At 46.5% G+C, this 144,179-nt stretch overlaps 1 protein-coding gene across 1 annotated transcript; it reads left to right on the forward strand.

Annotated features, from left to right (window-relative positions):
- Positions 1-4,189: 4,189 nt before the first annotated feature.
- Positions 4,190-49,079, forward strand: LOC138283274 (embryonic protein UVS.2-like). Its single transcript, XM_069221295.1, has 6 exons — positions 4,190-4,275; positions 13,285-13,310; positions 43,831-43,946; positions 46,182-46,428; positions 47,523-47,644; positions 48,909-49,079. Exons 1-6 carry the CDS (start codon positions 4,190-4,192, stop codon positions 48,993-48,995), a joined length of 684 nt encoding a protein of 227 aa, XP_069077396.1. The 3' UTR covers positions 48,996-49,079.
- The last annotated feature ends 95,100 nt before the right edge of the window (positions 49,080-144,179 follow it).

Below are 144,179 nucleotides of genomic sequence, written 5' to 3' on the forward strand. Positions count from 1 at the left end.
CTCTTCGACGTCAAGAGTTCACACGCCGTCGAGATGACATGGACATCTGACATTGAGAAGTGCCTCTCTGTTGGTCACCGTCGACATGGCATGGAAGATCGACGTTGAGGGACACCCGACGTCATGAGGAATCGACGTCGAGAGGAACACGTCAACGTCGTACATCGACGGCCAGGAGTTTGTCTAGCGCTGTCCAGCCGCCTTGTTCTCAAGGCACACCTCAACTAGATGAAACTTGTTTCCTCCGTGAGGTGATTCAATGGCTAGTATTTTTCTGCACTTTTAAACTCGACCCGAAGGTTTTGGAGTGTTTTACATAAGCACCAGTTACACAAGGATGCATTAATTTTGTTTCTTAGGCACTAGGAGATTAAGGGGGTCATTTTGACCTCGGCGGTCTTTTGTCAAGACCTCCGAGGGACCGTCGTGCTGAAGACCACCAGTGGTGGCGGTTTTCCGCTCAGCGTATTATGACTGTTGCCAGCCCTCCGTCCTTTTTCAGACGGAGAGCCGCCAACAGCCGTTCTGGTGGTCGGCGGGGAAGTGGAGGTTGCTCCACCTCCACCGCCACGTCAACAGAATACTGCCCACCGAATCATGTCCTGTGATTCGGCGTGGCGGTGTTCTGTTGACGGTGTGGTGTCGGCGGAGCAGCCCCCATGCATCCCGTCCCCTCCCGGAGGATCAACGGACCAGGTAAGTTGATCGGCCATTAGGGGAGGGGGGTCGGGGAGGTGTTGTGTGTTGTGTGCGTGCATGGGGGTGTGCGTGTGTATGTAGAGGGGGTGTGTGAGTGTGTGTATGCTTGCGGGGGTGTTGTGTGTTTGGGAATGAGTGCGTGTATATCTGTAGGTATGTCTGTATGGATGTGTGCGTGTATGTTTGAATGTGGATGTGCATGTCTGACTGTGTGTTTGGATGTTGGCATGTATGTCGGTGTGTGTGTGTGTGTATTTGTGTCGGTGGTGCCTGCGTGCGTGTCAGGTGTGAATGAGTGATGTGATGTTGGGGGTAGGGGTGGGGAGGGGGGTCCTGCCACCTTTGGGGTGTGGCAGGGGTGGTGGGGGTGTTGGGGAGGGAGTTGGGGTGGTGGGGGTATGGGAGACCCCTATCAGTGCCAGGGAAGGAATTCCCTGCCACTGATAGTGCTTATCGCCATGGATTTCATGGCGGTTCCAAACCACATGAAATCCATGGTCGTCAGCCAGGTCCCAATACCACCGGCGGTATAGTGACGACCGCCGGGCTGGAGACCCAGATCTCCAGCCCAGCGGACGGAACGGAGAAGCGGCCGATGACCATGGCGGTAACCGCCATGGTCATAATTGCAAAAATTTGACCGCCAGCCTGTTGGCGGTCTTACCGCCGCTTCTCTGCCATCCAGCAGGGTCATGACCCCCTAAGTGATTTGCCCAGAATTACAGGATACTGAGCCATGGGCAGCTCTGGTTGAAACGCCACAACCTCTCCCATCCAGCATCTCTCTTAACCTCTTCCCAGATTATATCGATTTAAGTTTGTAATGTGACATTTTGATTGTTCCTGCAAATACACACTTTCAAACTTGCCTTGGCAACCAAGCATGCTTCCAAAACCGGACCCCACAGTATAAATTGGACAGAGGTATGGACTCAGTAACCTGGACGTAGCCAAAGTCAACAAGCTGTACAACTGCGGTAAGTGCTCACTTCTTGTAAATAAAGATAGCAGACACGTGTAGGAGTGGGCCTTCTTATTGTTGTGCTAACTTATCAAAGTGTGGGATTGTGTTACGGCCAGTCCTCTACACCACTGCTGATCTATGAATTGGGCTCAGAACAAAAGGGCAGTGTGCACTGAGGCTAACATGGTATCCCTTGTAAAAGCTTGTATTAGCTGAGTGCAGCAAAGTGTAAGCAGCATCAGTGGAGGGGGGGAGTCTGCAGGTGTCCATGGTTCCTTGTGGTGGCTGTCTACTTCAGCCAAAGGCAGACGTTTCCACATACACAGTGGAAGTTGTCCAAAATGGGCAGCTTTCACTTTGTGAGTGGTCACCGGCTGTTCTGGTGAGACAGTAACTATTGGAGGTTTCAGGCAGCACTTCTTATTCCAGGAGAGGTCACAAAGCTTTTGTCTATTACATTATGAGATGCAAGGAGGGAAGTTGCCCCTTTCGGTGCCACCTTTCTCCTGTGACACGTAAAGAGCACGCAATTTGTGTGTGCATTGGGACTCACAGCAGCTGTCGCTGAAGGCAATCAATATTAATATGTAGCAAATTCTAACTTAGCATTCTCAAAATCAGCTGCAAGATGTAACAGTGTCTCTGTGAATGTAAAGTTACTTCCTAAAGCCAGTGGGCCATCTACTCAACAGTAGCATGGAGGTATGGTGGAGGTATGGTGGACAGGGAGAACCAGGGACGATGAGGTATGAAGGTAGAGGACAATAAAAGGCATCAGCAGGTGGCATATGCAGAAGAGGACAGGAAGCGTCCTCTGGGCGGCTACATAGTACTTACAACTCTGACTGCATCAAGTGCCATCCCAACAATGTACTTATTCCCTTCATGGTACACTGTTATTGACTCAGCAAGAGGTCATGTATAAAATGTGTGAACTGTCCAGCTGTTAACTAGATATTGAAGTATTTCCAGTTAGACTCATCAAATTGATCAAATAAGTGTGGCCTTCATCTTCTCACATGCCATGATAATCTATTTTTGAAAGTAATGAAACCTTTGACTTGGCCATCAAAATAGGTACAAAAACTGACCACTACATTAGCTTTCAACATCGCACAGGTGCAGTGTTCAAGTGTAAAAGTCTGAACAGATGCTAGATCATGTGTGTGAAGAACTCATTTACATAGTTGTGTTCTTTCGTAGGGGATTTCCATGTATAGTCATAAGCGCTGAATAGTTCTGCCCACCTGCGGGGACCTCGGAGCACTGTTCTGAAATTGTCTTCTTAAGTGTTGATGCTCACCTTTCTTGCGGAAGGCCTGCAAAGTCACTTAAGAATGTCAATATGCAGCCTAAAGGAGAGGCTACAAAGGCCAAAATTCTTCATCCTACTTGGTTGAAAAAAGGGTACTGTAAAGTAGATAAGCATTTAAATGCATGAATATTTCAAAGATTTCGCAGAAAAAATCTTTCAAAAACCTTTTTGCAATGTTATATAAGGATGAAGGAATGCAGGGCAGTATAGCCCATAGGCTGCCGTTATACAGAATCAAAATAAAGCTGTGCCTTTAAGAGCAGATGGTCCTTCCATACCTCATCATGCTTAGCAAGAGACATTTACCTCAGTTCTTTTTTCTGGCTCCTTCTGACAGGACCCTGAAGCATTGAGCTCCACCTATTTAAAGGTTTATTCACAAACATTCTGATCAAATCATTTTGACTACACTTTTACTCCATGTTTTTCATCTTACTTGAGTATTTTCTGTCTTTTTTTGTAAAATCCTGACAGAAATTGAGGGCATTTTTCCATCCAAAATGCCTTCACTTTTTGAGAAGTGTCCTCACTGTGGCAGATAGAAGGCCAAAACAGAACCACATGAGGTCTGTATTATCTGCCTTCCAGCTTCACTTATACCAGATGCCTGTGAGATATGTAAAAACTCCTCCAGACGCACCCTGCGTGACTTGGAGAAAATTTGCCTCAGGCCAAAGAGGACAACAGACACAGAAAGCAGCCTATCGGTAGGACCTTAGAGTGAGGGGAAGGTCAGTCTTCCACCATGCTCTTACTTCGTCGACCATGGTAGGCACAACATCTTAGGAATGCAGCTCTGGTTGAAAAACTACGCAGGTCCTGGTCGACGTCAAGAACATCGACGTCCAGGCAAGTAACAGCGCCAACGTGTTCGCCGTCGAGAGCAAGCTCGCCGGCGAGGAAGCGACACTGCTCGCCGTCTCGTCGCTCTTCGACGTCAAGAGTTTACACACTGTCGAGGCGACATGGACATCTGACGTTGAGAAGTGCCTCTCTGTCGGTCACTGTCGACATGGCATGGAAGATCGGCGTCGAGGGACACCCGCACCATGAGGAATCGACGTCAAGAGGAACATGTCAACGTCGTACATCGACGGCCAGGAGTTTGTCGACATCGAGGAAGTCACCAAGGAAGAGAAGGAGGATTTACTTCATATCTGAATCCTCTGCCTCTCTCGTGATCTTACCATCTTCTCCTCAACCATACGACAATGCCTTCACCGCTTTCTCCACCAGCTCCTCTGGCTTCTGCGGCGCCTCCTCCGATACACCTTCTGAACCAGCTCTTACGACTCTTGTAGGATCCTCAAGACATTCGCATCATCAGTCTTCTAGACACTTGTGAGAAAGTAGCCTCTTTCTAGCCTTGTTACCCCCACTTTTGGCCTGTTTGTGAGTGTATGTCAGGGTGTTTTCACTGTCTCACTGGGATCCTGCTAGCCAGGGCCCAATGCTCATAGTGAAAACCCTATGTTTTCAGCATGTTTGTTATGTGTCACTGGGACCCTGCTAGTCAGGACCCCAGTGCTCATAAGTTTGTGGCCTATATGTATGTGTTCCCTGTGTGGTGTCTAACTGTCTCACTGAGGCTCTGCTAACCAGAACCTCAGTGGTTATGCTCTCTCATTTCTTTCCAAATTGTCACTAACAGGCTAGTGACCATTTTTACCAATTTACATTGGCTTACTGGAACACCCTTATAATTCCCTAGTATATGGTACTGAGGTACCCAGGGTATTGGGGTTCCAGGAGATCCCTATGGGCTGCAGCATTTCTTTTGCCACCCATAGGGAGCTCTGACAATTCTTACACAGGCCTGCCACTGCAGCCTGAGAGAAATAACGTCCACGTTATTTCACAGCCATTTTACACTGCACTTAAGTAACTTATAAGTCACCTATATGTCTAACCTTTACCTGGTAAAGGTTAGGTGCAAAGTTACTTAGTGTGAGGGCACCCTGGCACTAGCCAAGGTGCCCCCACATTGTTCAGAGCCAATTCCCTGAACTTTGTGAGTGCGGGGACACCATTACACGCGTGCACTACATATAGGTCACTACCTATATGTAGCTTCACAATGGTAACTCCGAATATGGCCATGTAACATGTCTATGATCATGGAATTGCCCCCTCTATGCCATCCTGGCATAGTTGGCACAATCCCATGATCCCAGTGGTCTGTAGCACAGACCCTGGTACTGCCAAACTGCCCTTCCTGGGGTTTCACTGCAGCTGCTGCTGCTGCCAACCCCTCAGACAGGCATCTGCCCTCCTGGGGTCCAGCCAGGCCTGGCCCAGGATGGCAGAACAAAGAACTTCCTCTGAGAGAGGGTGTGACACCCTCACCCTTTGGAAAATGGTGTGAAGGCAGGGGAGGAGTAGCCTCCCCCAGCCTCTGGAAATGCTTTGTTGGGCACAGAGGTGCCCAATTCTGCATAAGCCAGTCTACACCGGTTCAGGGGACTCCTTAGCCCTGCTCTGGGGCGAAACTGGACAAAGGAAAGGGGAGTGACCACTCCCCTGACCTGCACCTCCCCTGGGAGGTGTCCAGAGCTCCTCCAGTGTGCTCCAGACCTCTGCCATCTTGGAAACAGAGGTGCTGCTGGCACACTGGACTGCTCTGAGTGGCCAGTGCCACCAGGTGACGTCAGAGACTCCTTCTGATAGGCTCCTTCAGGTGTTAGTAGCCTATCCTCTCTCCTAGGTAGCCAAACCCTCTTTTCTGGCTATTTAGGGTCTCTGTCTCTGGGGAAACTTTAGATAACGAATGCAAGAGCTCATCCGAGTTCCTCTGCATCTCTCTCTTCACCTTCTGATAAGGAATCGACTGCTGACCGCGCTGGAAGCCTGCAAACCTGCAACATAGTAGCAAAGCCGACTACTGCAACTCTGTAACGCTGATCCTGCCGCCTTCTCGACTGTTTTCCTGCTTGTGCATGCTGTGGGGGTAGTCTGCCTCCTCTCTGCACCAGAAGCTCCGAAGAAATCTCCCGTGGGTCGACGGAATCTTCCCCCTGCAACCGCAGGCACCAAAAAGCTGCATTACCGGTCCCTTGGGTCTCCTCTCAGCACGACGAGCGAGGTCCCTCGAATCCAGCAACTCTGTCCAAGTGACCCCCACAGTCCAGTGACTCTTCAGTCCAAGTTTGGTGGAGGTAAGTCCTTGCCTCACCTCGCTGGGCTGCATTGCTGGGAACCGCGACTTTGCAGCTACTCCGGCCCCTGTGCACTTCCGGCGGAAATCCTTTGTGCACAGCCAAGCCTGGGTCCACGGCACTCTAACCTGCATTGTACGACTTTCTAAGTTGGTCTCCGGCGACGTGGGACTCCTTTGTGCAACTTCGGCGAGCACCGTTTCACGCATCCTCGTAGTGCCTGTTTCTGGCACTTCTCCGGGTGCTACCTGCTTCAGAGAGGGCTCCTTGTCTTGCTCGACGTCCCCTCTCTCTGCTGGTCCAATTTGCGACCTCCTGGTCCCTCCTGGGCCACAGCAGCGTCCAAAAACGCTAACCGCTTGATTTGCAGCTAGCAAGGCTTGTTGGCGTTCTTTCGGCGGGAAAACACTTCTGCACGACTCTCCACGGCGAGAGGGATCCGTCCACCATAGGGGAAGTCTCTAGCCCTTTTCGTTCCTGCAGAAACCTCAGCTTCTTCTGTCCAGTAGAAGCTTCTTTGCACCCGCAGCTGGCATTTCCTGGGCATTTGCCCATCTCCGACTTGCTTGTGACTTTTGGACTTGGTCCCCTTGTTCCACAGGTACCCTAGATTGGAAATCCACAGTTGTTGCATTGTTGGTTTGTGTCTTTCCTGCATTATTCCTCTAACACGACTTCTTTGTCCTTAGGGGAACTTTAGTGCACTTTGCACTCACTTTTCAGGGTCTTGGGGAGGGTTATTTTTCTAACTCTCACTATTTTCTAATAGTCCCAGTGACCCTCTACAAGGTCACATAGGTTTGGGGTCCATTCGTGGTTCGCATTCCACTTTTGGAGTATATGGTTTGTGTTGCCCCTATCCCTATGTTTCCCCATTGCATCCTATTGTAACTATACATTGTTTGCACTGTTTTCTAAGACTATACTGCATATTTTTGCTATTGTGTATATATATCTTGTGTATATTTCCTATCCTCTCACTGAGGGTACACTCTAAGATACTTTGGCATATTGTCATAAAAATAAAGTACCTTTATTTTTAGTATAACTGTGTATTGTGTTTTCTTATGATATTGTGCATATGACACTAAGTGGTACTGTGGTAGCTTCACACGTCTCCTAGTTCAGCCTAAGCTGCTCTGCTAAGCTACCATTATCTATCAGCCTAAGCTGCTAGACACCCTATACACTAATAAGGGATAACTGGGCCTGGTGCAAGGTGCAAGTACCCCTTGGTACTCACTACAAGCCAGTCCAGCCTCCTACAACACTCCTCTAGATCTAGACACCACCACCATCATGAATCTAACAACAGATCAACATCTCACTCCCAACATCGGCATTCCTCATCGTCTACCAGAGACTATTCTCCAACTCTGACTTTCCTTCGCCACAAATCTCTCCGATTGATGATGTAAACACTTTTCAGGAAGTCCTTGTCCGAGGTGCTACTAAACTTAACATCCCTATGGTAGCACCTACACTGACAACATCAGTTATCTTCGAAACACTACACCAACGTTCTTCTGCAAGACCCTTGCTTCCGCTGGTCCCAGGTCTTCTAGAACCGATGATGGACCTATCCTTGACACCAGCTACAGCCAAAACTGTGCCTTCTAGACTTCAGAAGAAATATCGTCCTGCAGAACAGGATCCTTGATTTCTAAGGGCAGACCCAACACCATATTAGGTAGTTATTGTCGCTGCCAAGAAGCTACATTCGACTTCTCCTTCACCCTCCTCTCCTCCAGACAAGGAGAGTAAAAAGATAGATGCGGCAGGCCGCAAAGTTTGTTCAACATCGGCCATTTCCAGGCAGCTAGTGCCACGGTCCTTTTGGGCAGATATGATCCCACTCACTGGGACTCCATCATCCAATTTGCTGATCATCTTCCCAAAGATAAGAAAGAAGATTTCCTTGAAAATATTAACAAAGTGCCATGGTTTCTAACGAGATTATTAGTGCAGCAGCGGATTCTTCTATTTTAACGGCGCATGGATATTGTCATGGAATATCACTGAGAAGGCATTCGTGGCTATGTCTTACTTTTCTCAAAACAGAAGCGCAGCAAAGAATACAGAACCTTCCATTTACAGGTTCTACTCTGTTTGGGTCTCACGGGGATGATAAGATGTCTAGAATGAAAGCAGAACTAGACACTCTTAAGGCTGTAGGCACTGAAAAACTGAGAGAGCAGCGGAAGTCTTTCCATCCCTACCACCGCAGGTTTTTCTAGCAAAGAATTCAAACTCCGCAATTGGTGCCCCCTAGATCTCAGCAGCAACAGCACCAGAGACCGTATCAAACTCAATGCATACAGATACAGGGTCGATCCACTCCACAAACCACCCAAGGAGGACGTCAAACATTTGTGTCTAACCCTGAATCCTTACTTCCCCCTCTTCCGTTACCCATTCCAGTAGGAATCAGGAAGAGTGGCAACGCATAACACCAGATGCCTGGGTTTTGAATATTGTGCAGAGTGGCTGTTGTCTCAGGTTCACCAATCCTCTGCCTTCTGTTCCACCGAAGCCATCCAGATTCCACCTCGATGCTCTCAAGGTAGAGGTCAAAATCCTATTACAAAAGAAGGCGATAGAACCAGTTCCCACAGATCAACGGGGGAAAGGAATTTACTCAAGGTAGTTCCTAGTGCCAAGAAAGGTCAAGCACAAATTTAGACCCATTCTCGATCTAAGAATAGCCAACAAATGGATTCGGAAGGAGAAGTTCAGAATGCTGTCTTTGCATCAGATATAACCCCAGCTTCACCAGGGAGATTAGCTTTGTTTCATAGATCTTCACAATGCTTACTTCCACATTACTGTTGCCATTGGAAGTTCCTAAGATTTCGGAAGTTCCTAAGATTTCTTGTGGGACAAGACCATTACCAATTTGCAGTGCTCCCTTTCGGCCTCAAGTCAGCACCCAGAACGTTCTCCAAATGCATGGCGGTGGTGGCAGCCCATCTAAGAAAACATTGAGGCCCATATTTATACTTTTTGACGCTAAACTGCGCTAACGCAGTTTAGCGTCAAAAAGTTTAGCGCCGGCTAACGCCATTCTGAAGCGCCATGCGGGCGCCGTATTTATTGAATGGCGTTAGCCGGCGCTAGCAGACCGGCGCTGCCTGGTGTGCGTGAAAAAAAAACACGTACACCAGGCAGCGCCGGCGTTGGGGAAAATGGCGTTAGGGCGTCTTAAAATGGGGCAAGTCAGGTTGAGGCAAAAAAATCGCCTCAACGCGATTTGCGCCATTTTTAACGACGCCCAGACGCCATTTACATGACTCCTGTCTTAGTAAAGACAGGAGTCATGCCCCCTTGCCCAATGGCCATGCCCAGGGGACTTATGTCCCCTGGGCATGGTCATTGGGCATTGTGGCATGTAGGGGGGCACAAATCAGGCCCCCCTATGCCAAAAATAAATATATAAAAAAAAAAAAATTATACTTACCTGAACTTACCTGAATGTCCCTGGGATGGGTCCCTCCATCCTTGGGTGTCCTCCTGGGGTGGGCAAGGGTGGCAGGGGGGGTCCCTGGGGGCTTGGGAGGGCAGCTGTGGGCTCATTTTGAGCCCACAGGTCCCTTAGCGCCTGCCCTGACCCAGGCGTTAAAAAGAGGCGCAAATGCGGGGTTTTTTGCCCCGCCCACTCCCGGGCGTGATTTTTGCCCGGGAGTATAAATACGACGCATTTGCGTCGCAGTCATTTTTTTCGACGGGAACGCCTACCTTGCATCTCATTAACGCAAGGAAGGCATTCAAGCAAAAAAATGACGCTCATTCCTCATACTTTGGCGCTAGACGCGTCTAACGCCAAAGTATAAATATGGCGTTAGTTTTGTGCCGAATTTGCGTAAAAAAAACGACGCAAATTCGGCGCAAACGGAGTATAAATATGCCCCTGAATCTTTGTCTATCCCTATCTAGACGACTGGCTCATAAAGGCATCCACATCTCAAGAGGCCCAACTGCATTTCAATTGGACTTACCAATGTCTTCAACAATTGGGCCTTGTGGTCAACCTCACCAAGTCAACGCCATCACCTGTCCAGAGGTTGCACTACCTAGGCGTCAGAATATATTGACATTTTTCTTCAGCCTTTTGTTCATAACCTACCCTCATATATCAGGGACACTAAAGATTTACTTTGTAAGATTGCAGATTTTGATTGGACAGAAGGCCACTACCTAGTAACCTGGGCTGTCACCCCTCTATATACCAGCATCCCCAGAGTAGAGGGTCTATTAGCTATCCAACACTACCTTGACACCAGAGATGCTTCTCTACTCGAACATACCAACATGCTGCTGGACCTCATAGGCATGGTCCTTGATAATAACATCTTTTTACACAATGGGTGCTGGTATCGCCCAATACAAGGAGTGGCTATGGGGGCTAAGTTCTCTCCATCTTATGCTAATTTGTATATGGGGTACCTGGAGAAAATGCATGTGTGGCAGTCTTGCCCTCCTCCTCTTACACAACATATTCTGTATTGGGGAAGATACATTGATGACATCCTAGTATTCTGGTCAGGGGATGTATGTTCTTTAACGCTCTTCATAGAACATCTCAACAGGAACACTTTGAACATCAGTTTTACACATGAAGCCAGTCAGTCCTCTATTAATTTTCTTGATCTCACAATCTATATAGACCATGGTAAAATATGTACCAAACTCTTCAGGAAAGCCACAGCATGTAATGCGATCTTGCACGCAACGAGCTCACACCCGAAATCTCAGATTGAAGCTATCCCTTATGGGGAAAGCACTAGGATTCGTCGCAACTGTAGTGAAGACCGGGTATTTAAGGAGGAACTACACAACATGGAACTACGTTTCAGACACAGGGGTTATCATTCTCATACTCTGAAAAAGGCCTGTAACATGATTAAGAAAACTAAACACCCTGACCTCCTCACTAATTCTAAGAAAGATAAGGCACATAAACAACTCTCTCTTGTGATTAACCATAGTGCATTAAGCTCCCAGATTTTTTAAACTATACGCAAACATTGGCCGTTATTACTAACAGATAATATACTGAGGAGTGGTTTGACCACAAGACCTAGTATTACGTACAAGAGAGGGACTACCTTACGTGACCATCTATGCCATAGCTTCATGCCACCTGACAGCAAAGACACCTGGATGCCTAAACCTCCACCAGGAACATTTAAATGTGCCCATTGCAACATCTGTGGGTACATCAAGGACAAAATAGTGAGTTTTCAATACAACACACATGTTACACATAAAATCAAACATTTCATCAACTGTAATATCAGTTATGTGGTGTACTGTATTGTTTGCACGTGTGGGCTTATATATGTTGGAAGCACTATTCGACCCTTAAAAGAGAGAATACAAGAACACTTGAGAGCTATTCGGTCATCCAATATTAACTACCCTTTTGCAATACATTATAATGAGGCACATGGACACAGAGAAGTCGTGGACATTGCTATTCACTGTATTGACTCACTAAATAGAACACCGCGATGTAAGAGGACTTTGGCCTTAAGACGCCTTGAAAGCAGTTGGATTATCAAACTACGGGCTGTGGAAATGGTCCTCAACATCCACAAGGACATACATGTGTTTCTCTAAATGTTGTGCTCTTATCATCTGTTTCCCCCTTCCTTTCTGTGCCCCATTTGACTTATGCATCCATTTGCTTGAAATATGTACTCTGTTGTTTGATGGGACTCTACGTAGAATTTGTGAAGTGCATTAGTACATATAGGACTGTTGAAAGTGCTTTCCCCATGCATTATACTTTTGATTGTATCTTTATTGTATTCTCTTTTGGGTTTGCATATATGTGCGTTTCTTTGTTTTTCCTTTTTCTTGCATGCATCTCTCTCCTTTCAAGTTAACATCACAACCAGCTGCAGACATTGATATGCTTGTTTTTGGTTGGGGTTTCCTATATATGCATGTTGGCTTCAGCTCTTTTTTTTTCTTCTTTTTATTTCTCTTCTGTATATCACACACTTCTTTTTATGTGCTTATAAGTGTTACTTGGTCCCAACCCCCGCCCCCTTTTTTCCCCCCCTTGTTTTTTTACTTTGTTCTACACATTCATAGGTAGGGGTTTGTCTATAAACCTGTTTACACACTTGTTTAATTTTGTATTTTGTTATTATGATCCAACTGGCTTATACAGCTGGCTGTCATCGGTATTTCTCCGATGACGTAGCCTGCTTCGGCATTTTTTCTTTGTATGTCTTTTCTTTTCCACTGAACTTTGTCCATAGCAGTTCTACAACACACTCAACATGGTGCCTCTCGGTTGCCATATAGGCCTTGCTTTACTTCCTGATCTTGTTTCTAACACAGTCCGTTTTCAATGTTTAGCGTGCTTATATTAGATGCTAAACTAAACCTTGGCGCGTTGTCTCTACTCTACTGCGATATCACGCGCACGCCGTTACTTTCATTCCTCCCTGCCTCTCGGGACCGGTGAGAGGTCAGGTAAGGGGTTTCTGCTCTGCTGTGTTTGTGACGAAGGAGCGTTTACTGATAGTGAGCCAGGCTGGTTTATCCTGGGATTTCTTATGTGCATACCTACGGGGTTTTTGCCGACACGTAGACATGCCCTTAGTTTGTTTTTTCTTTGTTATTTTTTCTTTGTTTTTCTATGTTTATCTTGTTCTTTCAAGACATGTGGGCGCATAGCTAATATTAGGGGGTACTTTTTTCAATCTTTAGTACTCAGTGTGTAATTATAGTTTTGTACTCCTTCCCTAGTCCCGGGTTTACTCATCAGCTTTCCGTTACTCATTGAGATAAATGACAACAATTTTCCCTTTCTCTGAGAACTACTAATTACGGCTACAGATACCGTCGATAGAGGCTTTTTCCATTCATTTACTTTAATTTTAGTTATATGTTTGATTTTTGCACTTGTTACTTTGTGATACCTTTAATAGACATGGTTTTCTTCACACACGAGTATAGTGCTTTGCTCGGGCCACACGCGGATACGTGTTAGCATATTCTTGAATTTTGTAATTTTAGGATTGTCCTTATTTGATTAGACATTCCCTTTGTTTTAGTCTGCTAGTTTCTTTCTACGCCTGGTCTTTGGCGGGCTCTTTTCATTTGCTTTTTATCCTCATTGTTTTTCTGCCCTACAGGTGTGGGCTTATCAGCGCCCTAACACGTACCATCCCTTTAATTTTCGGATGCCTTTGATTTATGCAGTCCTTACACCTTCAAAGACCGTCGCTTTCCTGCGCAATAAGGAACAACTCTGGACACATTTGTTCTCTTCCAGGGGATCCTCATCAATAGTCATAAACATTGAATATTCCCGCCCTTGTGCGGGGACCCCGGAGCATATATAAAATATACACATATTATACATGTGTAACAAACAGTCATGCAGGCTATCATGTTAAAAACAGGCTAAAATGCTTTATTTCTATGAAGTTTTTTTTTATTTTTTTATTTTATTTTATATTAAATGCTACAATAGAGCATAAATATGTACCCAAGCTCCTAAAACTAGGCTTAGGGAAGTAAGCAGTAGCAAACTCTAGAGAAAAAATAGAAAAAACTGCATTGAAAAACAATGAAGCATTCTTAGCCAATAGGCTGCATGCAGGTTAACACAGGAGAACCATAAAAACGTTGGCACCGTGCCTTTAAGACCCTGAGCACCTCCAGTATCCCACCATGCCTCAGGGGTGAAGGAAAGGTGACAGTTGGTTCACAGTTAGGTCAGTTCTTTTTTCCGGCTTCTTCTGAGAGGATCCTGGAGCATTGAGCTCTCAGTTTTTCTGAGTTTTTCTCAGAAAAATTCTTTAAAAAAGCGTTTTTTCACTTTTCACTCGACAAATAACACCTTTGTCTGAGCTAGGCAGGTTTTTTCTGACAGAAAAATGCCTTCACTTTTTGTCAAATGCCCTGCTTGTGGGAAGAAGAAGGCCCAGTCAGATCCCCACTCTCTGTGCATAGTGTGCCTGCCTCAGAGTCACTGCCCTGACACTTGTAAGTACTGCAAGAACATGTATAGGAGGACTCTGAAAGACAGAGAGAAGATCCGGCTACATGGGCTTCAGGAGAGGCAAAGAACATCGTCCTCCTCACTTCCCAGACAGCCAGAAGGCCATTCTCAGGAGAGAATGGCCCGGTCGACGTCGACAGGTAGGAAAGTACCTGTTTGTTCACCGTCGACGTCGTCGCTACCACCGTCTCACCGGCATAGATCGCCGTCGACGGCGACACGCCCGACGTCGAAGGGAACGGCGTCGGAGAGACATCAGAGCAGGGGCAGGTCTCCGTCGACGGCAGCCCGCCGATCGACGTCGAGCCATCGCCGGCGTGCCCGGTCGCCGCCAAAGGCTGTGCGCCCCCCGACGTCAGGACACACGACGTCGAAATCGCCACGACGGCACGAGAGACATCCGCCGTCGACCTCCCATCGCTCCACGTCGAGGCACACGACGGCGAGCAGGTCGAGGTCCAAGGATCGCCGTTCGACGTCAAGGCACTCAACGTCGAGGCACTCAACGTCGAGGCATGAGCAACCGGCTGGGCGCCCTTCGACGTCGAAACAGCCATCGACGTTGACACAGGTTTTACCTGTCCCACAGGGAGCAGAACATCGCCCCACGCCAGACAAGGCGCCATCTCCAGTGGTCTCCATACCGAGCGACTCTTCTCGGTCAAGAGCGGCATCATCTGGGCATGTCTCGCCCCTCAACCTATCTCCGAGGTGGCTGGAGAGCCTCAACAGACCAGCGGCCTCCCCAGATTCGCAATATTTGCGAATGTATTCACCTACTGCCTCCCTGCCAAGAACGCCATCACCGACAGCCAGGGCAGAACGGCCTCGTTCAGCTCCTCGCCAACCGACCGCGAGGCCTAGACGCTCGGCTACAGTGTCTCGCAGCAGTTCTCGCTCTCAACGAAGATCCAGGTCGCGGTCAAGAAGAAGATCACCCTCTTGGTCTTTATCAGGTTCATCTGTCGGGCGTTACTCACCCACCCTAACAGATTCACCACCTGCTAGAGTCTCACCGGTGGATGACATTACCACATTCAACGAGGTGTTGCTAAGAGGAGCGCAGAAACTCAACATAGAGGTTCCAGAACCATCTACCTCCTCATCGGTCATCTTTGAGACTCTACAACAGAGATCAGAGTCAAAAAAGTTGCTGCCTCTAGTGCCTGGCTTGTTCCAGCCAACCATGGACACTTTTCTGGCCCCAGCCTCGCTTAAGTCTGCCCCGGCTAGAATTCTCAAAAAATACAAGGCTCTAGAACAAGACCCTTATTCCTTAGAAAGGATCCGCCACCGGACTCGGTTATCATAGCTGCCGCCCGAAAGACCCACTCGGTGGCATCTTCTTCCACGGTGCCCCCGGATAAAGAGAGCAGGCATCTAGACTCTCTAGGGAGAAAGATATGCGGGACAGCGGCTTCAGCAATGAAGGTCTCCAGTGCGTCTGCGCTCCTGGGCAGGTATGATCGTTCTCTGTGGGACTCCCTCAGTAGATTTACAGAAAAATTGCCCAGAGAAGACAGACAAGATTTCCAGGAGATACTACAAGAAGGATGCCTGGTATCCAACCAGGTTATCAGCGCGGCAGCAGATGGGGCGGATTTGGCTGCTCATGGATACGCACATGGTATCTGTGCGAGGAGATCTTCCTGGCTGAGGCTCACTGGCTTGAAACAGGAAGCACAACAACGCATCCTGAATCTCCCATTTGCCGGGAATTCTCTATTCGGTGCCCATGCAGACGAAGAGATGGCCCGCATGAAGACCGAGGTGGATACCATGAAGGCGGTGGGCCTCGAAAGAAAGAAAGATTTCAGGCGGAGGTACAGGCCGTATGACAGGCGCCCTTTCCAGCAGAGGGTTCAAACCCCTCATTGGTCGCAAAGGTCACAGCAACGACAGGGACGCCCTCTTTTTCAAAGGAGAAACACAAGGGAGCGAGGGTCAAGTAGACCTCAACAGTCCACTCCGAAAGCACCCACCAAGCAATGAAATCTTGCTTCCCTCGACACTGTACACCACTCCGGTGGGGGGAAGTATTACGGCTTATCTTCACGAGTGGCACTCTATCACAAGAGACAAATGGGTGCTCAATATTGTCGAACATGGCTATTCTCTTCTTTTCAAACAGCCTCCACCACGCATGCCACCAACCAAAGACAATCTATCTCATCTCAGCTTGCTACGCAAGGAGGCTCTCGCCCTCCTAAAAAAGAATGCCATAGAAAAGGTTCCACCTGCACACAGAGGACAGGGGGTCTACTCCCGTTACTTTCTAGTGGCAAAGAAGGGTCGAGAGGGCGTTTTCAGGCCAATTCTGGACCTACGGCTGCTGAACAAATACATAAGGAAGCAGAAGTTCAGAATGCTAGCGCTTCACCAGATTTTCTCTCAACTGCATCAGGGAGACTGGATGTGCTCCATCGACCTACAGGATGCGTACTTTCACATCCCGATAGCTCCCAACAATCGAAAATTCCTGTGCTTCCGAGTAGCGTTACAGCATTACCAGTTCAGAGTTCTACCCTTTGGCCTGAAATCTGCCCCAAGAGTTTTCTCGAAATGTATGGCAGTGGTGGCAGCACATCTCCGAAGACAAAGGATATACATATATCCATACCTAGACGACTGGCTACTAAAGGCTTCTTCTCCGGAGCAGGCGAGAAGCCATCGGGACATTGTACTAGGAGTTTGCGAAGCTCTAGGTCTTCAGGTCAATTACCAGAAGTCAACCTTGATTCCAACGCAGAATCTTCACTACCTAGGAGCTATCATAAACACAGAACTCCAAAAAGTGTATCCTTCGGAGGAACGACTATCCTCAATAGACAGGAAGTGCCAGGACCTGTTGAGAGCCAGCGCACCTACGGCACGTCAGGTGACATCACTGCTGGGCTCCACGGCATCGTGCATTTTTATTGTCCCAAATGCCAGACTCCACATGAGACCCCTCCAAGAGGCATTGGAGACCAACTGGAGCCAAAGAACAGGTCGCTGGGAGGACACGGTGCGGCTACCGGCGGTAGCACTTCAGTCATTGAGATGGTGGATGCACAGACCTCACCTGTCAGTGGGTGCTCTGTTTCACCAGGTGCTTCCATCCGACACCCTAGTAACTGATGCATCTCTTCAGGGATGGGGGGCTCATTTGGGTCCTTTTCAAGCGCAGGGTCTGTGGTCAGACAAGGAAAAGCAGTACCACATCAATCTGCTAGAACTCAGAGCGGTCCATCTGGCTCTCAAGTCTTTCATACCGCTAATTCAGGGGAAAACTCTCTTGATACAGATGGACAATACAACCACGATGTATTACTTGAACAAACAAGGGGGAACGAGGTCCCTACCCCTATCGCGAGAGTCCCAGGCGATATGGCATTGGCTCCTGGCCAGAGGAATGTCAATTACAGCAGTTCACCTGCCAGGTCAGCAGAACGTGGAAGCAGACTTTCTAAGCAGACACCTGGAGGACGTTCACGATTGGGTCCTACACGGCGAAGTCGCAGAATACATCTTCGCGCAATGGGGTCGGCCTCAACTGGATCTCTTCGCAGACGAAGTAAACAAGAAATGCCCAGACTTCGCATCCAGGTTCTACCGTCCGGGATCTCGAGGGAATGCCCTGTTGATCGACTGGTCAGGGATATTTTTTTACGCTTTTCCGACGATTCCCCTCATTCCGGCAGTGATCAGCAAACTTTACAGATCCAGGACCAGAATGATTCTTATAGCGCCACAATGGCCCGACAGTTCTGGTACACGGATCTCCTCAACCTGTCGGAAAAACCTCACAGGAGGCTGCCGTGCAGACCGGATCTTCTGAGCAGAATGGAGGGCAGGATTCTACATCCCAACCTACCCTCTCTGAGCTTAACAGCATGGCTCCTGAATTCCTGCAGTATGGGCACCGAGGGCTCTCGCAGGAGTGCATGAACATCTTGAAAGAGTCCAAACGGCCTTCCACGCGGCGTTCTTACGCTTTTAAGTGGAAGAGATTCTACATATGGTGCTGTCAGAAAGGTCATAATCCCATACGGGCGCAGGAGGATGTCATACTGTCCTATTTGCTTCATCTAGCGAAGTCCGGTCTGCAGGTATCATCTATTAAGGTACATTTGTCTGCTATTACAGCCTATCGCAAGTCACCTTCTCAGGAATCCTTCTTTACAAAACCTGTAGTCAAGGATTTCTTAGAGGGTTTGAAGAAAGTTTTTCCGCCAATTCGGAGGCCTTCTCCTCCATGGGAACTGAACATAGTCCTGGCAAAACTTATGGGCCCTCCTTTCGAGCCTATACATAAGGCCTCTTTACAACACATTACGTGGAAGACGGCTTTTCTAGTGGCCATTACTTCAGCGAGGAGGGTCAGTGAAATCCAGGCCTTTTCTTCAAAAGAACCGTACACGGTTTTTCATGACAATAGAGTGGTTCTTCGAACTCACCCATCTTTCCTTCCGAAGGTGGTGTCAGAATTCCATATTAATCAGACCATATCTTTACCGACGTTCTTTCCCAATCCAGAGACTCCAGCAGAGAAAGCATTGCACTCATTAGACTTGAAAAGAGTGCTGAAATGTTATCTGGACAAGACAAAATCGATTAGACACTCTAACCGCTTGTTTGTAAACTATGGTCATTTAAGGACAGGAGAGGCAGCATCTAAGCGAACAATATCAAGATGGATAGTTTCTTGTATTGTTAATACTTACCAGCTAGCTAATAAACAATTACTAGCGCGGCCTAGAGCGCATTCCACAAGGGGTAAAGCGGCTACTGCTGCTCTCCTTAACAATGTTCCGATATCTGAGATTTGTAAGGCTGCTACATGGAAGTCTGTCCATACGTTTACAAGACATTATTGTTTAGACTCAGATGCAAGAGCGGATGCCCAAGTGGGGCAGGCCTCTCTAAGAAATCTATTTGCGTAAGACATATCTATTCCTGCACTTCTATCGGACAGTCCGCTGGGTTTAGGGATGGGCTTGCTAATCTATTCAATGTTTATGACTATTGATGAGGATCCCCTGGAAGAGAAGGATAAGTTACTTACCTGTAAATCCTAGTTCTCTTCCAGGGGTATCCTCATCAAAGTCATAAACAACCCACCCTCCTCCCCGGACGCACGTCTCCTAGAAGTGCAGGACAGACTGTGTCTGGAATCAGTTATACAAATTGTCACCGGAAAAAGAATTGACCTAACTGTGAACCAACTGTCACCTTTCCTTCACCCCTGAGGCATGGTGGGATACTGGAGGTGCTCAGGGTCTTAAAGGCACGGTGCCAAAGTTTTTATGGTTCTCCTGTGTTAACCTGCATGCAGCCTATTGGCTAAGAATGCTTCATTGTTTTTCAATGCAGTTTTTTCTATTTTTTCTCTAGAGTTTGCTACTGCTTACTTCCCTAAGCCTAGTTTTAGGAGCTTGGGTACATATTTATGCTCTATTGTAGTATTTAATATAAAATAAAATAAAAAAAATAAAAAAAACTTCATAGAAATAAAGCATTTTAGCCTGTTTTTAACATGATAGCCTGCATGACTGTTTGTTACACATGTATAATATGTGTATATTTTATATATGCTCCGGGGTCCCCGCACAAGGGCGGGAATATTCAATGTTTATGACTTTGATGAGGATACCCCTGGAAGAGAACTAGGATTTACAGGTAAGTAACTTATCCTTTTCAACCATCTTTATGGTATGACTGAGTCAGTCTCTTTTTTTCTCATTCTGCACAAAATGTTCTCCAGCAGGGTTCATACAATATATCGTACACATACTATGGGATTCTGTCCTTTGTGTGACTATCCTTGGGGGATCATTTGTTTGGGACCCTACCTGATGGCCTTTCTGATTACCAAGTTTCTGCTCATGGTGGTGCGGGGGATTCTGAAGCTCTTTTTGAAAAGCGCTTTTTCGGCGTTAATGTAATCTAGTTTCACTCCTTGGAAACCTCACCTCGGTTTTACTTAATATTCACATGGTGGTTCTGTATACTTTCACCAACCAGTGTATTGATCTTTTCCACTTTTCTTTTCTATTTTTCACTGGCACCTTTGGGTGGTTATCCACGATCAATGTTTAAACATTTTCCAGCATGGGAGTATCTCTTTTTCAGATTTCTCGTCACTCTTAATGGTTATATACTATATGGAAAATAGTTTCCTTTGTTCTACTGTCAACGAACCGTTTTGCTTTGTGACGTATTTTACACCTACCAGATGGTAGTTTTGTAATTTGTAAGAAATTCCATCTTTCCCTTGTTTCAGCCTTGAAAAAGTCAGTGTGGACGAAACACGTGTTGGCTTTTCTTTGAACATTGATTCGATTGTTCTCAGAACATTGATTTGGTATTTCTCAACATAAGGAAATAAAGAAATCTGCATCTTCCTTCATCGTGGACTTGTTACTTGGAGTGCCCTGGTTGTGTTTTTGTCTCCACCTAGGCGCCACCATCGACACCATTCAAGCAAAGGTGTTTCCTTCGGAGGAGCGACGTTCATCGATCCTTCAGAAATATCAAGCTCGAGAGAGAGAGAGAGAGAGCGCCTCATTCAACAGCAAGAAAAGTCTTGTCTCTCCTAGGGTCAATGGCATCTTGCATCTACCTCACTCCCAATGCTTGCCTCCACATGAGGCGTTTGCAGGGGTGCCTGGAAAACCAATGGAATCAGCTGATGGGCAAATGGGAGGACAGGATTACTTTCACTCTACATACAATACAATCACTCAAGTGGTGGTGTTCTCTGAACATGCCATCCCACCAACAGGTTCCCACACAGATGATAGTCGTGGACGCATCGTTACTCGGATGCGGTGCCCATGTGGATAATCTACAGATTCAAGGCTCTTGGTCTCGGAAGGAGAGATCTTATCACATCAGTCTCCTAGAGCTATGTGCAGTCCAGCTCGCACTCAAAGCCTTCTTTCCTGCATTCACCACAAATACTCTGCTTCTTCAAACAGACAATACGGCCACCATGTACTACTTGAACAAGCGGGGGGCACCAGATCGAGGACTCTATCTCTGGAGGTTCAAACAATCTGGAACTGGCTTCTGGTGAGGAACTTAATAATAACAGCGACTCAACTCCCTGGCATAGAGAATGTTCAGGTAGATGCTCTCAGCAGAGCGATAAATGAAAACCACAAATGGGTTCTGCACAACGATGTCGTACACTACATCTTCTCCATGTGGGGCACCCCTTCTATAGATCTATTCGCAACAGCAGAAAACAAAAAATGCCTAGACTTCGCCTCCAGGTATTACCATCTGGAGACATAGGGTAATGCCCTGTGGATAGACTGGTCAGGAAAATTTGTTTATGCTTTTCCCCCACTTCCCCTGACCACGGCAGTCCTGATCAAACTTTCCCACTCCAAAACCAGGATGATACTCATTGCTCTGGAAGGGCCACGGCAGTGGTGGTTTCCGGACCTTCTTCACCAGCCCCTCCGTCCACATCTCAGACTGCCATGCAGGCCAGACATTCTCACCAAATTCGGAGGTCAGATGAGACATACCAACCTCTCGTCGTTGAATTTGGCAGCAGGGCTCCTGAGCTAGAGCAGTATGGTCACCCTAACCTTCCTCAAGACTGCATGGACATTCTAAGAGAGGCAAAGTGACCTTCTGCCAGATCAGCATATGCCTTAAAATGGAAAAGGTGGTGTCTGGACAACAGCATAGATCCAAAAACATGTGGAGAAGATGTTATGCTTCCATATCTATTGCAGCTAGCAAAATTTGGCTTACAATTCTCATCCATCAAAGTACACCTGGCAGCTCTGACTGCATACAAGAAAAGTCCTTTATAAACCTCTTTCTTTAAAATTCCAGTCAGTTAAGACTTCCTAGAGGGGTTAAAGAAGATTTTTTCTCCTACTAGGCATCCTTCTCCTCCATGGGAGCTTAATATAGTTCTTTCACGTCTAATAGAACATCCTTTTGAGCCCATACACAAGGCATCTCTCCAACATCTCACTTAGAAAACTGCCTTCCTTGTAGCAATTACTTCAGCTCACAGGGTTAGTGAGATCCAGGCCCTTTGTGCTCAGGCACCATACACAGCTTTCTATTCCTCCAAGGTTGTAATGAGAACACATCCAAAATTTCTACCCAAAGTTATCTCTTACTTTCATGTAAACCAGACTATCTCTTTCCCAACTTTCTTTCAAAACCCATTTACTCCTGCAGAGAGACCACTTTACTCTCTAGATGTGAAGAGGGTTTTAAAATGTTATCTAGACAAAACTAAATTCTTTCGCAAGTCACAACAGCTGTTCATTACCTATGGCCAAGTTCGAACAGGCCTGGCCACCTCTAAGCAATCTTTGTCCAGTTGGATTGTTTCATGTATTTTGCTCTGTTACCAGCTAGCCAATAAGTCCCTTGAAGGCAGACATAAATGGCTGCATTAATGAGAAACATTCCTTTGGCAGATATTTGCAAAGCGGCTATATGGAGGTCTGTCCACACCTTTACTAAGCACTACTGTCTTGATTCTGATGCTAGGACAGATGCTCAAGTAGGACAGGCTTCTCTTAGAAATCTCTTTGCATGAATAAATATCACTCTATTGTTCTGTTTACTCCACCTCTCTCAGGGGGATGGGCTTGCTAATCTATTCAGTGCTTATGACTATACATTGAAATCCCCTACAAGATAAGGAATAGTTTCTTAACTGTAACTCCAGTTCTCTCGTAGTGGTATATCTATGATAGTCATAAGCGACCCTCCCTCCTCTCCGGAGGAACAGACATAATAATATTATTAATATTAATGATTGATAATTCACAGACTCCTTCATCTCAGTTAGTAAAGCCTACAAAAAGAACTAAGGTAACTGCCTCCTGCTAAGCATGATGGGATATGGGAGGACCATCTGCTCTTAACCCCTTCGTTGCCAGGCCTTTTCCCCCTCAGATGCCAAGCCTTTTTTTGACTGTTTGGGGCAGTTCGCGCTTAGGCCCTCATAACGTTTTGTCCCCATAAGCTATCCACGACAAATTTGTGTCCTTTTTTCCAACATCCTAGGGATTCTAGAGGTACCCAGACTTTGTGTGTTCCCCTGAAGGAGATCAAGAAATTAGCCAAAATACTGCGAATTTTTTTTTTTTTTTTTTTTTAATGGGAAAAAAGAGCTGCAGCTGAAGGCTTGTGCGTTTTCCCCTGAAAATGGCATCAACAAAGGGTTTGCAGTGCTAAAATCACCATCTTCCCAGCTTTCATTCATGCAGACTTGAATCAGAAAACCCAATTTTACAACACAATTTCGGCAATTTACTGGGACATAACCCATTTTTACTTTTTTTTGTGCTTTCAAATTCTGAATTCAGCAAGGGGTAATTTGTGTAGATCCTACAAGGGTTTCCTACAGAGAATAACAGCTGAAATAAAAAAAATATTGAAATTGAGGTAAAAAAAATGCCTTTTTTCTCAATGTTTTACTCTGTAACTTTTTCCTGCAATGTCAGGTTTTTGAAAGCAATATACCGTTACGTCTGCTGGACTCTTCTGGTTGCGGGCTATATAGGGCTTGTAGGTTCATCAAGAGCCCTAGGTACCCAGACCCAAAAAATGAGCTGCACCTTGCAATGGGTTTTCATTCCATACCGGGTATACAGCAATTCATCTGCTGAAATATAAAGAGTGAAAAATAGGTATCTAGAAAACCTTTTTATTTCCAAAATGGGCACAAGATAAGGTGTTGAGAAGCAGTGGTTATTTGCACATCTCTCAAGTCCAGGGCGTCCAGACTAACATGCGAATTACAGGGCATTTCTCAATTAGACGTCTTTTTTACACACTGTCTTACACTTAGAAGGAAAACATGAAGAGAAAGACAAGGGGCAATAACACTTGTTTTGCTATTCTGTATTCCCCAAAGTCTCCCGATAAAAATGGTACCTCACTTGCGTGGGTAGGCCTAATACTCGCGACAGGAAACGCAACATGGACACATCACATTTTTACATCGAAATCTGACGTGTTTTTTGCACAGTGCCTATCTGTAGATTTTGGCCTCTAGCTCAGCCAGCACCTAGGGAAACCTACCAAACCTGCGCATTTTTTAAAAGTAGACACCTGGGGGAATCCAAGACGGGGTGACATGTGGGACTCTCAGCAGGTTCTGTTACCCAGAATCCTTTCCAAACCTCAAAATTTGGCTACAAAAATATTTTTTCCTCACATTTCGGTGACAGAAAGTTCTGGAATCTGAGAGGAGCCACAAATTTCCTTCCACCCAGCGTTCCCCCAAGTCTCCCGATAAAAATGATACCTCACTTGTGTGGGTAGTCCTAGTGCCCGCAACAGGAAATGCCCCAAAATACAACGTGGACACATCACATTTTCCCCAGGAAAACAGAGATGTTTTTTGCAAAGTGCCTACCTGTGGATTTTGGCCTCTAGCTCAGCCGGCACCTAGGGAAACCTACCAAACCTGTGCATTTTTTAAAAAATAGACACCTAGGGGAATCCATGATGGGGTGACTTGTGGGGCTCTCAGCAGGTTTTGTTACCCAGAATCCTTTGCAAACCTCAAAACTTTACTAAAAAAACACTTTTTCCTCACATTTTGGTGACAGAAAGTTCTGGAATCTGAGAGTAGCCACACATTTCCTTCCACCCAGCGTTCCCCAAAGTCTCCAGAGAAAAATGATACCTCACTTGTGTGGGTGGCCCAGGTCCTGCAACAGAAAAATGGCAATAACCTGTAGAGATTGAGGAGTTAGGACAGCGAGTTGATAAGCACATATTTTCTTTTATACATCTTTTAGGCTGACTCTGCTTTGGGAACCCACACAAGTGATGTATCATTTTACTTGGGAGACTGAGGGAAACGCTGGGTGGTAGGAAATTTGTGCCGGCACGGTGATCCTACAAAGAAAAGTGAGGAAAATATGATTTTTTAAGCAAATGTTGAGGTTTGCAGAGGAGTCTGGGTAAGAAAATTTTGGGGGATCCAGGCAAGCCACACCTCCCTGGACTCCTTGGGGTGTCTAGTTTTAAAATATGTCTGGGTTTGGTAGGTTTCCCTAAATGAAGGCCGCACCCGGGACCAAAAACGTAGGTGCCCCCACCCACAAACATAGGTAGTTTTGCAATAGTTCATTTTGATGTGTCCATGTACTTATGTGATGTTCCAAACACTAAAATTGTGAAAAGAAACACTCAGGTTATGTTAAAAAGACCCCTCACTCACCAACCAAGTTGGTGGCATGCTTCATTATCGAGGTCCCACCCGAGACACCTAGCGTGCCATGGGTGTGCTGCGACACCTGATTACAGCGGAACAGGTTTTGTTATTTTTACCACACATATTGGTTGGATTTGGCACAAGGGTGAGTGATGGTTCAGTAGATCAAATTTTATTGACAAGAAATTTCACAAAAATGAAATGCACTGTTAATAACTGAAAGGCCAAAAAACTGAACCAATGACTTACAGCTCGTGAGCTGTAAAGGCACGTCAAGGCACCATCCGCTTTACAGTTCATTCACACAGCTTTCATACATGACATGCAAAAGACCATTGAAGCCGCCAGCCACGGACCTAGCACATTACAACACTCGCATCAACAGACAGTGCCACTCAAGGGCCTATCACTTACATACGCCCTCATGGCTGATACAGCAATCACACCAACTGACGGGAGTGTGTGGACTGGCGTTTGCCTGGCAGTGTGTTGCAGTAGCCAGCAGCAAGTCAATATTTACACCGCCAGCCAAGCGCCACCCCACGCACACACCGCCAGCCAAGCGCCACCGCACTCACACTGCCAGCCAAGCGCTACCGCACACACACCGCCAGCCAAGAGCCACCCTACGCACATCACCAGCCAAGCACCACACACGCACACCGCCAGCCAAGCGCCACCCAATGCACACTGCCAGCCAAGCACCACCCCACGCACACCGCCAGCCAAGCGCCACCCCATCCACACCGCCATCACTTTTTTTTTAAACAACAAAGAAACTACTAATTATAAATAAGTCCAAAACTACAAACACAAAAGCTCTAACTGAATGCATGATAGTAATGCCAACCGTGAAACTGAACATATGAAAATATAAAATAGCAGGTTATGTTTACGGTATTTCCCAATAATTCTTCTGTGTGTGGTGGTTCCAGAAACAGCCACCCACACACAGCCCAGGCTTTGAAGGACAATCAGGGCAGTATATCCTAGTTTCTTTCTTGATACCTCTTCGAGCACAGACTCTACATCTCTTAGCAGGAACTTTTTTTTTGGCTGTGGGAGGAATGTGCTCAGCAAAGTGACGATCATTCAGTCTAGCCACATCCTCTACCACTGCTTCTCTATGAACTCTACCCGGTTCCAGCACAATAAGGCTCACTATGATAGACTCCTGAAATTTCACAAATGTCATCCTTGACTCTGGAGAATTATCCTTGAACACAACAAAAGCATTAAAAGTTGCCAAGTAGAACAGGTGAACCACTAATTTCTTATACCAAACATAAGACTTACGAACAGCAGTGTAAGGTTCCGACCTCTGATCTGCTTTATCAACACCACCCATGTGCTTATTATAGCCTAAAATGCACACAGGTTTGCGCACTTCAGCAACTTGACCCCAAACAGCCACAGGTGAAGTACTCTCATTATGGATGGTAGTTTGCATGTACATATCTCTCCTGTCTACAAATTTCAGAGCTAGCAGCTCATCATTCCACAAGGCACTGCACTGTCCCTTCGCAGGTTTTTTACAGACAAGCTCTCTTGGATAGCCTTTCCGGTTAGAGTGGATTGTGCCAGAAGCAACAGTGTCCACTCTGAACAACTCCTTGAACAACTGAACTCCAGTGTAGAAGTTATCTACGTATAAATGGTGACCTTTGTTAAACAGTTGTCTACCAAGTTCCCACACAGTTTTCTCACTAACTCCAAAAGTGGGTGGACAACCAGGGTGGTCAATATTGGAATCCCTACCAGTATAGACCCGGAAATTATAAACATATTCTGTACTACTTTCAGACAGCAAATACATCTTAATTCCATACTGTGCCCTCTTGCTGGGAATGTACTGCCTAAAAAACAAACAACCATTGAACAGGACCAAAGACTCATCTACAGATAATTTCTTTGCCTGGAACATAGATCTCTGAAAACCGATCTACCAAATGATCAAGGACAGGTCTAATCTTAAAAAGACGGTCAGAATCAGGGTGATCTTGTGGCAAAGCTAAAGCATTATCTACAAAATGCAACATCCGAAGAAGAACCTCATACCGGTTACGACTCATGATTGCTGGAAATATAGCAGTTGCCATCAAGGGACTAGTAGACCAATATGAAGACAGTGATGGCTTCCTTATCAGCCCCATCAAAAAAGTTAAACCCAAGAACTTTTTCAACTCTTCCAGATTTATGGGACTCCACCAGCTAGCTCTAGAGTGGGGCCTAAGCCTGGCAGTGTTGACCCTCAAATACTGCTCTGCATAGAAATTAGTCTGCTCAACAATCTTTTCCAAAAATATATTGTCCATAAACAACTCAAAAAAGTTGACAGGCAAAACGTTTTTCATATTAACTCGACACCCTGGGAAACCAGTAAACACAGGCAACTGTGGCTGCTCCATGTTTGGTGCAACCCACATGTCAGGTCTTCCAATGGGAAGCCTTTCAGCCGCTGGCTGCTGCACCATTGGCACATCAGTGTCCTCCTCTAAAACAGGCCCTTCATCAGCACTGAGAGTGGCTTCATCATCAGGTGATTCCTCTCTGACAGAAAATTCGCTTCCAGAATCTTGCATTTCCTCCTCTGCCTCAGATGCAGAGTCAGTCTCATAATCATGGTCAGAAGACAACTCAAAAAGAACACCAACTACCTGCTGAGCGGTCATTCTATGACTAGTCATGATCCTTCCTACAAAAATGAACTGGACAAATGCACCACCAACAACCAGCACTGCGTAAGATAAGTAACAAACAAAGTGTAGCTTTATCACTAAGAGTTATAAACTCAAAAACTATACAGCTCACTTGCCTGAAAAAGCTTGACTCACCAGCAACTACTCTGCACAGCAGTTACCAATGATATCCCACTAAAAAGGAAAAAAAAAAAAAAATTGACATAAGACAACACAATAATCATTGTGCATAAATCTAAGGACAATTTCACACACAAGCCTGCATTCAGTAAACCACCTACAAACATGTCATTCATGCATGGCAACAATACTCCTTTGGAGTACATTTATTTACTTACCTAAAACATGCAACTACGCAAACCGCAGGACAACCACTGCCAAAACTGCAACAAGCCACAGCAAAGGAAGAAAAAGCTTTGAACTAGAACAAAAAGGAGAAATAAAACTGTTATTATCATAAATGCAAACACTTTGCCAGTTGACAAACACCCCGCCACCAACCATTTTAAAATTTTCCCATGTGTATAGTGTTTTCTGCTTGGGGGCAGATGGGCCTAAAAAGCATAGGCCAATCTGCCCCCAAGGGGGGCAGAAATGCCATAGAATATATTGCCCCCTTTGGGGGTGAGGCGACCCTTGCCCAATGGGCCACCACCCAACACAAAGCACACACATGATCCCTGGCGCTAAGTGGATTCTGCCCCCCTTGGGGGCAGATGGGCCTAAACAAAATAGGCTGATCTGCCCCCAAGGGGGACAGAAATGCCCAATAGTGCTTTTGCCCCTTGGGGGCGACCCTTGCCCAAGGAGGCGCCCCCCAAACACAGAAAAAAAACAAAAGAAAGAAAACAAAAAAAATCCCTGGCATCTTCTTGGTTTCTGGGCAGAAGGGCCTAAAATAAATAGGCCAATCTGCCCCCAAGGGGGACAGAAATGGCCTAGATTCTATTGCCCCCTTTTGGGGAGCGACCCTTGCCCAAGGGGCCACCCCCCCACACAAAGCACACACACACACACATGATCCCTGGGGCTAAGTGGATTCAATAGGCCGATCTGCCCTAAAGGGGGCAGAACTGCCCAATAGTGCTTTTTGCCACTTGGGGGTGACCCTTGCCCAAGGGACCTCCCCTAACACAAAAAATCAGCAAAACTAAAATCCCTGGTTTCTAGTGGCTTTCTGCCCCCAAGGGGGGCAGAAATTGTGAAAAATACATTGCCCCTCCCCAAAGAAGAGTGGCCCTTGCCCAAGGGGTCGCTCCCCCACACTGTAAACACACACACACACACACACACTAATTCCCTGGTGTCTAGTGGGCATTCCTGCGGCCCGCTCATCCATTATAGTAAATTTGCTGCCAGAGGCATTGTGAGGAAATAGGGTATATTGTATGGTGTGGTAGTGCGACCTTGGTGACATGGTAATACACTTACCAACTCATTTAATTCCATTAGGTTTCATCTGTAAAACCCTGTAAAAGTCTCAGCTCAACCCTCTGTAACTATGGCACTCAGCAGTAAGGCTTACACAGAGGAGCAAGTGTAAAGCATTTAAACAGCAGGAAAATAATTGGGGAAGAAATTGACACAACACTCAAATCAGTCAAGAATTTATAAAAATAGACTGTATTTTTATAAGAGTCTAGACAATAGAGCAAAAAAGATCCACTGAAGGGTTCCAGAGATATAGATTTTACAAGTGATATTGAGTCAAAGCAATTTCATTCAACGGCAAACAAACCTTGACAAAGTCAACGAATGGGACACTTGGAAACTTTTTCAAGGACAACGTAGGGCCTGATTTGAGGAAAGTGGCACTGTACCCAGTGCAGCACCAATTTCCTTGCGCCCCTCAGCACTGCCCCTAACACCACCATGTGTTTGCCGTATCTAAGATAAAGCACACTAAGACAGTAGTTAGGGAACTAGCGTCCAAATTTGACGCTAGTTCGGAGCTTTGCAGGATTAGCATAACATTTTTGGACGCTAATCCTGCAAAGCCCATTGAGGACCATTGTAAATACAGGGAGTGCAGAATTATTAGGCAAGTTGTATTTTTGAGGATTAATTTTATTATTGAACAACAACCATGTTCTCAATGAACCCAAAAAACTCATTAATATCAAAACTGAATATTTTTGGAAGTAGTTTTTAGTTTGTTTTTAGTTTTAGCTATGTTAGGGGGATATCTGTGTGTGCAGGTGACTATCTCTGTGCATAATTATTAGGCAACTTAACAAAAAAATATATATACCCATTTCAATTATTTATCATTACCAGTGAAACCAATATAACATCTCAACATTCACAAATATACATTTCTGACATTCAAAAACAAAACAAAAACAAATCAGTGACCAATATAGCCACCTTTCTTTGCAAGGACACTCAAAAGTCTGCCATCCATGGATTCTGTCAGTGTTTTGATCTGTTCACCATCAACATTGCGTGCAGCAGCAACCACAGCCTCCCAGACACTGTTCAGAGAGGTGTACTGTTTTCCCTCCTTGTAAATCTCACATTTGATGATGGACCACAGGTTCTCAATGGGGTTCAGATCAGGTGAACAAGGAGGCCATGTCATTAGATTTCCTTCTTTTATACCCTTTCTTGCCAGCCACGCTGTGGAGTACTTGGACGCGTGTGATGGAGCATTGTCCTGCATGAAAATCATGTTTTTCTTGAAGGATGCAGACTTCTTCCTGTACCACTGCTTGAAGAAGGTGTCTTCCAGGAACTGGCAGTAGGACTGGGAGTTGAGCTTGACTCCATCCTCAACCCGAAAAGGCCCCACAAGCTCATCTTTGATGATACCAGCCCAAACCAGTACTCCACCTCCACCTTGCTGGCGTCTGAGTCGGACTGGAGCTCTCTGCCCTTTACCAATCCAGCCACGGGCCCATCCATCTGGCCCATCAAGACTCACTCTCATTTCATCAGTCCATAAAACCTTAGAAAAATCAGTCTTGAGATATTTCTTGGCCCAGTCTTGACGTTTCAGCTTGTGTGTCTTGTTCAGTGGTGGTCGTCTTTCAGCCTTTCTTACCTTGGCCATGTCTCTGGGTATTGCACACCTTGTGCTTTTGGGCACTCCAGTGATGTTGCAGCTCTGAAATATGGCCAAACTGGTGGCAAGTGGCATCGTGGCAGCTGCACGCTTGACTTTTCTCAGTTCATGGGCAGTTATTTTGTGCCTTGGTTTTTCCACACGCTTCTTGCGACCCTGTTGACTATTTTGAATGAAACGCTTGATTGTTCGATGATCACGCTTCAGAAGCTTTGCAATTTTAAGAGTGCTGCATCCCTCTGCAAGATATCTCACTATTTTTGACTTTTCTGAGCCTGTCAAGTCCTTCTTTTGACCCATTTTGCCAAAGGAAAGGAAGTTGCCTAATAATTATGCACACCTGATATAGGGTGTTGATGTCATTAGACCACACCCCTTCTCATTACAGAGATGCACATCACCTAATATGCTTAATTGGTAGTAGGCTTTCGAGCCTATACAGCTTGGAGTAAGACAACATGCATAAAGAGGATGATGTGGTCAAAATACTCATTTGCCTAATAATTCTGCACTCCCTGTAATGGTGTGTAAGGAAATGTCTTCCTTGGCATGGTTACCCCCTGACTTTTTGCCTTTTGTTGATGCCAGTTATGATTCAAAGTGTGGGAGGAGGCACAAAGAGGGTGTAGCCACCCTCCAGGACAGTAGCCATTGGCTACTGCCCCCCAGACCTATACACATCCTGCAACCTGAAGAAAGAAGGACTGCTGACCTGAAAGCCCCACAGAGACGACGGAGACACCAACTGACTTTTCCCCAGCCCTACTGGCCTGTCTCCAGACTCAAAGAGCCTGCACGACGACGCATCTGACAGGGACCAGCGACCTCTGAGGACTTAGAGGACTGCCCTGAACCCGAAGGACCAAGAAACTCCCGAGAACAGCGGCACTGTTCAAAAATAACAATAACTTTGCAACTTTTTTGCAACTTTGAAAGAACTCTCCCTTCCCGCCGGAAGCGTGAGACTTCTCACTCTGCACCCGACGCCCCTGGCTCGAGCTCCAGAGAACAAACACCGCAGAGAGGATTCCTAGGTGACTGCGATGACGTGAGTAACCTGAGTCGACCCCCACAGCGACGCCTGCAGAGAGTATCCAGAGGCTCCCCCTGACCACCTGGTAACAAGGAACCCGAAGCCTGGACCAAGCACTGCACCCGCAGCCCCCAGGTCCGAGAGGAACCACCCACCAGTGCAGGAGTGACCAGCAGCCGGCCCTCTTCCTAGCCCAGTCGGTGGCTGGCCCGAGAAGCCCCCCTGTGCCCTGCCTGCATTGCCTAAGTGATCCCCGGGTCCCTCCATTGCTTTCAATAGCAAACGCAACACCTACTTTGCACACTGCACCCGGCCGCCCCTGTGCCGCTGAGGATGTGTTTTGTGTGCCTGTTTGTTTCCCCTGCAATGCTCTACAAAACCCCCCTGATTTGATCCCTGAGGACGCAGGTACTTACCTACCAGCAGACTGGAACAGGAGCACCCCTGTTCTCCATAGGCACCTCTGTGTTTTAGGCCCTCCTTTGACCTCTGCACCTGACCAGCCCTGTGTTGCTGGTGCGGTGACTTTGGGGTTGCCTTGAATCCCCAACGGTGGGCTGCCTATGCCCAGGAGACTGACTTGTAAGTGCTTTACTTACCTGAGAAAACTAACCAATACTTACCTCCCTCAGGAACTGTTGATTTTTGTAGTGTCCACTTTTAAAATAGCTTATTGCCATTTTAACCAAAACTGTGTGTACTACTGTTTTAAAACAAAGTTCTATACTTACCTGTTTGAAGTACCTTGCATTCATGTACTTACCTCAAATCTTGAATCTTGTGGTTCTAAAATAAATTAAGAAAAGTTTTCTTTCTATATAAAAACTATTGGCCTAGAGTTAAGTCTTTAAGTGTGTGTTCCTCATTTATTGCCTGTGTGTGTACAACAAATGCTTAACACTACCCTCTGATAAGCCTACTGCTCGACCACGCTACCACAAAATAGAGCATTAGTATTATCTAATTTTGCCACTATCAACTTCTAAGGGGAACCTTTGGACTCTGTGCACACTATCTCTCACTTTGATATAATATATACAGAGCCAACTTCCTACATGGTGTGACTCATTTTTAACAGTTGCTCTGAGCAGGCGTTAAAAGAGGCAAAAAAAATGACGCAAGGAAATTGCTTAGATTTCTTTGCGCCATTTCTTCGGCCCCTAACGGGGAACACCCACTGTGCATACATTATACCTGGAAGAGGCATAATGTAGCGCAAAGGGTTATTAAGTGGCGCAGCACATGCAATGCGCCACTTTGTAAATTTGGTGTTGCGATTTTGGCCTTGTGGGGCCACATTAGCGTAAAACTAATGTGGCACAAGGAGGCGCTAGGGGCTCTTAAATCTGCCCCATAGTGTCAATGCGGTTGGTTAGAAGTGCTTGGGGCGACCAGCAAGGTCCTCAAGAACAGTTACCTCCACAGGAGAAGCAGTCCTTCAGCAGTTCTGGGTACTTTATCTGCATTACAATGGGTTCCTATGGAGTGGTTCTGATGCATATCATGAAGGATCCTGAAAGTGCTCTAAGGATGCTGTGGACACGATGCGGTCTATGAGGGTCTTCCTGCAGGGATTCCTTAGTCCACGAAGATGGTGAAGGGGTCCTGGTTGCACGGGTTGACATCCCATGAAGTCCTCTCCGGTCTGGCTAAATTCCAGTTGCCACTGGACTAACAGTTGCCATTGTTGCGGTCACAGGCCAGTCCTTAATGGGTCAATAACTTGTCTTCCGAGGGTCCCTGAAACTCTCCAACAGCACTCCCGGATCGGGCGTACTAGGGTACAGCTCTGGTCGGGGCTTGATCCTCGGTGCTGCACGATGGCAGTGGTAGTGGCTTGAAGACTTGGGGCTATCTACTTGCCCCACAAGGCTTCTTCAGCTGTTGTGTCCCTGTGCTGCGAACATGGGGGCCAGTCAGCTGACCCTTGGAGGTCTCTTGGCTTACTGAGCTCTTAGAGGCGACTTCTCCTTGAGCAGGTCACAGCAAGCACAGTTCCTCTCTTCACTAGCCACTAGGTGCAGCAAGTGCAGTCTTCAACGGTGCAGCCTCTCTTTGCTGGTTCCTCGGTGCAGCAGGGAAGTCCTTCTTTGTTTTTTCGTGCAAGTCCATCAAAATGTAAGATCTGGGTGCCAGGGGTGTCCTAATTATTATCAGAAAATGCCCTCAGGGTAGGATGCGGTTGGTAGTGAATGGGCTACAAGGTTCCCTCCCTCCTGATGACCACTCCCTGTGAAGTGTGGTATCTAGCTATCCCAGGATGCACCATTGTGCCCTCTCCCAGCATGGTGATACCCCTTTGACACTCAGAGCTCCTTAGACCACCCCCAGCGGTGTGGCCCAAGTAGATGCACACCCGTGGAAAAAACAGTTTGACAACTGGCTTCTCCTATCCTGTCCCCAGTGCCAGCCTGTACACTTAAACAATGGAGCATCCCCTCTTCCAAGTGTTACCCATGTGCCTTTCAAAAGAGGCTTCTCCTTTGAAGCTCGCCTTTGGGCTAACACCTATGTGGCTTTCTGCAGGAGGGAAGTAACACCTCTATATCATGCAAGCCCCTATTGTGGCCTTTCCTGGGAGTCAATAGCGTGGCTTCCCAGGAAGGCAGAAAGCTGTCTGGAGGGCAGGCCCAGTGTAAACAGGCACTGCAAAGCTTGATCAACTAAAGTGCAACTTTTAAAGTTGGCCTTTGTCACCCAGTGACATTAAATTCGATTTAACCATTAAATCGGAATTAGTGCACTGATTCTTTTCATACCCAACAGTGCCAATCTTAGCAGTCCTATTCAGAAGTTAGCAGGGCTTGGGTGCAAGCCTGTAACTCTGTAGTTGTCAATGGGGCTAACAGCCTTCCCATCGTAAAAACAACAACTTACCCCTCGGGAGGTAGATTAATTCTTTAATCTAAGCACACCAGTCCCAACACTGAGCGCCACGTAGCCAGCGCTGACATCTCCAAGTCTTTCCAGTTTCGGGCAATGTGAGGCTTAGCAAGCACCATAACAAAGCCAACTAAGGTGTGCTTGCCTTTGGCCCCCCCCCCACATCCAGGATCCAGTATAATAATATGGATGGAGCAGTCTACCAGTCGCTGCCGGACTCCAAGACAGTATGTTAAAAATCTGAGACCAGTATTGTGCAGTAACTAGACAGGTCCACATGAAGGGAAAAAAATTTTTCTCGAGTTTATACATCTGGGGCCTATGCATAGGGGGATCGCTCCCATTTTTCACAGCTGCTGATTGGTGAAAGAGGAGACATGTAAGTATTTTAATTGAACTAGGTGAAGGCAAGTGAGATGACCAGGTTTCTGGGGGCAATCTTCGTATCCCTCTAGTCATCGTCATTCAGGGGGCCCATCCAGGTTTCCTGTTTGCTACGGAGGACAGTAAAGGAGCACTCGGAGTTGAGGACCAGGGATCTGTATAATCGCGAGACGCTTCTCTGGCTCAGCTCGGAGGATAGGACATGAGCCTCAAGGGGACTATATTCCAGTAACTCAAGCAATTGTGAATGGTGCACCATCAGTGCATGCCTCAGCTGTAAGTATTTATAGAATTGTGTTTTGTAGAGTTTAGATTCTCCCTGGAGAATTAAAGGTCTTGATTCGGGACCCTGTCCAGACGTCTCCAAACTGGGAGATACCGCTGAGTTCCTAGCGTTCAAACCCTTTCAGTCCAGATACCTGGGGGAGCCAGTTACCCAATCACAGGGGATTGGCCTGCATGGGCCAGTGGTCCCAGTTAATCAACCAGAGGGCTCTTCCCAAGTACGGGAGTGCAGCTCTTGTGGTTTCGGGAGGGAATTGGGGTACTAGGCAGCCATATAAAATAAGCATTTGCAACGCAACAGGTCTCGCATTTGCGAGAGTTAGAGGTATTTGCATTGTAAATGTATAAGTGACTTTTTTGCCACATAAATTTGTCATACCTGCCTCATAATTTGGTCCTTTTCTGCCACATTATACCACTGAGCAAGCAGCTCTACAAGATCATGAGTGACAAAAGGAACTTTTAATGAGAAACACTAGAACAAGAATTGTGAATGATAGGGTATCACAGCTCTATACAATGATGAACAAAATGTAAGAGCTTAACTATAGTTAAAGAAGCTTTGTGCTGACATTTTGTAAGCTGTGCGCAAACGGGATGCACTGTCCTCTCCCTAACTGTGACATGAGGTAACTAAGAAACAATGTGAAGTAACTGATAGTCATGCACAACACTCCAACATAAGAAAAATAAAACAAACAATGACAAGCAACTGGTAGTTATGCAAATTGCTCCAATACTGACCTTTGCGCAATGTAAAACTTGAAAGCGTCATGGTCACCATGAGTGCGAAGGAAAAACAAACAATAAGAAGTAACTGGTAGTCATGCAACATGCTCCAATAGTGCCCATTGCACTGTGTAAAACTTGAAAGTGCTATGGGTGCCATGAGCACAAATGAGAAACAAAATAAATAATGAGAAGTAACTGGCAGTCATGCAAAGCGCTCCAATACTGCCCATTGTGCTGTGTCAAACATGAATGCGCTATGGCCGCCATGAACGCATTGGAAAAACAAAATAAACAATGAGAAGCTACTGATAGTCATGCAAAGTGCTCAAGTACTGCCCATTGCGCTGTATAAAACTTGAAAGCACCATGTCCGCGAATGGCAAACAAAAGAAACAATGTGAAGTAACTTGTAGTCTTGCAAAGTGCTCCAAAACTGCCCATTGCGCTGTGTAAAACTTGAATGTTTCCTTGCCGACCATGAGCGAGAACTGAAAATCAAAAGAAACAATGAAAAGCAACTCATAGTTATGCAAATCACCCCAGTACTGCTGATCGAGTTCCCTTACTGGCAGTGTTGGAGTGATGTGCATAACTACCAGTTACTTGTTATTGTTTCTTTTGTTTTGGAGTTGCGCTCATGGCTCTTTCAATTTTTATACTGCGGGAACTCGATCGGCAGTTTTGGAGCGATTTGCATCAAGCGCTCCAATACTGCCATTCTAGTTCCTGCTTATAAAACATAAAAGCGGCATAAGCGTGACTAAAAAAACAAAAGAAACTGAGAAGTAACTTTTAGTTATGCAAATCGCTCCAATATTGTTGATCAAGTTCCGTGGAAGCTCGATCTGCAGTATTGGAGACGATTTACATAACTACCAGTTACTTGTCATTATATTTTTTGTTTTTTAGTCGCGCTCAAGACGCTTTCAATTTTCATACAGCGGGAACTCGATCGGCAGTATTGAAGTGATTTGCATAAAGTGTTCCTATACTGCAGATCGAGTTCCCACTGTATAAAAATTGTAAGTGCCATGAGCGCAACTGACAATAACAAGTAACTGGTAGTTATGTAAATCGCTCCAGTACTGCCGATCGAGAGAAGCAAGCTAAAAGTACAAAAGTAGTTCACAAACCGTCTGTAAAACATGGACTCTGCATATGTTAACAGTAGTTAACCTGTGCGCTGGAGGAGGCTTAAACACAGGAAAAGGCATGACGAATTTTGAAACTCAAGCCCACAAACAAATGAAAATGATGGCTGTGGTTAAAGCCCAGAGAATAAGTAACAACAGGCCGGAAATGCTGGCGCGCTCAACCTAAAAAAAGGGTTATGTTGGTGGCCTAGAAGAGAAACTTCCATACAGAATTCAGGATACTCAGCTCCCCCAAACAGCCAGTCATTGACTGTTTTGATCTGGAAGGCCCAATAATTTAAGTGAATACCAGCCATCCCTACCCCACCATTGTAAGGGCCCTCAATGCATAAATCGAATACCAGCCTTGAGACCCAATTCACCCATAGAAAGGAACTTATCTCTTTCACAAATTTCACGAACCATGACTGGGGAATGAACAAGGGAACATTTTGTGAGGCATATAGCAATTTTGGGATAATGGCCTAGGGGATTAATAGGCAGGTGTAACCACCTGAGTAGGTTCCAAAAAGTGCAGTGTTGTAAGGGCGTTAGGCTGAGACTCTATGTAAGGGGTACTGCAAGCTAAGTCTGAGAATGGGTAGATGCTTCTGCCACTTGATTACCTCTTGGCCACCCTGTAGTAGGACCAGGAGGGATCTGGGCCAATTAACTATGAGCCCAGATGCCTTTCCATACAGATGCAGCATTAGGAAAAGACAAGATCCGATAAGGTGAGGTTGGCAGAGGAACAATAATACATTATTGTCATAGAGCACGATGCGGTTATATGGGCTACCTTTCCACTAGAAGCCCTATATCTGAGCATCACATTGCACAAAACCACCAGGGGTCCAATCGCAAGGCGAAGAACAAGGGCTGGAGAGGACACCCCTGTCTAATGCCTCTGCCAGTTGAAAATGGGGGGGGTAGCAGGATGCCATTCACCCTCACTTGCCTCAGGGGTGCGCGTTGAGGACTTTAACAAGTGACAAAAAGCAGGATCCAGATCCCTTTTGAGAGAGGACCTAGATTAGAACCACCTGGTCCAGGGAATCGAAACACTTTTTTGAAATCCAGCACCATGAGTGCAGCCAGATCTTGGAAGCTCAGGCGTTTTTTCAGTGCGATGTGCACTCTATGAATACAGTGGCAGGAGCTACATAGGGGTATAAAGTCACATTGATCTGGGTGGACGAAAGTGGCTCACAAACTTTTGTGAAGATTATAATCTCTGCATTCATGAGTGAGATCGGGCTGTAGGAGAAGCAGTTCTCTGGTGGTCGTCCTGGCATATGAAGAACAACAATAGTGGCCAAGTCCAACTTCCGTAGGAATTGCCCCACCCAAGCGACCCCTTGATAGAAGTTCAGAAGGTGTGGAGAGAGGATGAAGGCAAGTTTCTAATAATATTCAGGCAGAAAGCCTTCCAGACAAGGAGTCCTGCCTGACTGTAAATCTCCATTCGTACTTGCCACCTCCTCTAGAGTCAGGGGTGGCTCAAGGAGTGCCCGGTCCATGGCTGTTAATTATGCCATGGGAAGATAAATAATTAGGGGACATGAGTTTTTGTGTGCAGGCGATGTCATCGGGCTTATTGAGGGCCTCATTTACAAGGCCTTTGAGAAGCTACTGCTGCATTAGTCCCATTGCATCAGTTTGGAAAGCCCTGCATCACATTATACCTGCACCAGTTACAATGTATCCAGGGTGGGTAGTCCAATGTGAAAAGCCACGCAGATCTGACGCAGTGAAATTTACAACATTTCACTGCGTCATTCTGTGACTTCACTGCATCAAAATGTTACCACCTGCTCAGAGCAGGAGTAAAATTGACACCAGGCTTTTTTCTACAGTAGACTCCTCGCAATCCAACAATGCATGAGTATAGCGCCAACAGATGCATCAGAATTTCTGATGCATCTGTGAAAACGTATGCCATGAAAGTCCGTATTGCAAATACAGCGCATCCATGGCGTGGTTAGAGGATGTGTGGGAAGCGAAATAAATCTGACCCAACGATGGAAGATGCATCAGATTCTTGTAAATGAGGCCTCCTGAGCCATAGCAGAAGCCAAAGGCAGCAGCAATCTCCAGAGAGGTGGAGAGCCGCAGATACTATTGGATCAGTTATCATAGGGGTAAGCTTAGAGACTGCATAGAGTGTAGAAAGCAGTAGAGGAGTTTCCCGGATTTATTTCCCTACTCATATACCTGTCTGGTGGAGTCCATTGATTAGCCTCCTCCAGGCAAATCTGATGAAGGGAAGACCTGCAATTTTCTTGCAGTCATAAGTAGCGATTGTCTACCACCCTTTGGTGTGGACGTTCCAGTGACAAGATTTTAGTTTTGAGGTCACCGATACAGTGAAGGTGCATCTGCTTCTGTTAGTGGAGGAATACCCTATACGTGCCTCTAAGGACTGCTCTCCTAGTTGCCCATAAGGAGTCTTTGGAGCCCACCGAATCAACGTTGAGATCAAAGTAAGATTTCAGTTCTTTGGCCACATAGTATGTGCATTGCCCATCCACTAGGCACATGGCAATCAGGTGCCACAGTGGCCTGTGGTTGCCAGCATGGTGGCCCATAAGCAACATGACTGAAATGCCTGGCTGTATGATATGAGCAGATCGCACATGCAGGCTTTCGGTAGCCGGTAGGGAAAAATAGCCACGTCTAGGCATGCAGTCGTGGGCTGCAGAAAGGTGAGTGTATGCAACAGACCATGAGTGCCAGTTTCTCCACATATTGCAGAACTTCAGGGAGGCTGCCCCTTTAGCCAGCGCATTTTGGGGATTTGTCTGCAAGACCCTTACCCTAGTGGTGTCTAATTGCGGGCCCTTTAATAACAGGTGGGCCTATCGGCATGCTCCAGGGCCTTGCCACAAATGCGTTCCAATGAGGCCTTGGCCAGGTGTGGAGCGATGTAAACGCTAAGAAAGTTGTCATGTTTAACTTCTAGAAGACCCCCTACCCAAACATATGTCCCCTTTGTGCTGAGGCAGAGTGGGTGACAGAGAAGGGGAAGGATTTGTGGATAAGGATGCCGGCACCTCGGGAGCATTTAGTATGACCTGCGTGGAAAACCCTCTCATATTCATTTCTGTAGAAACAGTACAATGGGAGAGGGACACTTGGCAAAGTGTAAGACAGCGCTTTGTTTAACGTGGTCATTAAGGGAAGATAACCATCTAGTGGTGGAGACAGGCCGTGACACTGGATGTCAAACGTGCAAGATAGTGAGAGCATATGTACTATGTGAGTAAAGGCATCCAGGAAGATTAACAAAACCCCAGATCCTACACCTCAACCTCGGGAAGCTTCTGTTGCCCAAACTCCCTTTCCATATCAGATGAGCCCATTGCGCCACCAACTGCACCCCATCTTGATTGATGTCACTGTCGGCTCCCATCTCCCTGGGTTCCGCCCTGGATTCCCAAAGAGGCACCGGCGTGTGCCTAGTCCAGGCCACCTCTGTTGTGCCAAAGACAGTGTGGGATTTGTAAATAACTTTCAGCTTGGCTGTGAACATGAGTATATAAACAGGTGCATTGCTTGAAGCTTTTTTTTTAAAGTGTCAAAGGTTTTCCATTGTTTATGGAGCAAGAGCGTATAGTCAGGAAAGATTAGAGTATGGGTGAACTGGTAGAGAATGGGGTCCATCGTTTGTACTTCTTTGAGGATCGTGGTTCTCTCCTTGCAATGGAGGACCTTCACCACAAACAGTCTAGGAGTGTCCCCAGGTGGGGGCTTCTGAATTAGGAAGCAATGCAAATGTTCCAGCACGAAACAGGTAGAGAGATGTTCCGCAGGGAGTCAGGACGTAATCCATGCCTCCAGGAATTTTTTGAGTGAGCCCTTAACGCTTTTGGGAAAGAGGCACAGGTTGTTTTGGCGGACCCGGCTTTCTTCATCTTCTGCTCACGCCTCCAACACCTTAGTGGACGTAGAGAGGTGCCTGACAGTGGCCTATGTGCCATATCCTCAAGTTCTGAAATATGACCCTCAGCTCTAGATACCCTGTCCACAACATTATGCAAATCTTAATCTTGGCGCAGGAGGAGAACATCAACCCCAACCTCACTAATCTTAGGGGCATATTTACAAGCCCCTTGAACCTTCCTGAGTCACATTAGCAGTATGAACGAGGGCAAGCGACTTGAACCACAAGTTCTAGGCTGGTGAAGACAGATCGAGCAGTTAGCCTCGCTTATCAAGAGGTAGAGGGGGCAGCGTGCCATGGAGACACCTAGAAGGAGTGAGAGGGGGATAGAGGAAGGGTGGTGGGTCCCCAACTACACTAGTGCATGTCGTGAGGCGGTAAATAGACTACGGGGTGGGAGAAGGGGGCTACCAATCCTCCCCACTAAACCCCAATAGCCAGAGCCTAGGGTCAGGCGACAGCCAGCTGGGGAGGCATCCCTTGAGGCTGTGCGCCTGTCAATCCAGGTCCTTCCGATCCCAGGCAGCAGATCTGTTCTGAGCGCTGGCAGTCTGTATGGTTTGGGGAGTCACCTTAGAATGGCGGCCGCCCAGCCAGCAGGCGGACTAAGGGTGGCTCGGCCAGCCAAGCACTCCATGGACGTCCTGTCCGCACGCAGCTCTGGAGCAGCCTGGGCCACCCAGTCAGCAACCGTAGGATGCCAATATCTTGGCTGCACTTAGGTCCTGATTTATACTTTTTTAGCGTCACATTTGCGTCATAAAAAGCGGCACAAACTTACAAAATTCAATTATATTTTGTAAGTTTGCACAGCTTTTGTGTCAACAAATGACTCAAATGCGGCGCTAAAAAAGAATAAATCAGGCCCTTAGAGTGCTGACCCGCCTGAACAGGAACATCCACATGTGAGGGGTATCTCCAGGAGGTGCAGCCGATGGTCAGGAGACCTGTGGGTTCGATAGCCCCACGCAGAGTCAAGGATGAATACTGATGCAGGGATTAGACACGGTGGCCCTCATTCTGACCTTGGCGGGCGGCGGAGGCCGCCCGCCAAAGTCCCGCCGTCAGGTTACCGTTCCGCGGTCGAAAGACCGCGGCGGTAATTCTGACTTTCCCGCTGGGCTGGCGGGCGGTCTCGTTCAGACCGCCAGCCAGCCCAGCGGGAAAGACGCTTCCACGATGAAGCCGGCTCGGAATCGAGCCGGCGGAGTGGAAGCTGTGCGACGGGTGCAGTTGCACCCGTCGCGTATTTCACTGTCTGCGCAGCAGACAGTGAAATACATGTAGGGGCCCTCTTACGGGGGCCCCTGCAATGCCCATGCCAGTGGCATGGGCACTGCAGGGGCCCCCAGGGGCCCCGCGACCCCCCCTACCGCCATCCGGATCTCGGCGGTCCGACCGCCGGGATCTGGATGGCGGTAGGGGGGGTCAGAATCCCCGCGGCGGTGCAGCAAGCTGCGCCGCCGCGGAGGATTCAATGGGGCCGCGGTACACTGGCGGGACCCCGCCAGTGGTGCCGGTCCGACCGCGGCTTTACCGCCGCGGTCGGAATCCCCATTGAAGCACCGCCGGCTTGTCGGCGGTGCTCCCGCGGTCCTCCGCCCTGGCGGTCAAAGACCGCCAGGGTCAGAATGAGGGCCGGTATCTCTTCACAGTGTGTACCATTTTGGGTGGTCAAACCACGTCCCGTCATGAAGAACTATTTTATATCTCAGAAGTACAGCACATCATAACATATTACATTATTTATCTCAAACATAAATTCGCAGAAAGCAATTCTATTTGTTTTGTTATTTTCACTGTATGGGTTTTTCCTTGTTTTAGTGAGGACTACCCACTTGGGCTTTTTCTGGTTTTTATCCTCTGTGTGTTTTTTACGTTTACTTTTCACATTGTTCTTTTTTTCTTATTGGGTTTCCATTAATGTTCAATTCCCATTGTTTTTCCCTTTATGGATAGTTCTATTGTTTTCTCCATCTGTCTCTTATCCATTGTTCTACTTTTGTTGAAAAAAAAAAATACTTTGCAAAAGCCAATAGGTCTGGCTTTCATGTGGTAGCAAATGTAAATGCAATCATGTACAAATACTTTTTTCCGTATGTTAGCACATTAAAAGGAAACCTTTTGGGTTTGCAAAAGCTTATTTCAAAACAGTTTTTGAAGTCAAGTTTGGCAACCTCTAGCTAAAGTACCTTTATTTTGATGCAAATCTCTATACGCTTTCCAAAAGTAACCCTGTTGAGGTGCATTTCCAGAATGTCTTCTTTCATGTTTCCCATCATATGTCTGTCCGCTGCTGATTGGTTGCTGTCTTTCATTAGATCTCTGCAGCAACCTGCTGTCTGATCAACAGGGATCCTTTTCAGCACCCAAGTCTCCGGAGAAGCCCAAAAATGGAGTAGACTGCCAGTGGCTGATCCGTCTTGCATCAAACAAGGTGACTTCACACCTTTAGATTCCTTCACTTTTATGTTTTTAGAGCCTCATTTAGGGGTTGGAAGAGGGAAAAACCCATTGTAAACTGGGGCTCCTGACCTTTCAAACTATCATTTAGAGGTGAAGCAACCACTGACTAAGGGCCAGATTTAGATCCCGGTGGAGGAAATACTCTGTCACAGACTTGAAGGATATTCGGTCCGTCGTATTACCATCCCCACAGGGATGGTAATACAGCAGATGGGATATCCCTCATGTAACCTCCTCCCCCAGAATCTAAATCAGGCCCTAAATGTTGTTGGAGCTATCGCCAGCCCCATTCCTTGCTAATTATTGGCATTAGTCTCTCTGCCACAGCACTACCCGCTTTGACGCATTAGGGTGTCTGTCCTGTTCAGGTTCCCCAGATGTGTATATTCCGTTCCTACACAATTTATTTAATTATTTACATAAGGGCTTTGCATTGGGCCTACTTGCCACAATTACTGTAAGTTGTTTGGAGCAGTGACTTTTTCAAGTGTGATGAATAAAGGAGTTTGGGCCTGATTTAGAGTTTGGCGGACAGGTTACTCTGTCACATCGGTGACGGATACCCCGTCTGCCGAAATATAAATCTAATATGTCCTATAGGATTTATATTTCAGTGGATGGGATATCCGTTACCGCTGTGACGGAGTAACCCGTCTGCCAAACTCCAGAACAGGCCCCTGGTTCTCTAAGAGGCAGTAGTTGGTGGCGACTTTTCAGAGATTCAACACAAATGTCTTGGGGTGAGTGTGATATCCCGCATCTTGAGAAATTCATTGAGGTCCACAGACCGAAATAGAGAGAGAAACATAGTTGTACTGAACGGAACATGTATTTACTATTGCATTAAACAGGTGATTTAACCTCAGTGGGAGAGACCAACAAAAGGTTTGAGATGATTGTTACTGTCTGTGGTTGGTAGTTTCCAAGTTTCCCCCTTGAGAGCGGTTGCTATTGGCAGAGAGAATGCTAGTCCCTTCTGCTTTCATTCTGGATTGTTCAGTTTGACTTTTGGTTGGTGGTTCTCTTATTGGCTCGAGGTTCAAATTATCAAAGCATTCTCTTGAGGGGATAGAGAACTTCGATCCACCAATTCACCAGTGGAGCTATGTAATGTCTGGTGTTTGGACTGGCTAGAATGGATTCCTCTGTTGAAACAATACAGCCTAGAGCAACCACAGGACTTTGGGTACTGTTGAGCTGGTTAAGCCAAGGGCATGCACGTAGCCCTGTCTTTGGTTGACGGTTGTCTTGGTGGATCGGCGTTAGAGTTATCAAAGTTTCCTTCTCCTTGGTGAGTGAGCTGATTGTCCCCAGATGTTTCTTTGGGTGAACTGCAATGTATGATAAGGAGCCACTTATACAACAGTCATAAAAATATCAAAGAAGCTGCAAATACAGCTCAAGGCTAAGATTACAGCAGGTACCTAAGCAGAAGCGACAACAGTGCAGCACACCAAGGCACACCCAACGAGACGAGGACGTTTGGTTAGTCTATGCCTCTTCTCATAGAGATGCTCCATTGATCACCTGGATCCCGCAAAGGATCATCTCATACTTCCACAGCCCCTCACTGAACACACTGCCTTGCAGCAAGCTTTTGTGGAGCAGTAGGTCATCACTGTCGTGATGGCCCTTGGGACACGTAGTTCCGTTAGTCTTGTCACATGTTGCTAACTCTGTAGCCCTTTATGGTGGTGGAAAAGATTAGAGGTCTATGTTGGACTGTCCCAACAGGCGGTGGGACATTTCGTTTTGCTGGTAGTGTCAAGCTCACCCTCGGGCTCCACACTACTTTAGGGCCAGAAAGCCTTCAGTTGTAAATGTTGGCAGCAATGCAGGTGATTCTAATGGCTCCTGGGACACACAGTTATGCCATTTGATTAAGCCTCTTCAATTGAAAGGCACAGTCTGATCACTGCTAATCAGGAACTGAATTAGTCGATGCCAGAGCAATTTAATCCCTAATCGTTGTTAATGGAAACCCAGCTTGATACAACTACGTCCCATTCATAGGAGTAAGCATTACTAACATGGCCTGTGCCAAGCCTCTGTTACGCCTTAACCCCTGTAATATTCCTTCCGGGCACCAGAATGGGTATTTCAATGAAGTCTGCTGACTTCTGTGCATCACCCCACATATGGTCAAATTTGGCTTATCGGCAGTATTCAAAATGCTTTTCTTGTTTCCATAACGCGTATGTCATAGCTGTTCTTGTTTCTACCAAACCAGATTTCTTTGCAGTTCGATGACTTTGATGTCCAGCTCACCACAGATTGTTCTGCTGACTTCATCAATGTTTACGATGGAGACAGCACATCATCCCCAGTTCTACTGAAGGCCTATGGGAAGTTGGATCTCCCGCCGCTTCTGTCTTCTGGAAGCATGATGCTGGTGGAGTTTGTCAGTGATGGGGCTGGCTCAGCCAGTGGTTTCACAGCCTCCTATAGGACAGGTAAGCTGTTCTTCCTCTAGCATTGTATTTCAAGTCACCCTTTGGGAGCGGACCTCCCTGCTGCCTCATTGTTTCTGGATGCTGATTAGTTTTGTTCTATGGATTTTTCTTTCCTCGCTGCATTTTTGGTAAATACATTTAGGGCCATATTTATACTTTTTGACGCAAAACTGCGCTAACGCAGTTTTGCGTCAAAAAAATTAGCGCCGGCTAACGCCATTCTGAAGCGCCATGCGGGCGCCGTATTTAATCAATGACGTTATCCGGCGTTAGCCGCCGGCGCTGCCTGGTGTGCGTGGAAAAAAACGACGTACACCAGGCAGCGCCGGCGTAGGGGGATATGGAGCTTGGGCGCCAAAAAATGGGGCAAGTCAGGCTGAGGCAAATTTTTCGCCTCAACCCGATTTACGCCATTTTTTTCGACTCCCAACCCCCATAGAAATGACTCCTGTCTTAGCAAAGACAGGAGTCATGCCCCCTTGCCCAATGGCCATGCCCAGGGGACTCATGTCCCCTGGGCATGGCCATTGGGCATAGTGGCATGTAGGGGGGCACAAATCAGGCCCCCCTATGTCACAATTTTTTTTTTTTTAAATACTTACCGGAACTTACCTTAATGTCCCTGGGATGGGTCCCTCCAGCCTTGGGTGTCCTCCTGGGGTGGGCAAGGGTGACGGGGGTGTCCCTGGGGGCATGGGAGGGCACCTCTGGGCTCCTTCCGAGCCCACAGGTCCCTTAACGCCTGCCTTGTCCAGGCGCTAAAAAACGGCGCAAAAGCGGCCGTACGTCATTTTTTTTTGACCCACCCACTCCCGGGCGTGAATTTTGCCCGGGAGTGTAAATAGGGCGCACATGCCTCAGAGTCAGTTTTTTAGACGGGAACGCCTACCTTGCATATCATTAACGCAAAGTAGGTGTCCACGCTAAAAAATTACGCAAACTCCATGGACTTTGGCGCTAGACGCGTCTAACGCCAAAGTATAAATATGGAGTTAGTTTTGCGTCAGAATTGCGTAAAAAAAAACGACGCAATTCCGGCGCAAACAGAGTATAAATATGCCCCTTAATATTTTTGCTATTGTCCCATCTTCTAGCAGTGCCATGTGACAGCACCTATACTACGGACAGTGGTATCATCACCTCACCTGGGTACCCCCAGCAGTACCCCAATAGCATTAACTGTGTCATGGCCATTCTGGCTCCAGCAGATTACAAGGTATGTGCAGCACAATCTGGCAAGAAGTCGTTAGGCATTTTAAAAACTTGCTTAAGATAAAGACAGATTAAAGTATTTCTGTGCATGCAAATATCCTACGTACACTTAGACACTGATGTGCAAGACAGTTAATGCAGCAGGCTTAAGGTGCCACTTCATGGTGGCATCACATAACAGAAAAAGGTCTGAAAACGTGCCAATTTTTACAGAGAGCATTCTAGAGATTATTTCTAGAGATAAAATATTAATTGGCTTGAATTGCACCTTTTCTGCAGAATGCGACAATCGGTTTATTCGATATGTCTCTTTTCATACACTAAACCTCTTTTCAGTTATTTTTCTCATTGATTTATTTGACTGCTTCCAGACATTGGAAAATCAGCATTGCTATGGGAATAGCAATGACGTGTAACTAGGGAATATGAATCTGCTGGAAATGTGCAGACCATATAGTATCTGTCTTCCAGTCTCTAAGATTTAAGCCCACTTTGATTTGTCCTTACTGAATATTATAGTTCAGAAGTCTTTCCAGGCTGTCTAGTTTATTTAAAAGTAACCATTTCAGGGAATGTGTGCCGACTCTGAATTCATTCATATATTGTGCATTAACCAAATAAATGATTGCATGCCACTTCCTAAAGAGGGTGAAGCTGTCCCCTCATAACAGCATGGTGCATGATTTGCAGCAATAAGATTTGTGAGGGCAGACAAGCATGGCTGATGTCCTGTGTCAGATTCTAAGCTCCATTTTTGTTAATCAGGCTATGACTTTGCATTTCACTAAGTTTCAGCACAGCTAGACAGTATACATTTTCACCAGGTAAAAGCTGAGATATCTACTAGAATAGATAACAAAGACTAAGGTTGTACTTAAAAGGGGTACGTAAGTGGTTGAAAGGAGTGTGTTAGTTGTTAGTATGATTAATGCACTAGTTTGTAGAGGATCATGGGGAGGAGAGGGTGTAAGTGTGAGTGCACTTGTGTTTGTGTTCATGGTGGTGGTAGTTGGGAATACAAAGGTGTTTGCGGTTGAGATCAGCATAGTGCTAGTGTAAGTAATGGGGAGTTGGCCTACTGCTGGAACCCTCATTCTGCCAATAGTCTTTAGTAATTGGGTTTGGCTCTCTTTGAGGGATGAACAAAGGTGGGTGTTGGGGTGTGGGTACTGGTCCAATTAAATGGTTTGTGGAGGGAGTACTCTCTCTGATGTGGAAAGTGTTGTGCGCTGGAAGGGCTGTACTTACAGTGATCCTGTATTTCACAGATCTCATTGTCCTTCACCCAGTTCGAACTTGAACCCTTCCTTGGATGTGGCAATGACTACCTGATCATTAGCGACGGGAGCCGATAGGCAAATACTGTGGCAAGATGCGAGTCCCAGATCTGGTCTCCACCGGAAAGTCGCTGTTGATGCAGTTCCACAGTGACAGCTGGGTGAGCAATGCCGGCTTCAAGGCGGAATACTCCTTTGGTCAGTTTGAGGGTAGAGGTCAGACTCGAGAAATGAAACTTTAGTTGGCCATTAAGACAAAGCTTGTGGGGAACACATTTGGATGACATTTCATTAGGTCAAAGCTAATGAGACACATTTTGATATGGGTGGGAGATTTTCCATCCGATAAAGCGGTGTACTTAACTACTTTTGCCTAGGTGGAAGTTGAAAATCCACCATGTTTACGAATGTCTACCAAGGTGAAAGGAATTTGGTAACAAAGTGGCTGTGTCTGCCATGCGAGAAACAGCTTTGGTGGAGCAACATTTAAATGCAAAGTCCACCAGCTCACGTAGGAACTTGAGATTTACCTCTAGAAATGGGTACACTGTTAGGGCTCACTTTAGTAGTCTGTCTAAAGTGCTGGGGTGTAGCGCACCATGTTAGGGACCCTGTATATACATTTTATATAGGTTACTCCACCTGATGCTATAGCTAACTTGTTCAAATTAAAGTTGTCCATTTGAACAAGATAGTTACTCCAGTATTGGAACTTTCATAGATTCACATGCTTGAATCATTCCCCGTCGTCGAGATGGTAGTCCCCCGGCACATTATAATAGCAATGTAGAAGCAACTATAATGGATAAAGGCTCAAAGGCTTTCACCTTAGTAGCCTATCCTTGTCTCTTTGAATAAAAAGGACTAAACCCAAGTCTCAGCCAATCAGGCTTCCCCTCCCTCTAGAACCCTCATGTGAGAAGCCCCATTCTCTCAGTTTTCTACCGCACGTCATGCTAGGAAGCCTCCACTGAGCTCTTCTCAGTCAAATCTGCAAATATCTATTTGAAGTGCTTTTTCTACCAGAGAAAGAAGATTTCTTCAACAGGCAAGGCTTCAAACTTATTCCCTGGCCTAGGGGATTCTATTTCTTTTTAGAGCCTGAAAACCTGTGGAAAGAAGAGAATTCATTTGAAGGATCCACACAAGGACTGCATTTATTGTCTTTATCCTGATCATGTAGCCAAGGACTATAAGGTATGCAGATAATTTTCTAACAAAACCCTCAAGGACAGGGAGGGCAGGCTACTGATTTGGCTACAGAAATTGAAATCCAGATTAAATCCTGTTTCTGGTTCTGATAGTGAGGAGTCGTCTTCTTCATCAAGAAAGTTCCACAAAAGGGCAGGTCTCCTCAAGCTTATCATCCTGAGGAACAACCTAAAAAAGCTTTCAAAAATACAAAACAAGTGTCTTCTAAAGCTTACAGCCATTCCAGTTCTCCTCACAGGAGTTCTATATCATCCAAAAGAGACTCTAAAGAGCGTTCTGTTTCCTCAGAATGCAGTAAAAATGCTTTTTCTGAACCCCCAACACCACCTCCTGTGGTAAAGCATACTTTCAAAAAAACATCTGGAAAAACTACGTGGACGGCAGTGTCAAAGGGAGTGTATATGGCCTCATCGTTGACTGCCACAATGTCGACTATCTCTACAGCAGGTACTGCTTCAATGATGGTTACCTCGATGATGTCCTCGTCGGCGGGATTTTCAGTCACGTCGTCGATCAATGTAGTCATCACTTCACCTCCGTCGATGAAACCGTTGGTGAGACCTTCGTCGACGACAACACTGTTACCGTCGTTGACTGCATCATCGACGAGAGTTTCACCATCGTCACAGCTGACTCTGTCGATGGCGTCGTCAAATATACCGTTGACGATACCACCGACGACGGTAAAAAAATATAAAAAATCTGAGTTGCTTTCGCTGTTGCTCACATCACCAAGTAGGGTATCATCATTGGTACCTACACATCTTTTAGAGGAAGAGGATTCAGAGGATAAAGGCCCGTTTGGGATTACACATAGCCCTTCAGAACTGCACGTGAAGTGCCAGGACTTGGAGGAGGATATTCAGCATGATATCAGGAAATCAAGTCAATGCTCCTCAAGGGAGCTATAGAGAGAGTTCCACATCAAGACAAAAACAAGGGATTTTATCCGCGGTTCTTCCTGATTAGAAAGAAGTGGAAAAATTGGCATCCAATTTTACATCTCAGGGATCTCAATACTTACCTCAAGAAGCAGTCATTTCGTATGATTACCTTAACAGATATTCTGTCCCTTCTCAATCCGGGAGATTTCATGTGCACCCTCGATTTGCAGGCCGCATACTTCCATATCCCTATACACCCTTCCTACAGGAAATATCTCAGATTTGTGGTAGCCGGAGAGCATTTCCAATTCAAAGTGCTTCCTTTCGGACTGAAATGGGCCAGAGAATTTTTACCAAATGCCTGGCTCTAGTCGCAGCCTTCCTCAGAAGACACAACCATCAGGTCTTTCCGTATTTGGATGATTGGCTCAACAAAGCCAAGTCCAGATCTCAGGCATTGAGGTTGACATGCGCCTTTGTGGAGCTATTCACAAGTCTGTATTATGTCAACAAGCAGGGAGGAACAAGATCTCTCCTCAGCGCATTTGGGGCTGGTCTATCAGTCACAAAATAATCCTTCGAGCAGAACACGTCCTGGGCATTCAGTACGTCATAGCGGACTCTCTGAGCAGGTCAGTGTCACCCAACCACGAGTGGGAGCTGGATCAAAGAGTGTTAAATCGAGTTTTCTCCCTATGGGGAAAACCAAGCCTGGACCTCTTCCCCACCAAGCAGAATGCAAAATGCCGGTTCTTTGCAAGTCGGGATCACCTTTGGGACTCTTGGGGGAATACGTTTTCGATGGCATGGTCAGGAATTTATGCTTATGCTTTTCCTCCCATTCTCCTCATACCGAGAGTACTGGCAAAGATCAAGAATGAACGCTGCAGACTTCTGATCACTCCGTCATGGCCTCGGCAGTATTGGTATACAGAGCTGCTTCTCCTCTCAGAGAGCCACAGCATCCCTCTTCCAGTAATGCCGTCCCTCCTCACAATGAGCAAGGGTAAAATTCTCCACCCGGATCCAGCTTCACTTCACTTGACAGCCTGGCTCCTGAACACCATGAATTTGCGCACCTGAATATTCCTTCGGAATATAGAGTCATCCTCGTCAGAGCTGCAGCTGACGATACCAATAAGTGTAAAAGGTTTCGCTCATGGTGTACGCGGGCTCAGGTACAGCCTTTCTCTTCATCGCCGGAGCAGATACTTCCTTATCTTCTCCATTTGGCTAGATCAGGTTTGGCAAACTCTTCGATTAGAGTTCACTTAGCAGCAATTTCCCACTATAGACCTAAGGACAACGCACCTCCTTTGTGGTCCGCAAGGGTTATAAAACTTTTTCTTAAAGGACTATTTCGATCTTTGCCACCAGTCAGGCCTCCACCGCCATTGTGGCAACTTAACCTGGTGTTTTCCCAATTGATGAAACCTCCTTTCGAACCGATTCACAAGGCAGACTTACATTTTTTATCCTGGAAGGTCTCCTTCTTGCTCTTACATCAGCCAGAAGAGTGAGCGAGATCCAAGCATTACTATCCAAGACCCTTTCTTACAGTTCAAGAGAGACAGGGTAGTCTTACGGATTAATCCAAAGTTTATACCTAAAGTTCCTTCGGATTTCCACATTAATCAACCGGTGGTGCTAAAGTCATGTTTCCCAAATCCTTCAACACCGGCGGAGCAGGCTCTTCATTCATTGGACGTTAAGAGGTGTCTTAAATTATAATTGGATAGAACTAGGCATTTTAGGAAATCAAATCAACTTCTCGTGGTATTCAGTGCTCCTAGAAAAGGCCAGTCGTTGTCCAAGTAGGGGACTGCAAGATGGATATCCTCTGCTATGAACTATTGTCATACAGCGGCAGAGAAACCTTTGCATAGAACAATTCATGCACACTCAACAAGGGCAATGGCCGCATCCACGGCGCTCCTTGCAGGAGTGCCCATTCAGGACATTTGCAGGGTGGCCACCTAGAAATCAACGCATACATTTGCGAGGCATTATTGTCTGGAAGAAACACCGCAGGGTGATGTACTGTAGGGTGTAGGACAAGCGGTATTGCGACATTTATTCCTGGTTTCGGTGAGCTGTTGTATTTTATTCATTTATTTTTCCCGCCAGCCCAGTATGTTTTGTGCACATTGTATAGCATTGTTTTCTTTCATTGATGATGCATTATTTATCATTTATCATGCTACAGTGATTTATTCTTCGCATATTAATTGCTTATGTAATGTTTCTTCTCTCATTCATGGTAATGTTTATTTAATTGATTGTGGTGATATGTATTAGACAATGTGCTTCATTACTCCTTGCTACTCTGATTCAAGCATATGAATCTATGAAAGTTCCAATACTGGAGTAAGAAAATTAGTTACTCATCTGTAACTGTAGTTCTTCAGTATTGGAATCTTTCATAGATTCACATGCGACCCTCCCTCCTCCCCTGGGAAGCTCACAGTTGTCTGTTCTCCACAGAGACTTTGGCAGTCGTGTTTGGAATATCTGAGGGAATGGGGCTTCTCAAAGGAGGGTTCTAGAGGGAGGGGAAGCCTGATTGGCTGAGACTTGGATAGGGGAGACAAGGATAGGCTACTAAGGTGAAAGCCTTTGAGCCTTTTTTCCATTATAGTTGCTTCTACATTGCTATTATAATGTACCGGGGGACTCCCATCTCGACGACGGGGAATGATTCAAGCATGTGAATCTATGAAAGATTCCCATTCTGGAGAACTACAGTTACAGGTAAATAAATCATTTTCTTATAGCATCAAGGCCAAGGAAAGGGGGGGGGGGTCTGCACCACCACTAGCATCAGAATGCATCCTATTGCAGAGACATCCAGGGTGTAAAAAGTTGATCTTTTTAGTAAATATAAACTTGCTCTGCTTTACTATTTGTTAGAACAGGTGACTTCTTGGTGTAGAGTTAGTGTTTTTAAAGCTATGTGTTTATGACGCCAACTACACAATAAAAGTACAGAAAAGTATTATTTCCTCAGAATGTATTAATTAGCGTTGCTACCATAACCATTTAGTTCTCTAACAGAAGGAGGCAAACATCTCGCTGATGAATAGCGCTCTGCATCTGTCTGTGTGTGGCAGAAACTCTACTGGAAGCGGAAGTGATCTTTTTTAAGACTCATTTCAGATCTTGGGGCTGGAAAATCAAGCCAGTAGATAGTCATCTACATGAGGACTTCCATCATGTGCACAAGTTTTAAAAAGTAAAGAGGTGAGGAACCTCTGTCTAGCAGCACCTGCAGACATATGAGTCAAAGATACCCTGTTATACCTGACACCCTTGGGGGAAGTCCTCCAAACTCTTTGCCTTCAACCCTCCTGTTTTGCTAAATTCTTTTTGTTAGCTTGGGTCTGTGCACTTTACCACTGCTAATCAGTGCAAAGGTGCTTGTGCTCTCTCCTTAAGACAAGGAAAAACTGACCTACAACCAATGGCATATTTAATTACTTGTAAGTCCCTAATAAATGGTACCCCATGTACCCATGGCCTGAAGCATTCATTGTGCCACCCACCAAATTAGCGCTTTAAAACATGTCTCAGGCCTGCCACTGCTGCAGCCTGTAGTGCAGTTCTAAACTGCCATTTTGACCTGGCAAAATAATCAGTTTGCCAGGCCTAAACCTTCCTTTTTAATACATATAAGTCACCTCTAGGATAGGCCCCTAAATTTCCTTGGGCAGGATCCATGGTATTGAAAAAGTATGACATGTGGATTTAGGTTTTACGTGTCCTAATAGTGAAAAACTCCAAAAGTGTTTTTTTTTTTATTATTGAAAGGATTATCTCATAGATTAACATTGGATTACCTTATTACCTTAATAAGTAGTAACGTAAGTTTGGCAGCTGGTAGGAAAATTATGGTTGCACCTAAATGAATTGTAATTTAAAATCCTCTTTCAAGGTTTCAAGTTGAATTTCAAGTCAGAATTCTGAAAAGGTCACTGTTAGAAAGTTTGCATTTTCTGTGCCTAAACCAGGGTGCCTTACTGCCAGTGTCCTGGGTCACATTACTGTGAATGGCTCTCCTGCTATGGGATGTGTACTTCTCCTAGACATGGGGACAAAATGGGCTTAGGTGTGATCGGATGGCTTGGGGAGCAGTTATGCCCAGCTCTGAGTCACACTTCACAAATCCTTGCCTGTAGCACATATAAAGGGCCTGACATTAGTCTTTTGTCACCTCAGACATTTTGGAGCCAAACCCAGGAAGGGCAGGGGATTAGTCCAGGTGTTGCTTTCAAAGAAAGGCTGGCACAGTAGATAACAAGTGGCACTCTCATACCTCAAATCAGATCACCTCTGAATCTATGAAAGATCCAGGAGGACTGTCCGGCTACCCCACTGCTGGACGACCTACCCTGCTGCCCTGTTACTGAAAGGACTGCCCTGCTTCCTGAAGAAGAAAGACTGGGCCTGCTCCTTGAACCCAGGACCACCAGAGTGACTCCAAGTGCTAGCTGGCTGGCCTCCTATGTTAGCTACATGGACACAACAAGATCCAGTTACTCCAGTATTGGAACTTTCAGAGATTCACATGCTTGAATCATTCCCCGTCGTCGAGATGGGTGTCCTTGGTACCTTAGAAAAGATAATGTCTACCTAGACATTATAACAATAATAAAAAAGGCTTATTGCTTTACTGTTAAATAACCTCTCCTAGTCGTTATGTAAAAGAGGACCAAACTGCAGAGTCCACAAATCAGGTGATCCCACCATCTAGAACCCACCTGAAAGAAGCTCCAGTACCTCAGACTTTCTACTGCACGTCGTGCTAGGGAGTTTCCACTGAGCTCTGCTCTTTCCTTTCCAGTTTGGGATTAGATTTATCACCACAGCTTACTTTCTTATTGCCCAAGAGTGTTGGTTTTCACACTTAGAACACCATGGACTGACAATATCCTCAAGAATGTCTGACAAGGAGAGAAAAGGTCTCGTCAAAGCCTGCAATACTTGTGGGAAGAAAATACTTAATTCTGAAGACGCACATAAAGACTGTATATATTGCCTCTATCCTGAACACTCTGCAACAGAATGTAAGGTATGTCGTACCTTTTCTTCTAAAACTCTAAAAGATAGAGAGGGAAGACTGCTTATTTGGTTTCAGAAACTGAAAGCAAGGAAACCCCTGCTCAGATTCAGACAGTGATGAGTCTTGCTGGTTTTTAGAAAAGTCTCAGAAAAGACAAAGATCACCTCATTCAGAAAGGGGTTCAGAACAGCCCTCTAAAGCTTTAAAAAAGACCTCTCAGGGGTCTGGTAAAGGCCAAAGCCTATCAACATCACCTCACGAAGGACAATCTTCCTCAGGAAAATCAAAACACCTACTCTACTTCAAAGAAGGTTTATAAACCTTCTTCAGAGCCACCCACACCTCCTCTGAAGGTGATTACTACTTTTAAAAAGCCTTCTTCAGCTCCTTCAAGTGACATACCTCTGACGATTCCACCGTCGACGAGGACATATACTATGCCAGTATCAGTGACGACAACATCTACTATATCTAGCCTGTTGACCATGGTTTACTCCAGTATTGGAACTTTCATATATTCACATGCTTGAATAATTCCCCGTCATCGAGATGGGAGTACCCGGTGTATTATGATAGCAATGGTATGATAACTGTGTTAAAGTGTATACAGGCTTAAAGACTATTACATTAGTACTCTATGCTTGTGTTTTTGAGGAAAAAGACCCAAACCAGGTTTCACCCAATCCTGCTGCTCCTTCCCCCAGAACACTACTGTGAGAAGCTCCAGTGCATCCGACAGGGACCCTCAACCTCTGAGGACTCAGAGGACTTCCCTGAAACCGAAGGACCAAGAAACTCCCGAGAACAGCGGCACTGTTCAACAACAGCAACATCTTTGCAACAAAGAAGCAACTTTTAAAGGACTCAATCTTCCCGCCAGAAGTGTGAGACTTCACACTCTGCACCCGATGCCCCCAGCTGGGGCTCCAGAGAACTAACACTGCAGAGAGGACTCCCAGGTGACTGCGACTACGTGAGTAACCTGAGACGACTCCCCTGCACCCCCACAGCAACGCCTGCAGAGAAGATCCAGAGGCTGCCCCTGACCGCGACTGTCTGGGAACAAGGAACCCGACTCCTGGACCAAGTACTGCACTCGAAGCCCCCAGGACCGAGAGAAACCACCTACCAGTGCAGGAGTGACCAGCAGGGGGCCCTCTTCCTAGCCCAGTCAGTGGCTGGCCCGAGAATCCCCCCTGTGGCCCTGCCTGCATCGCCTAAGTGACCCCCGGGTCCCTCAATTGATTTCAATAGCAAACCCGACGCCAACTTTGCACACTTCACCCGGCCGCCCCTGTGCCGCTGAGGGTGTTTTTTGTGTGCCTGTTTGTGTCCCTCTCAGTGCTCTACAAAACCCCCCTGGTCTGCTCCCCAAGGACGCAGGTACTTACCTGCTAGCAGACTGGAACCGGAGCACCCCTGTTCTCCATAGGCGCCTATGTGTTTTGGGCCCTCCTTTGACCTCTGCACCTGACCGGCCCTGTGTTGCTGGTGCTGTGGCTTTGGGGTTGGGGTTGCCTTGAACCCCCAACGGTAGGCTGCCTATGACTAGGAGACTGACTGTGTAAGTGCTTTACTTACCTGAGAAACTAACGTTAAATCAAAGTTCTATACTTGTGTAAAGTACCTTGCATTTTATGTTCTTATCTCAAATTTGAATCTTGTTTTTCTAAAAATAAATGAAGAAAATATATTTTTCTATATAAAAACCTGTTGGCCTAGAGTTAAGTCTTTGAGTGTGTGTTCCTTATTTATTGCCTGTGTGTGTACAACAAATGCTTAACACTACCCTCTGATAAGCCTACTGCTCGACCACACTACCACAAAATAGAGCATTAGTATTATCTAATTTTGCCATTATCAACTTCTAAGTGGAACCCTTGGACTCTGTGCACACTATCACTCACTTTGAGATAATATATACAGAGCCAACTTGCTACATTGGTGGATCAGCGGTGGGGTCTAAGACTTTGCATTTGCTGAACTGCTCAGCCAATACCTGATCACACAACTACATTCCAAAAATTGTCATTAGAAATTGATTTTTGCAATTTTACTATTTTTCTAAATTTTAAAAGTCCTGCTAGGTCCTTGTGTAAGTCCCTTTTAGCATTTCTTTTGAAGTTTAAAAGTTTGTAAAAGTTAGGATTTAAGTTCTAGAAGTAGTTTTTAGATTCTTAAAAAGTAATCCCAACTTTTAGAGTGATAATGAGTCACACAGATGAGACAGTAATGGAACTCAACCTCACACCTTACCTGCATCTAAGGATGTCAGAGCTAAGGTCTCTCTGCAAGATAAAAAATATAAACACTGGGTCCAACCCTACCAAGGCAAAGCTCCAGTAGCTCTTGGCAGAGTTCACTATGAACCACCCCTCTGAGTTGGAAGATACTCCTTCAGATGGTGAAATTAGTGAACAGGAAGAAGAACTCCCCCCTGCTGTCCTAAATAGGGAAGACAGGGTTCCTAGAGCCCTGACTCCAGAAATCATAGTCAGAGAGCCTGGTTCTTCCACAGGGGAGTCCAGTGCCTCTGTGAGCATTGAGGACAGCCTCAATGAAGCGGGCATCTTGTTAGCCAGGATGGCCAAGAGATTGGCTTTGGAGAAGCAGCTCCTAGCCATAGAAAGGGAAAGAAAAGAGAGGGTTTTAGTCCCATTAATGGTGGCAGCAACTTAAATAGGGTCAGAGAGAATACTGACATCCTAAATATCCCCAAAAGGATTGCAACTAAATATGGAGATGGTGATGACATCACAAAGTGGTTCACAGCTTTTGAGAGGGCTTATGCAACCAGAAAAGTAAGTAGATTTCACTGGGGGGCTCTCCTTTGGGAAATGTTCACTGGAAAGTGTCGGGATAGACTCCTCACACTCTCTAATAAAGATGCAGAATCTTGTGACCTCATGAAGGCTACCCTGATAGAGGGCTTTGGATTCTCAACTGAGGAGTACAGGATTAGGTTCTGGGGGACTCACAAACTTTCGGTCAAGCCTGGGTTGATTTTGTTGACTTCTCAGTCGAAACACTAGATGGTTGGATAACTGGGAGTGGTGTAAGTCATTATGATCGGCTGTATAATTTATTTATGAACGAACATCTGTTAAGTAATTGCTTCAATGATAAACTGCATCAACATCTCCCCCAAGAATTGGGAAAGAAGGCAGACCACTGGGTCAAGACTAGGGTGACCAAGACATCCACAGGGGGTGGCCAAAAGAAAGGGGTCACAAAGCCTCCCCAGGTGAAGAGTGATGAGACATCCAAGGACAAAAGTAAAGAGTCTTCTACAGGGCCCCAAAAACGTGCTCAGGAGAGTGGGCCCTGAGCCTCTTCACAGTCCACAATGGGTATAAGGGTAAAAACTTTGATCCTAAGAAGGCCTGGTGTCAAAATTATAGACAACATAGACACCAAACTGGAGACAAGGCCTGTCCAAAGAAAAGTCCCACAACAAAAACTACTCAAGTTAGTACTGGAATAGCCAGTCTCCAGGTGGGATCAACAGTGTGCCCAGAGCAAATTACGGTCCACACTGAAGCTACACTAGTCTCAGAGGGTGGGGGTGGATATAGCCACCCTTGCTGCCTGGCCGCCTAACATGCAAAAATACAGACAGCAGCTCTTGATAAATGGGAATAGAGTAGAAGCCCTGAGGAATACAGGTGCCAGTGTCACTATGGTGACAGAACAACTGGTTTCCCCAGGACAGTACCTGGCTGGACAGACATATCCAGTCACTAATGCTGACAATCAAACTAAAGTCCATCCCATGGCAATGGTAACTTTAGAATGGGGAGGGGTCACTGGCCTGAAACAGGTGGTAGTGCCCTCTGCAATTCCAGTAGAATGACTGCTAGGGAATGATCTGGAGTACTCAGCATGGGCTGAGGTAGACCTTAAGACCCATGCAGCCATTCTGGGTATCCCTGAACTGGTGTGTGTCAAGACAAGGGCACAGAGCAGAGCACAGGGTGAAAAAGAAGTGTTGGAGTCTGGAATAATGGCCTAACCTTCTAAGAGGAAAGGAAAGAAGACTGGGGAACCAGCTTCTGCACAGCCAGAGAAGCAGATCATCGCTTCTCAGGAAGATGTTCGATCCCCTGAGGGAACTGAGTCGATGGAGCCTGTCTGAAGGCCTAAGACAGCAAGCAGCTGAGCAAGAAAAAGGCAAGGTCAGTGGAACCCACAGGGTCTACTGGGAAGATGGACGCCTTTACACTGAGGCAAGAGATCCCAATCCTGGTGCCACTAGGAGAGTGGTAGTGCTCAGGAGTTTAGGGAGTTCATTCTGACCTTAGCCCATGACATTCCCCTTGCTGGGCATTTTGGACAAACCAAGACTTGGGAGAGATTAGTCAACCATTTCTACTGGCCCAATATGTCCCAGAAGGTTACGGAGTTTTTCACCTCCTGTGTCACCTGTCAAGCCAGTGGTAAGACAGGTGGCCATCCAAAGGCCCCCCTCATTCCACTTCCAGTGGTGTGGGGTCCGCTTTGAAAGAGTGGGAGTGGACATAGTGGCCCCACTTGAACCTCCCACAGCATCAGGGAACCAATATATTCTGGTAGTAGTGGAGCATGCTACCAGGGACCCTGAAGCAATTACCCTTAGGTCCACTACTGCTCCTGCAGTAGCTAAAGCACTCATAGGTATTTTTTTATCAGAGTGGGATTTCCTAAGGAGGTGGTTTCTGACAGAGGTACCAACTTCATGTCAGCTTACCTGAAACACATGTGGAATGAATATGGGGTGACTTACAAGTTATCCAGTATTGGATCTTTCATATATTCACATGCTTGAATCTCTCCCATCATCGATGTGGGAGTCCCACAGTATCCTAAAAAGCAGTACATTGCAATAACCAAATTGACCATAGAGCTTGCAATGCAAACAGGCCCAAACCTGACAGATTGTCATGTCATTATATAAGATGGACCAAACCTGAATCACAGCCAGTCAGGCGGCAGCACCCTCTAGAACACTCCCAAGAGAAGCTCCCTTCCTCAGATTTTCACCGCACATCGAGTGTGAAGGGAGTCTCCCCCTGAGCTCTGCTCAGTTATTTCCACAGTTTATTCTTCAGAGAAGGTTTGGATTTTCTTATTTCCCAAAATTATGTCTGATTCTAAAGGCCTCTTTTGTCCCTGCAAGACCTGTTGGAAAAAGAGAGTTAATGTGGATGATCCACATTAAAACTGTATTTATTGCCTTCATCCCACTCATAAGGCAAAGGACTGTAAGATCTGTCGTACTTTCCCATCAAAACCTCTGAGAGACAGAGAGGGAAGATTGTTATTGTGGCTACAGAAAGCAAAGCTCAGAGAACATCATCTGATGAGGACAGTGACTGTGCCTAAATCCCATAAGAGGGCTAGCTCTCTTGAGGGAACTTCTGAGGAGAGCAGAAAGTCCCTAAAAATGCATTATCACTCTAAGGAATCCAAAAAGAGTGAAAGAGAAAAGCATCCCTCTTCAGAGGTAGACTCCCCTGCTCCAGCTACCCTCTGTAAGCCACTGAAACAAAAGGGGCACAAATCTCCAGTTGTTCTATCATCAAGAACGAAGTCACCATCGACGACTACTGTCATCACTGTATCGTGGACGAGGCCATCAGCGTCGGCGACGACGATGACATTCTCTCCACTGGGGGCCAATTTTGTCTGCAAGACCCGCGGAGTTGCCCAAGACTTCACCGGATGCGTCATCGACGGCATCACCTCTAGTGACGCTTCCATCGTCGACACTGCCATCGTCGATGTTGCCACCGTCGACACTTTCATTGTCGACGCTCCCATCGATATCGTCTTCATCGTTGACGCTTCCGTCATCGACGATACCACCATCGACGGTTCCTCCGTCTACAGTTCCATCGTCGACGATACCGTCGTCAACGCTCCCGTCGACGAAGACAATGTCGACGAGCATCAAAATTAGAACCTACCACAAGCCTACCATGACTTATGCAATGAACATTTCACCTCTTCTTCCAAGTCACCTTTTAGACATAGAGGACTCGGATGAAGAAGGACCTTTCAGACAGGCACATAGTCCCTCGGAGCTCCATGTGAAATGTGACTTGGAAGAGGAAGACGAATACTATGATCAGACTCAGCAGGTTGAGGGATACTATTGCCAACCCTCTACTCAAAAGTACACAGAACACCACTATTATACGAACTACCATTGTCCGCAGGAGCAGGCGGTTATGCCTCATTCACTTATAGAGGATCTTCAGAGCATGCTGGCGGACTATAGTCGCCGCTTTCCGCCACAGACAGAAGTACCACCATCTACTCTGCCAAATACAACTTCTGGTCCTCTCCAAGACATGCCACCTCCAATGACACCCAGAATAACGCCACCTCCTCATGCTGTTCCTCCGCCTAGAGATGATCCTGCTACATCGGAGGACAAAACTAGGGAAGAGGGTGAATTACCATCTCAGCATGACGAATGGCAGGATTATGTTATCCCTAACCCATCCCCACCTCAGTATCCTACAGTGGACTCCCCTCCTGAAGATATTGAGGGGTTTCACAAGATTATGGAAAGAGCTGCAGAGAGGTTTCATTTAGCCATTACAGTAAAGCATTCTGATTGCTTCTTGTGCGACTTCAAGGGTCACGCACGAAAATCGATAAGATCAATTCCGATCATATCTCAACGAAAGAGTGAACTTTCACACTCCCACCCGCAACCCCCGATCAGCCAACCTCGCCCTAGCCACAGTCCTCCGCATCCAACGCACCACCACATGAGGCAGGTCCTTCTCCTACCTCGCCCCCAAAACCTGGAACTCCCTCCCCACCAACCTCCGCAAAACCAAAGACCTCCTGCTCTTCAGAAAGAACCTCAAAACATGGCTGTTTTAACAGTGACCCTCCCCCCCCCACCTAAGCGCCTTGAGACCCTTGCGGGTGAGTAGCTCGCTTTATACATTTTTTGATTGATTTTTTTTTGATTGATTGATCATTGATCATGTATGGCAATAGGATGTCAGGATCATGAAAAATCCTGCTACAGTGCCAGCGGTCCTTCCATGGATCGATAAGAAATACAGGGCTCCGGATGATGCTCCTGCATGTCTCATGGGCGATCCTCGGCCAGACTCTGTGATATCACAAGCTGCACAGAGGCGTTTTAAGAACCCAGCAGCCCGTATCTCGGTGCTACCTGACAGGGATGGTCGACGCCTTGACACGATTGGAAAAAGATTTTCTCTCATGTCTGTCGTTACGGTAAGAGCTGCTAATGCCTTAGCCATCTCATGCCGGTACGACAGGCAGATGTGGTCAGATGTTAAGCCTTTCCTAGATCTCATCCCTGAGGAGCAGAGGCAAGAAGCGAAGAAGATTTTACAGGTGGGGGAGCGCACCTCTTCTGAGATTATTGATAATGCCATGCACATAGCCTCAACCAGATTTCGGCAATTGGCAGGCGCTGCGTTCTGAGACGCCAAGGATGGTTGAAGGCCACTTCTTTTCGTCCGGAGGTACACACCAAGGCCTTGGACATGGCATATGACAGAGACATGCTTTTTGGCAAGCATATAGATGAGGCTCTTCTTGCCATTAAAACTGACACTGATACCGCTAAGTCCCTTGGTTCTTTACAATATAGGAAACTGCCTTTCTGAGGGACAAGGGTGTGTGGTTTTTCCTCCTACAGAGGATCATATTTGCGTTCTCAACAGTTTCAGCCGTGCCAACAATACAGACCATCACAGTCGTTTAGACAATCAACGACAGCTGGTTTCTCCAGACAGGGTGCCCGTCAAAAATCTTCTCATCAGCCCAGAGACACAGGTCATAAACAATGACCCTGCAGTAGTGCCAGCTACTCTCCTATCCCAACACCAGGTAGGAGCGAACATAACCAGATATCTGCGCAATTGGAAGTCTATCACCTCAGACCAATGGGATTTGGACATCGTAGCTTACGGCTACACCCTAGAATTCACTGTCAGGCCACCGACCACCCCCCCACCCCAAAAGGGGCGCATTCCCCTCATCATCACTTATTGAAAAAGGAAGTCCAGTTGATGCTTCTCAAGGGAGCAATAGAAGAAGTTCCTATGGCTCAGAGAGGCAGAGCATTTTATTCCTGTTTTTTCCTTGTGCAGAAGAAATCAGGTGAATGGAGACCTATTCTGGACCTTCGGCATCTCAACAAGTACCTTTGCAAACAAACTTTCAGAATGATCCCTCTTTCAGACATATTGGACCTCCTGAACAGTGGAGAGTAAATGACATCTCTGGACCTGGAGGATGCTTATTTTCATATCCCCATCCATCCCAAGCATCGCAGATACCTCCGTTTCACAGTGGTTGGTACTCACTAACAGATCTGAGTCCTACCCTTCGGACTCAGATCAACTCCACGCATATTCACCAAATGTCTGGAACCAGTAGCAGCTGCTCTCAGGCAGCAGGGTCACCAGGTATTCTCATATCTGGACAACTGGCTCCCCAAAGCACCCACCAAACTACAAACTGTAGCAGCAACAAAAGCTTGTATAGCACTTTTAAAAAAACTGGGTCTCACACTCAATGTCAAAAAATCCTGTACAACGCCCACTCAGAGGATGATTTTTCTTGGTGCAATTCTGGACATGCAGATGAACAAAGCTTTCCTTACGCAGGAACGTCAGCATCGTCTAACATCCCTGGCACAAACAATATAAAAAAGAAGGTCAGTTTCAGTGAGGTCATACAAGTCGCTCCTGGGTATGATATCTTCCACCATCAATCTGGTGCCACATGCGTGTCTCAAAATGAGTCCGTTACAAGAAGAATTGCAGGTTCAGTGGAACCAACCACAAGGTTTGTATGAAGATCACATTCTGGTAACACCAAAAATGATAAGGGCGTTGGGTTGATGGACTTGCCAGTCTCATCTTTCTCAAGGTTTCACGTTCATTCCGTTAGTCCCACAATTTATTATTACTACGGACGCTTCCATGGAAGGTTAGGGAGGACATCTCCAAGATCTCCGAGTTCAGGGAAAATGGTCAGATCACCAAAGGCTTATGCATATCAACAGCCTAGAACTCAAAGCCATTTTCTTCACATTGCAAGCGTTCCTTCCGAGGATAGAAGGTTCTCGAGTGCTGGTACGGACAGACAACACAACCAGTATGTATTATATAAACAAACAGGGAGGCAAGAAGTCTTTAACACTTTCACAAGAACCCCAGGAACCATGGGACTGGCTTAGAAGACCCAACATTTCTCTGACAGCAGAGCATGTTCCAGGGGTGCGCAACACGCTAGCGGACACGCTTAGCAGAATCCACAACGATTGTCACGAATGGGACCTGAATCAAATTCAGCTAGACAATTTTTTTGCGACAGCCAGCCCTAGACCTATTCGCAATGAACAACAATGCCGAATGCCGATTTTACACAAGTCTGTACCCCCTACTAAGGTCTTGGGGGAATGCCCTTTTGATGCGATAGTCAGGGATCTTTGCGTATGCTTTTCCCCCATCCCATTGATCCCCAGGGTTATAGCCAAGATGAAGAGGGAACCCTGTCGCCTAATACTAATCGCTCCCAAATGGCCCCGGCAATGCTGGTACACGGAGCTTCTTCTGATATCGGAAACTGCACCAATACCCCTTCCTCCAATCCCAACGCTGCTTTCAATGTCTCAGGGGCAGATTCTACATCCGGATCCGATGTCACTACACTTGCACGCATGGCTCCTGAATTCCACGAGTTTCATAATCTCAAAATAGACCCAGAATGCAGAGATATACTGTCTAAAGTTAGAGCAATCAGCACAAACAAAACATATCAACTCAAATGGAAGAGGTTCTGTTGTTGGTGTGAGCGGCACAACCTACACCCTTTCGAGGCTTCTCCAGAGCAGATTCTACTGTACCTGTTGCTATTGACAAAATCTGGGCTTATGCACTCTTCAGTTAAGGTGCATCTGGCAGCAATTTCGACATACAGGCATTCTTCGGATATGGCCTCTCTTTGCTCATTACGTCTGATTAAGCAGTTCATGAGGGGTCTATTCAGAGTTTTTCCTCCAGTAACGTTACCTCCACCTGAATGGCACCTTAATGTGGTGCTCTCTCAACTAATGAAGCCTCCGTTCGAACCCATACATAAAGCAAATCTTAAATTCCTCACTTGAAGCTTTCCTTCTAGCGATCACATCCACCAGAAGGGTCAGTGAAATTCAAGCCTTCACAATACAGCAACTTTTTCTGCGTTTCACGAACGATTTCATCATTGGTCCAGTATTGGAACTTTCATAGATTCACATGCTTAAATCATTCCCCGTCGTTGACATTGGAGTCCCCGGTGCAATGCAAAAAGCAATGCTCAAATGCATATAAAGCTCTAAAGGCACTAGGCCTCTAATTTAGTAACATATCATAGTCGTTTTGTAAAAAAGGACCAAACTTAAAAGACAACCAGTCAGCTCACACCACCCTAGAACCCTCCTGTGAGGAGCTGCTATCCCTCAGATATTTCAAGCACAAGTGTAGCAATACAGCTAGTACTGAGGAAATGAAGTTGAGCTCCCTAGGGGAGGTGGGCGGGTCGCTCCAGTATTGGAACTTTCATAGATTCACATGCTTGAATCAAAATAGTAAGCAGTGAATAACACATTTTCGATATGAAGAGTAAAGTAACATAGCATTCTGAAATGCGAACCAGCATGTAAATATGTACATACACTTAGTTTACAATCTACAGAATTACTTTCAAAGAAAATGTGAGATAATACAAATAAGCAGATAGAGCGAAGGAATCGTTTAGCTCACCTTAATTGGAACAGTTTTCTAAGGACCGCTTGCCCGACGGCTGCATCCCGAAGTGACTCTGTGTGCAAGAAGTAATGCTGCTTGAAGGTGTGAGTTGTCCTCCATGTCGCAGCCCGACAGATGTCTTGAATTGACACACCCGCAAACAGCGCACAGGACGCAGCTATAGCTCTGGTAGAATGTACCCTCACACCTGTTTGCAATGTCTACCTGCTTTCTGATGGCAGAAGATGATTGTGTCTTTAATCCATCGGGAAATAGTCTGTTTTGTCATAGAGTGTCCTTTCCTAGCGCACTGAAAGCTATAAATAACTGATTGGACTGTCGGAATGACTGGTCTATCCAGATAGAATTTTATGCACCTCTTAAAGTCGAGTGAATGCATGGTCCTTTCTGCAGTAGTTTGTGGGTTCGGGAAAAAAGATTTTAGCACCACTGGTTCGTTGATAGTGGGTAGTGTTAAGCATTTGTTGTACACACACAGGCAATAAATGAGGAACATACACTCAAAGACTTAACTACAGACCAATAGTTTTTATATAGAAAAATATATTTTCTTAATTTATTTTAGAACCACAAGATTCAAGATTTGAGGTAAAGACATAAAATGCAAGGTACATCACACAGGTAAGTATAGAACTTTGAGGTAAAACAGTAGTACACACAGTTTAGGTTAAAATGGCAATAAGCTATTTTAAAAGTGGACACAGTGCAAAAATCAACAGTTCCTGGGGAAGGTAAGTTTGGTTAGGTTTCTCAGGTAAGTAAAGCACTTACACAGTTAGTCTCCTGGGCATAGTCAGCTCAGCGTTGGGGGTTCATGGCAACCCCAAAGCCACAACACCAGCAACATAGGGCCGGTCAGGTGCAGAGGTCAAAGAAGGGCCCAAAACACATAGGCGCCAATGAGGAACCGGGGTGATCCAGTCCTAGTCTGCTTACAGGTAAGTACCTGCGTCCTCGGGGAAAAAACCAGTGGGGCTTTGTAGAGCACTGGGGGGGGGGACACACAGGCCCACAAAACACACCCTCAGTGGCACAGGGGGGCCGGGTGCAATAGGCAAAGTAGGCGTCGGGTTTGCTATTGAAAGCAATTGAAGGACCCGGGGGTCACTTAGGCAATGCAGGCAGGGCACAGGGGGCCTTCTCTGGCCAGCCACTGTCTGGGCTAGGATGAGGGCCGTCTGCTGGTCACTCCTGCACTGGTAGGTGGTTCCTCTTGGTCCTGGGGGCTGCAGGTGCAGTGCTTGGTCCAGGCGTCGGGTTCCTTGTTACCAGGCAGTCGCGGTCAGGGGAAGCCTCTGGATCTCTCTGCACTCGTCGCTGTGGAGGTGCAGGGGGGTCGACTCAGGGTGCCCACGTCGCCGTTGTCGCCTGGGAGTCCTCTCTGCGGTGTTGGCTCTCCTGAACTCGAGCCGGGGGTTCAGGGCAGTCTTCTGAGTCCTCAGAGGTCGCTGGCACCTGTCAGATGCGTTGCTGTGCAGGTTCTTTGAGTCTGGAGACAGGCCGGTAGGGCTGGGGCCAAGTCAGTTGGTGTCTCCATCGTCTCTGCGGAGCTTTTAGGTCAGCAGTCCTTCTTCTTTCCTCAGGCTGCAGGAATCTGATTTCCTGGATTCAGGGTCGCCCCTAAATACTGAATTAAGGGGTGTGTTTAGGTCAGGGGGCAGTAGCCAATGGCTACTGTCCTTAAGAGTGGCTACACCCTCCTTGTGCCTCCTCCCTGAAGGGAGGGGGGCACATCCCTATTCCCATTGGGGGAATCCTCCAAAACCAAGATGGAGGATTTCTAAAGGCAGGGGTCACCTCAGCTCTGGGGACCTTAGGGGCTGTATTGACTGGTAGGTGACTCCTCCTTGTTTTTCTCATTATCTCCTCTGGAGTTGCCGCCAAAAGTGGAGGCTGTGTCCAGGGGGCCGGCATCTTCCCTAGCTGGAGTGCCCTGGGGCATTGTAATACGAAGCCTGAGCCTTTGAGGCTCACTGCTAGGTGTTACAGTTCCTGCAGGGGGGAGGTGTTAAGCACCTCCACCCAGTGCAGGCTTTGTTTCTGGCCTCAGAGAGCACAAAGGCTCTCACCCCAGGGGTCAGAAACTCATCTGGTTGTGGCAGGTGGGCAGAAACTGGTCATCCTAGCACTAGGAGTCGGACTGGTATTCAGGGGGCATCTTTAAGATGCCCTCTGGGTGTATTTTACAATAAATCCCACACTGGCATCAGTGTGCATTTATTGTGCTGAGAAGTTTGATACCAAACTTCCCAGATTTCAGTGTAGCCATTATGGAACTGTGGAGTTCTTAATTGACAGACTCCTAGACCATATACTCTTTATGGCTACCCTGCACTTACAATGTCTAAGGTTTTGCTTAGACACTGTAGGGGCATAGTGCTCATGCAACTATACCCTCACCCTGCCTTAGGGATGTAAGGCCTGCTAGAAGGGTGACTTACCTATGCCACAGGCAGTGAGAGGTGGGCATGGCATCCTGAAGGGAGTGCCATGTCGACTTAGTCATTTTCTCCCCACCAGCACACAAAAGCTGTGAGGCAGTGTGCATGTGCTGAGAGAGGGGTCCCCATGGTGGCATAATACATGCTGTAGCCCTTAGAGACCTTTCCTGGCCACAGGGCCCTTGGTACCAGGGGTACCATTTACGAGCGACTTATCTGTGTGCCAGGGCTGTGCCAATTGTGGGAACAAAGGAACAGTTTAGGGAAAGAACACTGGTGCTGGGGCCTGGTTGGCAGGGTTCCGGCACACATTCAATCATAACTGGCATCAACAAAAGGCAAAAAGTCAGGGGGGAACCATGCCAAGGAAGGCATTTCCTTACAGACAGTCTGACCACGTCAAAGAAAGCATCAAAGTGGAAGTCCACAAGATACTCGATTTGGGAGTGATAGAGCACTCTGACAGTCCCTGGGCTAGCCCAGTGGTCTTGGTCCCCAAACCTCACGCCAAAGATGGAAAGAGAGAGATGAGGTTTTCTGTGAACTACAGAGGGCTCAACTCTGTCACGAAGACAGATGCTCACCCCATCCCAATGGCAGATGAGCTCATTAACAAATTAGGTGCAGCCAAATTCTTAAGTACCTTTGACTTGACAGCAGGGCACTGGCAAATCACAATGGCACCTGGAGCAAAAGAAAAGACAGTACTCTCTATAACTGATGGGCATTATCAGTTCACTGTTATGCACTTTGGCTTAAAGAATGCCCCTGCCACCTTCCAGAGGTTGGTGAATCAAGTCCTTGCTGGCTTGGAGTCCTTTAGTGCAGCATATCTAGATGATATTGCTGACTGTAACTCCTCCTGGCAGGATCACCTGGAGAAGGTTTTGCAGGCTGTGCAAGCAGCAGGCCTCTCTATCAAGGCATCTAAATGTCACATAGGGCAGGGTACTGTGGTTTACTTGTGTCAAGATCCTTCAAACCTGTCATGCCATAACCACGAATGGTGCCGGGAAAGTAATCAGGATGCAGGTAAAGAAGTATCCTCAGTGGAGACTGCGTCACCCAAGCTGGAGGGAGATTTGCCAAGTCGTGCTGCACTTTTTACAAGTTAGCGGTTGAGAACAGGAATCCAAGATGTCTGGTTTAGGCAGACAGTTAAGTTGCAGTTCTAGTGTTGCATTCAGTCTAGTTGCTAGGATACGCACGTGATGCTTGAGAGCTTCGCACTTCAACTGTGATTTGACAGGAGTCAAGTGTTCAGAGAGAGAGCGCGTCTGTGAGGAAACATTTTTTGAGGAAAATTTGTCTTCGCAAGTATATTGATAAAGAAAGAAAGCACAAGTGTCACAGCGAATGATAACCCAAGAAGCAGAATGCAAAATCTGAAACAAACTTTTATTGAAGGTTCACGAACGTTCTGAGGTAAGAAAATATATGACTATTCAAGGAATATTAGGAGAATATATATAAACGACTCAAATAATGTAGCATGCCAGATATCACCAAAAGAACATAAGAAAAGCTATACAGACAATAATTACGCTTATTTACATTAAGAAGAAGCTTTTTTCCTTTTTGCCTGAATTCAAGATAATAAATAACTATATATAGCAACATTCTTGAGCAAAGGAAAAGAAAAGCATGCAGAGGAAAAAAGACTCAGAAATTTCTCAGTTAAGAAGGGGACAGTTCTTCTAATCGAACTGAGATAGTTTATTTCTAAGAAACTTATTTTCATTTTAATAACAATCAGAGAGAGGCAAATTTCCCAGAGAGCTCAGGGTGAGTGACTATAACATTGCTTGTTAGAGACGATTAGCTGTTAGTTAATTAGAAAGAACAGTAGTGTATAATAGTGTGTCCTTACTAATTGTAACTATAATCTTTCAGGTGGCGTTCACCAGTTAAACCAAATGTGAGGTGGCAGTCTGAGCCTTGATGAAACATCATCTCTGAGGCAGTCTTTCTAAATCCCATTCCTCTTTCCCCTTCCAGGGTGCTCAATACGGAGATTAGTTTTGTTGTGAGTAGAGTTGAGATAGAGGACCAATCTTCTGCTAATGAGGAAATCAACTCCAGGTATCTGACAGATTGAAGTGCCATCCCTACTTTATGGGGAAATCGGATTACCTCCTGAGCAGAATGGCAGAAGGAATAGATGTGAAAGCATTAGCCACCATATTAGAGGGGCTGCAAAAACAATTAAATAATACCATAGAAGAAACAGTCCAAATAAAACAGTGATAAATGAGTTAGGAAACACTTCCATATCTAGTAGCTTGCCATTTTCAGAGACACCTGGCCCCGCCACGTCCTCAGGCATATCTACTCAAGTAATTCATGCTGTTTCCCCTGTCATTCCTCTAGCTCCACCAGAGTGTTTTGGTGGAGATCCAAATAAAGCGCAGATTTTTTTAACCTAATGTTCATTGCATTTTCTTTGTCGACCCATCATTTTTTCTGAAGACCAATCCAAGGTGGCATTTATATTGTCTTATCTGACTGGTGACGCAGCAGCATAGTCCATGCCAATTGTTTCTAGAAATTACCCAGTTCTGTAAAATTTTCAAAACTTTAACGAAGAGTTCTTAAGAATATTTGATGGCAGAACTGCAGCCCAGGCCACAGATAATGAGTTATTGGAAATTAAGCAACACAATAAAGAATTAGTAGCTGATTTGGCCCATTTTAATAAACTCATAGTGGAAACCAATTGGCCAGAGTCAAAGAGCGCTGCCATATTCTATTGTGGGTTGAAGGATGAGTTAAAAGACGCATTGGCACAAGTTCCAAATAGACCTACTGAGATTTCAGAATTAATTGATCTGGTGTTACAAATTGACCGTCGACTAACGGAACAAAGAGCAGAAAGAAGGAGAGAGTATTGTCCCCTTCCGCCAAGATTTGATCGAGTAAAGAGTGATCGTATGAGAACAGAAGGGATAACAGTGGAAGAACCAATATAAATTAGTTCCATTCGAGGTCCGTTGTCTAAGGAAGAAAAGGAGAAACGAAGTAAGAATCAACTGTACTTATACTGTTGTGCATCTGGACATTTTGTTAATGAATGGCCCAAGAAGCCAAAAATGGGGTTGTCGGGAAAAGAACAGCTTCATCAGTAGGGGGAGTTCCCCTGAGGAAAGCAGAATCTAAGACAACTCCCTCAGAGCAGCGATTGGCAAATACTTGACAGTCAGCAGCATCACATTTGATACAAACTGTGTTGGTCAAGACTTCTGAGAAAGAAATTCAAAGAATATCAGTTATGATTGATTCCGGAGCTACTGGCAATTTTTGTGACATCAAATACACTCAAAAGATGGGAATTCGATTTGTCAAAAAATCAGCCTTTGGAAGTTGTAAGAGCAGTTGATGGTACCAGTCTCTCTTCAGGCCCAATTACTCATGAGACCGAACCGATTCAATTACGAGGCTTCGGAGGGCATCAAGAACAAATTATTTTCAATTTGATAGATGCCCCACAATTCTAATTAATTCTAGGTCTGCCTTGGCTTACTGAGCATAATTCTCAAATTGATTGGAGTAAAAGATCCATAACAATGAGCTCCTCCTATTGCATAGAGAATTGCTTTCAAGGGGAAGAACGAGCATTCTCAAGCGGCCTGTTTGTTATCACGTTCCCCAATGAGATGTGCCATTGAAACAACGGAAATTCCCAAGGAATATGAAGATTTAGCTACAGTTTTTGACAAGAAGGAAGCAGAGAAATTACCACTGCATCAACCATATGACTGCAAGACAGAATTGGAGCCAGGAGCAATATTGCCATGTAGTCGCATTTATGCTTTGACTGAAGCGAAGAACCAACATTTGAAAGAGTATTTAGATCAATATCTTGCTAATGGTTTTATTCGCCCCTCTCAGTCTCCAGTTTCCTCCCCGTTGTTTTTCATACCGAAGAAGGATGGGGAACTTAGAGCTTGTATAGATTATCGAGCTCTCAATCAGATGACCATCAAGAATCGATACCCGTTGTCTTTGGTGTCAGTTCTTCTAGATCAAGTAAAGGATGCTAAAATGTACACCAAATTAGATTTGCGAGGAGCACACCATTTGATAAGAATGGCAACTGGAGATGAATGGAAAATCCACCTTCCGAACTCGATATGGATTATTCGAAGATCAAGTGATGCCATACGGATTATGCAACGCCTCTGCAGCTTTTCAGCATTTTATCAATTACATCTTACGAGAATATCTTGATAGATTCACTGTGGAATATATAGATGATATTCTGATTTTTTCCAACAGTTTACAAGAACATGTTTTACATGTTCATTCCATTCTCACCAGATTGCTGGAGCATCATCTTTATGTAAAACTGGAAAAATGTGCATTCCATTTGGAACGAGTCGAGTTCCTCGGATTCATTTTGTCACCCGAAGGAGTGAGCATGGACCTTGCTAAGATACGGACAGTTCAAAATTGGCCTTCTCCCAGTATTGTCAAAGAAAACAGAGTTTCTTGGGATTTGCCAATTTTTATCGAAGATTCATATCCAATTTTCCCCAAATTGTCACTCCCATCACTCGTTTGTTGAAAAAAGGGGTGAAGTTTGAGTGGACAAAAGAAGCAGAAAACACTTTTAACCTTTTGAAGAACACCTTCACTACAGCTCCGATATTATTACACCCCAATCCAGATGAACCTTACTGTGTAGAAGCAGAGACTTCAGATATTGCTGTAGGAGGGATTCTGTCTCTGCGTCATACAAGTACTGGTCAATTGCATCCCGTGGCTTTTTTCTCTCGAAAATTGACTCCTCCTGAGATGAACTATTCAATTTCTGATAAGGAATTTTCTGGCAGTCAGAGAAACCTTTTGAGAGTGGAGACATTATATTTTAGGAGCTAAACATAAAGTTACTGTTTACACTGACAACCGAAATCTGCAGTTTTTAAAGTCAGCCCGCACCTTAACAGCAAGACAATTGCGCTGGTCCCTTTGTTTTGCAGACTTCGATTTTGTCATCACCTGTCGGCCTAGAAAAGCCAATGGCAAGTCCGACGCTTTGCCTTGAATTGATATGAATTCATCTAAAGAACTCCCAAAAGAAAGTTTGATCATACCACAGGAAAAGCTTATATTAACCACTCCTTATGCAGATTTAACCAAAGAGATTCAAGAAAGTTTAGCTCCTGAAAAAATGCAGAAATGGTCCCAAGAAGGTCCAGAAAGGGAGATTAAGAATGGTTTACCATATCACAAAGATGCATTGTATATACCAACTCCAGAACTGCAAGAAAAGATTCTTCAGGCCTGTCATGATGATCAGTTGGCTGGACATAAAGGAATTCGAAAGACACAACATATGGTACAGCAGAATTTTTGGTGGCTGCAGATGAAAACTCAGATAAGACAATATGTGTCAACTTGTGAGAAATGTCAAAGAGGAAAATCCAATAGAGCCGCTCCACAAGGTCTTTTAAGGCCGTTACCCACAGCACCTCACCCTTGGACCTCATAGTAGATCTCCCCAGTAGTAAAGGGTTTAATACTATCTTAGTTTTTGTGGACTCTTTCACTAAAATGGCACATTTCATTTCTTTAAAAGGAATTCCCTGAGCCCCACAGGTTGCCCAGTTGTTTGCGCAACATGTGGTACGTGCTCATGGAATTCCCAAAATTCTAGTTTCCGATAGGGGGTCTCATTTTGTTTCTCATTTTTGGAAGGGACTTCACTAAGCGACTAGTCCCATTTCTCTACCAGTTATCATCCCAAAACTGATGGACAAACAGAGGAGTAAAAAAAGAATTAGAACAATATTTAAGACTCTATCTATTTGACCAAGAAAAAGAATGGCCAGAGTTGGTTTGGGCAGCTGAGTTTGCGTATAATATTGCTGTGCATTCCACTACAGGATTCACTCCCTTTTACCTCAATCAAGGTAGACATCCTAATGTAATCTTAGGTAAAGAAGATGAGACAGTGCCTGCAGTAGAAGAAATGATAAAAAGATTACAGACGACCTTAGCTAGTGCTAGAAAAAACATCATTCAAGCAAAATAATCATATAAGGCTCAAGCAGATAAAAGAAGAGAAGGCCCAACTTATAAAAGGGGGGACAGGGTTTGGTTATGCACATGACAATTACATCTCAAGCAAAATCGAAAATTTCAGCCACGTTTCATAGGTCCATTTAAAATAGACAGAATGATCAACCCAGTGGCAGTTAAGTTGCAATTACCAACTTATTTAAAGATACATCCAGTTTTTCATGTTTCATTGCTAAAGAACAGTCCTCCAAATTTACGTTTAAACACTCCTCCCAATCCAGTTCAAATCAGCTCTGCAGAAGAGTACGAGGTCAATCAGATCTTATACTGTAAGATATGAAGAGGCCAATTATACTATCTAGTTGAGTAGAAAGGTTATGGACCAGAAGAGCAATCTTGGGAGCCTCACAATTACATACATGCTTCAAGGTTAATAAGTCGTTTCCACAGAACCTATCCAAATAAACCAAAATTGGAGAACTGTTCCTTGAGGGTGAGTACTGTCAAGACCCTTCAAACCTGTCATGCCATAACCATGAAAGGTGGGAGGAAAGTAATCAGGATGCAGGTAAAGAAGTATCCTCAGTGGAGACAGCGTTACACAAGCTGGAGGAAGATTTGCCAAGTCGTGTTGCACTTTTTACAAGAAAGAGGCCGAGAACAGGAATCCAAGATGGCCGCCGTTTAGGCAGACAGTTAAGTTGCAGTTCTAGTGTTGTTCAGTCTAGTTGCTAGGATACACGCGCGATGCTTGAGAGATTCACACTGCAACTGTGATTTGACAGGAGTCAGATGTTCAGAGAGAGAGCGCGTCTGTGAGGAAAAATTTTTTGAGGAAAATTTGTCTTTGCAAGTATCTTGTTAAAGAAAGAAAACACAAGTGTTGCAACGAATGATAACCCAAGAAGCAGGAAGCAAATTCTGAAACGAGACATATATATATGTGTATATATCAACATTCTTGAGCAAAGGAAAAGAAAAGCATGCAAAGGAAAAAAGACTCAGAAATTTCTCAATTTATGAAGCGGACAATTCTTCTAATCGAATTAAGAGAGTTTATTTCTAAGAAACGTATTTTCATTTCAATAACAAACAGTAAGACAGACAGAGAGAGGCAAATTTCCCAGAGAGCTCAGGGTGAGTGATTATAATATTGCTTGTTAGAGACGATAATCTTTCAGGTGCCGTTCACCAGTTAAGCCAAATGTGAGGTGGAAGTCTGAGCCTTGATGAAACATTGTCTCTGAGGCAGTCTCTCTAAATCCCATTCCCCTTTCCCTTTCCAGGGTGCTCAGTACGGGGATTAGTTTTGTTGCGAGTAGTCTGGGTTGGGATAGAGGACCAATCTTCTGCTCCTGAGGAAATCAACTCCAGGTATCTGACAACTTGGGGCACGTTGTACGTGGAGGCCAAGTTCAGCCACTCAAGGGATATGGATCCATAGTGACACCTCTCACAGAACTTACCTGCAAGAAAATGCCCAGAAAAGTTAACTGGATCTTGGACTGTCAAAGGGCCTTTGACACCCTGAAATAAGCCATGTGTTCAGCACCAGTTTTGAAAACTCCAGGTTATTCAAAGCATTTCATTGTGCAGACTGATACCTCTGAGCATGGGATAGGAGCAGTTCTGTCCCAAACCAATGATGATGGCCTTGACCAGCATGTTGCTTTTATTAGCAGGAGGTTACTCCCCATGGAGCAGCGTTTGAGTGCCATTGAGAGGGAGGCCTTTGCTTTGGTTTTGTTCCTGAAGAAGTTGAGACCATACCTGTTTGGTACTCACTTCACAGTTCAAACTGACCACAGACCTCTCAGATGGCTAATGCAAATGAAAGGAGAAAACCCTAATCTGTTGAGGTTTGTCCTTATCCCTACAGGAAATGAACTTTGTAGTGGAACACAGACCTGGGACTGCCCATGCCAATGATGATGGCCTTTCCAGGTTCTTCCACTTAGAAAATGAAGACTCTCTTGGGAAAGGTTAGTCCCATCCTCTTTCGTTGGGGGGGGGGGGAGGGGAGGGGGTTGTGTAGGGAAATGTCTCCCTTGGCATGGTTACCCCCTACCTTTTTGCCTCTTGTTGATGCCAGTTATGATTAAAAGTGTGCTGGGACCCTGCTAACCAGGCCCCAGCACCAGTGTTCTTTCCCTAAACTGTACCTTTGTTCCCACAATTAGCACAGCCCTGGCACACAGATAAGTCCCTTGTAAATGGTACCCCTGGTACTAAGGGCCCTGTGGCCAGGGAATGTCTCTAAGTGCAGCAGCATGTCTTATGCCTCCCTGGGGACCCCTCACTCAGCACATTCACACTGCCTCACAGCTTGTTTGTGCTGGTGGGGAGAAAATGACTGAGGGGAGTTCCATGTCGACTTAGAGTGCCATGCCCTCAACCCACTGCCTGTGGCATAGGTAAGTCACCCCTCTAGCAGGCCCTACAGCCCTAAGGCTGGGTGCACTAAACCACAGGTGACGGCAAAGTTGCATGAGCACTATCCCCTACAGTGACTAAGCCAAACCTTAGACATTGTAAGTGCAGGGTAGCCCTAAAGAGTATATGGTCTGGGAGTCTGTCAATTACGAACTCCACAGTTCCATAATGGCTACACTGAAATCTGGGAAGTTTGGTATCAAATTTCTCAACACAATAAATGCACACTGATGCCAGTGTGGGATTTATTGAAAAACGCACACAGGGGGCATCTTAGAGATGCCCCCTGTATACCAGTCCAACTCCTAGTGTTAGGCTGAACAGTTCCTGACAGCCTGCCACAACCAGACGAGTTTCTGGCCACATGGGGTGAGTGCCTTGGTCACTCTGTGGCCAGGAACAAAGCCTGCACTGGGTGGAGGTGCTTCTCACCTCCCCCTGCAGGAACTGTAATACCTGTAGGTGAGCATCAAAGGCTCATGCCTTTTGTTACAGCACCCCAGGGGTCCCAGCTAGTGGAGATGCCCGACCCTCTGGACACAGCCCCCTCTTTTTGGCGGCAAGTCCAGAGGAGATAATGAGAAAAACAAGGAGGAGTCACCCACCAGTCAGGACAGCCCCTAAGGTGTCCTAAGTTGAGGGGACCCCTGCCATAAGAAATCCTCCATCTTGGTTTTGGAGAATTCCCCCAATAGGAATAGGGATATGCCTCCCGCCCCACAGAGAGGAGGCACAAAGAGGGTGTAGCCACCCTCCAGGACAGTAGCCATTGGCTACTGCCCCTCAGAGCTAAATACACCCCTAAATTCAGTTTTTAGGGGCGACCATGAACCCAGAAAATCAGATTCCTGCAACCTACAACAAGAAGAAGGACTGCTGACCAGAAAGACCCGCAGAGACGACGGAGACGACAACTGACTTGGCCCCAGGCCCACCGGCCTGTCTCCAGACTCAAAGAACCTGCCCAGCGAAGCATCCAGCGGGACCAGCGACCTCTGAGGACTCAGGGGACTGACCTGCACCTAAAGGACCAAGAACCTCCTGAGGACAGCGGCTCCGTCCAGAAACAGCAACAAAACATAAATTTTAAAGAGGCTCTCACTTCCTGCCAGAGCCGTGAGTCTTCACACTCTGCACTCGACGCCCATGGTTTGAGTTTAGGACAACAAACAATGCAGAGAGGACTCCCAGGTGACTCCAACAACATGAACACCGTGAGTCGACCTCCCTGCACCCCTACAGTGACACCTGCAGAGAGGATCCAGAGGCTCCCCCGGCCGCGACTGCCTCGTAACAAAGGAACCCAACGCCTGGACCAAGCACTGCACCCGCAGCCCCCAGGACCGAGAGGAACCACCTACCAGTGTTTGAGTGTTTGAGTGACCAGCAGGCGGCCCTCATCCTAGCCCAGTTGGTGGCTGGCCCGAGAAGCCCCCGTGCCCTGCCTGCATCGCCAGAGTGACCCCCCGGATCCTTCCATTGCTTTCAGCGCAAAACCCGACACCTACTTTGCACACTGCACACGGCCTCCCCTGTGCCGCTGACGTGTGTTTTGTGTGCTTGTGTGTGTCCCCCCAGTGCTCTACAAAACCCCCCTGGTCTGCTCCCTGAGGATGCAGGTACTTACCTGCTAGCAGACTGGAACCGGAGCACCCCTGTTCTCCATAGGCGGCTATGTGTTTTGGGCCATCCTTTGACCTCTGCACCTGACTGGCCCTGTGTTGCTGGTGCTGTGGCTTGGGGGTTGCCTTGAACCCCGAACGGTGGGCTGCCTATGCCCAGGAGACTGACTGTGTAAGTGCTTTACTTACCTGAGAAACTAACGTTTACTTACCTCCCCCAGGAACTGTTGATTTTTTCATTGTCCACTTTTAAAATAGCTTATTGCCATTTTAACCAAAACTGTGTGTACTACTGTTTTAAATCAAAGTTCTATACTTACTTGTGTGAAGTACCTTGCATTGTATGTAGTTAGAAAATATATTTTTCTATATAAAAACCTATTGGCCTGGAGTTAAATTTTTGAGTGTGTGTTCCTCATTTATTGCCTGTGTGTGTACAACAAATGCTTAACACTACCCTCTGATAGGGATGGCAAACCAGAGAAGCAGGTCGCAGGCAATGACTTCTCCCTTACTCCGGCTACTTATCCTTCTTCAAGTCTCATAGGAAGAAGGATTTCCCAATACCTGCACAATTGGCAGATTATCACCTCCGACCATCGGGTGTTAAACCTTATTCATTTTGGCCATACATTGGAGTTCATACAAATTCCGCCTCGAAGACCCCCTTCTCCATGCTCACTGAAGCACTTAAAGCTCCTCAGAAAGGAAGTCCAGCTGATGCTCGAAAAAGGAGCTATAGAAAGGGTCCCAGTTCGGGACAGAAACAAGGGGTTTTATTCTCGTTTCTTTCTTGTCCAGAAGAAATGGTAAAATTGGCATCTAATCTTGGATCTCAGAGACCTGAATACTTACCTCAAAAGGCAGTCATTCCGTATGATTACGTTTCAGGATATCCTTTCCCTTCTCAATCCAGGAGGTTATATGTCAACCTTAGATCTTGAGGACGCATACTTCTATGTTCCTGCACATCAGTCTCACAGAAAATTTGTAGTAGCCGGAGATCATTTCCAGTTCAAGGTGCTTCCTTTCGGCCTCAAATCGGCCCCCAGAATTTTCACCAAGTGCGTGGCTCCAGTAGCAGCTTTCCTCAGAAGGCACAAATTTCAAGTCTTTCCATATCTAGACGACTGGCTCATCATGGCAAGGTCCAGTTCGCAGACTCGGAAAGCGACAAAAGGCTGCATAGACCTGTTTGCCAAGCTAGGCCTAACTATCAATCACAGTAAATCAGCTTTCCAAACCCCTGAAAATAAGGACTTTCCTAGGCGCAGTTCTAGACACATCCAGCTCCAAGGCAACTCCTTCAAAAGAAGGACAGAAGAAACTAGGGGCCAGATGTAGGAAAATTTTCCAAGTCGCAAAATCGGATGCAGAATGGTGTCTCAGAAAACCTTCTGCGACTCGCTAAGGGGTCGCAAAGACCCACCTCATCAATAATCATGAGGTGGGTCGCAGTTTGCGACCCCATAGCGAGCCCCTGCACTCACAGGGATGGTGGCCTGCTGTAGTCAGCAGACCTAAATCACAAAAGAGAGTACGGGGTTCTTGTAACTATAAGTAAATCGATAGTGTGCCAGTTGTGACACTAGACCAATCTTATACCTCGACTAAAGGTAAATTGTGGATGGATTGTGGGGTGGTATGAGGTCTGTAGAGGGGGATTTCCTTTACGGACTAGGTGGTCTCACACACTATATAGTGTCATGCTTCATCATATGACCACCTAGCCCCACCCAGGTAGGACAATACCACCTGGGCGGACTCGACCTCACTGTTAAAAGAACAGGGGGGAGTGCGTAAATTAATTTGATTTCTGGAAAACGGGGATCCAGCTATGCTATGGAGATAAAAACACCTACTCAGATACCCGGGTGGATTTAATAGAAGGTTCTGTGTGGTGTGATTAAAAGAAATGGGGGACCAGTGTGAGAACAATGACTCACAAGGTCACCTATCTAAAAGAAGAAGCCGACATGTTTCTGCCCTTATAATTGAGCTATGGAGGGTCTCTGGGCATTCATCATGGCGTTGGATCCCTGTTGCATATGCTTCTTAAGCGCTGCAGAAATAATCACAGTAGAAAAAGGGGTGAGGAAGGGCCTACCTTAACCAAAGGAATACCTGGGGAGGACCTACAATAAATAGAATAATAAAAAAACAGACCAAAATTGACGGTGAGAAGGTAATCCACAGCAAACCACAACACACGTGACAAATTTCATGCAGAACACAGGAGTACTGGTTGCAATTATAAATAACAGTTGCATCAATGCTAGCTATGCAAGGCGAACGATAAGTAAGGGCAGACAATTCCTTACCCTAACACTCGAGGCTAGTAGCCTCTGGTATCCTGGAGAGGGAGCGTCCCCTTATAGTCAGACTCTAGGGTTAGGAGGAAAAGAGCAGAAGGGAAGAACAAAGATGAAAAATAGAGAGAGGGTAGTCAAGAAATAGATGGTAGAAGCCAAGAACAGGGTGAAAACAATAGAAATCTGAGAAGGAGGTCACTGGAGAGGGGAAAGAAAGGGGAGGAAAAAAGGACAAAACGGGGGAGGGCAGAGGGGGAGGGTGGAAAACAAAGAAAAAAGAAAAAAGAAGAAGAAGAAAGAAAAGAAGAAAGAAAACAAGAGAAAAGGGAAGGGGGAACAGAACCTGAGAAAGAGAAGGAAAGAAAGAGAAAAAGAAAAAAGAAAGACATGTGGAAAGTTGAAACAGGAGAGAGGAGGGAGAAAGGAGGCTTCTTATCTGTGTCTCCAACGTTGGCCAACTCACTGCATCAAAGGTGGGCGCTCTCTGTGCGCCTATATCGACCTCTCCTTCAGGACCGCTTGGGTGAAGTGGCCTGGTTGTCGGTAGCTGATATAGTGGTCTAAATAGGGTAGAATGAGCTACAGCTGCTGGCAATCACCGTCGCGGCACGGGGCTGGAAGTCTTGCGAGCTGCCTTAGTTTCTGTTGGCCAAAGAGTACACCGGCCAACCCCGGACGTGTCGGGGGCCGGAAGTGGCCTATGGCGAAGGGGGGCGCCCCTGGGTGACGCTGCCCTCACGTATTGATCCGTCGGGGATCACCAGAGCCGCCGTGTTCGGCGGCCGTGGCTCAGGGAGATCCCTTGCTTGGGCGGATACGCCCAACCCGCGAGTGTTGTCGGGAAACGTAGTTTCCCGGCATCTCAGCGGGCTGCCTACACGCGAGTCGTTGGGAAACGTAGTTTCCCAGCGGCGAGCGAGGCTGCCATTGGTTCGGTCTGGCCGAAACGGGGAGTACGGGGCGGGATGAGGGGGGAGGGAAGGATAGGGGGGGGGAAAAGGGAAGGGAAAGGGAGGGGGGAGAGAGGGGGAGGGGGTTGAGTTGGTTGGAGAAGGGGGGAGAAAGAAAAAACAAAAAACTAAACAAAAAGGGGAAAAAAAGAAAGAAAAAACAAAAAACAAAAACAAAAACAAAAAAGGGGAAAATACAAGGGGATAAGCAAGAGACGAGGAGAGATGAAGCAGAAGGGGAGACAGATAAAAGAGGGGGGGAAAGGAGGAGAGAGAGGGGGAGCAGATGGAGAGGAGGGGGGATAAGGGATAGAGATGGAGTGAGGGGGGAAGAGAACAAAGGGGAAAGAAACAGAAGAAAGAGAGGGGAGGAAGAGAGGGAAAGAAGGGTAAAGGGAAGGGGGAAAGGGGGACCAAGGGGAAGCCAAGGGTCGAGGAGTAGGGGGACATCAGGAGAAGAAGGGGTAAAGAGGTGTGAGAGAAGGGAAATTAGTGGCAGGAAAGAGGAAAAGAAAAATGTAAAGAAAGGTGAGAAAAGTAAGAAAAGGAAGCAAAAGAAGAACAGAGGGAAAAAGGGAAGGCAGAAGCTAGTCAGTGTGGAGGGGGAACAAAAGGGGAAAGGCCAGAGAGGGGGAAAAAAGGGGAATTTAGAGGGTTCTAATTATGAAGAGAGAACCAAGGTATCTCGTCATTTAATCCAACCGTGTCGGTGTGCAATCTCCAAATCCAGCGTTGTTCCGCCCTAAATAGTTTTTCTGACATGTTAGGGGTCGAAGGAGAGAAATGTTCCAGGACAGTCCAAGACATGTCATCTGGGGAGTGGTTTCTTTGTAGGAAATGGCTAGTGAGCTTCATTGCGTCTCGTTTGCACCTAATCGTGCTTCTATGTTCACAGATTCTGGTGCTAACCTTCCTCGTAGTCATCCCCAGATATTTAAGTAGGCACGGACATTTGATTAAGTAAACTACGTTTTTGCTGTTACAATTTGTAAGTGATTTTTGCACCCATGGGGTTTTAAGGTCAAGATCGATGGTGGTAGATCTGTGGGTAAAGGGGCAAACGCTGCAATTGCCGCATGGGTGATGACCTGCGGGGGGGCCATTTGCCAAAGTGTAGTCTGTGTGGGACGTCGCTTCTTCTTTGGTCTTGTGTGGACCACCATGTCCCGTATATTGATTGCTCTCTTATACGCGTGTAATGGTGGTTCAAAGGGTAAACCACCTGATGTCAAAATTTTCCAATTCCCTCTTATAATCTTCTGGATTTCATTGGATAGGGTATTGAAGGTGGTGACACATACGATCTTGTCCAGGCTTGGTTTCTGTGCTCGGGGCTGTAGCAGCTGGTCTCTGTTATTGTTGCGTGCCCTTTTTCGTGCCCTATTAACCAGATGTGGGGGATAGTCCTTGGTGTGTAGCTTGGTAGTTAGTTTGTCTGCATGTTTGCGGTAATCGGTGACGGATGAGCAGTTTAGTCTTAACCGTAGGAACTGCCCAACCGGGAGGTTATCTCTTAGAGCTCGTGGGTGGAAACTCTGGTATTGTAACAAATTGTTGCAGTCCGTTGGTTTATAGTAAACTTCAGTGGCTAACCCGCCGTCATGTTCATAGATGAGTAGATCGAGGAAAGGTAGCTTGTTTTCACCTATGTTCATTGTAAAGGTTAGAAATGGGTTAGCCCCGTTGAGCCAAACAGCGAATGCCTGGGCCTTTCCTTTATTACCAGTCCATATTAGCAATACATCATCGATGTATCGCTTCCAGAGTTTTATCTGATCTCGGTAGGGATTGTCCTCATGCAAGACCGTATGTCTTTCAAAATGGTCAACGTATAGACACGCTAGACGTGGGGCAAATGTGCTACCCATCGATGTGCCTTGTGTCTGCAAAAAGAAACTATCTTCAAACTTGAAGTAGTTTCTGGTGAGAGCGAGGTGTGCTAAGTCCAGTATAAACCGAGGAGGGGTTTGGGATTCACCCATATGTATGTCCAGCAGGTTGCTTATCACTTCCAGGGTAGCCTCTTGCGGGATGTTTGTGTAAAGTGATTCCACATCAAGAGTAATTAGAAGTTCCTTAGATTTGTCAAAGGCTATAGATTCCAGTAAAAGGAGGACATGGGTGGTGTCCTTAAGATAGGTCGGGATTCTTTTAACTAACGGTTGTAGGAAGAAATCCACAAATTTTGACAAGGGCTCTAGTACTGAGCCTATCCCGGAAACTATGGGCCTTCCGGGGGGAGGGATCTTCTCTTTATGTACTTTTGGTAGAATATAGAAGTACGGGATTTTTGGGTTGGTCTGTATCAGATATGATGCCTCATGATCTGTGATCCAATTGTTTTCCTTCCCTTTTGACACTAGGAAGGTGATTTCTTCTTGGACATCAGTTGTAGGATCACGTTCCAGACGCTTGTAGTGTCTGGTGTTCCCCAGAAGTCGCTCACACTCGTCTCTATACATTTTTTGTGGGAGAATCACTGTGGCCCCGCCTTTGTCTGCTGGTTTGATAATAATATTAGGATCGGCTGTCAGGCTCTTCAGTGACTCTATTTCGATTTTGCTCATATTGTGGAATACTTTGTTGGATGACTCAGTCAGCCCATTGATCTTAAGGAATACTGATTTCTCGAAGGCCAGTACCTCTGGGGGCATTTGCCCTGCTGGGGGGCAAAAGGTGGACTTCGGGCGTAGTCCTGTATTCTGCACGGGAGTATCATATTCTTTCCCGAGGGAAAAGGTTTTTAGGCGGATCTTACGAAACAGACCTGCCAGTTCTGTTCTGGTTCTAAATAGGTCAACTTTTGGGGTAGGCACGAAATTCAGGCCTTTATTTAATGCTTGGGTTTCGGTTTGACTCAGGGTCCGATTGCTTAGGTTAATGATGTTGACTGTATTCTCTGAATCGGGGTTCACTTTGCCTTGCTTGTCCTTGGTATGGCGTCCCTGTGCATTGGGTTTTCCAAGGCATCCTCTTTTGGGCGACACTGTACTTCTTTTCTCCTCCCTCTGTCCCTCCCATGACCTCTGTCTAAAAAAGGAGGTGGGGGTTCAGAGAAGGACCGTTGGGCAGGGTGTTGCAGGTAAGGTGCTTGGTATTGTGGAGGGGGGCCATACTGGTTGGGCCACCCCCATTGTTGGTTAAAGTATGGGGGGTATGGGTGAGGTAAGGGTGGGTAGTTCCATCCTCCTCGACGTTGACCACGTCGTCCGCGGCGTTGTCGTGTGTACCCTGATGAGTTACTATCACTATCTGAGCTGATGTTGCTCCCTGAGGAAGTATCAGATGTGTTAGTGGAATTTTTTGCTACATAATCAGGTTTTGTGTAAGGGTATATCTTTTCTAGGGAAAAACGATTTAGGTCTTTTTGAAACTTTCCTATTTTTTGCTGAGTTAAGTATTCTTTGTATTCATTCATGTTTTTATTTACCTCCTCCAGTTTCTTTTTGAAGGAGAGAACGCTTACACCTGACTTCAGGTTATTTTCACTGGTTTTTATCTGGATCAGTAGGGTTTCAGATAGCCTAGTAGCGGTTTTTATAATTAATATCAGCCAATCTCGTGTGCATTTCCATGCTATAAGCGACCAATCTTTACGAAACTCAAGGTCGTCTAGGAATATGCGAGGCTCATTGGTGACAAGTAATCCGTTTGGTGCAGAATTACTGCGCAGGTATTCTGTGAGGACAGCTCCGTGTAGTATAGTCTTAACCTGGGAGCGTTTCAATTCCACTAGGGACTCCCAGTCCCCAAGCTGGGATAAGCTCTTTGACAAAGCCGTGTCCCCAAGAAGTGAGGGGGCTGAGAGGATAGCTGATACTTCCTCGTCGTTGAAGGAGAGACCTTCTGCCATAGTGTGGCAGGGGTGGTAGAAGGGCAAAAAGGAAAAGGGGTGGGTGGGTTGGGGATAAAGTCTACAGGTCAACAACTAGAGGGAACGTGAGAAAAAGGAGAGGACCTAAAGCACTGAGGGGCGCAGGCAAAGCAATGCGCTTGCTAGGTGGAGAAAAGACGAAGAGAAAACAACTCTCGCAACCGGAAGGCTGCTCTACTATGACATTAAACAAAGGGAGAGTATGAGGGAGCGGGAAGGACACACACCGTACTCGACTCCCCAAACACAATACTAAATCACAAAAGAGAGTACGGGGTTCTTGTAACTATAAGTAGATCGATAGTGTGCCAGTTGTGACACTAGACCAATCTTATACCTCGACTAAAGGTAAATTGTGGATGGATTGTGGGGTGGTATGAGGTCTGTAGAGGGGGATTTCCTTTACGGACTAGGTGGTCTCACACACTATATAGTGTCATGCTTCATCATATGACCACCTAGCCCCACCCAGGTAGGACAATACCACCTGGGCGGACTCGACCTCACTGTTAAAAGAACAGGGGGGAGTGCGTAAATTAATTTGATTTCTGGAAAACGGGGATCCAGCTATGCTATGGAGATAAAAACACCTACTCAGATACCCGGGTGGATTTAATAGAAGGTTCTGTGTGGTGTGATTAAAAGAAATGGGGGACCAGTGTGAGAACAATGACTCACAAGGTCACCTATCTAAAAGAAGTAGCTGACATGTTTCTGCCCTTATAATTGAGCTATGGTGGGTCTCTGGGCATTCATCAGGGCGTTGGATCCCTGTTGCATATGCTTCTTAAGCGCTGCAGAAATAATCACAGTAGAAAAAGGGGTGAGGAAGGGCCTACCTTAACCAAGGGAATACCTGGGGAGGACCTACAATAAATAGAATAATAAAAAAACAGACCAAAATTGACGGTGAGAAGGTAATCCACAGCAAACCACAACACACGTGACAAATTTGATGCAGAACACAGGAGTACTGGTTGCAATTATAAATAACAGTCGCATCAATGCTAGCTATGCAAGGCGAATGATAAGTAAGGGCAGACAATTCCTTACCCTAACACTCGAGGCTAGTAGCCTCTGGTATCCTGGAGAGGGAGCGTCCCCTTATAGTCAGACTCTGGGGGTTAGGAGGAAAAGAGCAGAAGGGAAGAACAAAGATGAAAAAATAGAGAGAGGGTAGTCAAGAAATAGATGGTAGAAGCCAAGAACAGGGTGAAAACAATAGAAATCTGAGAAGGAGGTCACTGGAGAGGGGAAAGAAAGGGGAGGAAAAAAGGACAAAACGGGGGAGGGGCAGAGGGGGAGGGTGGAAAACAAAGAAAAAAGAAAAAAGAAGAAGAAGAAAGAAAAGAAGAAAGAAAACAAGAGAAAAGGGAAGGGGGAACAGAACCTGAGAAAGAGAAGGAAAGAAAGAGAAAAAGAAAAAAGAAAGACATGTGGAAATTTGAAACAGGAGAGAGGAGGGAGAAAGGAGGCTTCTTATCTGTTTCTCCAACGTTGGCCGACTCACTGCATCAAAGGTGGGCGCTCTCTGTGCGCCTATACCGACCTCTCCTTCAGGACTGCTTGGGTGAAGTGGCCTGGTTGTCGGTAGCTGATATAGTGGTCTAAATAGGGTAGAATGAGCTACAGCTGCTGGCAATCACCGTCGCGGCCCGGGGGCCGGAAGTCTTGCGAGCTGCCTTCATTTCTGTAGGCCAAAGAGTACACCGGCCAACCCCGGACGTGTCGGGGGCCGGAAGTGGCCTATGGCGAAGGGGGGCGCCCCTGGGTGACGCTGCCCTCACGTATTGATCCGTCGGGGATCACCAGAGCCGCCGTGTTCGGCGGCCGTGGCTCAGGGAGATCCCTTGCTTGGGCGGATACGCCCAACCCGCGAGTGTTGTCGGGAAACGTAGTTTCCCGGCATCTCTGCGGGCTGCCTACACGCGAGTCGTTGGGAAACGTAGTTTCCCAGCGGCGAGCGAGGCTGCCATTGGTTCGGTCTGCCCGAAACGGGGAGTACGGGGCGGGATGAGGGGGGAGGGAAGGATAGGGGGGGAAAAAAGGGAAGGGAAAGGGAGGGGGGGAGAGAGGGGGAGGGGGTTGAGTTGGTTGGAGAAGGGGGGAGAAAGAAAAAACAAAACACAAAACAGAAAGGGGAAAAAAAGAAAGAAAAAACAAAAAACAAAAACAAAAACAAAAAGGGGAAAATACAAGGGGATAAGCAAGAGACGAGGAGAGATGAAGCAGAAGGGGAGACAGATAAAAGAGGGGGGGAAAAGGAGGGAGAGAGAGGGGGAGCAGATGGAGAGGAGGGGGGATAAGGGATAGAGATGGAGTGAGGGGGGAAAGAGAACAAAGGGGAAAGAAACAGAAGAAAGAGAGGGGAGGAAGAGAGGGAAAGAAGGGTGAAGGGAAGGGGGAAAGGGAGACCAAGGGGAAGCCAAGGGTCGAGGAGTAGGGGGACATCAGGAGAAGAAGGGGTAAAGAGGTGTGAGAGAAGGGAAATTAGTGGCAGGAAAGAGGAAAAGAAAAATGTAAAGAAAGGTGAGAAAAGTAAGAAAAGGAAGCGAAAGAAGAACAGAGCGAAAAAGGGAAGGCAGAAGCTAGTCAGTGTGGAGGGGGAACAAAAGGGGAAAGGCCAGAGAGGGGGAAAAAAGGGGAATTTAGAGGGTACCTTTGACCCCTAACATGTCAGAAAAACTATTTAGGGCGGAACAACGCTGGATTTGGAGATTGCACACCGACACGGTTGGATTAAATGACGAGATACCTTGGTTCTCTCTTCATAATTAGAACCCTCTAAATTCCCCTTTTTTCCCCCTCTCTGGCCTTTCCCCTTTTGTTCCCCCTCCACACTGACTAGCTTCTGCCTTCCCTTTTTCGCTCTGTTCTTCTTTCGCTTCCTTTTCTTACTTTTCTCACCTTTCTTTACATTTTTCTTTTCCTCTTTCCTGCCACTAATTTCCCTTCTCTCACACCTCTTTACCCCTTCTTCTCCTGATGTCCCCCTACTCCTCGACCCTTGGCTTCCCCTTGGTCCCCCTTTCCCCCTTCCCTTCACCCTTCTTTCCCTCTCTTCCTCCCCTCTCTTTCTTCTGTTTCTTTCCCCTTTGTTCTCTTCCCCCCTCACTCCATCTCTATCCCTTATCCCCCCTCCTCTCCATCTGCTCCCCCTCTCTCTCCTCCTTTCCCCCCCTCTTTTATCTGTCTCCCCTTCTGCTTCATCTCTCCTCGTCTCTTGCTTATCCCCTTGTATTTTCCCCTTTTTGTTTTTGCTTTTTGTTTTTTCTTTCTTTTTTTCCCCTTTTTGTTTTGTTTTTTGTTTTTTCTTTCTCCCCCTTCTCCAACAAACTCAACCCCCTCCCCCTCTCTCCCCCCTCCCTTTCCCTTCCCTTTTTCCCCCCCCCATCCTTCCCTCCCCCCTCATCCCGCCCCGTACTCCCCGTTTCGGCCAGACCGAACCAATGGCAGCCTCGCTCGCCGCTGGGAAACTACGTTTCCCAACGACTCGCGTGTAGGCAGCCCGCAGAGATGCCGGGAAACTACGTTTCCCGACAACACTCGCGGGTTGGGCATATCCGCCCAAGCAAGGAATCTCCCTGAGCCACGGCCGCCGAACACGGCGGCTCTGGTGATCCCCGACGGATCAATACGTGAGGGCAGCGTCACCCAGGGGCGCCCCCCTTCGCCATAGGCCACTTCCGGCCCCCGACACGTCCGGGGTTGGCCGGTGTACTCTTTGGCCTACAGAAACGAAGGCAGCTCGCAAGACTTCCGGCCCCCGGGCCGCGACGGTGATTGCCAGCAGCTGTAGCTCATTCTACCCTATTTAGACCACTATGTCAGCTACCGACAACCAGGCCACTTCACCCAAGCGGTCCTGAAGGAGAGGTCAGTATAGGCGCACAGAGAGCGCCTACCTTTGATGCAGTGAGTCGGCCAACGTTGGAGACACAGATAAGAAGCCTCCTTTCTCCCTCCTCTCTCCTGTTTCAACTTTCCACATGTCTTTCTTTTTTCTTTTTCTCTTTCTTTCCTTCTCTTTCTCAGGTTCTGTTCCCCCTTCCCTTTTCTCTTGTTTTCTTTCTTCTTTTCTTTCTTCTACTTCTTTTTTCTTTCTTCTTTGTTTTCCACCCTCCCCCTCTGCCCTCCCCCGTTTTTTCCTTTTTTCCTCCCCTTTCTTTCCTCTCTCCAGTGACCTCCTTCTCAGATTTCTATTGTTTTCACCCTGTTCTTGGCTTCTACCATCTATTTCTTGACTACCCTCTCTCTAATTTTTCATCTTTGTTCTTCCCTTCTACTCTTTTCCTCCTAACCCTAGAGTCTGACTATAAGGGGACGCTCCCTCTCCAGGATACCAGAGGCTACTAGCCTCGAGTGTTAGGGTAAGGAATTGTCTGCCCTTACTTATCGTTCGCCTTGCATAGCTAGCATTGATGCGACTGTTATTTATAATTGCAACCAGTACTCCTATGTTCTGCATGAAATTTGTCACGTGTGTTGTGGTTTGCTGTGGTTTACCTTCTCACCGTCAATTTTGGTCTGTTTTTTTATTATTCTATTTATTGTAGGTCCTCCCCAGGTATTCCCTTGGTTAAGGTAGGCCCTTCCTCACCCCTTTTTCTACTGTGATTATTTCTGCAGCGCTTAAGAAGCATATGCAACAGGGATCCAACGCCCTGATGAATGCCCAGAGACCCTCCATAGCTCAATTATAAGGGCAGAAACATGTCGGCTACTTCTTTTAGATAGGTGACCTTGTGAGTCATTGTTCTCACACTGGTCCCCCATTTCTTTTAATCACACCACACAGAACCTTCTATTAAATCCACCCGGGTATCTGAGTAGGTGTTTTTATCTCCATAGCATAGCTGGATGCCCGTTTTCCAGAAATCAAATTAATTTACTCACTCCCCCCTGTTCTTTTAACAGTGAGGTTGAGCCCGCCCAGGTGGTATTGTCCTACCTGGGTGGGGCTAGGTGGTCATATGATGAAGCATGACACTATATAGTGTGTGAGACCACCTAGTCCGTAAAGGAAATCCCCCTCTACAGACCTCATACCACCCCACAATCCATCCACAATTTACCTTTAGTCGAGGTATAAGATTGGTCTAGTGTCACAACTGGCACACTATCGATCTACTTATAGTTACAAGAACCCCGTACTCTCTTTTGTGATTTAGTATTGTGTTTGGGGAGTCGAGTACGCTGTGTGTCCTTCCCGCTCCCTTATACTCTCCCTTTGTGTAATGTCGTAGTCAGCAGACCTCCATGTCTGTGACTGCTTTGTAAATAAAGCAGTTTTTGTTTTTCATTTTGCAGCCCGTTTTCCTTAAAGGAAAACGAGTTGCAGAATGAAAAAAATACCGAAACCATTTGGTTTCGTTTTTTTCAGAGTAGGCAGTGGTCCATAGGACCACTGCCTGCTCTAAACTTTTTTTTCACAAAACCAATGAGATCACATCTGTCTTGGTGGACCCAAGCATCTCACCTATCAGTAGGTCTTTCTTTTCTTCCGCCTCTAGCCCCATGGGTGATAACAATGGATGCATCCCTGGAAGGTTGGGGAGCCTTCCTTCAGGATTTATCAGTCAAAGGCAGGTGGGAGTCTCATCAGAAAATGTATCACATCAATTATCTCAAACTGAAAGCAGTTCACTTAATGCTTTGAGCCTTTCTACCACAGATAAGGAATTTTTGGTACTCATACGTACAGACAATACCACAACGAGGGGGCACCAGATCCCTGCTCTTATCTCGAGAATATCAACGTATCTAGAACTGGCCCATCCTACAGGGCGTGCCTCTTCGAGAAGAACACGTTCCAGGCACTCTGAACGTTATTGCGGATTCTGTCAGCAGGCAGAAATCATCCAATCACGAAAGGGAGCTAAATCAAAATGTCCTAGGGCGCATCTTCCCTCATTGTGGCAAACCAAACCTCGATATTTTTTGCCACTACCCAGAATGCAAAATGTCTATATTATGAAAGTCGGGATCACCATCCGGGCTCTTGGGGGTATGTATTTTCAATGTCATGGTCAGGAATTTATGCTTATGCTTTTCCTCTCATTCCCCTCATTCCGAGAGCCCTAGCCAAAATCAAGAACGAGAACTGAAGGATACTTCTGGTAGACCCAGCATGGCCTCGGCAGCATTGGTTTATGGAGTTACTTCTCCTGTTAGAGAGCCGCAGCATACCCCTGCCAGTGATACCTTGCCTGTAAACAATGAGCGATGGTCAGGTTCTCCACCCGGATCCAGCATTGCTTCATTTGGCTGCCTGGCTCCTGGACACCATGAATTCGAGCATGTGAACATTCCTTCCGACTGTAGAGTCATTCTGGCCAGAGCGGCAGCTGATAGCACCATTAAATCATATCGACTTAAATGGCGAAAATTTAGCATGTGGTGGAAATAAGCTCAGGTTCACCCTTTTTTCTCATCACCGAGGCAAATGCTACCTTATCTCCTTCTTTTAGCTAAACAAGGTTTGTCAAATTCTTCAATTAGGGTCCACTTCACTCCTATTTCACGTATTATGCGATCAGTAAATTCACCATCCTTGGGGTCAACAAGAATTATCAAGCAGTTTCTTCAAGGACTTTTTCGTTCTTTTCCGCCGGTCAGACCACCACCGCCATCCTGGCAGCTTTACATAGTTTTGTGTCAATTGATGAAACATCAATTTGAGCTTATTCACAGGGCAGACTCAAAATTCTTGGGAGGAGAGTTAGCGAAATTCATACTTTCATGATCCAAAGCCCTTTCTTGCAGTTTAAAAATGAAGTAGTAATTTTGAGAACAGATCCAAAATTTATACCCAAAGTTCCATCTGACTTTCATATCAACCAGTTATTCTAAAGTCTTATTTTCCAAATCCGTCAACGCCAGCAGAAAGATCCCTGCACTTTAGAAAATCAAACCACTTATTTGTGTCATTCAGTGCCCCTAGGAAAGGGCAACCGATTTCTAAACAAGGAATTTCTAGATGGATATCTAGTTCGATTGATTTTTTTTTACAAAGCTGCAGGAAAGCCCCTGCGCAGAACATTGCATGCACACTCCACTAGATCTGTCGCAGCATCTGCTGCGCTTTTCGCTGGTGTGCCCATACAGGACATTTGTAGGGTGGCCCCCTGGAGGTGTATGCACACTTTCACAAAGCACTATTGCCTGGAAGAATTGTCACAAGATGTGGCAGTGGGGCAAGCGGTGCTGCGGCATCTGTTCCAGTAACGGTGAGCTGTACTATTCCCCTTTTCTCCCTCCTACCCAATATAATGATCACTACATTATATGGCAATGAAGTATTCTTTCCTTCTCAATACACTTGTTGTTGTTTAGCACTGGGTAATGATTCTTTTGTTTCCATAATAATTTAAAGTTTTCTTGTCTATTATGGAATTGCATCTTTCAGTTGATATAAAGTGTTCATCATACAATGTACTTCACTACTGCTTGCTACTCTGATTCAAGTATGTGAATCTATGAAAGTTCCAATACTGGAGTAAGAAAATTACTTACCTGTAACTGTAGTTCTCCAGTATTGGACTCTTTCAGAGATTCACATGCAACCCTCTGTCCTCCCCTGAGAAGCTCACCGTTACAGGCTATATACCTCAACTTCTTCAGCACTCGTTCTGTGGGAAACTCTGAGGCATTGGAGCTTCTCACAGGAGTGTTCTGGGGGAAGGGACAGCCTGATTGGCTGAAACCTGATTTGGGTCCTTTTCCTCAAAAAGACAAGGATAGACTACTAATGTAATACGCTTTAAGCCTGTATACACTTTAGTTATCATAACATTGCTATTATAATACTCCGGGGACTTCCATCTCGACAACGGGGAATGATTTAAGCATGTGAATCTATGAACAATTCCAATACTGGAGAACTACAGTTACAGGTAAGAAACTAATTTTCTTCTTCCTCGTTGACGATGTCCACGTCGACGGTATCTAAGACTAGACCGTCAACACTGAAAATAAAGTTGTTGTCGTCGACACTATCGATTACACTACTGTCGACGATATCGTCGTCGACTCCATCAACTAGAACCAGAGATGGATCTTCGCGTATGGAGGTGACTCTATCGACAACCTCACCGTCAGCACTGTCGATGATACCGTCGGCGGCACTGTCGACGATGAGAAAGATCAAGGATTCAAATAGGAAATAACACCTGTCGCCGCATACCACGTCTCCACGTAAAGTCACTCCTTTACTCCCGGCCCATCTATTTGATGAGGAGTCAGAAGATGAGGGACCATACGTAGCGGCTTATAGTCCTTCTCAGCTTCAGGTCAAATATCAAGAGGACGACAACGAATATAGCCATCATTATGACAAACAATATTATTCTCCTAGGGTGAATCTCTTCTGACCCTACGTCATCCCTCTACCCCAGCGCCAAGGATTACGCTTTTGCCAAGATTAGTGAGTGGTACCCCATAGAGAGCTTTTGTACAGGTTACAGACTCCTCGGAAGATGAAAGGGAAGAAGGGGAGCTCCAGGACACACAATCGGAATGGGACAACTATATAATTCCAACTCCGTCATCTCCATCACCTCCTTCTGTAGATTCACCCCCGAAGACATATGGGGTCCATAATCTGCTGGAAAGAGCAGCGAAAAGATTCCCGCTGCCAATGCCATCTAAAGAAATGGACTGCTTCCTCTATGATTTTAAGGAGCCCTTTCAGAGAAACGTGCGATCCATGCCCATAGTAAATTACATTTGGGAGGAGGGTCTAAAGGTGATGAAGAACCCAGCTACTGTCACTGCGGTCTTACTAAGATTGGATAAAAAGTATAAAGCCCCAGAAGATATTCCAGCCTTCCTAACTGGGAATCCAAAACCAGACTCAGTAATAACTCAGGTGGCGCAGAGACGTTCAAAGAATCCGTCAGCACCTATTACAGCGCCTCCAGACAAAGAAGGAAGGAGGCTAGATAACATCAGAATGAGGTTTTCTGCCATGTCTGGGCTTACAGTGAGAGCATCGAATTCCTTAGATGTTTTGGTCAGATATGACTGGCAGTTATGGGCCGACATCGCTCCATATGTGGACCTCCTTCCAAAAGAGTTGAAGGTGGATGCAAAGAAGATCTTGCTGGAAGGGCAACGCACCTCGGCAGAGATCATTGACTGCACAATCGATATTGCTACCACAGCTTTCAGACAACTACCAGGTGGTGCGGTGCTATTAGGCAAGGCTGGCTTAAAACTACTACCTTTCGCCCGGAGGTGCAGAATAAGATATTGGACCTTCCATTCGATGAAGAGGCCCTCTTTGGCAAACCCGTGGACGAAGCCCTTCAAGCGTTAAAGACTGACACAGACACTGCGAGATCACTCGGGACTGTACATTTTAAGAAATTGCCTTTCCGTGTTCTCAGAGAGGTGAGGAGTACAATCATATCAGGGGAGTTTTCAAAACCTTCGTTACCCCACCTATTCAGCTCAACAATTTCGGACACAAAACTCCCAGAGGCAACCACCTAAAGCATCCTATGCTAGACCCACTCCTAGAGGTAGAGCACATCAAGGGAAGGACACAGGCTGTCGCCAATGACCGACTTCAAGCTCCGGCTACTTCCCCACCACCGGTTCACAAGATAGGGGGCAAAAGTTCTAATTTCTTTAAAAAATGGCAATAAATAACATCGAACCAGTGGGTTTTAAAAATTGTGAGATTCGGCCACACCTTGGAATTCACCCAAATTCCGCCATCACACCCTCCACACACCTCCCTTCAAAAACATCTAAAACAACTCTGGTTAGAGGTCAGGACCATCTTAAAGAAAGGAGCAATAGAGAGAGTCCCTTCTTTACAGCAGGGGAAAGGATTCTACTCCTGAATCTTTCTTATACACAAGAACTGGAGAGAGTGGCGCCCTATCCTCGATCTCAGAGACCTCAACAAGTAACTCAAGTGCCAAACCTTTCGTATGGTCACTGTAGGAAGCTGGCTCTGTATATACTATCTCAAAGTGAGAGACGGTGTGCACAGAGTCCAAGGGTTCCCCTTAGAGGTTGATAGTGGCAACATTAGATAATACCAATGCTCTATTTTGTGGTAGTGTGGTTGAGCAGTAGGCTTATCTGAGGGTAGTGTTAAGCATTTGTTGTACACACACAGGCAATAAATGAGGAACACACACTTAAAGACTTAACTCCAGCCAATAGGTTTTTATATAGAAAAATATATTTTCTTAATTTATTTTAAGAACCACAAGATTCAAATTTGAAGTAAGTATATAGAATGCCAGGTACTTCACACAGGTAAGTATAGAACTTTGAATTAAAGCAATAGTGTGAGAAAGTAGCCTCTTTCTAGCCTTGTTACCCCCACTTTTAGCCTGTTTGTGAGTATATGTCAGGTGTTTTCACTCTCACTGGGATCCTGCTAGCCAGGGCCCAGTGCCCATAGTGAAAACCCTATGTTTTCACTATGTTTGTTATGTGTCACTGGGACCCTGCTAGCCAGGACCCCAGTGCTCATAAGTTTGTGGCCTATATGTATGTGTTCCCTATGTGATGCCTAACTGTCTCACTGAGGCTCTGCTAACCAGAACCTCAGTGGTTATGCTCTCGCTGTACAAATTGTCACTAACAGGCTAGTGACCAATTTTACCAATTTACATTGGCATACTGGAACACCCTTGTAATTCCCTAGTATATGGTACTGAGGTACCCAGGGTATTGGGGTTCCAGGAGATCCCTATGGGCTGCAGTATTTCTTTTGCCACCCATAGGGAGCTCTGACAATTCTTACACAGGCCTGCCACTGCAGCCTGAGTGAAATAACGTCCACGTTATTTCACAGCCATTTACCACTGCACTTAAGTAACTTATAAGTCACCTATATGTCTAACCTTTACTTAGTAAAGGTTGGGTGCTAAGTTACTTAGTGTGTGGGCACCCTGGCACTAGCCAAGGTGCCCCCACATTGTTCAGGGCCAATTCCCCGGACTTTGTGAGTACGGGGACACCATTACACGCGTGCACTATACATAGGTCACTACCTATGTATAGCTTCACAATGGTAACTCCGAATATGGCCATGTAACATGTCTAAGATCATGGAATTGCCCCCCCCCAATGCCATCCTGGTATTGGGGAGACAATCCCATGATTCCCCGGGTCTCTAGCACAGACCTGGGTACTGCCAAACTGCCTTTCCCGGGGTTTCACTGCAGCTGCTGCTGCTGCCAACCCCTCAGACAGGTTTCTGCCCTCCTGGGGTCCAGCCAGGCTTGGCCCAGGAAGGCAGAACAAAGGACTTCCTCAGAGAGAGGGTGTTACACCCTCTCCCTTTGGAATAAGGTGTCAGGGCTGGGGAGGAGTAGCCTCCCCCAGCGTCTGGAAATGCTTTGATGGGCACAGATGGTGCCCATCTCTGCATAAGCCAGTCTACACCGGTTCAGGGATCCCTCAGCCCTGCTCTGGCGCAAAACTGGACAAAGGAAAGGGAAGTGACCACTCCCCTGACCTGCACCTCCCCTGGGAGGTGCCCAGAGCTCCTCCAGTGTGCCCCAGACCTCTGCCATCTTGGAAACAGAGGTGCTGCTGGCACACTGGAATGCTCTGAGTGGCCAGGGCCAGCAGGTGACATCAGAGACTCCTTCTGATAGGCTCCTTCAGGTGTTGCTAGCCTATCCTCTCTCCTAGGTAGCCAAACCTCCTTTTCTGGCTATTTAGGGTCTCTGCTTTGGGGAATTCCTTAGATAACGAATGCAAGAGCTCATCAGAGTTCCTCTGCATCTCTCTCTTCGCCTTCTGCCAAGGAATCGACTGCTGACCGCGCTGGAAGCCTGCAAAACTGCAACAAAGTAGGAAAGACGACTACTGCGTCTTTGTAACGCTGATCCTGCCGCCTTCTCGACTGTTTTCCTGGTGGTGCATGCTGTGGGGGTAGTCTGCCTCCTCTCTGCACTAGAAGCTCCGAAGAAATCTCCCGTGGGTCAATGGAATCTTCCCCCTGCAACCGCAGGCACCAAAGAACTGCATCACCGGTCCTCTGGGTCTCCTCTCAGCATGACGAGCGAGGTCCCTTGAACTCAGCAACTCTGTCCAAGTGACTCCCACAGTCCAGTGACTCTTCAGTCCAAGTTTGGTGGAGGTAAGTCCTTGCCTCCCCACGCTAGACTGCATTGCTGGGAACCACGTGTTTTGCAGCTACTCCGGCTCCTGTGCACTCACCGAGGATTTCCTTTGTGCACAGCCAAGCCTGGGTCCCCGGCACTGCAACCTGCATTGCACGACCTCCTGAGTTGTCCTCCGGCTTCGTGGGACCCTCTTGTGCAACTTCGGGTGAGCTCTGGTTCACTCCACTTTGTAGTGCCTGTTCCGGCACTTCTGCGGGTGCTGCTTGCTTCTAAGTGGGCTCCTTCTCTTGCTGGGCGCCCCCTCTCTCTCCTCACGCAATTGGCGACATCCTGGTCCCTCCTGGGCCACAGCAGCATCCAAAAACCCTAACCGCGACCCTTGCAGCTAGCAAGGCTTGTTTGCGTTCTTTCTGCACGAAAACACTTCTGCACGACTCTTCACAACGTGGGACATCCATCCTCCAAAGGGGAAGTTTCTAGCCCTTGTCGTTCCTGCAGAATCCTCAGCTTCTACCATCCGGTGGCAGCTTCTTTGCACCCACAGCTGGCAGTTCCTGGGCATCTGCCCACTCCCGACTTGATCGCGACTCTTGGACCTGGTCCCCTTGTTCCACAGGTACTCTCGTCAGGAAATCCATCGTTGTTGCATTGCTGGTGTTGTTGTTTCTTGCAGGATTCCCCTATCACGACTTCTGTGCTCTTTGGGGAACTTAGGTGCACTTTGCACCCACTTTTCAGGGTCTTGGGGTGGGCTATTTTTCTAACCCTCACTGTTTTCTTACAGTCCCAGCGACCCTCTACAAGGTCACATAGGTTTGGGGTCCATTCGTGGTTCGCATTCCACTTCTAGAGTATATGGTTTGTGTTTCCCCCATCCCTATGTGCCCCCATTGCATTCTGTTGTGACTATACATTGTTTGCACTGTTTTCTATTGCTATTACTGCATATTTTGGTATTGTGTACATATATCTTGTGCATATTTGCTATCCTCATACTGAGGGTACTCACTGAGATACTTTGGCATATTGTCATAAAAATAAAGTACCTTTATTTTTAGTATATCTGTGTATTGTGTTTTCTTATGATATTGTGCATATGACACTAGTGGTACTGTAGGAGCTTCACTTGTCTCCTAGTTCAGCCTAAGCTGCTCTGCTGCGCTACCTTTTCTATCAGCCTAAGCTGCTAGACACCGCCCTACACTAATAAGGGATACCTGGGCCTGGTTCAAGGTGTAAGTACCCCTTGGTACTCACTACAAGCCAGTCCAGCCTCCTACATTGGTTGTGCAGCGGTCGGATAAGTACTTTGCAACTACTTACCACTTTTGTCATTGTACTTTTCATAAGAGAAAAATATACAAAACAAGTTCAGTGTATGTACACCTAACCAAAAAGTTTTGCTTTTCTTCTCTCACTTCTTTTACTAAGTGCTGAAAAGTACCTCTAAACTTTCAAAAAGTTCTTAAAAAGTTTTAAAAGTTTTTTTTTCTGTTCTTTAAAAAAGTTCTGAAACTTTTTCTTTCTTTTTCTGTCCCTTAAACCTTTTCTATCATGCCTGGTACAGGCCAAACTCTTGATCTGTCCAGCATAGCTTATGACAACCTTAGCTAGAAGGAAGCAAGGAGTCTCTGCATAGATAGAGGTTTAGGGGTAGGGAAGAATCCCTCAAGACTACTGTTGGTTAATATGCTCATTGAACAAGATAAGACCTTAGTTGGCACTTCTGGTGAGAAATTAGCTGATGGTTCCCACTCTGATTCTGGAGCACCCCTATCAAAAGATTTGGGAGGGAATCTTTCCAACCTGCCCCTTAGCAGGCAACCTAGCATAGCTGGTACTGATGTGAATTCACATCACAGTAAAAGTGTTGCTTTACATCACAGTAATAGTGTTGCTTCTCATCACAGTAGAAGTGTCACTTCTGTAGGCCAGAATGTTAGTGTGCCATCTGTTAGGGCCAGGTCTCCCTCTGTTCATTCACACCATTCTTCTGTTTCAAGGCATGCCCAACCCACCCACCCTGATGACAGAGTGTTAGAAAGGGAGCTCAATAGATTGAGAGTGGAACAATCCAGACTGAAGCTCAAGAAGCAACAGCTGAATTTAGATAGGCAGTCCTTTGATTTAGAAAAAGAAAGGCAGAGGTTGGGGTTAGGACCCCATGGTGGCAGCAGCAGTATTCCAAATAGTCATCCTGCAAAAGAGCATGATTCTAGGAATCTGCACAAGATAGTTCCCCCTTACAAAGAGGGTGATGACATTAACAAGTGGTTTGCTGCACTTGAGAGGGCCTGTGTTGTACAGGAGGTCCCTCAAAGGCAGTGGGCTGCTATCCTATGGCTATCTTTCAGTGGAAAGGGTAGGGATAGGCTCCTTACTGTAAAGGAAAGTGATGCCAATAATTTTGCAGTTCTTAAGAATGCACTCCTAGATGGTTATGGCTTAACCACTGAACAGTACAGGATGAAGTTCAGAGAAACCAAAAAGGAGTCTTCACAAGACTGTGTAGACTTTGTTGACCATTCAGTGAAGGCCTTGGAGGGGTGGTTACATGGCAGTAAAGTTTCTGACTATGAAAGCCTATATAACAATACTGAGAGAGCATATACTTAATAATTGTGTGTCTGATTTGTTGCACCAGTATCTAGTAGACTCAGATCTGACCTCTCCCCAAGAATTGGTAAAGAAGGCAGACAAATGGGTCAGAACAAGAGTGAACAGAAAAGTTCATACAGGTGGTGACAAGGATGGCAAGAAGAAAGATGGTGAGAAATCTCAAGATAAGCATGGGGATAAGGGTAAAACCAAAAATCCTACTTCAAATCTTAAACACTCTTCAGAGGGTAGGGATAAAACAAATTCTTCCTCTTCTTCTCAACCCACACACATTAAAAAGCCTTGGTGCTTTGTGTGTAAAAACAGAGGCCATTGGCCAGGGGATAAGTCCTGTCCAGGTAAACCCCCTGAGCCTACCACCAGTAATACATCAAGCTCTAGTGCCCCTAGCAGTAGTGGTACTAGTGGTGGGACTGCTGGCAACAGTCAAGCAAAGGGTGTAGTTGGGTTCACTTATGGGTCCATCATAGAAATTGGGGTAGTCAGTCCCAAGACAGTTTCTGTCACACCTAGTGGCATTGGCCTTGCCACACTGGCTGCTTGTCCCCTTACAATGGATAAGTACAGGCAGACAGTTTCAATAAATGGTGTTGAGGCCTTGGCCTACAGGGACACAGGTGCCAGTATCACTTTGGTGACTGAAAACCTAGTGGCTCCCGAACAACACATGATTGGACAACAGTATAAGATTATTGATGTCCATAACTCCACTAAGTTTCTTCCCTTAGCTATAATTCAGTTTAGTTGGGGTGGAGTTACTGGCCCTAAGCAGGTGGTGGTATCACCTAGCTTACCTGTAGACTGTCTCTTAGGTAATGACCTAGAGGCCTCAGGTTGGGCTGATGTAGAGTTTTATGCCCATGCAGCCATGCTGGGCATCCCAGAGGAATTGTTCCCTCTCATTTCTACTGAAATGAAAAAGCAAAGGAGAGAAGGCCTGAAAACTCAGGATCCCTCTCCAACAACAGGTAAAAAGGGTATCACAGTATCCCCTAACCACTCTTCCATTCAGGATACCATTCCTGTGGTGGGAGAAACCTCTCCTGGGGTGGCACCTTTTCTAAGGGAATTAACAGCTGGCATAGCTGTACTCCCTGAGGTGGAAGTACCTCTCTGTGGGATAACCAAGATTGGTGATAAACCCACCATTGTAGTTAACATGGAGCATCCCTCCAACCCTTCCAGAGAAACTTTAGTGCAGAAACCCTGCACTGCCTCACAACACTTAAGACAGCATCCCTGCCCTAGTGTGGAGCTCATAGGATAGCATCCCTGCCCTGCTCCAATTCAAGAGAAACAGCATCCCTGTTCTCTCTTCCAGCCATATGGACAAAGTTTTTGCCCAGCTATGGCTTTACTGAGACAGCATCCCTGTCTGGCATTTTCATCACTACAAATAGGTCCAGTGGACAATTCCCACTGCTCTAAACTAAAACTTACTGATAAAAACTCTGAAAAGATATCTTCACATTGTTGCTTAGCTAAAAAACTTCAAACAGGGTGGTTTACATCCCCACAGGGAAGTAGCCATATAGTGGATGATAAAGGGAGAAACCAGTCTATTGCAGAGCTACTCTCTGCTTATCACCACTTAGACAATAAAGTCTCAACTGGCCAAGGTTAGCCTGATTGTCCTTCGTTTGGGGGGGGGGGTTGTGTGAGAAAGTAGCCTCTTTCTAGCCTTGTTACCCCCACTTTTAGCCTGTTTGTGAGTATATGTCAGGTGTTTTCACTGTCTCAATGGGATCCTGCTAGCCAGGGCCCAGTGCTCATATTGAAAACTCTATGTTTTCACTATGTTTGTTATGTGTCACTGGGACCCTGCTAATCAGGACCCCAGTGCTCATAGGTTTGTGGCCTATATGTATGTGTTCCCTGTGTGATGCCTAACTGTCTCACTGAGGCTCTGCTAACCAGAACCTCAGTGGTTATGCTCTCTCTGTACAAATTGTCACTAACAGGCTAGTGACCAATTTTACCAATTTACATTGGCATACTGGAACACCCTTATAATTCCCTAGTATATGGTACTGAGGTACCCAGGGTATTGGGGTTCCAGGAGATCCCTATGGGCTGCAGCATTTCTTTTGCCACCCATAGGGAGCTCTGACAATTCTTACATAGGCCTGCCACTGCAGCCTGAATGAAATAACGTCCACGTTATTTCACAGCCATTTACCACTGCACTTAAGTAACTTATAAGTCACCTATATGTCTAACCTTTACCTAGTAAAGGTTGGGTGCTAAGTTACTTAGGGCCAGATGTAGCAAAGTATTTGCACGTCGCAAACGGCGAAAATCGCCGTTTGCGAGGTGCAAATGCCTCTTTGCTATGCAGAAATGCATATTGCGAGTCGGTACCGACTCGCAATATGCATTTCCGACTCGCAAATAGGAAGGGGTGTTCCCTTCCTATTTGCGAGTCTGAGTGGTATGCAATACCATTTGCGACCGCGTACGCGGTCGCAAATGGCATCGCAGTTACCATCCACTTCAAGTGGATGGTAACCCACTCGCAAATTGGAAAGGGTCCCCATGGGACGCCTTCCAGTTTGTGACTGGACCCACAAATATTTTTTCAGGGCAGGGAGTGGTCCAAGAGACCACTCCCTGCCCTGAAAAAATACCGAAACTAAAGGTTTCGTTTTTTTTTTAAGTGCAGCTCGTTTTCCTGTAAGGAAAACGGGCTACACTTAAAAAAAAAAAAACTGCTTTATTTAAAAGCAGTCACGAACATGGAGGTCTGCTGACGACAGCAGGCCTCCATGTTTGCGAGTGCCTATACTCGATATGGGGCCGCAATTTGCGACCCACCTCATGAATATTCATGAGGTGGGTCATTGCGACCCCATAGCGAGTTGCAGTCGGTGTCTGAGACACCGTACTGCATACCAATTTGCGAGGTGCAAAGTGCGAGTCGCATGGACTCGCACTTTGCACCTCGCAAATTTTAAATTTGCTACATCTGGCCCTTAGTGTGTGGGCACCCTGGCACTAGCCAAGGTGCCCCCACATTGTTCAGGGCCAATTCCCCGGACTTTGTGAGTACGGGGACACCATTACACACGTGCACTATACATAGGTCACTACCTACAGTATGTATAGCTTCACAATGGTAACTCCGAATAAGGGCATGTAACATGTCTAAGATCATGGAATTGCCCCCCCAATGCCATCCTGGTATTGGGGAGACAATCCCATGATTCCCCAGGTCTCTAGCACAGACCTGGGTACTGCCAAACTGCCTTTTCCGGTGCTGCTGCCAACCCCTCAGACAGGTTTCCGCCCTCCTGGGGTCCAGCCAGGCTTGTCCCAGGAAGGCAGAACAAAGAACTTCCTCAGAGAGAGGGTGTTACACCCTCTCCCTTTGGAATAAGGTGTCAGGGCTGGGGAGGAGTAGCCTCCCCCAGCCTCTGGAAATGTTTTGATGGGCACAGATGGTGCCCATCTCTGCATAAGCCAGTCTACACCGGTTCAGGGATCCCTCAGCCCTGCTCTGGCGCGAAACTGGACAAAGGAAAGGGGAGTGACCACTCCCCTGACCTGCACCTCCCCTGGGAGGTGCCCAGAGCTCCTCCAGTGTGCTCCAGACCTCTGCCATCTTGGAAACAGAGGTGCTGCTGGCACACTGGAATGCTCTGAGTGGCCAGGGCCAGCAGGTGACGTCAGAGACTCCTTCTGATAGGCTCCTTCAGGTGTTGTTAGCCTATCCTCTCTCCTAGGTAGCCAAACCTCCTTTTCTGGCTATTTAGGGTCTCTGCTTTGGGGAATTCCTTAGATAACGAATGCAAGAGCTCATCAGAGTTCCTCTACATCTCTCTCTTCACCTTCTGCCAAGGAATCGACTGCTGACCGCGCTGGAAGCCTGCAAAACTGCAACAAAGTAGCAAAGACGACTACTGCGACCTTGTAACGCTGATCCTGCCGCCTTCTCGACTGTTTTCCTGGTGGTGCATGCTGTGGGGGTAGTCTGCCTCCTCTCTGCACTAGATGCTCCGAAGAAATCTCCTGTGGGTCGACGGAATCTTCCCCCTGCAACCGCAGGCACCAAAGAACTGCATTACCGGTCCTCTGGGTCTCCTCTCAGCACGACGAGCGAGGTCTCTTGATCTCAGCAACTCTGTCCAAGTGACTCCCACAGTCCAGTGACTCTTCAGTCCAAGTTTGGTGGAGGTAAGTCCTTGCCTCCCCACACTAGACTGCATTGCTGGGAACCGTGTGTTTTGCAGCTACTCCGGCTCCTGTGCACTCACCGAGGATTTCCTTTGTGCACAGCCAAGCCTGGGTCCCCGGCACTCTAACCTGTATTGCACGACCTCCTGAGTTGTCCTCCGGCTTCGTGGGACCCTCTTGTGCAACTTCGGGTGAGCTCCGGTTCACTCCACTTTGTGGTGCCTGTTCCGGCACTTCTGCAGGTGCTGCTTGCTTCTGAGTGGGCTCCTTCTCTTGCTGGGTGCCCCATCTGTCTCCTCACGCAATTGGCGACATCGTGGTCCCTCCTGGGCCACAGCAGCATCCAAAAACCCTAACTGCAACTCTTGCAGCTAGCAAGGCTTGTTTGCGGTCTTTCTGCACGAAAACACTTCTGCACGACTCTTCACGACGTGGGACATCCATCCTCCAAAGGGGAAGTTTCTAGCTCTTGTCGTTCCTGCAGAATCCCCAGCTTCTAACATCCGGTGGCAGCTTCTTGGCACCCACAGCTGGCATTTCCTGGGCATCTGCCCACTCCCGACTTGATCGTGACTCTTGGACCTGGTCCCCTTGTTCCACAGGTACTCTCGTCAGGAAATCCATCGTTGTTGCATTGCTGGTGTTGTTGTTTCTTGCAGGATTCCCCTATCACGACTTCTGTGCTCTTTGGGGAACTTAGGTGCACTTTGCACCCACTTTTCAGGGTCTTGGGGTGGGCTATTTTTCTAACCCTCACTGTTTTCTTACAGTCCCAGCGACCCTCTACAAGGTCACATAGGTTTGGGGTCCATTCGTGGTTCGCATTCCACTTCTAGAGTATATGGTTTGTGTTGCCCCTATCCCTATGCGCCCCCATTGCATTCTATTGTGACTATACATTGTTTGCACTGTTTTCTATTGCTATTACTGCATATTTTGGTATTTTGTACATATATCTTGTGTATATTTGCTATCCTCATACTGAGGGTACTCACTGAGATACTTTGGCATATTGTCATAAAAATAAAGTACCTTTATTTTTAGTATATCTGTGTATTGTGTTTTCTTATGATATTGTGCATATGACACTAGTGGTACTGTAGAAGCTTCACTCGTCTCCTAGTTCAGCCTAAGCTGCTCTGCTAAGCTACCTTTTCTATCAGCCTAAGCTGCTAGACACCCCTCTACACTAATAAGGGATACCTGGGCCTGGTGCAAGGTGTAAGTACCCCTTGGTACTCACTACAAGCTAGTCCAGCCTCCTACAAGTAGTACACACAGTATAGGTTAAAATGGCAATAAGCTATTTTAAAACTGGACACTGTGCAAAAATCAACAGTTCCTGGGGGAGGTAAGTTTTGCTAAGTTTCGCCGGTAAGTAAAGCACTTACACAGTCAGTCTCCTGGGCATAGGCAGCCCACCATTGGGGGTTCAAGGCAACCCCAAAGCCACAGCACCACCAACAACGGGCCGGTCAGGTGCAGAGGTCAAAGGAGGACCCAAAACACATTGGCGCCTATGGAGAATTGGGGTGCTCCGGTTCTAGTCTACTAGCAGGTAAGTGCCTCTGGCCTCGGGGAGCAGACCAGGGGGGGGTTTTGTAGAGCACTGGGGAGGGGGCCCAAAAGCACACAAAACACACCCTCAGCGGCACAGTGGCGGCCGGGTGCAGTGTGCAAAGAAGGTGCCAGGTTTGCTGTAGAAATCAGTGGAGGGACCTGGGGGTCACTCTGGCGATGCAGGCAGGGCACAGGGGGCTTCTCAGGTCAGTTACCGACTGGGCTAGGATGAGTGCTGCCTGCTGGTCACTCCTGCCCTGGTAGGTGGTTCCTCTTGGTCCTGGGGGCTGCGGGTGCAGTGCTTGGCCCAGGCGTCGGGTTCCTTTGTTACTAGGCAGTCGTGGTCCGGAGGAGCCTCTGGATCCTCTCTGCAGGCATCGCTGTGGGGATACAGAGGGGTCGACTCAGGGTGTCCACCTCATTGGAGTGCCTGGGAGTGCTCTCTGCAGTGTTTGTTGTTCTGAACTCGAGCCGGGGGCGTCAGGTGCAGAGTGTGGAGACTCACTTTTCTGGCGGGAAGTGAGAGTCTCTTTAAAGTTGCTTCATTGTTGCAATTGTATTGCTGTTTCGGGACAGACCCACTATCCTTGGGAGGTTCTCGGTTCTTTAGGTGCAGGTCAGTCCTCTGAGTCCTCAGAGGTCACTGGTCCCGCTGAATGCGTCGCTGTGCAGGTTCTTTGAGTCTGGAGACAGGCCGGTAGGGCTGGGGCCAAGTCAGTAGTCGCCTCCATTGTCTCTGTAGGGCTCTCAGGTCAGCAGTCCTTCTTCTTGTTGTAGGTTGCAGGAATCTGATTTCCTGGGTTCAGGGTCGCCCCTAAATACTGAATTTAGGGGTGTATCTAGGTCTGAGGGGCAGTAGCCAGTGGCTACTGTCCTGGAGGGTGGCTACACCCTCTTTGTGCCTCCTCCCTGTGGGGAGGGAGGGGCACATGCCTATTCTTATTGGGGGAATCCTCCAATCTCAAGATGGAGGATTTCTAAAGGCAAGGGTCACCTCAGCTCAGGACACCTTAGGGGCTGTCCTGACTGGTGGGTGACTCCTCCTTGTTTTTCTCATTATCTCCAAAAGTGGGGGCAGTGGCTGGAGGGGCGGGCATCTCCACTAGCTGGGATGCCCTGGGGTGCTGTAACAAAAGGCATGAGCCTTTGAGGCTCACTGCCAGGTGTTACGGTTCCTGCAGGGGGAGGTGCGAAGCACCTCCACCCAGCACAGGCTTTGTTCCTGGCCACAGAGTGGCAAAGGCACTCACCCTATGTGGCCAGAAACTCGTCTGGTTGTGGCAGGCTGGCAGAAACTGGTCAGCCTAGCACTAGGAGTCGGACTGGTATTCAGGGGGCATCTCTAAGATGCCCTCTGGGTGTATTGTACAATAATTCCCACACTGGCATCAGTGTGCACTTATTGTGCTGAGAAGTTTGATACCAAACTTCCCAGATGTCAGTGTAGCCATTATGGAACTGTGGAGTTCGTAATTGACAGACTCCCAGACCATATACTCTTTATGGCTACCCTGCACTTACAATGTCCAAGGTTTTGCTTAGACACCGTAGTGGCATAGTGCTCATGCACTTATGCCCTCACCTGTGGTATAGTGCACCCTGCTTTAGAGCTGTAAGGCCTGCTAGAGGGGTGACTTAGCTATGCCACAGGCAGTGAGAGGTGGGTGTGGCACCCTGAGGGGAGTGCCATCAGTCATTTTCTCCCCACCAGCACACACAGGCTACTGAATTTAGGGGTGGGGTTTAGGTCTGGGGGGCAGTAGCCAATGGCTACTGTCCTGGAGGGTGGCTACACCCTCTCTGTGCCTCTTCCCTGAGGGGACGGGGACTCATCCCTATTCCTATTGGGGGAATCCTCCAAAACCAAATGGAGGATTTTTTAAGGCAGAGGTCACCTCAGCTCTGGACACCTTAGGGGCTGTCCTGACTGGTGGGTGACTCCTCCTTGTTTTTCTCATAACCTCCTCCGGCCTTGCCGCCAAAAGTGGGGGCTGTGTCTGGAGGGGCGGTCATCTCCACTAGCTGGGATGCCCTGGGGCGCTGTAACACCAGGCATGAGCCTTTGAGGCTCACCGCCAGGTGTTACAGTTCCTGCAGGGGGAGGTGAGAAGCACCCCCACCCAGTACAGGCTTTGTTACTGGCTGCAGAGTGACAAAAGCACTCACCCCATGTGGCCAGAAACTCGTCTGGTTGTGGCAGGCTGGCAGAAACTGGTCAGCCTAGCACTAGGAGTCAGATTGGTATTCAGGGGGCATCTCTAAGATGCCCTCTGGGTGTATTGTACAATAAATCCCGCACTGGCATCAGTGTGCATTTCTTGTGCTGAGAAGTTTGATACCAAACTTCCCAGATGCCAGTGTAGCCATTATGGAACGGTGGAGTTCGTAATTGACAGACTCCCAGACTATATACTCTTTATGGCTACCCTGCACCTACAATGTCTAAGACACTGTAGGGACATAGTGCTCATGCACTTACTCCAGAATTCATACTTTCATAGATTCACATGCTTGAATACTTCCCCGTCGTCAAGATGGGAGTCCCCGGTGGAATACAACCTAGGCCTGAAGCTGTACATATACAATACATGGTCTAGGCCTCAATAGAATAACCTATAATAGTTGTTTTGTAAAATAGACCCAAACTCAAATTTGAACCAGTCAGATTGCCTCACCCCTTAGAACCTCCTGTGAGGAGCTGCCTTCCCTCAGATTTTCCACCGCACGTTGTGATGAGGGGTCTCCTTTGAGCTCTGCTTAATATTTTTCTTTCAGAAGATCTACTACTTCAGTTATAGGACATTTCTTTTCTTATCTGGTGCTTCAAACTGGCTGCCGTGTCAGAGACACCAAGGAAAGGCCTTTTTAGATCCTATGCCTCTTGCTTGAACAAAAGATTATAAGTGGATGATCCACATGAGGAATGCATTTACTGCTTATATCCCAGCCACATAACGAAGGACTGCAAAATATGTAGAAAACTATGAAAGACAGAGAGGGTCGCCTGCTGTTGTGGCTTCAGAGAGGTAAGACTGGCCACTCAGCCTCTGATGAGGACAGTGCCTCCTCCTCTATTTGTGCTCCTAAAACACCTGTGAAGAGAATGCAGGAGGGCTTGGATATTCAAGCGGCACCTAAGAAAATGGCACAAAAATCAGCTGGGACATCTGCTAAAAGTAATAGCTCTCTGCAGAGGAAGAAAACAGGTACAGAAACCCTCAAAAAATCATCAAAAAAGACTGTTTCTGAACCGACTACACCACCTCCTAAGGTTCTCCAAAAGTTCAAGAAGCCAAGTTCAGCACTGTTGACGATGCTATCGTCGACGGTACTCTCGTCGACGACTAGTTCATCACTGACGCCGGTTGTAGTCACCCTTTCAGTGTCGACGGCAGCGGCTGCAAGATCCTCGTCGACGCTATCATCCTCGTCGACGGGACGCCCTATTTCGTCAACGCTACTCTCGTCGGCGACACTCCTTTCAACAATTGATCTCACGACGACGCTCCCGTCAACGGTGCCTCCGTCAATGATGCCCTCGTCGACGACACCTCCATCAACAATGCATTCGACGACGCCTCCGCCGACGATGCTCCCGTCGACGGTACTATCATCGTCAACCACACTGTCAACGATGTTTCCAGTGACAACGATATCGTCGGCGCCTCCGTCGACAACAGGTTTTTTCTCGTTGACTATCAAAACGTTTCCAGCAAAGCAGCAAAGACCATCAACATTGCCATTAAATCAATCTGTGGAGCATACTCCTCTCAATAGGCTTTCCAAGTCTCATTTGACACCGTCTGTCACATCACCAAGCAAGGTGTCAAGACTTTTGCCATCTAGGTTTTTAGATGGTGACGATGATGATGAATCAGGTCAGGACGCATTGTTTGGAGTAGCCAGGAGTCTTTCCCAGTTGCATGGTAAATGCCAGGAGTACTCTGATGATGACTCCTATTTTGATCAGCATTATTATGATCCAGTCCCACAGCAACAACAAGGAATGGTGTGCTTGCCTTCTGGTCTTCTTTCCGACCTACAGGCCATGCTGGCAGATTATAGGGATCACTTCCATCCTCAGTCGGCAAAAGATCCTACACCAGTGGTGACTGCACCATGTGCTCCAGTACCTCTACCAGTTCTTCCTGCTGAGCCGCAAATTCCTCCTTAAGCTCCACAGAGTCCTCAAGTCCAAGCCTCGTCAGACGAAGCGGCTGAAGAAGGAGACGTTTTTTCAGACCAGGCTGAATGGGATGATAATGTACTCCCAGCACCCCCTTCACTGGAGTTAACAACAGTTAAATCCCCTCCAGAGGATATTGGCTCTTTTCACAATCTGTTAGAAAATCAGCTGCGCGTTTTGAGCTCCAAATGCCGTCCACACAGCAGAATTGCTTTTTATATGACTTTAAGGAGCCGCATAGGAAAGTAGTCAGAGTAATCCCTATAATAGATCATGTATGGAAACAGGGATTCAAAATTATGCGGAACCCAGCGACGGTGCCAGCGGTATTGCCAAAGCTGGACAAGAAATATAAAGAGACAGAGGACGCCCCTGCTTGCCTGATGGGTCATCCGAAACCAGATTCAGTGGTTTCTCAGGCTGCCCAGTGACGCCCCAGAAACCCTTCAGCACCTCTATCTGCACCTCCAGACAAAGATGGTAGGCGCCTTGACAACATGGGTAAAATATTTTCTGCTATGTCTGCCATTGTGGTCCGTGCCGCAAACTCCCTGACACTCCTGGGCAGATATGACAGGCATCTATGGTTGGACATTTCGCACTCTGTCAACGATCTTCTAAACTCCAACAAGTCGGAAGCGAGAAAGATTTTCATGGAGGGTCAACGCATGTCTGCAGAGGTTATTGACTGTGCTTTGGACATTGCTGCTATGGGGTTTTGGCTACTGGCTTGTTCAGCTGTCCTAAGACACCAACGGTGGCGTAAAGCCACAAATTTTAGACCGGATGTCCAAACCAAGTTCTTTGAACTCCCTTATGATGGGCAAAACTTTTTTGGTAAACATGTGGACGATGCTCTTCAAGCAATCAAAGCAGACACGGATACTGCCAGGTCTTTAGGATCACTGCAGTATAAGTGCACACCCTTTCGAGGAGCCAGGGGTAGAGGACACTCTTCCTTTCGAGGTAGCTACCCAACATTCAGGTATCCAACTTATTCCTCTCAGTGCCAATATTCCAGACCCCAATACCACTGGAGAAAACCTCAGGCGGTGGCATACAACAGACCTCCTCCTAGAGGGAAGTCGGGGAGACAATCTAAGGACATGTCCCACAGGCAATGACAGCCTCCAGGGGCCGGCTACCTCTCCTTCTTTGACACGTCACCTGCAATGTTGGCGTCCGATTACAAACGACAAGTGGGTTCTGGACATAACTTATGGTCATCTGCCAGAGTTCACTTGCATGCCCCCCAAGACTCCTCCTTCTTGGGAACATCAACAGCATCTGCATCTTCTCCCTCTGGAAATAGGTGCCATGTTATCCAAAGGGGCGATAGAGGTAGTCCCTTATTCTCAAAGAGGAAGCAGTTTCTATTCTCGCTTCTTCCTCATCAGGAAGAAGTCTTGTTTGTGGAGACCCATCCTGGATCTGAGACAGCTCAACAAATATCTAAAGAAGCAATCCTTCTGCATGGTGACATTGAAGGATGTTTTACAACTTCTCAACAGAGGGGATTTCATGGCTTCCCTAGATCTGCAGGATGCCTACTTCCACATACCCATTCACCCCAAACGCAGGAAATTCTTAAGATTCATGGTAGCCGGATGGCACTTTCAATTCAAAGTGCTACCTTTCGGACTCAAATCCGCTCCCCGGATTTTCACAAAATGCTTAGCCCCTGCTGCAGCATATCTGAGGCATTTCAAACAGCAGATATTCCCATATCTGAACGACTGGTTACTGAAGGCTCCAGACATCTACTCTCTGCGCCACTCTCTCAAGTCCACTTTACGCCTATTCCATCAACTAGGTCTCACTCTCAACCGAGACAAGTCCCATCTTCAGCCTACCAGAAGAATAGTTTTCCTGGGAGCTAAACTGGACACGACTCAAGTAAAAGCTTTCCCAGCGGAGGAACGACAACTCAAACTCGTTACCCTAGCAGATACAATTCGGAAAAGAACGTTTCTTTCAGTTAGAAAGTTGAAATCGTTACTGGGGATAATGTTCTCCTGTATTAATCTAGATCCACACTGTTGCCTTCAAATGCACCCTCTTCAAGAAGAGCTAGACAAACAGTGAAAACAGATTCAAGGTTCCTTCGGGGACATCATACAGATAACAGCAAGGATCGTCGACTCCCTCGAGTGGTGGTCAGCACTGACAAACATCTTCAAAGGTTTAGGTTTCTTAGCTCAGGTCCCTCCGTTTACGATAACAACGGATGCTTCGATGAAGGGATGGGGTGCATGCCTTCAAGATCTTCAAGTTAGTGGCAGGTGGCCCCCCCTCTCATGCTACTCTTCAACCTCCTCGAGCTCAGAGCTGTGTACCTGGCATTGCAGGTTTTTCTGCCAAGAATCCGAGGCTCATCTGTGCTTGTCCGAACGGACAATACGACCACCATGCACTACATCAACAAACAAGGAGGAACTCGGTCTCATCTGCTGTCCAGAGAAGCTCAAACCATTTGGACCTGGTGCATTCAACATTCAGTTCACATACAAGCAGATCATCTTCCAGGAGTGAGCAACACCACAGCAGACTCACTAAGCAGGCTCAGCACGTCTTCCCACAAGTGGGAGCTGAATTAGAGGACACTGAACGCAATATTTCTCAGGTGGGGAAAACCAAACCTGGACCTCTTTGCGATGTCCCGGAATGCGAAATGCTGGTTTTATGCAAGCTGGCATCACCAACCAGGGTCGTGGGGAAATGCCCTTTCGATAGCATGGTCAGGGATTTATGCTTACACTTTTCCTCCGATACCTCTTCTTCCGCAGGTAATCAGCAAGATCAAATCGGAACCCTGCCAGATAATCCTAATTGCTCCAGCCTTGCCACGTCAACCGTGGTACACAGAACGTCTGTTGCTGTCCTCGTGTCCTCCCATCAGGTTAGCACCTATGCCAGAGCTACTAACCATCAGCCAGGGCCAAGTGAGGCATCCGGATCCCAAGTCTCTCAGATCATATGCATGGCTCCTGAGTTCAATGAGATCGGCCATTCGAATATTCTCAATGACTGCCAAACTATTTTAGCTAAAGCACGTGCTGATAGCACTAGTAAACCGTACAAATTAAAATGGAAACGGTTTTGTTTATGGTGTGCCCCTAATGGCATTCATCTGCTTTCATCTGCTCCAGAGTAGGTTTTACTGTATCTTCTTCATCTGATGCGCTTCGGTCTCGCGCATACATCTATGAAGGTTCACCTGGCTGCTATCTCCAGATATAGACGGCTTTCTAAAGGACCATCCCTCTGGTCTCATTGGCTTATTAAGCAATTCATTAAGGGGCTGTTCCGATCTTTTCCTCCAGTCAAAGCACCGCCACCAGCTTGGCAGCTAAATACAGTCCTGGGTCAACTAATTAAGGAACCATTCGAGCCCATTCATAAGTCAGACATTAAGTATCTCACCTGGAAGGTTGCGCTCCTCTTGGCTTTAACTTCTGCTCGTCGAGTAAGCGAGATCCAAGCATTTACCATCATGAGATTTGCGGACGATAAAGTAATCCTACAGACAAACCCTAAGTTTATCCCCAAAGTGCCGTCAGACTTCCATATTAATGAGCCAGTGGTGCTAAAGAGTTTCTTTCCACAGCCTCAGACTGGGACAGAAAGATCTCTGCATTCCCTCGACGTCAAACGATGCCTTACATTTTATCTGCGCCGAACTTCCTCGATCCTTAAATTAAATCAACTATTTTTGGCATTTAGTGCGCCCAGAAGACAGCATCCTGTTACTAAACAGACTATTTCTAGATGGAGCTCAAGCGCAATAGCCTTTTGCCATGAAAGGGCTGGTCGACCCCTGGACGCCAGAGTACATGCGCATTCTACCAGGGCAGTCTCTGCATCCTGTGCGCTCTTCTCTGGGGTGTCACTGCCAGGCATCTGTCGAGCAGCGATGTGGAGAATGACACATGCCTTCACGAAGCATTACTGTCTGGATGCTGAGGCGCTCTGAAATGCAGCGGTGGGTCAAGCAGTCCTTAGACATTTGTTCCGATAAGGTGAGCTGTTTGTTTTCCCACCATCTGCTTCTGATATAATATCACAGTTTCTGTTCAGTATTAACGTACCTCTCATGCATATTCATTGATGTTTAAGAAGGTTAACTTTGTTGCTTTGCATTTACCTGTTTAATGGGAACGATATTTAATGATGAGATGAACAGTGTTTGTCAGTACAGAAAATGTGTTGGTTACTGCTTGCTAGTCTTATTCAAGCATGTGAATCTATGACAGTTCCAATACTGGAGTAAGAAAAAAGTTACTTACCTGTAACTGTAGTTCTCCAGTATTGGAAGCTTTCATAGACTCACATGCAACCCAGCCACCTCGGAGGAGGAGCTCACCTTCTCTCTTTTCTCAGTGTTCTTCATAATTACAGCACTTCTGCTCGGAAAATCTGAGGGAAGGCATCTCCTCACAGGAGATTCTAAGGGGTGAGGCAATCTGATTGGTTCAAATTTGAGTTTGGGTCTATTTTACAAAACAACTGTGATAGGTTATTCTATTGAGGCATAGACCATGTATTGTATATGTACATTTTCATGCCTAGGTTGTATATTCTACCGGGAACTCCCATCTTGACGAAGGGGAAGTATTCAAGCATGTGAATCTATGAAAGCTTCAATACTGGAGAATTACAGTTACAGGTAAGTAACTTATTTCTTATGCCCTCACCTGTGATATAGTGCACCCTGCCTTAGGGCTGTAAGGCCTGCTAGAGGGGTGACTTACCGATGCCACAGGCAGTGAGAGGTGGGCATGGCACCCTGAGCGGAGTGCCATGTCGACTTAGTCATTTTCTCCCCACCAGCACACACAAGCTGTGAGGCAGTGTGCATGTGCTGAGTGAGGGGTCCCCAGGGTGGCATAAGACATGCTGCAGCCCTTAGAGACCTTCCCTGGCCACATGGCCCTTGGTACCAGGGGTACCATTTACAAGGGACTTATCTGTGTGCAAGGGCTGTGCCAATTGTGGGAACAAAGGTACAGTTTAGGGAAAGAACACTGGTGCTGGGGCCTGGTTAGAAGGGTCCCAGCACACTTACAATCATAACTGGCATCAACAAAAGGCAAAAGGTTAGGGGGTAACCATGCCAAGGAAGGCATTTCCTTACACAACCCCCTTCCCCAAACAAAAGAGGATGAGACTAACCTTTCCCAAGAGTCTTCATTTTCTAAGTGGAAGAACATGGAAAGGCCACCTGCATTGGCATGGCCAGTCCCGGGTCTGCGTTCCATTGCAAAGTCCATTCCCTGTATGGATATGGACCACCCAGTTTAGGGATTTCTCCTTTCATTTGCATCAGCCATCTGAGAGGTCTGTGGTCAGTTTGACCTGTGAAGTGAGTACCAAAAAGGTATGGTCTCAACTTCTTCAGGGACCAAACCACACCAAAGGCCTCCCTCTCAATGGCACTCCAACGCTGCTCCCTGGGGAGTAATCTCCTGCTAATAAAAGCAACAGGCTGGTCAAGGCCATCATCATTTGTTTGGGACCGGACTGCTCCTATCCCATGCTCAGAGGCATCAGTCTGCACAATGAACTGCTTAGAATAATCTGGAGCTTTCAAAACTGGTGCTGTACACATAGCTTGCTTCAGGGTGTCCAAGGCCTTTTGGCAGTCCACGGTCCAGTTCACTTTCTTGGGCATTTTCTTAGAGGTCAGTTCTGTGAGGGGTGTCACTATTGATCCATATCTCTTCACAACCCTCCTATAGTACCCAGTCAAGCCAAGGAATTGAGTCTGGGTTTTTGGAGCTACCCAGTCCAGAATAGTCTAGATCTTGGGTTGGAGTGTCTGAAATTGGCCTCCACCTACAAGGTGTCCCTAGTAAACCACAGTTCCCTGCCCTAACTGACATTTAGATGCCTTGATAGAGAGGCCTGCTACTTGTAGGGCCTGCAAAACCTTCTTCAGGTGGACCAGGTGACCCTGCCAGTTGGAGCTAATGACAGCAATATCATCAGGATAAGATGTACTAATGGACTCCAAGCCAGCAAGGACTTGATTCACCAACCTTTGGAAGGTGGCAGGGGCATTCTTTAAGCCAAAGGGCATCACAGTAAACTGGTAGTGCCCATCAGGTGTAGAGAATGTTGTTTTCTCTTTTGCTCCAGGTGCCATTTTTATTTGCCAGTACCCTTCTGTCAAGTCAAAGGTACTCAAGTTTTTGGCTGCACCTAATTTGTCTATGAGCTCATCTGCCCTTGGGATGGGGTGAGCATCTGTCTTGGTGACAGAGTTGAGCCCTCTGTAGTCCACACAAACCTTATCTCTTTCTTGCCCTCTTTGGTGTGAGGTTTGGGGACCAAGACCACTGGGCTAGCCAAGGGACTGTCAGAGTGTTCAATCACTCCCAACTCTAGCATCTTGTGGACTTCCACCTTGATGCTTTCTTTGACTTGGTCAGACTGTCTGAATATTTTATTCTTGACAAGCATACTGTCTCCTGTGTCCACATCATGGGTACACAGGTGTGTCTGACCAGGGGTCAAGGAAAAGAGCTCAGCAAACTGCTGGAGGACTTGCCAGCAGTCAGCCTGCTGTTGGCCAGAGAGGGTGTCTGAATAGATCACTCCATCTACTGAGCCATCTTTAGGGTCAGTGGAGAGGAGATCAGGGAGAGGTTCACTCTCTGCTTCCTGGTCCTCATCTGTAACCATTAACATGTTTACATCAGCCCTGTCATGAAAGAGTTTAAGGCAGTTAACATGGATCACCCTCTTGGGGGTCCTGCTAGTGCCCAGGTCCACCAGGTAGGTGACCTGACTCTTTTTCTCTAGCACTGGGTAAGGGCCACTCCATTTGTCCTGAAGTGCCCTGGGAGCCACAGACTCCAGAACCCAGGCTTTCTGTCCTGGCTGAAACTCAACCATAGCAGCCTTTTGGTCATACCACATCTTCTGGAGTTGTTGGCTGGCCTCAAGGTTTTTGATTGCCTTTTGAATGTACTCTGCCATCCTTGAACGTAGGCCTAGTACATAGTCTACCACATCTTGTTTAGGCTCATGGAGAGGTCACTCCCCCAGCCTTCTTTTACAAGTGCCAGTGGTCCTCTTACAGGATGGCCAAACAGAAGCTCAAAGGGGAACCCTACTCCCTTCTGTGGCACCTCTCTGTAGGCGAAAAGCGGGCATGGCAAGAGGACATCCCATCTCCTTTTGAGTTTTTCAGGGAGCCCCATGATCATGCCCTTCAATATCTTGTTAAATCGCTCCACAAAACCATTGGTTTGTGGATGGTATGGTGTGGTGAATTTTTAAGTCACCCCACACTCATTCCACATATGTTTCAGGTAAGCTGACATGAAGTTGGTAGCTCTGTCAGAAACCACCTCCTTAGGAAATACCACTCTGGTAAAAATACCAATGAGTGCTTCAGCTACTGCAGGGGCAGTAGTGGACCTAGGGGGAATTGCTTCAGGGTACCTGGTAGCATGATCCACTACTACCAGAATATATTGATTCCCTGATTCTGTGGGAGGTTCCAGTGGACCCACTATGTCCACTCCAACTCTTTCAAAGGGGACCCCACCACTGGAAGTAGAATGAGGGGGAGCCTTTGGATGGCCACCTGTCTTACCACTGGCTTGACAGGTGACACAGGAGGTGTAAAACTCCTATACCTTCTGGGACATATTGGGCCAATAGAAATGGTTTCCTAATCTCTCCCAAGTCTTGGTTTGTCCCACATGCCCAGCAAGGGGAATGTCATGGGCTAAGGTCAGAATGAACTCCCTAAACTCCTGAGGCACTACCAATCTCCTAGTGGTACCAAGTTTGAGAACTCTTGCCTCAGTGGAAAGGAGTCCATCTTCCCAATAGACCCTGTGGGTTCCACTGACAGTTCCTTTTTCTTTTTTTCTTGCTCAGCTGCTTGCTGTCTTAGGCCTTCAAGAGAGGGACAAGTTTCTTACCCCTTACACAGCTGTTCCCTTGAGGGCCCCCCTGGGCTCAAGAGCTCAACCTGGTAAGGCTCCAGCTCCATGGACTCAGTTCCCTGAAGGGATAGAAGATCTTCCTGGGAAGAGAAGTTTTGTTTCTTTTACTGTGTTGAAGCTGGTTCCCCACTCTTCTTTCCTTTTCTCTTGGAAGGTTGGGCCATTATGCCAGACTCCAACACTTCTTTTTTCACCCTGAGCCGTGCACTGTGCCCTTGTCCTGAAACACACCAGTTCAGGGATACCCAGCATGGCTGCATGGGTCTTGAGCTCTACCTCAGCTCATGCTTAGGACTCCAGATCAATCCCTAGCAGACATTCTACTGGAATTGCAGAGGAGACTACCACCTGTTTCAGGCCAATGACCCCTCCCCGTTCTAAAGTTACCATTGCCATGGTATGGACTTTCGTTTGATTGTCAGCATTAGTGACTGGATATGTCAGTCCAGCCAGGTACTGTCCTGGGGAAACCAGTTTGTCTGTCACCATTGTGACACTGGCACCTGTATCCCTCAGCTTCTACTTTAGTCCCATTGATTAAGAGCTGCTGCCTGTATTTTTGCATGTTAGGCGGCCAGGCAGCAAGTGTGGCTAAATCCACCCCACCCTCAGAGACTAATGTAGCTTCAGTGTGAACCCTGTTTTGCTCTGGGCACACTGTTGATCCCACCTGGAGACTGGCTATTCCAGTACTAACTGCAGTAGTATTTGTTGCGGAATTTTTCTTTGGATAGGCCTTGTCTCCAGTTTGGTGTCCATGTTGACTACAGTTTCGACACCAGGCCTTCCTGGGATCAAAGTTTTTACCCTTATACCCATTTGTGGACTGTGAAGAGGCTCGGGCCCACCCTCCTGGGCAGGGTTTTGGGGCCCTGTAGAAGACTCTTTACTTTTGCCCTTGGATGGCTCACTACTCTTCCCGGTGGGAGGCTTTGTGACCCCTTTCTTTTGGTCACCCGCTGTGGAAGTCTTGGGCACCCTAGTCTTGACCCAGTGGTCTGCCTTCTTTCCCAATTCTTGGGCAGAAATTGGACCTAGGTCTACCAGATGTTAATGCAGTTTATCATTGAAGCAATTACTTAACAGATGTTCTCTCATAAACAAGTTATACAGCCCATCATAATCACTTACACCACTGCCAGTTATCCAACAACCAAGTGTTTTGACTGAGAAGTCAACAAAATCAACCCAGGTCAGGCTCGAGGATTTTTGAGCCCCACTGAACCTAAACCAGTACTCCTCACTTGAGAATCCAAAGCCCTCAATCAGGGTAGCCTTCATGAGGTCATAAGATTCTGCATCTTTACCAGAGTGTGAGGAGTCTATCCCTACACTTTTCAGTGAACATTCCCTAAAGGAGAGCACCCCAGTGAGATCTGCTTACTTTTCTGGTTGCACAACCCCTCTCAAAAGCTGTGAACCACTTGGTGATGTCATCACCATCTTCATATTTAGTTACAATCCCTTTGGGGATTTTAGGATGTCAGTATTCTCTCTGACCCTATTTAAGTTGCTTCCATCATTGATGGTAGTTAAACCCATCTCTTGTCTTTCCCTTTCTATGGCTAGGAGCTGTCTCTCCAAAGCCAATCTTTTGGCCATCCTGGCTATCAGGATGTCCTCTTCATTGAGGCTGCCCTCAGTGCTTCCAGAGTTACTGGTCTCCCCTGTGGTAGAACCAGGCTCTCTGACTATGATTTGTGGAGTCAGGGTTTGAGGAACCCTATTCTCCCTGGTTAGGACAGGAGGGGTAATTCATCCTCCTGTTCACTAACATCCCCATCTGAAGGAGTATCCTTAGAGGGGTGGTCCCTTGTGAACTCTGCCAAAAGCTCCTGGAGCTTTACTTTGGTAGGGTTGGACCCAGTTTTTATCTTTTTGAGTTTACAGAGAGACCTTAACTCTGACATCTCTGGATGCAGGTAAGGGGTGAGTTTGAGTTCCACCACCATCTCATCTGTATTCGACATTATCACTCTAAAAGTTGGGATTACTTTTTAAGAATCTAAAAAGTACTTCTAGGACTTAAATCCAAACTTTTACAAACTTTTAAACTCTAAAAGAAATGCTAGCAGGGACTTACACAAGGCCCTAGCAGGACTTTCAAGAAAATTGGAAAAATAGTTCAAATTTCAAAAATCAATTTCCAAGGACAGTTTTTGGAATTTATTCGTGTGATCAGGTATTGGCTAAGTAGTCCAGCAAATGCAAAGTCTTATATCCCACCACTGATCCACCAATGTAGGACGTTGGCTCTGTATATACTATCTCAAAGTGAGAGATAGTGTGCACAGAGTCCAAGGGTTCCCCTTAGAGGTTGATAGTGGCAAAGTTAGATAATACTAATGCTCTATTTTGTGGTAGTGTGGTCGAGCAGTAGGCTTATCAGAGGGTAGTGTAAAGCATTTGTTGTACACACACAGGCAATGAATGAGGAGCACACACTCAAAGACTCCAGGCCAATAGTTTTTATATAGAAAAATATATTTTCATAATTTATTTTGGAACCACAAGATTCAAGATTTGAGGGAAGTACATAAAAGGCAAGGTACTTCACACAGGTAAGTATAGAACTTTGATTTAAAACAGTAGTACACACAGTTTAGGTTAAAATGGCCATAAGCAATTTAAAAGTGGACACAGTGCAAAAATCAACAGTTCCTGGGAAAGGTAAGTTTGGTTAAGTTTCTCAGGTAAGTAAAGCACTTACACAGTCAGTCTCCTGGGCGTTGGCATCCCACCATTGGGGGTTCAAGGCAACCCCAAAGCCACTGAACCAGCAACATAGGGCCGGTCAGGTGCAGGGGTCAAAGGAGGGCCCAAAACACATAGGCGCCTATGAAGAACAGGGGTGCTCCAGTCCCAGTCTGCTTACAGGTAAGTACCTGCGTACTCGGGGAGCAGACCAGGGGGTTTTTGTAGAGCACTGGTGGGGACACATACAAGCCTACGAAACACACCCTCAGTGGCACAGGAGCGGCAGGGTGCAGTGGACAAAGTAGGCGTCGGGTTTGCTATAGAAAGCAATGGAGGGACCCAGGGGTCACTTAGGCAATGCAGGCAGGGCACAGGGGACTTCTCGGGCCAGCCACCGACTGGGCTAGGATGAGGGCTGCTTGCTGGTCACTCCTGCACTGGTAGGTGGTTCCTCTTGGTCCTGGAGGCTGCAGGTGCAGTGCTTGGTCCAGGCATCGGGTTCCTTGTTACCAGGCAGTCGCGGTTAGGGGGAGCCTCTGGATCCTCTCTGCAGGCGTCGCTGTTGGGGTACAGGGGGGTTGACTAAGGCTGCCCCCGTCGTCGTAGTCGCCTGGGAGTCCTCTCTGGGGTGTTGGTTCTCCTGAACTCGAGCCGGGGGCGTTGGATGCAGATTATGAAGTCTCACGCTTCCGGTGAGAAGAGAGAGTTATTTAAAAGTTGTTTCTTTGTTGCAAAGTTGTTGCGGGTTGTGAACAGTGCCACTGTTCTCAGGAGTTTCTTGGTCATTCGGGTTCAGGGCAGTCCTCTGAGTCCTCAGAGGTCGCTGGTCCCTGTCGGAGGCGTCGCTGTGCAGGTTCTTTGAGTCTGGAGACATGCCGGTATGGCTGGGGGCAGTCAGTTGTCGTCTCCATCGTCTCTGCCGGGCTTTCAGGTCAGCAGTCCTTCTTCATGTTGTAGGTTGCAGGAATCTGATTTTCTGGGTTCAGGGTCGCCCCTAAATACTGAATTTAGGGGTGTATATAGGTCTGAGGGGCAGTAGCCAATGGCTACTGTCCTGGAGGGTGGCTACACCCTCTTTGTGCCTCCTCCCTGTGGGGAGGGGGGGCACATGCCTATTCTTAATGGGGGAATCCTCCAATCTCAAGATGGAGGATTTCTAAAGGCAAGGGTCACCTCAGCTCAGGACACCTTAGGGGCTGACCTGACTGGTGGGTGACTCCTTGTTTTTCTCATTATCTCCAAAAGTGGGGGAAGTGGCTGGAGGGGCGGTCATCTCCACTAGCTGGGATGCCCTGGGGTGCTGTAACAAAAGGCATGAGACTTTGAGGCTCACCGCCAGGTGTTACGGTTCCTGCAGGGGGAGGTGCGAAGCACCTCCACCCAGTACAGGCTTTGTTTCCTGGCCACAGAGTGGCAATGGCACTCACCCTATGTGGCCAGAAACTCGTCTGGTTGTGGCAGGCTGGCAGAAACTGGTCAGCCTAGCACTAGGAGTCGGACTGGTATTCAGGGGGCATCTCCAAGATGCCCTCTGGGTGTATTGTACAATAAATCCCACACTGGCATCAGTGTGCACGTATTGTGCTGAGAAGTTTGATACCAAACTTCCCAGATGTCAGTGTAGCCATTATGGAACTGTGGAGTTCGTAATTGACAGACTCCCAGACCATATACTCTTTATGGCTACCCTGCACTTACAATGTCTAAGATTTTGCTTATACACCGTAGCGGCATAGTGCTTGTGCACTTATGCCCTCACCTGTGGTATAGTGCACCCTGCCTTAGAGCTGTAAGGCCTCCTAGAGGGGTGACTTAGCTATGTCACAGGCAGTGAGCGGTGGGTATTGCTCCCTGAGGGGAGTGCTATGTCGACTCAGTCATTTTCTCCCCACCAGCACACACAAGCTGTGAGGCAGTGTGCATGTGCTGAGTGAGTGGTCCCCAGGGTGGCATAATACATGCTGCAGCCCTTAGAGACCTTCCCTGGCCACAGGGCCCTTAGTACCAGGGGTACCATTTACAAGGGACTTATCTGTGTGCCAGGGCTGTGCCAATTGTGGGAACAAAGGTACAGTTTAGGGAAAGAACACTGGTGCTGGGGCCTGGTTAGCAGGGTCCCAGCACTCTTTCAATCATAACTGGCATCAACAAAAGGCAAAATGTTAGGGGGTAACCATGCCAAGAAAGGCATTTCCTTATAGGGACTCTTAAGGGTTATCTTGCTGCCTTATTGGCTTTTCTACCCTTGCCCGACCAACCATCTTTGTTCAAGTCTCCCGTTGTACAGAGATTCTTAAAAGTGCTTGTGCATATGTTTCCACCTGTGCCTTTTGTCATGCCCCAGTTGGGTCTTAATCTTTTACTTACTTTTCTAATGTGTGCTCCTTTTGAGCCATTGCATCACTGTCCTCACCGGCAGCTTACTATCAAAACAGCCTTTTTGGTGGCAATTACATCTGGTAGGAGAGTCTTTTTCACAGCAGCAAATCCCTTTTAACAGGACCTCTCAATGACGATATCCGGCCTCGTGGAGCCCTCTTTGGCTACAGCCTCGCCCTGCTGGGGTATTTCGAGCTCCAGAAAAACTTCTAAGTTCGAAGCTAGAGATCGTCACTGTGCTCAACAATGACCAGCACTCATCACTCATCGACTATACCGATGATGGCCTCCTTGGCCAGAAAATCCAGCTTTTCCCCTAACCAAGACTTCGTCCATCGGCTCCCCATCATTGATGACAGCTTATGATACAGCCTGGTGCTTTGCCCTGCTAATACTCTACCTTATCAAGGACTGTTCTGAAATGTCTTCCAAATGCAGAAGTAAGCCAAAACCTGACCCAATCCACACCTTTTACCCGACCCGTGCTCCATGGCAGTAGTTCATAACTGTAGACTTAGGCCCGATCTCGCGCTATCAGATACCTCTGGTTAGCGCTAGAATTCATTAAAAATCATAACTTCTATTCCAATGATTGGAGTTTGTTTTTGGGGTAATTTTATTCATTAGAATTTACTCTATTTTTCTAAATTGGTTTGGGATTTTTCTTGTGTTGTGTTTTCACTCTTGTTACTGTTTGTGTGATACAGAAATACTTTCCACTTTGACCCTAAGTAAAGCTTGTGTGCTTTTGTGCTAAGCTACTAAAGGGTTAAGCATAGATTAATTTACTGACTTTTTCTGGTTCACCCTGGCACAGATTGGCATATTTTGTGAGTTGGGCTTCCAGCCCTCTCAACTAATAACCCAATTTCATACACACCCTTTAAATTTATAGAAGTGAAAATAATGACTCGTGGGAAAAAGGCCTTTAACATTACATGTAGAAGATGGACAGATAAGGCAATGCGACTAGGAAACAACACACTTTGTAGGACATAACGTTGAAACTACGCTCGGGATTTATCAGCACTTCGTGCATGTACAGAGTCACTAAAGGTGACAAGAACTGACCAGGTAGATGATTTGTAGGTCACCATGGATAGTGATTTTCCCAGTACCCCTCCCTTGCGGCACCACTCTGTAGGAGGCAAGATTCAACCAGTTTTCACAGGTTGGCAGTCCATCACATCCATAGACGAGTTCTCCAGATTGTCCAGGAGGGCTATGCTCTTCCAATTCTTGCCTAAATCACCCACAGCTTTCCCCTACATCAGAAGGTCTCTCAGAGGACAATCTATCCACTTTACTAAAAATGATACCAACTTTACTATCAAGAGGACCAATCGAGAGGGTGTAGCCTCAGAAATAAGGGTGGATTATTACTCCGAAGAAGAATGGAGACCTTCATCCGATTTTAGATCTTTGCCTTCTGAATGCCTTCCTGCACAAAGACAAATTCAAAATACTCACAGTGGCTCAAGTTCTATCTGCCCTGGATTCAGATGATTGGATAGTAGCCTTTTACCTGCATGACACATACTTTCAAGTGCCCCACCTGCCGTCTCACAAACATTACCTGCAGTTCAAGGTCAGCAAGGAGCATTTTAGTTCACTGGGCTCCCCTTTGGCCTTACCAACTCCCTTTGAGATAAAGTGAAGGTCACCGCCCATCTGGATGTTGAAGGAGGGCTTGCCACAGTTGTTGACAACCTCCAGAAGACAGGGATCTCCTGACATTGTTGCAGTTCTCGATCAAGGAGGCAAAGTCAAACCTGAGTCCTTCATAGATGCTTCATTTTATCGAAGCTACTCTGGACAGGGAACAGTTCAGTGCCTTTACTCTTATTGCAACGAGTACAGGACATTCAGGCTATGCTCCCAATGGTTCAGACTTGGTCCTAGAGAGCAGATTCTGACTCTTTTTTGCTTACTATCCTCATGCATCCTGTTTGTCCACTTCGCCAGGAGGCATATTAGGGCTCTGTTGTGGGATCTGAAGTCTCAGCAGGACAAGTAGCAAAAGAACATGGCGGATGTCATACAGGTTTCAGAGGAGACTGCACAAGGTCTGCAGTGGTGGTTGCTTGGCTGCAGCCTGACCAGCGGCAGACCCCTTTCCGTTCCTTACTCAGAGGTGACTAATGTGTTATTGCTGGGTCAAGGAGGTCATCTTGTCGAGGTGGAAATCAGAGGGCTCTGTACTGTGGCGGAAGCTGTACTCCACATAAATCTACGGGTGCTCCGGACCTTACATCCATCAGGGGAAGGCAAATGCAGGTCCTCAAGGACAACACCACCGCCATGTGGTATTGTACCTAGCAAGATGGTTTGGGTCATGTGTTCTGTACCAAGAGGCTCTGCATGTCTGGACTTTGCTGAAGCATTAGGGAATTTCTACTGATCTTGAACTACCTAGTGGGATATTTAAATGCCAAGGTTGGCAAGCTCAGCTGGCGACACCTGGCGGATCATAAAAATTCTCTATGCACTCTGGCTAGAGTGGAGCATGAGGCTCCTGTACACCTTTCGGCTGCTGTCTCTCCTGCCCCTAGTTCTGAAGAAGATCAGGAACTACCATGCTCAAGTCATCCAAGTGGCTCTAGATTAGGCCAGGAGAGTGTGGTAACCAGGATTTTCTGGTGCAGCAGCAGGACAAGGTTCTGCACCCAAACGTGTGCAACATACACCTCCATGTGTCAGCATTGAGCAGCAGCAGTTGGCCACATTTAATTCACCGCCTGAGACTGTGGAAGTCATCTTTGTTGCCAGGCAACTGTCTATGAAGTCCTTTTATGCCAGACGATGAGTCAAGTATTTGTGCCTGGTGTAGAGTCTGCAAAACAGACCCTTTACAAGTCAAAGTGTCAGATATTTCATTGCTTGTTTTGTCTTGCCTAGCAAGGCCTTGCAGGAGGCACTATCAAAGGTTATTTGTCAGCCCTTTTGGCAATTTTGCATTTACTAGACCAGCCATCCATATTTATTTAAGTCATCTGTTGTGATGTGGTTTATTAAAGGTTTGACATACATGTCCCCTCCCAAACCGTTTGTAATGCCACAGTGGGATCTCAGTTTGTTCGTAATGTTCCTCATGTTCATCCCTTCGAGCCAATCCATAGCTTCTGACTTTGTCGTCTGAGTCTTCTCAGAACTGTCTACCTCACTGTGATCACTCCAGCTCATTGTCAGTGAGCCGCTCGAACCACCTTTTTTTCTGGACAAATTAGTGTTACGGACTAGAGTGGCCTTTTTCCCTCGAGCCATGACTCGTTTTCACGTCGGGCAATCCATCACCCTCCCAATGCTCTTTGCTCAGCCTCCCTCCTTGAAAGAGGAGAGACTTCATTGGCTAAACTCCAAAAGACCCTTAAGTGTTAACATTGATCATACCAAGTACCAAGGAGTGGACAGTCAGCTTTTTGTGGGGTTCTCTGGGATGAAAAGAAGTGAAAGGTTGGCAGAAAAGGACTCTGAGGTGGATAGTCCTCTGCATTAAAAAAAAGAAATGCAAAACACTAAAATTCAATATAGAGAGCACTTATTGTTGATAGAGTTCATAAAAATATGAATAGCGCTCTGCTGATAAGTCTTACAAACGGCTTTAATGCTGTTTAGCTCTCAACAACAGTCCGACCCTCCCCAGGTAAACAGATCATCAGGATGGGGGAGTATTTTGCTGAGCGCAGGTAGTATGAGTCACTAAATGATTAGAGGAAAAGCATAATCAAATCCAGATTGAAACAGATAGTTAATAAACATGGAAAACATTCCTTTATATATGGTCATGTCGTGAGGTAATATCTACAGTCCAGAACAGGCTCTGAATATCTAAAAGAGCAGAGAGATAAACAAATCATAGAAGTAGAGAGGGTAGTGTTGAATCTGTAGGGGAGGGTAATGGAAAGTTAAGGTCCAAACAATAGGGGAGATAAACACAGTGGGATAACCCAAAATTATGGGCCCCCCTGCCGAATGTGATGACAGGCCCATGAGTCTTTAATATCTCACTTATTCATTGGTCTTGGACTTAATTTGGTGCCCCCTATTAAGGTCCCCCCCACGCCGCATGGGCTGCAGGGGCATGTGTTACTCTCCTGATAGTACACACGAATTGAATATGAATCAATATGCAGCATGGAAGGCGTCTCAATATGCAATTTGTAGCAAAATCCACAGTTGGTAGTGAAAACAATATTTGCATGTGTCCAGGAGTCGAATAGTGCCTAAAAGTGAGAGGTGAAATGAGTAAGTGATGTTAGGAGACTGGAGACTCCCTGCCTCATGCAGGACTGTCCATGTCCTATGGGGATAAAGCCAGAGCGATCGCACCAATACAATGAGTGGTCAGGAGACAATCCAATATAAGTCCAAAATCGTAAGGCCCCAGAGTAGCAGTTCTGAATGAGGCACCTGGAACCAGCTTACCACACGGGATCAAAGGAGGGCTCCAGCAAACATTGTTCATGGTTGGGAGATGAATCACCTAGAAACCACTTGTGGAGCAGGAGAGTTGAACAGGATTGGACCACCAATGAATGAGGTCAGGGCTAAGGCAAGTAAGAGTCAGTGTGAATCTGGCTCCTACTTAGCTCCGACAGTATCTGCTGCCCTTCTGAGCCAGAACTTGCATATGAATACCCATCAAGGAAGGCAATCTTGCCCTTCCAGATTTGACAACCTGCATATCAATCGCAAATGGGTGCACTTCCTCTATTGTGGTATGCGGCTATTGTGCCATGTGTTTTTTGTCAATGGACAATTAGTTGCCTGCGCTGCAGCACCTAATTACACTGTTGCAGTTGGAGGTAGCAAAATGCCTGTGTGCAGGGTGGAGAGAGGAGACTGGGTACCACCTGTTAAAAACAAAATAAACAAGTACAGCAATCACTGGAGGGCAAACACTAGCTTTGAGAGCTTGTTGATGTTTGTCCCATGGTGAAATGTCTGCAAATCTTCTTTTGGCTCGGTCCGCAGGCTGTGACCACCACCACTCCTTCCGGGAGAGACTTAATGAAACTGGCATAAAGGGAAGAAGCCATCAATGGACCTCTACCTGCCTTGCCAACAGACCTAGGGCCAGATTTAACAGAAAATGATGGTGCGTCGCGATGTGCCAAATTTGGCATTGTCACACACCGTCATTTTTAAAACGCAGGGATGCCCTGTATTTAAAAAAATATGGTGCACCCCTGTGTTTCCCCCTGCGCCGGCGCCAAATCAGCTCCAGGGACAACACAGCCACCCCTGCACCATAGTGCAAAGATGGCTGCATTGGGGGGGAGTTTGTTTTTGTGCAAGACGGAACACCTTCCTGCACAAAAACAATCTTAAATGGCGATTTGCTCTTTCTATGTGTGCTGCAGAATGCAGCACACATAGAAAGAGCAAAAAACTAGGAGAAATTAAAGCATTTCTCATTGTCGCGCCATGCTAACACCACCCCTGGGGTGGTGTTAGATTTTGGCTCTGCCTCAGGTTTATGAAAACTCGTAAATCTGAGGCACCGTGAAAATGCAATAAGTGTTGCTGTGGCACGCCTATGGCAACACCCATTGCACTCCCCTTCCACGCACAGTGCTGCGTGTGAAGGGGCTGTATTTACAAGGTGGCGTAAAGCCACAAAAAAGTGACTTGACACCACCTTGTAAATACGCTGCAGGGCATTGCACTACCGAAGCATCACCAAAACTGACCCTCAGGAGGCACTAGTATTTAGTTTTTCCCTCAGTTTACATCCACGCCTTTCAACTTCATGGCAGTTATACCTCAATAATCAATTATTTCTCCACTCATCTTTAATGAACCCACTACCAAATGTCTTTACATTTTTTAACATTATAGTCTTCAGCTGTGCAGGTAACACACAGATCATCCTAACACTAAAAGAGATCTTGATTGCTCAAGTCTTGACCACTTTGTCCAATCCATTGACCAATCAGTGCTTACTAATCACTTTAAACTCAACTCCTACAAATCCCTCACATGGGAGGATTGGAAGAACTACCATACTCTTTATGTAAATCAAGGCACAAAACACACCTTTTACATCATGTGGACCCTAAGACACATTTTCCCTCACCTAGGTGACCCACAGAAGCTTCAAGCAACTAAGTTTTTTTTCCTTTCACATCTGGCTTAAGCAAAGGGACACTACCAAGATATTTTCCTTCCTTACTAAGAAGATTACAGAGGATCTAAAATGCCACAGTGAGATGAATGTTACATGTACAGTTTTGTGACCACATCACACCCTCCATAGAAGCTTCCCACTGGCTTCCCATCACTAGACGCTCAGCATTCATGATTCTGTGCACAAGAAATGGGGCCATTAGGGCAATGGCCAAACCTTGCTGCAAGCAAAGTCAGAAAATTTTCATTTAAAAAGATGCTCTAGTCTATACTGATGTCACCCCATCATCTGGACTTGATAGAATATGTGAGAGAGACATGCCTCCTTCTAACCTCTGGAACTCTCTTCTGCGAGGATAAAAAGGTTTTGAAAAACACACTATCTGTCGCCATTTTTTCAAAGCTTTCTCAGGGAGAACCTAAGGACACCCACTTGAGGATTTTAGGCTTACTCACTTTGCTTGTTCTCTGCACTTCAGACATTGGGAAGTGCTGGTGGTGGAACAAGACATTTTCAGTGGAGGAAGGGGCCACTGTTGGAACAAGGCAGTGCCAGTGGTGGGAGGGGGCAGGCCAGTGATGGAAGGGGGTGGTGCCAGTGGTTGATCTTGGAGGAGCTAGAGGAGGAAACAGATGGTTGGCTCATTAGGAAAATGAACAACTGAATAAATACAACATTGGACACACTAATATTCTTGTGCATCCAGGTATGTCAACTAAGAAATATAAAGTGAGGAAGAATGTTTTAGAGTTCTAAAATATAAAGCTAATTTTACTTTGGTATACTTGCTTTTTCAAAGGTATGTTACAGACCTCAGGTTTAGCTTGGAGTTTTGTTTTGGAAAACAAATAGAATAACTATAAGGCTGCACAATTTAGCAGGCAACACAGGTGTAGGATGGAAGGTGCCTGCCCATGCCATCTGTCTCTTAACTGGGAACAAGGTGCTGCAGCAAATGGCAGCTCACCTTCTGTTTTTTTTTATTCCTCCCCCCTTGGATAAGATGAAGGGGAAAAGGGTAATGTTCCTCCATTCTCACTTGGGAAGGGGAGGATGGGTTGTTAAATCCTCCCTGACACTTAGGCAAGACCTCTGCTTGCCCTTTTTGAGTGACCTATGAAGGTGCCATTCCTGCTCTCGAACTTGGGGATGGGGGTGGGGAGAAAAGTGTAGTACACTGCACCCTCTATGCACATTGCCAACCATGAATAATACAGCATGCACTCTCTCTCTCTCTCTCTCTCTCTCTCTCTCTCTCTGCTACAGTCTTTATTAATTTATTTATATCTTTTGTGTCCCTCCCAATGTTTCATAAATATTGTGCGGAAAACACTTGTGAGTAACCTGTTGTGCGTGCATTACTTACTTATGCCTAAAACCCCTCCTGGGGTTTTCTTTCAACCTGAATTCAGGTGCAACCCATCTCCTCGCAGTCAGCCTCCAGGTCTCTTGGCAGGCACTTCATGTCCCTTTGCTGTTCCTTTTCCCTTGAGGGTTCCAGGTCAGGGTTTGCCTGGTGATGTTTGATTCTGGCCTGCAGAGTGTGTGGCCTATCCTTCCCCAGCGTCTTCATGGTATCTTCATGAGCAGGGAGCTGGAAAGTCTGCTGCTATAGGTCTTTATTGCTTATGGTACTTGGCCAGCAGATTTGGAGGATTTTCCTCAGGCAGGTGTTGATGAAGGTTTGGACTTTGTTGGTGGTGGTCACTGTTGTCCTCCAAGTTTCTGCTGCACACAGAAGGACTGATTTTATATTGGTGTTAAAAAGCCTGATCTTGGTTTGCAGTGTTAGGTCGTTGGACCTCCATATCTTGCATCCTCTGATGCTATTGAATTGCCATGTCCAAGTGGGCATTCATGAAGTCTATGAAAAAATGTACATACTTTTATAAAGTAAGCCAACACTCACATTTTGCCCTATATATATATAAAAGAGCTGAACAGATTTATACCTAAGTAATAAAGGGCACTAAAGGACAAAATGGATGCTATGCCATCAAGAATTGGTGATTATCCACTCAATAGTTTTGCATTTATGCAAAAACAAAATGTTCCTATGGGAAATCCTGTTACATTGGTAACAAACGGTTTTAGGATTCGTCTAATAACTTTTCAAAGGTTTGTCGGATGTCCAGTAAATGAGATGCTCTCTTTAGATGTCCTGCAATATATTGTTTTCGTCATATTTGTCAGAGATTGGTGAATGAGAGCAAAGGTACTAAGGGTGCACAAATCTTATTGCTTATGAAGTGAGGCACAAGTCTGTCTCTCTGACATAAATACATTTGTGTATTTGAGTGGTGATCTCCACTCTGTAATTATAATTAGCATTTTGGTTCCATGGGAAATGGATTTTGTGGTTTGCTAATAACTTTGACGTCATTTGATGAATCTGTACAAAACATTCCCAAAAAGTACTCTTTTTTTTTTTGCTTAGCTCCTGCCTGGATAGTTGTGGGGTGGTCTGTCAAGTGGGGGCAGGCCGAGAAAAAGGGGGAACCCAAAACGCAATTTCCACAGAGATGTTTGACTGAACGGAAATACATAAGATTTGGTGAAAAGCTCGATCTTGCCCCAGAAAGCATGTTTTTTTTTATTTTTTATTTGGTGTAAATCCGTTAAATCATTTTTGAGAAATTAAGATTAAAAAATCTTTGTATATCTGGACCATTTGTCAAAATTAAACATTTAAGCCATTTCATTGGTTAAGGGGGCTTTCTCAGAGTGAATGCTCTGATTTGCTGTCCTCAACATAAGAAATGTTGCGACAGCCATTACGGGACCCAGGGATTTAGTCCCCTGGCCTGTAAAAGCTTAAAAAAGATTTAATAATATTTAAAAAAGAATATAAGGGGGCAGAGTAGGGATACCATGCCTCCTAGTCCTTGCCGAGCTATCCTCCTCCTCTAGAGCCAAAAATAAACAAAATAAAAGGGGGGGGTTTTACCGCTATCCTGTTGCTCTCTTGCTGGATTATAGTGAAAAAAAATGGCAGCTGCCATAGTTTTTTATGTAAGTTGCCCTGGGTGAGCTAGGTCCCAGAGTGAAACCATTTTTTAAAGTTCTTTTTCATTAAGTGTTTTCAATGCATACATTATTAAAGACAAGCGAGAAAAAACAATTGCACTTAATAGTAACATTACTACAAGTCTCATATCAAGACACACATACGGAGAGTCCCGGTTGAGAAGAGGTTAACATAACAGCACATCTTGAAACATGCCCTATCTGAGGCTTGTCAGGCAACGGCAATAGGTACATAGTCATGGGCGATCAGAAGTCTTTGCATGTGCTCCTCTGCATAGGTCTCCAAGTGGTCTGTACAATGCGCAAGGTCCAGGAACCACAGTTTCAGCTTTGGGCATACTTCCCTCCCCCAGTGAATAGCCAGGCTCCTTTTGGCCAGGCTCTGGTTGGCAGGCTGCAGTGGTTTGACAAACCCTGGGAGACATGTGCATGGATCACAGGGGATAGGTTCCAGTATTACAGTAGCTCGCGTTGACTCATTCTCAGTACTTATAAATCTTGGCACATCTCCATGAGAGATGCAGAAAATCTGCTCCGGGTGCGCTGCACCTTACACAGTTATCATCCAGTCTAAGCCCATACCTGAAGAGTCAGGAATGGTGTGTAACGGAACTGCTGTAAAAATGTGAAAAGGATAATCCCTAAATTACCATTAACAGTGAGCTGCCCTGATAATGTGCAGCAAAGGGTACATTCTACCTGGTGAATGGAGGGTCCATGAGATCATTGCACTTTCTAACAGTGTACTAGTGTTCTTTATTTCATCAGATTGCGCGGCAGTATGGAGATTGGCAATAAAACCACTGCGATCAGAGTGGGTAAGTAGGGTCTGAAGCAATTGCAGGCCGGGGAGAGGGGCGCCTGCAGGATTTGCAATTAGTGCTGACAGAGGGCTGCCCTCAGGGTCGTGTAAGTGAAGTTTAAGAATGCTGAGCGACACTTGCGTTGAGGCAGCTCCGAGGGCTGTACAAAGCGATTATTAGGAAAGGCATATCGCATCATCCTAAAACCTACTATGAACAGACGGGGCAAAGCTCTTGATTCCTGCGTAACGGACAGGGCTGGATGGTGAGCCAGAGGGAGTGCTGGGGCATATAGTGACCATTTGCCTGCACATTTGCCAAGTGTATGCCAGGCTTTTAGGATACAGTGAATGGTGCTATGCTGCCCGAGACACATCTGTCCACGTCTGCATATGTGGGAGCAGCACATGCAGTGGCGTGCGGAGCACATGATCATGTTCAAGCACCAGATGTGGACTGGATTGTGTTGGGCGCACCCAGTGCGTGTTGTGCTTGTGCGCATAGATAATAGAGGTAGATATCCGAGGCATTAAAGCCTCCTTGATCATGAGGAAGTGTGAGCTGGTTCCACGCTATCCTCGCTTGCTCGCTCACCCAGACTAGCGATATCAGGATGGACTTCAGCGATTTGAAGAAGGCCTGTATAAGCGGCACCAGTATATTAATCAAAGATAAAGGAATTAAGGTAGGACCGTCCCTTTCATCACCGCTACTCGAACAGTTGGGATAAAAGCAGACTCGACCACCGCTGCACCCGATCCTCGAGTCTGGAGATCGCCCTTCCATAGTTATATCTGATCACAAACTCAGGTCCTTATTCACCCTACACACCCAAGTCTCTAGCAGGATCTGTGCACCATCACCAGGGGGATCTCTGTAGGATATTGTTTTGTGCCTGTGGTAAGAGGCAGTAGGTAAGATTCCCCCTGTTAATGCTCAGCCCAGACTGCCGCTCAAACTGCAGCTACTCACGGATGAGTGAAGCGAGATAATGAAATGGCTAATGGGCGAGATCAGAAATCTCGACCAAAATGGATGGCACATCAAAACATTGCACGCCGTCTGGCTTATTAATGCAGACTATATGAGTGTGTGCCCTAGGGGCCTGGAGCCTGTTAGCCAAACTGCCAAGACCTCCCCCGTGCAATATGCTTTGGCAATATACCTGCGTGAGAGGTGGCGGGCCTCTTGTTCCGCTGTGTCGGTAAATGCGGTAATCTGCTCCCAGATAGCTGCCAAAGTGCTATTCCTAGGGTGCAATTCATAGTCCCGCCCCAGATCGTGGAGAGTGGTCTGTATTTTGCGTAACTGAGCCCAGGTATCTATGATGACTGCTTGCCCTTCGGTACATACTTCTCTGCTGGTAGCCTTGAAGGCTTCCCACAAGACACCTGTGCTCTCAACAGTGTCTTTGTTGATAAGAAACTATTCCACAATAGCCTTGTGAACATCTCCCCAGAATACTGGATCCAGCAGAGCTGTGGGGTGTAGTCGCCAACGAAACTGTGTAGGGATGATTAATGTCAGACATACTGGAGCGTGGTCAAATAGTGTCCTGGGGAGATATTGAATGTCTCCTTTACGGGTTTGGAATTTTCTTGTAACTAACCAGTAATCGAGACGGGACAAAGAGCCATGCACCGACAAGGTGAAAGTACCCTCCTTCACTCCTGGGTGTCGAAAATGCCATACTTTGATAACACTATACTCTGCCATGCCGTCCTTCAGTGTTTGGGCCGGCCAGTTACCCTGCAATCATGCAGTGGCCAATCGGACCAATACAAATTGAAGTCCATCCACCAATAGCAGAAGTGTTGAACGCAATATATGCAGTCGTTGCCAAATCAGTGTGTAGTACTCTGGGTCATCCACGTTGGGGCCATATTTATCGACCAAGGTAACCATAGTACCACACAGTTTACTTTGAACAATAAATCAGTGCCCTTGGTCGTCCGCCTCCGAGAGTACAGGCTCAAACGGCTTCCCCTTACTGATTAAAATCAGTACCCCTCTAGCATATGTGGTATAAGAGGAGGCCATGTGAAATCCTGCCCATTTTGCTCCCGCCACTCTAGTTGCATGCTTCAACACATGCGTTCCCTGGTGGAAGGCAACATGCACACAGTGGCAGTCTAGGTAAGCTAGTACCTGTTGAGTGTTTTTTGGATTGTTTAATCCCCTGATGGTATACGATAAGAATGTTAGGAGGGCCATGTTGTAGCTAATTCCTGTACTCATGATTACTGCGTGTCAACTTTCATGAGCGGAGTTTGTACGGGGCATTTCTCTACAGTGTATCAAAGGAGCACATTGTTTGGGCACGTAGAACAATCACACAATTCCCTCCCACTTCAGTATCCCCAACTTGCTAAAGGCACAGTCCCACAAACCCAGTCTTTCCAGTGTCAGGAACAACAAAGCCATTTCCCCAATTAGTAGAAATTGAACAAGGTGCCATTGTGGGCACAAGGGGTGTTCCCTCAAGGGACAAATAGAGATCCCGTGAGCCTCCAGGTGGTTGGAGTTGACCAGGAATCAGTACCATCTAGTAAGTACTGAAGGTGTGTTATGAAACTGTGCAGAAGGGTGTTAAAATCAACAGATATGTCACTAAGGAATACAATGGGAGTCCTTCTTTCCAACCCCAGCTAAGTAACATCATAGTCCATTATCAGTTATGAAGTTTTATCTGGTGTGGTTTTGTGGTGTAGGCCCGCTTTCTTTAAAAAGTCTGAAGCCGCTTACGGGGTGGAGAATATCTTCTGACCTCCAGGCAGATCTATGCATAACCTGGCCAGGTACAGCATGGCATACCGAGCGACCTGTTCAGCACGAGTGGGGAGTTATTTTGACTGTTTACATTTTTTTTAATTGTTTGGGCAACTTGCTAGTCAAATCCATTGTTTTCTTATTACTGATGAATTTGCATGTAATTCAGATTTAATATCTGGACACATTTTAGAACTTTGTAAGGTTTTTTAGAGTATTTTTTATTGGGGAATTGATGTGGCGAAGGAGCGGGACCTTAGGAGGGGCCATATTTGTTCCAGTCTCTCGCTGGTTTGCCACACTACAAAATGAGGGCCTCGGCAAGGACCCACGCAGGGGGCGCGGTTAAGGAAAGCCCCTCTGCACCCATCCGCACCCAGATGGGGTCAGGGACCGGGGACTCGGACGGTTTAACAACAGGTAGACTAACTTATTCAGCCTCTCAGGTCCTTGACTTAAGGGGGACCTATGATGTTGAATATCTGAACTCAGTTGACTTATGGAAAGGGCATGATACATGTATACATTGCCTCGTGTTCTCTCTATGACCTCCCAAAGGTAACGCCATCATGGCAGAAGGATCCACTTTTAAACTGTTTTTAATCAACTGCAGGTTCCATCCAGCCCACAAAGTACCTATCTTCCTGCTTTTGAAGAAAAACATCCTAACACAATCTCATTAACTGAAACATGGTCGCAAGAAGACTCAGGTCCTGACTTAGCCTATGCCCTTCCTCCGGGTTAGGATAGTTGTAGACCAGACCGAGTCAACAGGAAAGGAGGAGGGATTGCTATCATACTTAAAACAGCGTATTGGTGTCAGATCGATCCTTGCCTGATTGCTGACAGTGAAAGCTTGACTTTCGCTATTTCATTCTCCCCTACATACATGTTTTTTGGCAAGGACCTTTTAGACTCCCATTCTGACACAGTAGCAAACCTGACTCTTTTCAAACCCAACTTTACCCTTCTGGTCGATCTTAATTTTAACTTTGAAGAACCGGCAGACCCGCAAGCAGTGATGCTCATGCAAGATCTTTCTGCAGTAGATCTGACCCAATCAGTAACTGGACCTACTCATGAGAAGGGAAATTTACTTGATCCTACCTTTCTAATGCAATTAGATTAAGAACTCAGGTTCCCTCTCCTGTGACTTGGTCTGATCATTTTATTATTCCTTTTAACATAGACGCCCCACACTCTCTTCCTCTCACATACCTCTCTGCACGCACAGAGCGTAAATGGTTTAAACTTAATATGGATGTTTTCAAGCAGCCACTCATAGAATCAAAACCAGTATTTCAGCAAGATCCTTCCTCCACCTATACTGAATTTGCATGTTGGATCAATCAATCTCTTAATACACTCGCCCCATAACAAAGCAGCCCAGGTTCAAAAACCTCCCACTGGTACACACCTCAGCTCAAACTGCTAAAACAACAATTTAAGATGGCAGAAACACACTGGACAAAGGACTGCTCTCCGAACAGTAAAGTTAGCTATAGGGAAGTTATTAGGCAATATCATTTGGAAATTACAGCTGCTAAGAGGACGAAAGGGCATTTTATGATAACAATATCAAAATTGCCTCTAATCCTTCAAGAGAGGTATTTCAGATTGTTAAAACTCTTTCCAATCTCATTTTTAATTTTCCTATGTCTCAACTGTCCTCTACCTACTGTAACGATATTGCTAAGGCTTTTGTGAAAAACATCGATGATATCTATCTCTCTCTTGGCCCCACTAACTCTGTTTTGCAGACTCAAGGCAGGAACTCCTATTACCCAAACTCCAATGTGATTCTTACAGACGTCCTTAAGATTACCATTGAGGTTTTCTCAACTACTTTAATGAAAATTAAATCTGGTTCCCCCGTGACCCAGTCCCTCCATTTATTCTCCCCAAAGGTCCAAGAACGGATTGGTCCAGTTCTCCTTGAAATTTTAAATCTATCTTTGGCTAAAGGATTGCTCCCTACACCCTGGAAGCATGCACTGGTTAAATCCTTCCTGAAAAAACAAAATGTGGATCTGGCGGCCCCTGGGACCTATAGGCCCATCTCTTTGATGCCGGCCCCATGCCATGTTAACATCCATCTGTCTGAATTTCTAGTGAAGTATAATTTCCTCCATCCAACGCAGATGGGCTTTAGAGCCAAACATAGCACTGAAAGTGCCATATCGTTGGCAGTAGAGGAAGCCAAAATGTGGTTTGATCAGGGAGGTACTGTTGCAATCATCCTCCTTGACCTTAGCACAGCCTTTGACATGGTGAGCCACAGAATTCTCCTGGACTGGCTTTCAGAGGTGGGTGTGTCTGTTCAAGCCCTGACCTGGTTTAATTGTTTTTTGAGTAGTAGATCTTTCCAGGTATTTGAGGGTAATCATACCTCCAACTACTTCTCCTGCCATTGTGGCATACCACAAGGATCTTCTTTAAGTCCTACACTTTTTAATGTGTACATGCGCTAACTAGGAGAGGTGGTGATGGCCCACGGCATTTTGACTATTTCGTATGCTGATGACACCCATCTTGTTTTTTCCCTCAGTCATACTCAGACCCCTGCTTCATCAACATTAGGACCATGCCTTACAGTGGTGGCCAATTGGATGAAATGATCATCTTTAAAACTAAATGGGGAAAAGGATGAACTCTTGATTCTTGGCAACCCTCCGTCACCACAGCTCGACTTGGGATGGCCTAATATCTTAGGCACTGCACCCATCCCTAAGCCTGCTGTAAAGAGTTTTGGTTTTTGACAAGGCCTTGACCGTGGATCTCCAAGCTATGAAATTAGCAGCAAGTTGTTATGGGTTGCTCAGATCACTGAGAGGAAAGTTCATTACCTTCTCCCTTTTTCATCCAAAAGATTAGCCGACCAGGCACTTGTGTTATCTCAGTTGGATTATGGAAACTCCCTTTATTAGGGATCACCTAAATGCCAATAAGTAAACTCTTAAGTGGTGCAAAATGCCACCTACTTTATAATGTTCCTGGACATTTGTCTGCCCAGCCCGCCCTCAAATCCCTGCACTGGCTCCCAGTGCACAGAGGATCAAATTTAAATCCCTGTTGCATTCTTTATGAACACCAGACCAATATTGTCTAATTCTCTTTTAACCCTTTTTGAGACAATCAGGTCCTTCCGTTCATCTAAGGCCTCCTTGGCCACTGTCCCTTTTATTAAAAGAGCCAGGAAAGGAGGCCATTCATTCCAGTTCAATGCATCTAAACTGTGGAATTTCCTGCCCTCCTCTATGAGGTTCTTGGATTCAGAACTTTAGTTCCGTGAGCATTTAAAAACTTGGGGGCATATTTAAGAAAAGTGGCGCTGCACACAGTTCAGCACCACTTTTCTTGCACCCCTTAGCACCCCCCTCTAACGCCACCATGTGTGCGCCATATTTAAAATATGGCACACCATGGCAGTATTTAGGGGACTAGTGCCAGAATTTTTTATGCTAGTCTGGCGCATTGCACGATTAGCATAACCAGTGGAAGCCTCCTTTTAACGCCTGCTCTGAGCAGACGTTAAAAATGCCGAAAAAAATGGTGCATTTTACATTACATTTCCTTGTGCCATTTTTTAGCTTCCCCCCCACTGGGGAACACCCTCTTTGCATACATTATGCCTGGCGCAGGCATAATGTAGCTGAAAGGTTACAAAGTGGCACAATGCATTCATTGCGCCACTTTGTAAATATGGCGCGGCGTGTATGGTCTTCTAACACCACCTTAGCATAAAAAAATGATTCTAATGTGGCATTCGAATGGCACCAGGGGCTCTTAAATATGCCCCTTGGTTGTTTACTCAGTCTTGTTATTGATCTACCATCTGGGAATCGCCTCTCTCTGAATGGCGTTTCTAGCATACTCTAGTACTGGGACACCTTTGGGCAGCTATGTGTGCTACAAAACTCAATCAGCTTGCTGTAATTTTTTCTGTACTGAGCTTACTTTTTGCCATGTGATCTAGACAGCGGTGGTGAAGTCCCGAAAGAAGGTAATCTAATTATTCTGGTGGTGGATTGATTTTTTCCACTATAAACACCTTGGAGAACTGATCAGAGCCACAGGTGTCTCATAATAGCTGTTCAACATAGAGTTCCATCTTCTCAGTGTTAGTGGTCTCCAGGATGCCAAGAATTCTTAAGTTATTTTGTTGGGACCATGCCTTGGGGTCCTCACTCTTGACCTGAATGATTGCTACACCTTCTCCATGTTGAGGCAGGCCTCCCTCATAGTCTGTAAGGTATCTTCAGTTGTGGAAAAACTCTGTTCCACCTCTGGTATTCGCGCCGCCTGATTATCTAGTTTTGGTAGTCTTGTGGTCCATTCTCAGATTTAACATGTCTATTTTACTATTGATCGATTGTAAGCTTTGCTGCATAGCTAACAGCATGCTTTCCAGCACCATACTCCCCTGAGGTTGCCCTTCATGCTCAGAGTCCGATAAAGCATCTTGTGGAGGTCTGCTGACACGTTTGGATTCAAAGGTGAGACAGGATTGCTGCTTATCTGTTGGGAGGGTGGCTGCGCGACCTGGAGAGTTTTTAACTTATACATCACCAGTGACAGTAGGGTTCCAGGTCACAATAGGCAAAGATGGCGGGAACTCCCCAAGTTTGGAGTCCGCAAATGGTCTCCTGAATGCACCAACCAATGCCCATTGCAGATCTCTTACCCCTGCACCAAGCCTGGGGGAAGGTGGGTGGGTCTGTTCTTTTGTACGAGTAGCTGAGGCGGGTGCCTCTAATCAGATGGGCACAGCCCAGTGGGTTACCCAACACCACAGTAGACTATTCGTGCAGTCGACAGCTCGCTTTACTGTCCCAGCAAAGCCCTCAAAACAATAGGAAAGAACATCAACCCCTGCTCTCCAATTAATCCTCAGATGCGGTATGGCACTACCCTTTATGGACCACAGTTTGTAACCAGGAATTAGCAAAAATGGCCGCTCAAGTGTCCTCCAAGGCAGAAGTGCATTTCCCCAAGGGCCCAACCACAAGTGGACTGCGAGGCTTCTCATCGAGGCTATGCTGCAGGCCAGATCAGCGTCAATATTTATGATAGCAGCAAGCTGCTTGCATGTGCCACGGGTACCTCATATCATACAGGTCGGCCTCCCTGCTGCAAGATGCAGAGGCGGTTGCAGGCTACCAAATCTCATTCTTGCAGGTACCTGCAGTCTCCCTTTTTTGCATGTTTCTCTATCTCCATCCTTCCGCTTTGCTTGTCTCTTGCTTTTGGTAAATGCCTGTTGCAGAAAAATAAGTGCCAGTCCCCAAAAATGAGCACTGCTGGCCCCAACTGACAACCACTGGCTCAAATTAAGCACTAGGCCTTCACATCCAGGCTGCAGCAGGAGTTGCTAACACTGCCTCTCATCAATACTTAACGTTCCCCAGCTTCCCAGGTTGTTTTTATGTCCGCCCATATAGCCTATGACTACTAGGATTGATAGGAGGATGGATGGTCACCAGCCTGCTTATTTTGCTGCTTTGGATAGTTCGAGGTCTGCAGAGGATGGCTGATGGGGTTTCATCACAACAGTCCAAGGAACAGATGAATTAGAGGCTGATGGATAGTGACAGATAGTCAGCTCTATAGATGATAGACTGGACTCTACTGGGCAGTGAACCTTTTCTGTTTTCACTATTTTATAGCTCACCAAAAGGAGCATTTCATGATTTATGTTTCTGGTGGCATTGCCAGGCCATTTCCAGGAGTCTGATTCAATTTTAAAAACATTATTAATTAAATGTGAAGTTAATTAAATCCCTCTTTCTTATCATGTACACTGCAAATTCCTTGTCAAGGAAGGGGGTTCAGAATCATGAAAGCCAGGATTGCTGTGCACCCGTGGGATCCTCAAGTGCAAGGACTTTTGTAGCCTTAGTCAACAATAAGTGTTGGTGGTGGTGCACACCCTCTGCCATAGCAGCATGGGCATTATTAGGCTGTTTATTGTTGTCTGACACTATGTAGCTGGGTTCATTTTTGATGGCTTTATTGCAAGTCAGCTGGCTACAGTGGCATCAGTGTTGCCAGGCCCATGTCTGAGTTGCCCTGGTGCAGGACAGTCTCTCAGTGAATCAGTTGCCTCTAAACCGATGCTGACAGACAGGCTGGACGAGCCACAAGCACACTCGGCACCTTCTCCTGTTTCATGTGCCCCTTCTGTCTCCACTACCTCTCCTGCCACTTGCACCTAAGTCTTTCCTTCCAATAGCAGATCTCTGCCTGGCGCAGTGGGTATTCTTGGCAGAGTGATAGGCAGGTTGCTGCTCTAGTGGCCAATCTCTCCATGCATTGCACAGTCCACAACCTAGCTGAGATGTGTCACCCTGGTGCCTCACTGTCTGCCTTGTACTATGTTCTGTTCTGGGGTGGGACATTTGGGGAACAGGGATCAAGAAGCAAGGGCTCCACAGTGCTTAATTTGTAAAAGAATGTATACCAGTCCCCAAAGCTCTGTTCAAATACCTGCTGCAGGTGCAATTAAATGTCAGTGCAGTCATTAATCCACCTCATGACTCCTTAATTGACTATCAAACACTTTCTACCCCTTTATGTCACTCTTGCAGTGTAAGGAAATGCCTTTTTTGTATGGTCACCCCCAAGTTTTTTAACTGACGCTGCTGTTTTTTCGACTCTGAGAAAGCACTGAGGCTTCCTGATCAGACCTCAGTACCAGTGCCCCAACCTTAAAGTGTATGTTGAATTGGCTGTACCCAATTGGAAATGGCTAACTTATCTGTAAGTCCATAGTATATGGTACCCTACTACTGAGGGCAAGTAAAACAAGTCCCCCAGTCTGCCACAGTAGACTGGCAGAGCAGTCGTGCACTGCTAGTCCAACTTTGCCATTAACAGGAATGACAAAGCCACTACCTTCTCCTGTATATATGTGTAAGTCACCCCTCTGGCAGGCCTACTGAGTCCTAAGGCATGGAGAAACATTGGACACGGGCAGGACATGTACTTTACATGTCCTGACAGTAAACACGCAAAAAAAATGTTTTTACTGTGGAAAGACTTGGTCTCCCAATTGGAGAGTTCAGGATTTAATGATGACTCCTCAGCTGTGCTAAGTTGTGAACGGTGCGACCAAAGTGGGCACTCAAGGGAATTAACCAACTTGTTGCACTAAGCCTGACTTGTATCTCAAGTCAAATTAATGTAACTTGTTTCAGTGTGCAGCTTTAGTAAAGCTGCCACTTTGTTACCTTTAAAACGTCTGTGCCTTCCAGGGC

This window comes from Pleurodeles waltl, chromosome 3_1 (genome assembly GCF_031143425.1).
Source record: "Pleurodeles waltl isolate 20211129_DDA chromosome 3_1, aPleWal1.hap1.20221129, whole genome shotgun sequence".
NCBI classification, from domain to species: domain Eukaryota; kingdom Metazoa; phylum Chordata; class Amphibia; order Caudata; family Salamandridae; genus Pleurodeles; species Pleurodeles waltl.

Excerpts from the sequence above, each read along its gene's own strand:
- LOC138283274 (XM_069221295.1), top strand. The coding sequence starts at position 4,190 with ATGCCTTCACCGCTTTCTCCACCAGCTCCTCTGGCTTCTGCGGCGCCT. Across the intron at positions 13,311-43,830 it reads GCTTATCAGCGCCCTAACAC|ATCTCTGCAGCAACCTGCTG; the intron begins GTACCATCCCTT and ends GTCTTTCATTAG. Across the intron at positions 43,947-46,181 it reads TCCGTCTTGCATCAAACAAG|CTGTTCTTGTTTCTACCAAA; the intron begins GTGACTTCACAC and ends CGTATGTCATAG.